Source organism: Macrobrachium nipponense, chromosome 22 (genome assembly GCF_015104395.2).
Source record: "Macrobrachium nipponense isolate FS-2020 chromosome 22, ASM1510439v2, whole genome shotgun sequence".
NCBI classification, from domain to species: Eukaryota; Metazoa; Arthropoda; class Malacostraca; order Decapoda; family Palaemonidae; genus Macrobrachium; species Macrobrachium nipponense.
In genome coordinates, this window is record NC_087213.1 from 69,580,057 (window position 1) to 69,709,751 (window position 129,695).

Here is a 129,695-nt window from a genome sequence, read left to right on the forward strand (position 1 = left end):
TCTTTGAGATTTTAACTTGAGCAACTTTCCCCTGGCAAAGGTGCAAGATGTCGCACAGGCGGCCGTCGCGTTTGTCAGAAGGATTCTGATACCAAGAGAAAGCCATTTTTTTCTTTCTTATTCAGAAGACTTCTGTGTTTGGCAGTTCCTCTCAATGCGGACTCTCTCCTTCATTCATGCTCTTCCCTCGTTTATGAAGGGAGGCAAGAGCTTTGGGAGTTTTTCTTATAAGAATCTCATCGACGTTTGGGTATGAGGGCGGATAGGAAATATCTACTTCCTTCCGTAAACCCTACAGATGAACAGGAATTCTGTCTCTTCCCGCGATTTATGCGGGAAATCACGAAGATTTAAAGAGTTCCTGGATTAACTTCCTTCCTTAAGGAGATATATATACTCTTTCTATCATTCTATTAACGAAAAGAAACGAAGACAGTAAAAATTTTTCCTTTCTCTATCTGCCTCGGCAGGGAAAGAAGGTAGTAGAGTATCTGCTGTATGAGAATACGATACGGCAAATCACACATACCGTAGTTACTTCTTTGCAGAGCAACTCAATTACCAGTATCCTTCCAGGAATTTCCTAGGAAGGACTACGCTTAAAGGGATTGTTAAGACAACACCTACTTAGCTTCTAGATATATCAAAGTCTTGTTTCGCTTAAATATGCATGAATAAGAACTTCCTGAAGTTCGATTATAATTTTATAAGATTCCTTTATTTAATGGAGTAGCTGGCAGCTCTGGAAGAGTAAGGCCAGACGGCTAACGGAGAACTGCTATGCTATCGCGCCTTAGAGACCAACGCAGTCATGTAGGTGTCGGTCATGAGTGGTTGGTTACATGTCTCTCTCCTGCGGGATGGAATAACTAACCGTGTCTCTCCCCTACAATCGCGGTTTTAGCCTCGGATTGAGGGGATAGTTAAGCAAACATAAATAAAATATTGTCTGCCTTTTGCTAAGAAGCTTTCAATAAGAAAGATATTACAACATTTCAATGCTGTTTACCGTAGGTAACATTATTAAAGGATTCTAACGCAGCGGAACTCTATATTTATATGATGCTCTCATGCTTACGAAAGCATGGCTTATTAGAGTACATACTTAGTGAGAAGATGAATGTAGTAGAAGAGAATTCACTTTAAGACTACGGTATGGTCAAGTCTTATGCACATACCAAGGTTAACTACAGAATTCCTAGTATCCTTACAAAGGTTTCCTAGATTAATGCTGTTTACCACAATGTGACAGTATTGTAAAGGATTCTAATACGGCAGAGCACGATATAATATAATTCTCTCATCCTTTCGAGAAATGCACACAACCTTTTTAGAATCGGATATTTGCTCAAAGAAGATGGGTGAGTCGGATGTGGAACTTCTCTTGTGGCAGAAAGTTGTTTCCCTGAATGGACTAACTAAAGTATATAAAAAGTTTTTTCCTACTAAGAACGGAATTAACACGTGAAGGATGTCGGGTACCATAAGGGCACAGATGTTCTGGCACATAACCTTAAAAGAACTAGAAGGAAGCGCCAGCCTGGCGCAAAGCGTCCAGAATCGCCAGGCCTGGCGCAATGCGCCAGAAGCACCATCCAAGATATTTTCTCGTTTTAGCGAGTTATTAACCTAAGAGTCCAGTAGTGGTTGGTTTGGTGTTTGCTTCTCACCTCGGTGGTCGCGGGTTCGATTCTCGGCCATTCCATTGAGGAGTGAGAGATGTGGATTTCTGGTGATAGAAGTTCACTCTCGACGTGGTTCGGAAGTCACGTAAAAACACCATACAAACAAACAAACAAACCAGTAGCCTCTCGGAGGCTCGGTAACGGCAAGATTCGTTCCTGATTTCGTTACCCATTTAATCGGAAAGGGGTCGCTTACAAGGAATGATGAAATGATTTATTTTAATCACTTAGGCCAATTCCACGACTCTCTCATATCGCAAAGAGCATCGAGAATCTCTTTTTTTCGCCCCTGTTCGCGTTAACAAAAGAGACACGGAACGTAACGATCCTTAAAGGTTCGATGCAAGATTTTGCATGTCCGTGAGAACCTTCTCGATCGAAGATAATAACTGTTAACGTATGTCTAACATTTATTGAAAAGAGTTTTGAGAACCTGCGGAAAGTCTTCTTCATAGATCTCTTCGCAAGGTGAGAAGACGAACAGGCTTCCTATAGACTGCTTCCTTTTCCTCGAAACCAAGAGAGGTAGCAATATACGACATCTTTAATTTAAAGAAGGGGAATAAACTTTAGTCTTTTTTTCCCCTAGTTATAAATTCTTAACAGATATTAAGATAAATGGGCGTCAAAGGAAGAGAGGATGAATGCCTCATTTTGGCCTTAGAGAGGTTGGATTCACAGAAGTCACGTTCTTCTCACAGCATGTTTCGTAAGGCTTTTCCAAAAGTATCTGGCTATTCTATCAGAATCTATTATAAATAGACCTGAAAAACCTCTCCACTCTGAGTCTTTCCGCGTGCAGACTGACCAGAAGTGGACATGAATGAGAGGATTTTTCAAGGTAAATGACAATAGTCATGGACTAAGACATAGAATTGCTGCAGATCGTGCTAGATGGAATGAGGAAACTGTCCTCTTCCGATACCTCTGTGAACCACATAGCGAGGTTCTTTCTTCACTTTCAGAGGGAAGAATCACCTAGGTATATATCTGCTATCAAAGAACGCAGTAAAAGGCTATACTCTGTCTCTACAAGGGGAATTAGAGATAACAGAAGATTAAGATCTTCGGGATCTTATACGATACTGCAATACGACAAAGAGTAGGATATCATGTACTTCGAATGGGATCTTTTTGTGGCCACAGATTCCGTGTTCCGACAAAATGGAACTGCTCCTCATCAAACTTCTTTGAGAAAGTTTATGAAGGAATTCTTTGTTTCTCTTAGCCCTAAACGACCAAGAAGACAAGTGAATTTTTTGTGCATTGGAATCTCGCATCAGATTCAATGGAGACTCGGCAATGGGTTCTTGCCAGCATAGTATGTCTGGCAAAAGAACTAAAACCCTCTATTCCTGACGCAACGCTTTCAGATAGAAGTTTCGTTGCCCAGGCAGGGTACATATTAGCTGTCACATACGGGAGATGCAACTCTGTGTTGACTTCCCATATCCGAAGGATGTCAAGATAACCTACGAGAGATCCTTCTCTCTTGGTTGATACGTGTCTGCGGATACATTGCTGGGATAGGGAGCCGATACTGATCCTTAACTAGTGAGTTAAATTTTATTTAACGCCGTGTTTTTTCTTTGGGTTGTTTGAAAGGAGTTTGGGGATAACTCTTTTCAACTTAAACACTAACCCTCGTGTTAGGATCAGGTGATCGGGATCGGTGTTGTGCTCCTTAATTATGCCACTAGGCATAGGCATATTGTCATGTAAGAGGCTCTGTCGAGTAAATGGATAAGACCCCATCGACAGACCCACAAGAACTCTTAGCCATAGGTCACATCCTCGCTGAGGCTCTTGAGGCGAAGCAGATTCCTAGGCATTAGCCATGGAATCTTCCGCCTGAACAAGTAGGAACCAAGGTTTTATTTTTTTTTTATTACCTACAACGTATGTTGTTTACCTGTCTATTCAGTAAATAGTTGTCTCTTACCCACCACCAAGGGTGTCAATCAGCTAAGTATATATCTGCCGGGGAAGTTGCATGTACAAAAATGATATTGTTAGAATACAATAAAGTTTTGTACATACTTACCCGGCAGATATATACGTTGAATGGCCCACCCAGCCTCCCCTCAGGAGACAGGTGGAAGAGAAAATCTGGTTCTAGAACGGGAACGGTTCCTATTCCTGCCACCCAGCGGCAGGGGGGTAGATCACCTGACCTACCTGCAGCGTGTGCCGCGAAATTCGAATTTCTGTCGGACGTCAGAGACATAAGCTAAGTATATATCTGCCGGGTAAGTATGTACAAAACTTTATTGTATTCTAACAATATCATGTTTCCAATTGACTTGGAATTGATACTCTACCTCGGTGCGATCAGACTCAAGCTTAGGTTTTACCTTGTTTCCCTGTTCTGCTCGTATCAGGCCAACTCCACCGGTCATAGCTATTGCGATAACGAGATTATGGATTCCGGAGCAGGCGGAGACATTCAGAGCTTTAAGGTAAAATTTTATTTTATAGTTGATGTTTACCTTTAGCTGGTTTTAGTTGAACTAGTCTAAGTGTAAACATACCGCCAAAATTAACTCCGGTGGAACTATTTTGACGATACTCGTGTATCAATTCCAACTTACAGATGGTACGCTCTCTGGAGTTGGGGTGCGCAGCCGTTCTCCAGCAACCGTGTGGGCATGAGGTCTGCCGATCTCATGCCAGCTGTGCGTTGCAGGTTGACGACCTCTTAGTCTGGCATCCAGACAGCTGCGAAGTGTGTTACGCTTTGGTGGGGAATGTGACTAATGAGTCGGTTGGTACCATCCTCACCTCAGTAATGTTTTGATTTTTAGGATATAGTTCCGCCACTGGAGGATCTGATTTCGTCCTCTCTTACAGACCCCTCTGGGGCTCAAGGCCTCCTCGTTGTCGAACCTTAAGGTCTGGGTGGGGGGGTTATGTGAGGAACGTTGCCGCTGGATGCCCCTACGTGCTGTCGGAGGAGATGTGTTCCCTCCTTTATCCAAACGCAAGGACGTCAGCAGCAGTAGCTAGGGAAGTGGCGGCCCCTATCATCGAGAGGCTCTGTTTGGAAACCCAGGCCCCTCTGGAAGACCAAGAGGGCTTGTGCGAGGAGGTGACGAAGGTGGTGTCGGCCATCAGTCTGCATCGTGAGCCGATGACCGTCGACTCACAGGAAGAAGGTAGGGAGGTAAGTGAGGCAGGTGGCTTTAGATCTAAAACACTTGCTTTTAGCCCAACTCCTCCTTCTTCCTCTTCCTTTCAGGGCTTCTCTAAGTCCATGATCCTTGGGGATAGTTCTGGTTCTGTGATCCCCAAGGTGAAAACCCTGAAAAAGAAGTCCCTGCTGACGGCTGCCAGACCAGCTAAGCCTTCTCCAGCGGGCTCTGCCAAGTCGTCATTGGCCCCCAAGCCTTTGGCTTCCTCGGCAAAAGCTACTCCCCCGCCTAAGGGGTTGAGAGCTAATGGTTCTAAAGCCAGACCAACGGAGTCCGGCTTCGACCCTGATGCCTTCGCTAATCTTCTCATGGAGAAGATGGGCAGTATTGTGGACTCAAGATTCCAATTGATGTCTTCTCAGCTTGCCTCAGGTTTAGAGACATTGGGGCAGTCCATCCTGTCTCTGGCTCAGAGACTACAGACTCAGGAGAGCTTGCTGGCCAGACTTATCCAGTCCGGAGGCACACAGCAGTCCTTTATTGTGCCGGATGCATCTAAGCTCCTGCCATTTGAGGACAACAACCCATGGCGGTTGGCACTGCATGCTCCCTTTTCGGATGGCATGCTGACAATTGAAGGCTGCGGAACCCGTCACGTGGAAGATTACGAGTTCTTCCCGGCAGACCTCCAATTTCCCTTCCCAGGCTACGCTCGGTTAGCCGAGGAAGCGTTTATCAGGGTAGACAGGGTCCCAAGGAGACTGTGATCTATCCTAGGGATCAGGCACAGTCGGCATGGGTCCGCACCCTTTCGGAATGGGATTGCGTCAACACCAAGTTGACGCCACACAAAGGTTGCTACACCATGTTCGTGGTGGGGGATAACATCCCGACCCCTTGCACATCTAAGATCGCGGAGTTAACTCTGCAGGCCGGAATGGAGGAGAAGCCAATGCCTCGGCTTCGAGAGAGAGAGCCTACCTCTCTGCTCTTTCCCGGAGATTTGGAGTGCTGGGTGGGTGCTCCGGAAATGTTCACAGTGGGCAAACTCGATCCGGATTGTGCTTCCACACAGTTTAGTGAACAGTTACCCAGAATTCCGGAAGCCATGGTAAAGGCAGAGTTTGAGCAAAGTGTAGACTGAGTAGGTCGATCAACTCGGTTGCTACTTCAGAGTTGACGGCCTCTGTCTACGCTGAGGAACCTCTATTCCAGGTCCTAACAAAGTCGCTGCTGCAGACTTTCCAGTGTGACCTGTAAGACTTTGTGGTTGCTAGGTGGAACTGCAGGAAGCATGTCCTTGCCAATGCTTCCATCAGACATGAGCCTAATAAGCTTGTTAAGGCATCGATCTGGGAACCCAACCTCTTTCCTGATGATGTGGTTAACAGCGTCATCAATGAGGCGGCTAGGGCTAACCAGACCCTTCGTGTCCACTGGGGCCTTCCCTTCAAAAGGAAGTTTGAGACCTCCGGACCGCAAGCCAAGGGTAGGAAGAAGGCCAGGAAGTATCAGCCCTTCCAGACCTCTCAGACAGACGGTGGTGCAAGCAGTTCCCGTCTCCCAACTTGGTCAACCTTCGACCTCTAAGGCACGACCACAACAATAATTTATACTGCTACAGAGTCAGCCAACTCAACAGTCCTCGAGTTCGGCTACTTTTGTGACGTCCACGGCCTTCAACGCTTCGTTTGAAGCGCAAGGGGCGTTTCAAGGCTATAACAGGCATGCAAGGGGTAGCAGAGCAAGAGGAGCTTACCGGAACAGAGCTGGTTCCAGAGCTCTCTCCAGAGGCAGAGGTTTCAGAGGAGGCAGAGGAAGTAAGACCTCATCCAGTCAATGAGCCTCTCCAGGTAGGAGGGAGACTGTACCTCTTCTGGGACCATTGGACCTTCAGTACGTGGGCCCACAGTATCGTATCAAAAGGTCTGGGGTGGAGATGGATAAAAGGGCCTCCTCCACCAGTCAGCTTCCACCAAATTCCAACGACAGACCTTCTAGACTATGCCAAAGACCTTCAAAAGAAATTTCAAGGACGCTTGTTCAGTGTACCAAAGAAGGACTTGGACAAACGAAGGGTGATTCTGGGCTTGTCCCGTCTCAGCTCATATATTCAATGCGACAAGTTCCGCAAGCTAACCGTCTCGCAGTGCGGACATTACTTCCCCGTGGGGTCATCACCACCTCTATCGATCTTACAGACGCTTACTATCACGTCCCAATAGTAAGAAACTTCTCTCCCTACATAGGCTTCAAACTAGGAAAACAGGCTTACTCATTCAGTCATGCCATTCGGGCTCAATATAGCGCCCAGAATATTCACCAAGCTAGGAAAGACATTTGTGCAGGAACTAAGAGCTCAGGGGGTGATGCTAGTAGCTTACCTAGACGACTGGCTCATTTGGGCAACCAACGACAAGGAATGTCGCAGGGCAACAGCCAAAGTATAAAATTTCTAGAGTATCTGGGATTCCAGATAAACAAGGAAAAGTCCCGTCTCATTCCGGTGTCTCTCTTTCAATGGTTGGGAATTCAATGGGACCTAACCGCACACAAACTATCTCTTCCGCCAAACAAGTGCAGAGAGATAGCGAAAGCTACGAGACAATTCCTCAAGAACAGGCAGGCTTCTCGTCGTACCCAAGAAAGAGTCTTAGGTTCACTTCAGTTTGCTTCGATAACAGATGTTCTGTTGAAAGCCAGACTGAAGGATATCAATCAGGTATGGCGGAAAAGAGCCAACAGCAGACTTTGAGACAAAATCTCCTTGATTCCGCTGATACTAAGGAAAAGACTTCGTCCATGGACGAGAGTCAAGAGTCTTTCCAAGTCAGTGCCGCTACAATTTCCCCCGCCGTCTCTAGTAGTTCACACGGACACCTCTCTGAGCGGAGGGGGGGCCATTCTCAGTACAAGAAGGTTCAAGGAACATGGTCTACAACATTCCGCCAGTTCCATATCAACGTACTAGAAGCAATGGCCATTTTCCTGACCCTGAAACGACTAGCTCTGGCCAGGAATATTCATATCAGACTAGTCTTGGACAGTGCAGTGATAGTTTCCTGCATAAACAGAGGAGGCTCCAAGTCGAGCCACATAAATCAGGTGGTGATAGCAATCTTTTCGTTGGCAATGAAACATCATTGGCACCAGTCAGCCACTCACCTGGCAGGAGTACGAAATGTCATTGCGGACTCACTGTCCAGAACAACTCCGCTAGAGTCAGAGTGGTCCTTGGACGCAAAGTCATTCAATGGGATTTGCCTACAAATTCCGGGCCTTCAGGTAGACCTGTTCGCCACAGAATCCAACCTCAAACTTCCGTGTAATGTGGCTCCCAATTTGGATCTTCTGGCTCACGCCACAGATGCGATGTCCATAGACTGGAACAATTGGCAGAAGATTTACCTATTTCTGCCAATAAACCTCTTGATGAAAGTTCTACACAAACTTAGATCTTTCAAAGGACAGATAGCACTGGTAGCACCCAACTGGCCGAAGAGCAATTGGTCTCCTCTTCTACTAGAGTTGAAACTCCGTCCCAGGGGACGGAGTTTCAACTCAGGTGGTACAAACTCGGACTGTGTCAGCTTCCTCAAGAATTCTGAATGCCCTAACTTTATGGACTTCATGAAGTTTGCGGCTCAAAAGGATGCTAATATTGACCCGCTAAACACTGTTCGTGGAGTCAAACAAAAGAGAATTAACACTCCGGCAGTGAGGAAGTTAGCCATCTTTCTAAAAAATCAGATGTTCAGATGATGACTACGAATCTGACAATTTCATTTGTTAGAACTCTGTTTGAAAAAGGCCTAGCTGCTAGTACCATTACTACAACTAAATCTGCCTTGAGGAAGATATTTCAGTTTGGCTTAAATATTGATTTAACAGATTCGTACTTCTCGTCTATCCCTAGAGCATGTGCTCGTCTGAGACTGGTAGACCGTCCTCACACGGTCTCCTGGTTTTTAAATGACGTACTCGGTTGGCTTCAGATACTGATAATGAATCATGCTCATATATAACCCTTCTCAGGAAAACATTATTTTTAATGAGTCTGGCCTCAGGTGCCAGAATATCTGAACTGTCTGCTCTCTCTAGAGAACCAAATCATATTGATTTCCTCCCGTCAGGAGAAGTTCTGCTCTCTCCAGATCGGAAATTCTTAGCAAAGAATGAAGACCCACAGAACAGATGGTCTCCATGGAAGATTGTCCCTCTTCCACAGGACCCATCATTATGTCCTATTATTACATTAAAATCTTTTCTGGGCAGAACTTCTAAAAGGTCTTCAGGTCCTCTTTTTATTAGAGAGAATGGTGGAAACATTTCCTTGAAGGCATCAGACAACAAATTCTTTATTTTATTAAACAAGCCAATCCGGATTCAGTTCCAGATGTCCATGATATCCGAGCAGTGGCTACCTCAGTTAACCCTTAAACGCCGACTGGACGTATTTTACGTCGACTTTTTTGTCTCTCGGGTGCCGACTGGACGTATTTTACGTCGACATACAAAAGTTTTTTTAAAAATTCGCGGAAAAATACTCTTAGGCCTACCAGCCGAAAACTCTTGAATCACACGCCTTGGGGAATGCTGGGAGTTCACGCATCAAGGTGTTGTTTTGTTTACAATTGTTACGCAGGCGCGCAAGCGCGAATTTCTTTCTTGCCGCACTAAAATCTATCTGTGACACATCTCGGAAATTATTTCGTCACTTTGACATAATTTTTGTACCATTTTAAATTAGCCGTTACATGAAGTATTATATATGAAAATGTGCGCATTTTTATGTAGAATACAACAACAAAAATACTCATGATTGTAGCTTTTATCAGTTTTGAGATATTTTCATATAAATAACAATAAGTGCCAAAATTTCAACCATCGGTCAACTTTGACTCTACTGAAATGGTCGAAAAACGCAATTGTAAGCTAAAACTCTTATATTTTAGTAACATTCAATCATTTACCTTCATTTTGCAACTAATTGGAAGTCTCTAGCACAATATTTCGATTTATGGTGAATTTATGAACAAACTTTTTCCTTACGTCCGCGCGGTAACTCATCCGAAAAAAATCATACATGCGATTGTGGTAATGTTTGCACCATTTTAAAATTAGCCGTTACATAAAGTTTTATATATAGAAATGTGCGCAATTTCACACACAATACAACTAAAAACAATATATTTTCATATAAAAAATGATAAGTGACAAATTTTCAACCTTCGGTCAACTTTAACTCTACCAAAATGGTCGAAAAACGCAATTGTAAGCTAAAACGCTTATATTCTAGTAATATTCAATCATTTACCTTCATTTTTCAACAAATTGGAAGTCTCTAGCACAATATTTCGATTTATGGTGAATTTATGAAAAAAATAACATTTTCTTTACGTCCGCGCGTTAACTCTTCCGAAAAAATCATACGTGCGATTGTGGTAATGTTTGCACCATTTTAAATTAGCCGTTACATAAAGTTTTATATATTAAAATGTGCGCAATTTCATGTAGAATACAACTAAAAATAATTGAAGGTTTTAGCTTTTCTCATTTTCGAAATATTTGCATATAAATCACGATAAATAGAAAAAAAACCACTTTCGGTCAACTATGACACTTCCGAAATGGTCGAAAAACGCAATTGTAAACTAAAACTCTTACAGTCTACTAATATTCAGTCATTTATCTTCATCTTGAAACAAATTCGAAGTCTCTAGCACAATATTTAGATTTATGGTGAATTTAAAAAAAAAAAACTTTCCTTCCCTAAAAACTTTCCTTCCCTCCGCGCGCGGATTCTCCGCCACAAATCCGAAATGCGTACGTCACATTCTTGGAATATTTGCTCAGTTTCATATTAGGCATTTCATAGAGTTTTATATATAAAAATGTGCACAATTTCATGTAGAATAAAACGAAAAATATTTGAAGGTTGTAGCTTTTCTAATTTCCGAAATAATTGCATATAAAAAATATAAAAAAAAATTCTACATTTGGTCAACTTTAACTCATCAGATATGGTAAAAAACTGCAATTGTAAGCTAATACTCTTACAGTATAGTAATATTCAGTCATTTGTCTTCATTTTGAAAGAGATTGGAAGTCTCTAGGACAATATTTAGATTTATGGTGAATTTTTGAACAAAAATATTTACGTTCGCACGTTACGAATTCATGCATTATTTTGTGATAATATTTTCTCTGTGTTGCTTTTATCGTTTTACAATGTGTTGTATACCAAAACGATTGCAATTAGTGTACATTACAACGAAAAAAATTAACTCGTTACCTTTAACCGTTTTGCGCATAGCGCGATTTGAATACAATTATATATGAAATTTTGTTTTCACGCTATCATATATCTCATTATTTATATATGATAATGATAATTTTTTCATTTCTGATGGTTGCATACTAAACTTCAGGCAATGACAAAAAAAGGAGCCGAAAATTAACTCTAAATCTTGAAAACTAAGCGCGCTGTGAGTTTTTGAAAAAAAAATTTTTTCTGCTCCCGCGCTCACTCCGAGACCGCCTCGGCACACGGAAGACGATTTTTCATATACCCCTTCGGCGTTTAAGGGTTAATTATTTTCATCACATGAACTTCAATGATCTTAAAAAATATACGGGTTGGAAATCTCCGACAGTATTTAAACGCCACTTTCTGAAGTCTCTAGAGGCCCTTAAATATTCGGCAGTGGCTGCAGGGAACATTCTCCCCCCTGATACAGCCTAGTTATGTAATTGTAAATTTGTATATTATTATTATCATTGTTTGTGCTATTAATTACCTTTTGGTACTCCCTCTCACCTACCTGCCTTGCTTGTAATCCCTGCCTTTTTGCCTTTTGTTCCGGACTGGATTGCTTTTCAACCCACTCCTGTACTTGTACATAGTTCATTAATTTGTTTGTTTTTATGTTCATTACCTGTTGTATTTTTCCTGGTGATGGTAGGTATGGATTTGGTCATATTAGATGTTAATTACCAATTGTATTTTGCTATCCTTACTTGGATTATTGTTTTGGATTATTAAAACAATAATTATAAGGAATTGTTAGGAAAACAACAGGAGTCTGTCTATAAATATGTAGGGACAATTAGATAGGAAAATCCACTGGTAGAAATATATATAGAGTGAGGGTAGAGTAATGAAAGAATCTACCAGGAGAGGTAGAAAAGGGAGTAGATGTGTGGCAGTATCAGACTCAGCAATAGCAGTTTCGAAAACGAGACTAAACACAGCCAGCAGTTTGCCAAAACAGTAAGTTGCAAACTCCAGTGGAAAATCTGAACTTTGACACCTTCAGTGGGTGGTTACCGTAGATAAACATAACCAATAAGACTAATCTAGGGGTGGCACCAGAAGTAAGGAAAGCCACTCAAGAAGTAGTAGGATGTGTCTTAGTAGAAGTTGAGGAGCAGCTTAACTGTATGAGTTAGGTTGGGACTTCACTTGAGGTCTCAGAGAAATTCAGTTAGGATCTAAGCCTTATACGGAGAGGCTACGGCAGTACTTCCTCTGTTCCCTGTGTAGTGTTGTGTAAAATTGTTAACTGTGATTAATAACAAGTAAGATAAACTAAGTGGTGTTTAACTTGCCCAGAGTCCTACGGTGTACCCAAACAAAACCACCTGAGAGACTGAAAGAAAATTAATCTACAATGTTCCTAAGAAAAGAAAAACTCACTGCAAGTGATAATTGAAGGTTAGCTCATATAACAGATAAGCTTCCAAACAATACCAACAAGCTACCGAAGAAAGACTGACTAATAATAAAGAGAAGAGAAGAGAGAAAGAGAATAAAAGAAACCCGTAAGTACGTAATCGCAGACTCATAGACAAACGCAACAAAAAATTGGTGGCAGCGGTGGGATTTTAAGTGCAAAACACCGATAAAGAAAAACACACACACACACACACACACACACTGGAAAAATTAAACAGAGTAGAAAATGATATTGTTATGTTACAATAAAGTTTCATACATACTTACCTGGCAGATATATACAATTAAAAGCCCACCCAGCCTCCCCGCAGGAGACAGGTGGAAGAGAGAAAATATGATAGAAAACGGGGATGGTTCCTAGTCCTGCCGCCCAGGGCAGGCCGGTAGATCACCTGACCTACCTGTAGCGAGTGGCGCGAAATTTGAATTTCTGTCGGGGACGACGGAGTCTTAGCTATGTATATATCTGCCAGGTAAGTATGTATGAAACTTTATTGTAACATAACAATATAATTTTCATACAATCAACTTACCTGTCAGATATATACATAGCTGATTGGCACCCTTCGGTGGAGGGTAAGAGACAGCTACTATATGGAATAGACAGGTAAACAACATATGTTGTAGGTATAAATAAAACCTTGGTTCCTACCTGATAGGTGGTAGACTTCGTGGGTGTTTGCCCAGTAGTCTGCATCACCTCAAGAAACTTTAGCGAGATATATGATCTATGGCCAAGAGTTCTTGTGGGTCTGCCGATGGGGTCTTATCCGCTTACTCGGCAGAACCTGAAAGGACTTTGTCAATGGGTGCTGATCCACTTATATGACAATACACCTTATGAAGGAGCACACAACCAATCCCGACCACCTGATCCTAACCATATGTTAGAACTAAGGATTGTTCCGAGTTATCCCCGAACTCTTCACAACAACCGTAACTCAAAAACCACTACGCACACATACATAATTTCTAAAAAAAAAAAATTATACTCATCTAATTAGATATGACAAGATTCTCTTGCTAAACCAAGTCCTCCATTGTTCGAAGAGACTCCAGACCATATCTAAAAAGAAGAAAAGTATATACTTTTAAGGATTGGTGTCGGCTCCCGTACCCAGAATCGTATCCGCCGATACGAACGGACCTAGAGAAAAACACTTCTCATATGTCACACGAACGTCTTTCAAGTAATGAGATGCAAATACTGAGTTGCATCTCCAAAATGTCGTATCTATGATGTTTTTAAGCGACATATTCTTATGAAACGAGAGAGACGTCGCTACTGCTCTCACTTCATGAGCTTTAACTTTCAACAGTCATAACTGTTCGTCAGAACAGACCTTATGCGCGTCTGTAATGACGTTCCTCACAAAGAATGCCAGCGCATTCTTGGACATCAGTCTTGTGGGGTCTTTTACCGCGCACCAAAGACCTTGTCTAGAGCCTCCCATCTGATGCTTTCTCTGAATGTAGAACTTTAGAGCTCTTACAGGGCATAGAGATCTTTCTGCTTCTCTTCCTACGAGACTCGATATGCCTTTGACTTCGAATGACTTAGGCCAGGGATTCGAGGGATTCTCATTCTTAGCTAAAAACAGGTCTTAAACGAGCAAATAGCTGAGTCTCCCTTGAAACCTACTTTATCTTGCAGAGCATGTAATTCACTAACTCTCTTTGCCGTAGCTAAAGATAATAGGAATAGGCATTTTCTGGTGATGTCTCGAAACGAAGCCAGATGAGGAGGTTCGAATCTTTCAGATGAAAGAAACTTGAGGACCACGTCTAGGTTCCAGTTCGGAGGGACGGTTCCTTCGACTTTGAAGTCTCAAAGGACCTTATGAGATCGTGAGATCTTTATTATCTGCCAGATCTAATCCTCTATTCCTGAAGACAGCCGAGAGCATACTTCTGTATCCCTTTATTGTGGATACAGCTAGATGAGATTGCTCTCTCAGGAATAGAAGGAAATCAGCAATTTCCGCTATAGAGGTAGTGGAGGAGGACAACTTCTTAGTTCTACACCACCTTCTAAAAACCATCCCACTTCGACTGATATACTTTCGTAGTGGAGGTTCTGCGTGCTCTCGCGATCGCGCTTGCAACTTCGCGAGAAAACCCTCTCGCTCTGACGAGTCTTTCGATAGTCGAAAGGCAGTCAGAGCGAGAGCGGGGAGGTTTTGATGATACCTCTTGAAGTGTGGTTGTCTGAGAAGATCCATCCTTCTTGGTAGGGATCTTGGAAAGTCTACGATCCACTCTACCACCTCCGTGAACCAATCTTCGGCTGGCCAAAAGGGGGCTATCAATGTCATCCTCGTCTCCTTTGACGCCACAAACTTTTTTAGTACTAGTCCCAGGATTTTGAATGGAGGAAAAGCATAGACGTCTACGCGAGACCAATCTAGCAGGAAGGCGTCTACCATAAGAGCTCTTGGATCTTCCACGACCGAGCAAAAGACTGCCAGCCTTTTGGAAATGAATGTGGAGAAGAGATCCACATGAGGTGTCCCCCACAGCGACCAGAGATCTTGACACACCTCCTCGTGTAGGGTCCACTCTGTATGAAGGACCTGGTTCCTCCTGCTGAGTCTGTCCGCCCTCACATTCTTACTCCCTGCACGAACCTTGTCAGAAGGGAGATGTTCCTGTGAGACGTCCAAAGCAAAGGTCTCTCGTCAGTTCGTAAAGGAACGAGGAGGTGAGTCCCTCCCTGTTTTCGAATGTAGGCAAGTGCGGTGGTGTTGTCCACGTTTACTTGCACTACTTTGTTCGACACCAGAGGTTCTAGACTCTTCAAAGCCAGATGCACGGCGAAGAGCTCTTTGCAGTTTATGTGCCAAGTCACCTGTGCTGGTTCCCAGGTGCCTGACACCTCCTTCGAGCCTAATGTTGCTCCCCAACCTTTTAGTACAACACTAGGTCTGGGTTCTGTGTCCTTAGAGAGATCCCTTTGTTCTCTTCCAGAGGGGGCAACCACCATTCCAGGTGCGATCTTATCTCCACTGGAATGGGAAAGGCGTCCGACAGTTGTCCAGTTTTCCAACTCCAAGACTTCTTGAGGAAGAATTGAAGCGGACGTAAATGAAGTCTTCCTAGCGGGAAGAACTGTTCGAGCGAGGAAAGGGTCCCTATGCGGCTCAACCATTCCCTCAACCGACGTATGTTCCTTCCTTAAGAAGAGAGAGACTATCTGCAAACCTTTTGCGATTCTCTCTTGCGAAGGAAATACTCGAAAACCCCGAGAATCCATCCGAATCCCCAGATAGACTAAGTCCTGTCTGGGGGTCAGCTGCGACTTCTCGAGGTTCACGAGCAATCCCAACGCTTTGATCAGATCTAAAGTTAACGTCAGGTCCTCCAAGCACTGTCTCTCTGATCTGGTCCCTGATGATGCCAGTCGTCCAGATACAGAGAGATATTTACTCCTTTGAGGTGAAGAAACCTCGCCACATTCTTCATCAGGCTTGTGAAGACCTGAGGAGCTGTGGACAGGCCGAAACACAAGGCTCTGAACTGAAAGATCCTTCCCCCCGTCATGAAACGGAGGTACTTCTTCGATGAAGGGTGGATCGGGACGTGAAAGTAGGCGTCCTGGAGATCTAGAGACACCATCCAATCTCCTTGTCGCAATGACGCAAGGACTGAAGCAGAAGTCTCCATCGAGAACTTCTCCTTCCGAACAAATTTGTTCAGAGAGCTGACGTCCAGTACTGGTCTCCAGCCTCCCGAGGCTTTCGCAACCAGAAAAAGGCGATTGTAAAACCCCGGGGAGTTTTGATCCAGTACTAGTTCTATCGCTCTCTTGTCCCACATTTGTTCCACCATCGATCGAAGAGTATCCCTCAGCATAGGATCCTTGTACTTGGCTGTTAGTTCCCGTGGTATTGACGTTAGGGGAGGAGTGTTCAGGAAAGGGATACGATATCCCTTCCTTATTATAGCCAACGATGACGCGTCTGCGTTTATAAGTGTCCAGGCCTCCACAAATCCCAGGAGCCTGGCACCTACTGGTGCTTGGAGGAGAGAAGCTTCACTTTCCTTTTTAAAAGGGACGAAAGGCAGACCTACCTCTCTTCTCAGGAGCCTTCCTTCTTGCGGGAGGTCTGGAGGTAGGGCCACCTACGAAAGGGCTGAACCGATGTACTCGGTCCTTTCTTGTCAGTTGTAGAAGCAGGCTTCTTCTTCCTTGCTGACTGCGTCAGAAGGTCCTGAGTCGCCTTCTCAGTTAATGAATGAGCAATGTCCTTCACCAACTGAGAAGGGAACAAAAAGTCAGACAAAGGCGAATACAGCAGCGCTGCCCTCTGAGCGTGGGAGACTGCCTTGGTTAAAAAGGCACCATATACCGTCCTCTTCTTTAGAAGACCTGCTCCAAACAAAGAGGAGATTTCAAACGAGCCATCCTGCACCGCTTTGTCTATACAAGACAATATGCACAAAAGGGCTTCCGGTTCGATTCCTTCCGAATCATGGGCTTTCTTGGACATCACCCCAAGGGACCAATCTAAGAAGTTGAAAACTTCCAATACATGAAAGAGTCCCTTGAGGAGATGGTCCAGTTCCGAAATGCCCCACGTAATCCGTGCCGAGTTGAGACCTTGTCGACGTGAAGCGTCAACTAAGGTCGAAAAGTCTGCTTCTGACATAGACGGGAGAGCAATACCCATATTCTCTCCCGTCTGATACCAAATGCCTCTTTTACCAGCTAGTCTCGCTGGAGGCATGCAGAAGACCGTTCTTACTAACCGTACCTTCTTAGACTTCATCCAAGAGTCTAAGGATTTGTAGAGCCCTCTTCATTGAAATGGTGGGCTTCATTTTGAGAAAAGACGAAGACTTCTTCGTCTTAGCACTCGAAAACAGAGAGCGCGGAGAAGGAGGAGCGGCAGGAGTCAATTCGTCTCCATACTCCTCTAGAAGCAAGGCAGTCAAAACTTTATAGTTCGACAGTCCTTCTCTTCCTTGATATTCTTCGTCCGAGTTTACTTCCAACTCGGGATCTAAATGAGTCTCCGCTCCCAACTCTGTACGTTCTTCCTCTGGAGGAGACAAACTCCTAATAGGAGAGGGGCTAAGGGAATGATATTCCTTCCTCTTCCCCGCTTTAATAGCCCTGGAAGGCGCCAAAAGCTCAGGCTTCTCTCCATAAATAGAAGACGCTTCCCGCTTGGAAGACGCTTCTCGTCCGCCAAGCGTCCTGGCTGACGCCTCCCGCTTACTTGGCTGCTGACGTTCCGGCGATGACGCCTCGCGCCTGGAAGACGCTCCGCTCTCAAAAGGCGTCCTAACTGGCGCCAAAATATTGGTTGGTGCTTCACGTCTACCAACAGCTTTCAAAGACGCTTCATGTCTAAAAGACGTCTCACGTCTCTCTGGCGTTACGTATCTTTCGTAAGCTACCGATCTCGCTCTCGAACCCGAAGCTTCTGTAATATGTTTAGAAGCTTCACGTCTGCATGACGCTTCTCGCTTAGCAGGGGAGAGAGGACGAGACTTCTTGATTGGAAGCGCAACGTCCTTCCTACGAGGCGCTAAAACTCCCACCAGAGAGGCCAGTTGTTCTTGTACTGCCATAATAATCTTCCTTGAAGCTTCTCCCACGTCAACTGCATGACGCCTTTCGTCATCAATCGGGGGAGAAGTAGGAAAGGGTACTTCTGCGTCCTCGTCGGGTGACGCTGACGCCACCTTCGCCTTCTTAATAGAAGAGGGAGCGTCATCTGAGAAACGCTCTGGGCTCGAATCAATTTCGGGTTCTTTCAAATGACGTTTCAGAGGCCTCGATAAATCCGACTCCTTCCACCCTCGTTTAGGTGAGGGAGAGGGAGAGGATGAGAAACACTCACGAAGGACGCTTTTTCTAAAGCGCCCTTGAGCAGCCTGCCACGAAACAGAGCTTGCTGAAGGGACGTCTGACCGTTGGGGATTCCCCACGACCTCCTTAAGGCTTTCGACTTTCCTTCTCCTCTGGGCATGGGAGCTTGGAAGAGGTCTAGGCCTGGGAGCGTCGCAGGGACGATCAAACGCCCCCTCCACAACACTGGGAGAACTCACTTCACTGTAATGCTCACTTTCACTAGCCTTACCTTGTAAGTCCGCCATTTTGGACTTCATGTCTCGAATAGTAGCTTTCAGATCGGCGATTTCCGAGGCCGATTCCGAAAGTACACTTTGTGAATTAGACACATAGGGAGAATCTAAATCATTAGGATTAGAATAATTATCAGTAAAAGGCTCAATAGGCCTTGAACTCACACCTTTCAGACGTCTAACCCTATCCCTCTCTAACTTCTTCAAATAAGAAGTTAAAGTCTTCCACTCTTCTGCATTTAATCCCTCGCATTCATTACAAGTATTATTAGCAGAACACTGAAACCCCCTACATTTACGACATACAGTGTGAGGATCAACCGAAGCTTTCGGTATCCTCACCCTGCAGCCTACATTCACACACATTCTCACACTCACATTTGAATCAGACATACTGAGAAAAATCCAAAAAGCAATTCCAAAAAACAGTCCACAGTAGCGAATGCCAAAAACACGATCCAGATACGTCACCAAAAAGCCGAGAAACGATGATCAAAGGATGAAATAAGAATCTAAGTCAGGAGGTAATAGCAACAATGTTGATACCACCGGCGACAGAGAAAATATGATAGAAAACGGGGATGGTTCCTAGTCCTGCCGCCCAGGGCAGGCCGGTAGATCACCTGACCTACCTGTAGCGGGTGGCGCGAAATTTGAATTTCTGTCGGGGACGACGGAGTCTTAGCTATGTATATATCTGACAGGTAAGTTGATTGTATGAAAATATAAAATACTGACCCACTGTTAGAAAAAGAGCGCTAATCCTTAAGTGCTAGAAACATAAAGAAAATAAACAAATAACAAAAATAAGAAATTCTGAGTTCAATAACTCGAAGAAGGAAGAAAAGGAAAAAGGCGACGAAGAACAACGAAACACAGCTCCGAGACTGGGTATCCGCTGACGAAGTCATAACACTTCAAAACAGCTGAGAAGGCGAACGAAGCTAGAGCGACGAAACGCAGTGAATTTCTATGAAGAATACTGAACTAGGATCGCCGCATTTGTAAGCCATATCAACTCGACAATGCGTTACAGGGAAACGCAAGAACTCATAGGAGCGGACAGAGAAGATTTCAAATTCAGCGCAGCGAAACTCCATGGAAAGGCGATTGACGGCGGAATTCTTCAATCAACCTAAGAGCGCTAAACTATCATAATTATTGAGATAGCGCCCCATTTCTCCATACATCGCTACGATTTCCCCAAACGACGAACGCCGCTGCCACCGGCATTAAGCAACGGCAGCGCAGTAGACTTCAACAGTGGCACAAGAGAACTTCAACGGCAACGCACAGACGACAACGCAGAAGTGTTCGGTGCAACCAGAACAAGAAGAAAGAAGAAAAGTTTGAAGTATCCTAATAGATTAACGTCTGACAATAAATCAAAATAAAAATTCTCACACACTGCAATAAAATAAAAATGCTTTTATAAAATAGTTCATAACAAGCAGCTTTGAGATAAAAAATTTTTTTTTTTGCCGTAAAGTTGTAAGATAAAATCATTTTCTTTCTTCCTTCATTGTTTGTGATAAATCTAGAACCATAAAGATATTGTCATTCAGTTCATAAAGTGCAGTGGTGTGAATAAGGAATAACGGCATGTGCTAATGTTAATGTTTTTCCAGATTGAAGGAAGGAAACACTAGGAAATAAGAAAATTAGATAGGCAAGATAGGGACCGCAATAGGGACAACAGACTCCAACCATGAAGATAATGTAAGTACAGCAATGCATCTATTTTTTTAAATTGTATCTAGTCCAGCTGTTGGTATGAAATGAATAGAAACTTTATGAAATTATTACCAGGTTACAAAGAAGCCGAACTCCCGACTTGAACCATTATAGCCTGCGTCCAACCCGACAGACGATCGAGACTAAATAATCAGACTAATTTTCCCCCACGACGATTGCATAGCGAAAGTCCACCCAGAGTACCGCTTTCGACAGTAGCAAATAGACCCACGACTAGTGTGATTGTTGCTAACCATAACAACATTCCTAACCCATTGCAAGCGCAAACTAGATATTCTAGAATGGCACAGGCCGCTGTAATAACACAGGCTACACGCTTTTGCGGTAATGTAGAAAAGGGTCATCCTGACAGAATTAAGTTAGAAGCGTATTCAGTAGCTCCGTTGATAGCAGAGACCGAAAGTCAGATTTCATCCAGTGGAATTACCGATGAACACAAGAAAATAGATGAAGCGTTACTCTATGTTAGTTCAGAAAAGGGAGATGCGCATCACACTCTTACTTCATTCAAGTTTCAGGAAATTAAAACATTTGCTGAATTCAAGGTGTGCTTTGAAATCTGGGAACCGATTAATCAACAAGATCGATGGTACAATCTCGGTAAGTTTTTACACCAGAAATATGATTGTACAGTATTGCAAACCTCCATACTGATGTAGAAAATGCTATCCATAACTTAACTAGCGATTTAAAAAGAACCAGACTAGTTATTGGAGATTGTGATGCTTTTAATCGTGATGTAAAAGATTTAGTAAGTATATGAGAGATTTTGAACTACATAGTCCATGGTATAGTATATGACGCTATCGGGGAGGAAGAAAAAAAAGTTTTTAAGAAACAAAGAACCTGATCCTAAGCAGGATAGTCTAGCAGCTTCAAGATGTATGGAAAAGGAACTGTGCAAAAGAGGACTGCATCTGGCAAAAGAATTTACAGGTTTTGTAAATAATTGAAACCCTGGTAGAAATAGGAATAATTTCCAGGGAAGGACAGATAGTGTTCCAGACAGATCTAGAAATTTCAAGCATAGACAACAGGGGAAACAAGATCCTAAGAATAATCCAAAGAATAGTAATGAAAATTTTTTTCAAAGCAAACAAATAGTAAATATAGGCCTCAACAGCATAGAGGAAATCCAAACAATAATAATCCAAGTTCGTTCAGCCAAACCCATAGCCAGAGTCCCGGAGATAATAATAAAACTCAAAGTAATAAGTAGGAACAAAATTGGGCAAATTGTGATTATTCCAACCACACAACTCAAAATTGTAGGCGACCAAGGTATTGATTGTTCTCATTTTATTTTACCTTTCTTATAAAGTTTTTTTGTTTACATTCTATTTCCAAGCTTGTATGGCCAATTCTGTTACTATTTCAAAGGGCGACACAGGTCGAGCCCAGAAAAGGGATTTTGACAAAGGAAAAAGCTATTTCTGGGGGAAGACCTGTGTCACCCAGTGAACCCATCCCTCTCTTTTCCATTTCCCCACCCTTTAGCTGGCCCAAGCTTGGGTGCGTATTTCAGGAATGGCGTTCTTGGCAGAGGCAGTAGTAGTAGCGAGCGGAAGGTAGCTGTTGTAACAGCACTTCTGCAGAGGGGGATTTTGAGAGAGGAGAGATATATTTGGTGAAGTATCTGTGATAGTGGCTTCCACTCGCCCCTGATGCTATACCGACACCCTTTGAGGGTGAGTGAGCCAAAGGTAGTATCCATATGGCTTTTTCTCTGGTATATTTAGCATTTATTTATACCTAGAAATGAGTGCTATAGGAACATTTCACTTGGCGACACAGGTCTTCCCCCAGAAATAGATTTTTCCTTTGTCAAAATCCCTTATTTATCTTGTTCACAAAGGCTTTTTTTTTTTTTTTTTTTTTTTTTGGTAAAAATGCAATATGGATACTTGTCTCCATGATGGTAAATGCAAGTTTTTTTTTTAGTAAATTCTTTAATGATAATTTCCTTGTCAGCAGAACCATTCTTTTATTTTGAAGTCTACTTTTTTCCACACTTAAATATACAGGAAACCTGCTTCTAAAGGATCTTGGGTAAGTGTTTGTCTAGCTTTTCCACTGTGTCACATCTGTTATCAAAGAATTTTTTGTAAGAAAATACAAAGAGAAATAAACTTGACTGCACTTACTTTGATAGTTTTATGTTTTACAGATAAAATCTGAGATCATACGGGGGCAAAAGGCATGAAGACTTTCATAGTAAGTGGAATACTTTGGTGCAGAGTGAACTTGGTAATCAAGGGCATACTTTTTAAAAAAACTTTCTGGATCAATGAAATTAAATACAATTGTATTTTTTTTGGCAATGGCAGTGTTAGTGGCTTGACAGTTCAACAATGTAAGAAGTACGTTACTCGTATTACTGAAATCAAATAGTGGAGAGTAAACACAAACATCTACATTGAAAAACTATTTATTGTCTTCATACAAACTTAACATGTTTGGTTCAAAAATACATGGCTTTACATTTAAGCAAAAAGACTATATGGCTCAAAAATTAGATTTAATCAAAAATACTATATGGCGTTACAGGCAATCATTTTTCTCTAAGGATTGAAGATTTGTGCTACAATGCACTTAACCATGCTAGCCACCCATTTCTACGTAATATAATTTTTTTTCATCTCTTAAAACGCTGGTCACAGCACATTCCCTCCTTCCGTAGTCCACATAAAATCCACAATGCCTTTTTGACACCTATACTACTCCTTTCCTTTTCCTGCAGGCATGGGCTAAAAATATACGGGAGACAGACCATTGTCATTAGGCAGAAAGAAGTGCAACTGGATATTCATCACTGCAGATGTAACAGTTGCACTTATAGGAGCAGACTAAATGACCACAACATGCTGGTGGACATTGCAAGGCAGCAGCTGATGTCACGACACCTGTAATCCTACTTAATCCGACTCCAGCACCAGTGGCAGTATTCAAGCATGACCTGACCAAACCTGCAAAGCACCATGTTCAGCATCACAGTCACAGAGGGTCCCCCAGTCCAAGCCTGCTTCAGACATTTGGCCCCAAACACGCTTTCCAGGACATGGAACAGGCAGGAATATGCCATAAAGCCACCAGCCTGTGGGCTTCTCCCCTCCACATCGTACCAAAAGCTGACGGCCCTTGGTGACCTTGGATGACTTGACTTGAAAGCACAACCCGATGGGTACCCGCTGGCATCATAGTAAAGGTGGGCATCATCACATACGCATTAAATTATTGCTGCTTCAGCTTTTGGAATGCAGACACGACCTTCCAATGTATGAAAGACGAAATCATGGGTGACCTACCCTTCAGTATAGTCTTCATTGATGCCATTCTGATACTCAGCCCCAACATCAACAAATGAGACATCAGACAGGTCCTGTAACTACCTAAAGAAAATGGACTCATAGGGTGGAAGGACAAATGGGCAAAACCAACAGTAGAATTCCTTGGTCACCAAATCAGCCCAAACAGTGTAAATCCCCTCCCTGATTGGAGTACACAATTTAGACCATCTTAATTCGGGAGAAAGTCCCAACTTCTGGCAGGTATGTGGGGCAAAGTCTGTTGATCAGTACTCAGGTTGTTCTTCCGTGCACTGATATTTGGTAGGCTTTGTCCCTTTGCTGCAAGATTTTGTGAGGGGTCCTAAGTAGGCAGATGATTGGAGGGCCGATGGGCATATCTAATCTGATGAATGCATGGCATTACGTACATTAATGGCTCTACGACATTAGAGTGGGTGGTTGGGTCTTGGAAAATGTCTGCTGGAATTGCCAAGGACTGACAGTAGAGTGCTTCTGCTGGCGATGCATTAAATGCTGCATGTGGGGAGGTTCTTTCCAATCAGATCCATGGCAATTCTTTTATCCACCTCCTGTCTTTGGTGGCTGGTTGTTATGGTGATGACTGAAGTGGAAATGCAGGCAGTTTCATTTTTCAGTTGCTTTCTGAAAGAGAAAGGGAAAAATCATTAGGGATGGGAAAAATCATTAGGGATGGCATCTTAACAGTAGTTTTACTATTATTTTTGTAGCAGTTCTAAGGTGTCTAAATAAAAAATCTCTTTCTCATAAACACTTTGTTTTCCTTAATTACCTAAATGCTGTATGGTGTGGCCTCATTATTATAAAAGCCTGAATGAAGTAAAAAATTCTGTTACAATACATTTCTGTCTATGCACTTATTGCCTTTTTTAACTGGCAATATCTAAACGCAATAGTCAAATTGCTATGCAATATCAACGGAATTTAAAGTTTCAATAAAATAAGCACGTACATTTGTTTGTGGAAATATCAATCACAAAACTTCTAGTTTCAATAAAATATGCACTTACATTTATTTGTGGAAAAAACTTGAGATATTGGCCTGTAGTTTTATGGGACTCGTTGGTCCTGGGTATGGAGAATAAATGTTCTCCCTTTCTCTTTCAGAAAGCAACTGAAGTCTCATTTGCTGAGTGTCTTGTTTCTACAGTCATCACCATAACCAGCTAAAAAAGCTGAGCCCATGCAATGATCACTATTTGTTCCGACACGTAATACAAACCCTCGGTCCTTTACATAAGGATTTACTTTCAGCGCCAGCTGGACCTGTTGTAAGATTTCTAACAAGGTAGTTCAGTAGTAACTACTTGTCCGATGGTCGGGAGTCCTGCCTGACTGGAGATAAACCTTCCACTTTGCTTTCAGCCGCTGTCGGATGAAGACGTGTTCATTCACACCTGTACCCACCATCGTCGTGAGAATTTCTAGGCTTTCGATTATGAATCTGCTCTGTTTCACAACTTTTCCTTGGTGTAGTACTTGTAGTGTGGATCTGCGTAAGTACTTGTTGATTTCTTTTTTTGTTTACTTTGTGGTTTGCATCGAGAACTCAGAGCCATGCAAACCAATGAAGGTGAGAAGCCCACCCGCCCCCAACCAACTGGAGTGTGTGCCCTGGTGTGGAGGGCCATAAGTTTGGGTCTTTTAGGTCCTCTGAGCAAATGGACCCCCATTTAGTGCGCACAGTGCCGAGAGCGCGAGTGCTCTCAGTCCGAGGCCTGTGACTTTTGTATTTCGTGGTCGGAGGAGCAGTGGGAGCGCTATGAGAGGAGGAAGAGGGCATGTAAAGTAGCCAATGGGTTGTTGGAAAGCTCTCCAGCGGCACCTCTGGTGACCAAAACGTCATTCTCATACCTCCCTCCTAGCCAGCTCCCTCGTATGGCTCTTTCCCCTGTGGGGGATATGTCGCGTTCTGCCTCTTCGCTCGACCTGTCAAGCGCAGACGAAGGGCCGTGACATCCCGACCTGGAACTTTACTTGGGGTCTTCCGTCCACTCGGGGTGGGATGTCCCCCACACCCCCCCAACCGGGCAAGCGGGAATCCCCCCCTCTAACCCAACTGTTGCTTCCACAGGTATGACTGCTGCCGCGGGTGGAGACCTCCAGCAGGTCTGGCGCTCGCTGAGCCTTCCGGGCACTCCCAGCATTCAGGGGCTGTTGTTACACCTGGCTACCCCTGTGACCCATGGCCCGGTGACGTTGACAACAACCACCTGGGTATGCTGCGCCACCGTACCTGGTGTATATGCAGCACGTAACGTCGGTGACTCCCTCAGCTGCTGTGCAGCAGGCCCCAATGATGTTTGTGCCGCGGGAGGAGGTGGTTCCTCCGCTTGGGTTTGGTGTCCTCGCCCCAACCCCTGACTTTGAGTGCCTGAAGAGCTCTCCACTTGACCGCCCACCAGTTCCTGTGCCTGATCCTGCTGTCTCCGTTCCTGCCGCAGGTCCCTCCCTCCGGACAGGTCCAGTTGGGTTGTGTTGCTACCGCAACTGGCCCAGCTCTGTCCTGGATGGAGGACCTGACAGTGGTCCTGAGGAAACTAATGAAGAAGAGGTCCAAGAAGAAGAGGAAGGTGTCATCGTCTTCTTCGTCGTCGTCTGCTGCCGCCTCTTCCCCTTTGACTTCCAAGGCCCCACAGCCGAGGAAGAAGTCTCACACAGAGACCTCTAAGGGTCTGTCCCGCTCCGGTGGGACAGGTGGGTCTACTGCTGGTCCTCCTGTTCCTTTGGGAACGGGGCCTGTCTCTCCTTTCCTAGGGAAGAAGAAGACGGGGACCGTAGGGGTGCCAGCTACCGCTGGTACCTCTTCTCCTGGTTCCAGAGGTTTCGCCTCTGCACCAGGAACCGTCTCAGCCACTTGCTCGCGAGCGTACGGTCACCTGCTGGTGACTGTGCAGTCAGGGTCCAGACCGCTGAGCCTGCTCGCCGTCAGAACCTAGGCACAGAGCGGAAGACTGGTGGGAGTCGCTCGGGTGACTCTTGCCAGGCCGGCGATTGCTCTTGTGGCGATCCCCTGGTTCCCAGGGGTGACATGACGGTCCCACCAGACCGATCACGTGCCGAGGCCAGGAAGAGATCCCCCCCGGTCACCAGGCCCAGCCTTGGCAGGATCAGGTACCGTGACGCGTTGAGAGGATGTGGCGCGCTCTTACCGCGTCAGTGGACACTACTGGTCACCCGACTGTCGCTCCCACCGGGACCGGACGGCTCGCACGACTGGTAGCAGTTTGCCTGTTGCACGGTACCGTTCTCAGTCCAGCTGTCCTCCTCACAGAGTCCGCGGAACTAGACCTGCAGCTCGGTCGCAAAAGCAGGTTGGCGATTGCCTGCAGTCCTCCCAGCCCACCGGCTCTGCTGGTAGGCAGGGTGGGAGCGTCAGGTCTTCCTCAGCTGTCCCTTCAATCTCCTTGAGCTACACCAGGAGGAGCGAGGCAACCCACGGTCCCGCCACGAGAGCCTATGAGCCTGGTTCGGTCCTGGGATCGAGCAGGTCGTACGTGCAAGTGGTTGGAGGAGACCACGAGGGGTCTGGCGAGGTTCTTCCTTCTGAAGGAAGAGGGTCTTGGGAGGTGATTGGCCTGGATGGATCTGACAGAACATCGCCGCAGGACACTATCACTCCCGAGATTCAGAGGTCCTTCGCAAAGGTCATTGCACTGATTCATCAGTACAACGACCTCAGGGAAGGATTGGCGGTTGCTCCCTCCGAACCTCCATCGAGGTTGGAGTCGTTCTGGAATCCTAAGAAGGAACCCAAGACGATGGTGGGTTTGCCCCGATCCTCCTTGGCTGACGGTGTGCTGGGCCAGGTTGACTCTTGTCTCCGGACAGGAGGGCTCACTTAGGTCCAGCAGGTCGGACAAGCTGCTTCCCCCTCCTCTGCCTCGTCAGCGTCGATTCTATGTGCCATCTGTAGACCCGTTGCCGACCAAGCAGGTTGACCCGGAGATTGCTAGGCTAACTCCAGGGGTGCCTCTCCATCACCTGCGGGCTGAGAACCTTTGGTTCTCTCAGCAAGAGGCATTGGCCCTGGAAGCAACTACCATGGCAGCCTTCCAAGAAGTCTCCTGGCTGGACCTTTGGTCCCTCACAGTGTCCAGAGTCGCAGCGTCCTCGGGACCCTTCGCTCCCGAAGAAGACTTCGCGTTTGGGAGACTGTCAGTCTGGAGGTAGAGCCATCTCTTACCTCGCCCACCAGGCGGCCAACCTGGTCCTGAGATGTCGAGACGCAGTCCTGGCTTGGGTGACCTGGACAGCCGGTCAGGAAGTGATGTTGGGTCTACAAAACGGACCGTTGCTGGGTTCCTCCTCTCTCTTCCCCAGAGAGATGGTGGACGCTGTGGTGGAACAGCGGCGCGCTGATGACAGTAACCGCCTAGTACACCAGGCAGTCTTGAAGGCTTCTGGGCAGCCTCAAGCAACTGCGACCAAGCCTCAGAGCTTGGCTAGAGCTTCCTCTGCTGCCAAGACATCAGTTTCATCGAGGTTGAGAGGAAAGACCCAGCCTTCGACTTCTGCTTCAAGGAGCGAATGTCAGCCCTCCTCCCAGACCTTCCACTCCCGTGGGGGTCCCGCCAAGCGTAAGCCGAAGAAGGGGGAACGCTAGGGATGGCATTCCCCCTTACCTGCTGCCAAAAGTTGGGGGGGGTGCCTAGCGAGCCATTGGGCAACTTGGCAGCGCTACGGTGCCCGAGACCTAGGTAGTGAATGTCCTTCGGGAGGGATATCTGCTACCCTTCGAGTCGCGGTTACCCCTCACTTCGCACCCGGTCCACCTTTAGACATACGTTCCTGGTTCTGCCAGGGACGTAGCACTTCAGGAAGAAGTCATGACCATGCTGAGCAAGTGAGCTATGGAGATCGTACAAGATCAGTCGCCAGGCTTCTACAGCCGACTCTTCCTAGTGGAGAAGTCATCGGGGACTGGCAACGGGTGATAGATCTCTCTCCCTTGAACCGATTCGTTCGCCAGACTCTGTTCACGATGGAAACTGCACGCTCGGTGCTCGATTCCATCAGGGAGAACGACTTCATGCTTTCGGTGGACCTGAAGGATGCGTATTTCCAAATACCCATCCATCAGTCCTCCAGGAAGTACCTCCGCTTTATCCTCGACGGGATGGTGTACCAGTTCAGAGTACTTTGTTTCAGTCTCTCAACCGCCCCATAGGTGTTCACTCTGGTGTCTCAAATACCCATCCATCAGTCCTCCAGGAAGTACCTCCGCTTTATCCTCGACGGGATGGTGTACCAGTTCAGGGTACTTTGTTTCAGTCTCTCAACCGCCCCATAGGTGTTCACTCTGGTGTCCGCTTGGGCCCATTCGGTTGGGATAAGTCTCTTGAGGTATCTCGACGATTGGCTGGTCCTGGTGAGCTCCTGCTCGCAGTTGCTGGACAGGGATCGACTCCTCGACTTCTGCCGTGATCTGGGGATCGTGGTGAACTTCAAGAAGTCAGATCTCGAACCCAAGCATAGGATAAAGTACCTGGGCATGCTGATCGATGTAGTAGCAGCATGAGTCTTCCCCGCAGACTTGCGGATCAGCAGGTTCAGGGAGGCAGCCAGATGGTTCCTGTCTCGACGGGAACAGTCAGCTCAGCAGTGGCAAGTCGTGATTGGTCACCTGTCGTCACTGGAGAAGTTAGTCCCTCACGGGCGTCTTCACCTGCAGTCTCTTCAGTGGAGACTAAAGGAGTGTTGGTCACAGGCACGGGATCCACAATCCTTCCTGGTTCCTCTCGCGGAGGAAGTAAAGGAGGACCTGGCCTGGTGGCTTGACGACAGGAACCTCGTAATAGGAGTGCCTCTGCACACTCCCCCTCCAGAGATGTTACTGTTCTCAGACGCATCGACCGAGGGTTGGGGCGCACACCTGGAAGAGTTGCTGGCTGCAGCCGTGTGGAACCATCATGACAAGCACCTTCACATCAACGTCCTGGAACTCAAGGTTGCATTCCCCGCACTCCAAGAGTTCCGGGAACAAGTGATGGGACACTCAGTGGTTCTGATGAGCGACAACACCACGGTAGTGGCATACATCAACAAACAGGGGCTTAGTGTCCCTCCCATTGCATCAGTTGACATAGTGTCCCTCCCATTGCATCAGTTGACAATGCAGGTGCACGAGTGGGCTGTAGCTCACTCAGAGCTGTTAGCCAGATACATTCCAGGCAAGAGGAACGTAGTGGCAGACAAGCTCGGCCACCGGAATCAGGCAATTGGGACCGAATGGTCTCTTCACCCAGACATGGCAGAAAGGCTCTTCTTTGAATTTTAGCCTAGCCTAACCCCTTTTTTCTATACAAATGAATAATCTACCCACCTGTACATGTTCTCCAACTCCAGTATACTCCAGAAATCACCTTAGATCAACAGCACAACGAGACTTACGACCCAAAAACTCCTACCCGACAGAGAGCTCTCCCTTACCAACCAAACCCCACCAGCACGTGTCTCCAACTACACTGTTTTATTATTTACATCACACCGACGCCGCCGCCATCTTGTCTATGACATCACAACACAACTTAAATACATCAACAGACACCTTCTAGAATCAACCATATGCTGTCCATATATAGGACACCCACCATATTTCAACAATGCAGAAAATACCAATAACAATTATACAATATATAACCACACTTATCTCTACAATATATAATCACACTTATCTCTTTCTCCCTCCCCTCCGACTGTTTCCTAACCTAGTCCCCTCTTAATTTCCTTCATCCTCCAACTCTTTACCCTCTACATAATTTCTAATACATTTCCCTGAAACTCCTGCTTTAGTTAATACATCAGCCACTTGCTCCTTTCCTTTTATCCATCTCACCTCCTTTATTTCCCTGGATTCTATGGTTTCCCTTATTGCTGCAATATCTATTTTTAATCTCTTGCTACTTACACCAGTGCTCGATTTGATGGCGGTCATTAGTGTTTTACTATCAGTGTTAACCAAAGCTTCTAAATTTCTCCCTCCTACTACCTCTTCCCACAAATGCTTGAAATATATCAATCCTTCTATAGCTTCCCCAATACTCAGGGCTTCGGCCTCAATGGTGGATTTTGCCACTCTCCTGGATTTCCTAGACTTCCACCATAAGGGACTTCTCCTCTTCCTATCTGTCAAGGAAATAATATTACCCAGTTGAGTATGGCCATCTTGTTTCCAAATGAAGTGTCTGCATAAGCTTCCCAATAAATCTTTCTTCTTCCATCTCACTTATTGTAACTTCGCCCATCATGCTCTTAGTTTTTCTCACAATTTTAATAAGCTTCTTTATATCCCGAGTTGTTCCTTCTTTAAATGCTTTACTTAGTTCGCTAACATCATATGATATTTCTGGCATGGTATGTAGTGGTACCCAATTCAGCTGTCCTACCACTGATCTATACTCAGTAACTCCTTTTGTTCTAGCACTCTATTACCCATATATCTTCTAGCCTCTGGTTCTCTTATAGTATTTATACACTGCCACTGATTAAGGGAAAATCTATTCTCCTTCTGCTCTATTACTACTCCTATATACTTGAACCTTTTACTCTCTTGTTCTCCTACTTGCAATTTCCCTTTCAATTTCCCAATCGTTTCCTTAAGAATCCTTCAGTTCCTCCGTAGCAAAAATCATCTACGTGTGTACACAAAATGCCATTCAATTTATTGTCCTTCTTCCGAATGAATATATTAGGTTCTAGTCTACTGCTCTCACCTTGAAGCTCCTTCACTACTTTCACCACTTTACAATACCATGCTTTTGCTGCGTCCTTGGGCCCATAAATGGTTTTCTTTAACTTCCATAATCCCCTCCAACCATCTTCCCTAGGTGGCTTTAAATACACTTCTCTTTGTATCTGGTCACCTTGTAAATATGCAGTTTTGACATCCAATGTATAATCATTCCAATTTTTCACCTTATGGTTAGACAGAATTTTAAGATTTCAGCATTGCATGGGGAGGGTCCTTTTCCCACTCTGCCATCTCTTCTTCAAACCCTCTAGCTACCAATCTTGCTTTACATATCCTTTCCCCCTTTTATCTTTTCAGTTACTATCCATCTTGTAGATATAGCTTTTTGTCCAACATCAATTACCTCCTCATATACCTGGTTATCTCTCCAACTTTGAAGTTCTTTTTCTTTAGCTTCCATTATGCTTCTATTTTCAAATCCCAGCAACACCTCATCTTCAATTTTTTCTACTTGACTATAATCCCTCAAGTTAACCCACCCTTTGTCACCTGACTGAGAGTCTTGTACATTGTACGAATTAGCCCATGCTTGGCTTTATCTTTTTCCTGCAAGACCTAATATAGTCCAATCTTTTGCTTGTCCTGTATTGTTGTTTATAGCTCTAACTTTATTTCCCTTTTTGAATTTTGGTATCTCTTCCATTAACTCGCCTTCTATTGACCCACTTTCCCCGTTATCTTCCACTGTTTCCTCTACCACCTCTCTTTCTATAGTCTCTTCTGTGTCTGCACTCCTTCTCCCACCTATCATCATCTCCTCTCCTTGCCAATCTGCATTCCCTTCATTTGGTCCATCTGATCTACCTTTCACACCATGGGATTTATCTATTCTAGCAGATATCTCTTCTGTATCTGGTGATCGTCGTTGAATCCTAGTCACATGTATCCTAGCTACTTCTCTTAAAGAATACCCATGTTTGACTATTATTGTTTTCCCCGATACTCCCACTACCTGAGCAGGTCCTCTCCATTCATTTTCATTTTCCCTCTTATAGAGTACCTCATCTCCTACCACTGCTGCTTCAAATTTATATTCTCTGATGTTTTTGTTTAACGCTATTCTTATTTTATTACATGACTCCTTTTTTATAAATGCTTCTCTGGCTTTGTGCATTGCATTCAGTTTCCCCCTTACCATACCCTCTTCCATCCCTTTTTCTCTGCTTGCAGGACTTGAACTTTCTTCTCCCATTAGGTTAGGTAGTGAAGGGTTTTTTCCAAATACTAATTAGTTGGGAGAGAAACCTCCTTTATTCATTAAGCAGTTCCTAGCACTCGCTACCCATTTCAATGCTATGGACCAATTCACTTCCTCCTCCTCCATCATCTTTCTTACACTTCCCTTGATCATGCCTACGGTCTTTTCTCACAATCCATTGCTCCACGGAGATTCTGATGCTGTGGCTAATACTTTAATATTCCATCTTTCTGCCATCCTCCTTACTTTTTCATTTTAAAATTCTCACCCATTGTCTGACAATATTTTGGGGGCGCTCCAAATATAACAAACCAGCACTCAAAAAGTGTCTTTATTATAGTTTCTGGTTTCTTATCTTTTATCCAACAGGCCTGACAATACCTCGTTGCCATATCCACTATTACCAAGAACTTTCTTCTATCTCTCCCACATCCATCGTTACAACTTCATTAAACGTTTTACTCCAAGAAAAGCCTACTACTGATTTGGCGGGGTTTCTTTTTTATCTTTTTAAAAACCTCACAATTTTCAATCAGTTCCGTTAGTAACTTTCTTATTTCCTCTTTTTTTCTTTTTCAATTAACCCATTACGTACTCAATTGTGCTTCCTCTGTTAGCTTCCATATTTTATCTCCACTTCCGTGCCCAAACTGTAAATTTAATTTCTTCATTGTGTTCTTAATTTCCCTCAGATTCTTTCCCTTCCAACCCCCCAGTAATAATTCTTCTACCTTCCTCCTCCTTACAGGTACTCTTAAATGACCCTGTTCGTCTTCTCTTAACTCGACTTTCATTCCCCCTAATACTTCTATTATGACAATTTTCTTTCAAATTTAGGGTCACCCATTTTACTCATGGTTTGCTTACCTATCAGCCAGGGTATATCACCCTGCAGAATTTCTGTCTTCAAATAAAACTTTCTGTTTCTTAGTATCACAGGTATTTCTATTATTCCTTTGGACTTGTCTCACCAAAATTAAACACTTTATTAGACTCTGTCCTAGTGTCCCTCATTCTCCTCAACTCTTCCCGACTCAAATCCATGACAATACGTGCTAGTCACAATTCCCCGCAGACTGTTGATTTACACAGTGTCCAAAATTGCATCAACCACCTCCCACGACTCTTCCACTATTTTATTAACTTCTCCTACATAAAACTCTTCTTCTTCTGTCCCAGTTTCTGTTTTTAGCTTATTTTCTTCTAGTCTTGTTTCAGCTTTCTTCTTCTTATGAAAATTCTGAGGATAAACCCTAGGCCAATGCCATTCTGAGCTGCATATTGCACATACTGTTACCTTCCCTTCTTTGTTTATAGGATTTCTTCCACCCCTACCTTGGTTTCATCTTCCCCAATATCTCTGGTTTTCCCTCCCCTTCCCAGGAATGGCATCGCCTTCTGACGACCACCACCATTCCCATTCCTCTTTAGTTCCTAATCCCTTAAAGAGTCTTTTCATTGTTTGCGACATTGTTTCGTACTCTAACTTTTCTTGCCCACAAGCCAATAATACCATCTGTTTTTTATTTTCTGTGAGATTTGCTTGCTCTATTACATGATAACCCTGGACTTCCCCTTCAAGCGCGCCTTTCCCCATCGCTCTTTCACACTTAGATGCTGCCTTCTCGTATCTAATTAAATAGTCCGCTATTTTTTCACTAGATTCTCTTCTTATTAGAATGTATCTTTTTATTCTGCCGTAATTCTCCATTACAGAGTCTTTTAGGTAGGCTTTATCTAGTTTGTCTAGGATTATCTTTGGACCCTTTGTACCCGTAAGTTTATCTCTATCTAATCATTCCACTAGTTCTCAGGCTTTCCCTTTTAAGCTCATTCTCATTTCTATCGCAGGGTATTTTGTATCTTCTCCATACAACAATAGCCAATCTTTGGCTTGGCCTTTCCATTTTTTGTACTCTTCTTGTATCCCGCTAAACCTAGGACATTCCCTTCTCCATCTAGTCTTGCTTTGTTCACTGTCGGATCTAGGCATCTTTGATCAACCACGCTCTGCTACCAGTTTGAATTTTAGCCTAGCCTAACCCCTTTCTTCTATATAAATGAATAATCTACCCACCTGCACACGTTGAACTCCCAGTATACTATAGAAATCACCTTAAATCAACAGCACAACAAGACTTACGACCCAAAAACTCCTACCCGACAGAGCTCTCCCCTACCAACCAAACACCACCAGCACGTGTCTCCAACTACACCATGTTATTGTTTACATCCCACCGACGCCGCCGCCATCTTGTCTATGACGTCACAGCCTATGACGTCACAACACAACTTAAATACTTCAACAGACACCCTCTAGAATCAACCATATGCTGTCCATATATAGGACACCCACCATATTTCAACAATACAGAAAATACCAATAACAATTACACTATATAATCATCTTTGACCTGCGGGGGCAACCAGTTGTGGATCTGTTCGCCACCCAGCACAACAAGAAACTCGAGGTTTTCTTCTCAGTCGTGCCAGACCCATGGGCAGCAGCAGAGGACGCGTTCCAGCACCCGTAGGATAACCTCCTAGTTTATGCCTTTCCCCCGTTCTGCCTGATTCGCAAGGTGATCAGCAGAGTGCTGGTCACCAACAATCTTCGGATGATTCCGGTGGCACCCAATTGGTCTCGGGCTGTTTGGTATCCAGACCTGCTGGCTCTTCTCTCCGAAGCACAGCGAGAGATTCCCCCTTGGCACAACCTCCTGTGCCAACCACACGTGGAGCTGTAACCCCAAGCAGTTCAGTCCCTGTGTCTTCATGGCTAGCGGTTATCCACCATCTTGCGAGCGAGGGGCTTTTCTCACCGAGCAGCAACAGAGATGGCAGGGTACCTCAGAACTTCCTCTGCAGCAGTATACCAGGGAAAGTGGTCCGTCTTCTGTGGTTGTGTCGTGGACGGGGTCTCTCTCCACTCAGAGCCACTCTTCAGCAGGTAGCGGATTTCCTGGTCTTTCTTCGTCGAGAGAAGCTCCTCTCCGACTCTGCTGTTAAGGGCTACAGAGCCGCCCTGGCCCTAGTCCTTAACCCCTTCTTTACCGGGTGGGTGAGCAGAATGTAAACATTGTGTTCGCTGCCGAACTGAATCTCTCGGTAGTGACTCGAGTTTGGAGGGGTGGGTGCCCATCGTAAAAATATTTGCCAAAAATACACTAATCAAGACAGGCTAATGAATTATCAGGTATTATTAGCAACTATAATAGCGCATATTCTCTGTTAGTTTTATCATCCTACAGGGAAAATAAATGATTTTATGAAAAAAAATGTGAAACTCAGTGTCCCTTGTACAAGGGACACTGGTGGTCGATGAGAAAACTACGGTCTTGAATAGAAATTCGGTCTTACAGAATGTTGGTATAATGCACCTGGAACATGCACATAAGTATTCTCAAAATAGAAACAGTAAATAAGCACGTAATAACAAAAAAAGAGAGCAAAAACTAAAGCGAAAGCCCCGCCAATAAATATGGAAATCGCAAATTTTATAGTACAGTAATACTTTGGGTTACGAACCGATTAGTATACGAATTTTTTAACTTACGAAGTGACGACCTCATTCTGGAATACGAATTTCGCTTGGAATACGAATGCGCGAATTTCCATCATGGGAGGCCGCCTGATTTGTTTACATCGGATGAGCGTGGGATCTGCGAACGCATTTTTTTCGGCCAAAACTTAACGCCTGCTTTGTTTACATCGGATGAGCGTGGGATCTGCGAACGCATTTTTTTTCGGCCAAAACTTAACGAGGGTCCACGTGACTTCCTCCTACGCATCCCTTGACCCTTTTTAAACCATAACTCTTTCAATATCTCGCTGGCGGTAAGATTGAACGCATCTGTCCTCTGAATACGCTCTCAAATTTGCTTAGTGATTTTGCGCACGTGTTGTGTTTCCGTAATAGTGCTTATCTACCATTACTATTACCCAAATACTAAAGACATGGCTCCAGATGACGAAGGCAAGCAGCAAGAAGGAAAGCATAAGAAAGAAGAAGGAGATGATTACAGTCGAATGGAGAAGGAAATTATCCAAATGCATGATAAAGGCGAGTGCGTGAAAGACATTGCAGCATTCTTCAAGCGGTCGCAATCAACGATCTGCACTATTTTGAAGAAAAAGGAAGAAATTAAAGCCAGTAAAGCATCAAAAGGTGTCACAGTATTGACGAAACAACGGCCTTATATTCTCGACGATGTAGAAAATTTGCTCATAGAAAAATATTTTTTTCAAAATTGTGAAAGACAACATAGTGTTGCGTAAGCGTAAAATTAGTGATCGTAGTGAACGGTGCTCTCTAGAGAAAGAACCAGAAGTCTTCCAGAAGTGTTCACGGAGGGAGATTTCCCCCCCAAGCCCTAACCCTCCCTCCTCCTCACCCTTCCCCTCCTCCCGTCTCCGTCAAGCCAGCAGCCACACTCGCCAAAGGTAAAGTTCAGGTTTTGTTTTACTGTGCATGCATATTAAATCTAGTGTTATATTTTAATTTCATTCTTCAATTTTATAATTTTATGTAATTCCTACACGAATTTTCAACCTTAGTGAACAAAAATAAATGGAAAAATGACATTTTTATAATAATAATAAAGTTTCACTTATACTTACCGGTGGTTACATATAGCTGTCGTTCTCCTGACCGTCCACGGCAGTAAATTTGAAATTCGCGGTAGCGCTAATGGTTTGACAGGTGATCCCTCTACTCCCTGCCCTCTACCGGGTACCGGGAACCATTCCAACAATAAATCAGAAGTTTCATGCCTACCTGTCCATATGAGGGTGGGAGGAGGCGGGCTTCGTTATGTACCACCGGGTAAGTATAAGTGAAACTTTATATTATATATAAAAAATGTTCATTTTCACTTATATAACTTACCCGGTGGTTACATATAGCTATTGACACATTTAGGTGGTGGGACAATGGCAGCTAAAATAACAACTGTTGGAATTATCCGAAGATATAGGTTTTCCTTACCTTTAAGAACCTCTGACGATCAGTGGTTACTGCTCTGTAGTCTGCTGGCCTTTATTGTACCGACAGGATATATGGATCCGTGCGTCGGACACAATAATAAGTACTTGCCGTTGAGGACGTGACCGTAACGGACAAGACTATAATGCCCCTGCTCAGGGCGCAGTACAAATCACCACAAAATACAATGAAAAACGAGGGATCACCACAACCGTTTAAGAAAAACACCAGACATTAAAAGACTGAAAGATACTCAAAAAACTCCCTGTATCTTCAGACAACCTTAAAAATACAAAAAAACATAATCAATCGAAAACGTTAGTGAGGATGGGATACATCCTTCTCTCCCTCACCCAATACCGTGTCAGTCACAATGAATGGCCCCAATGTACTGCAATTTTCATATGTGGTTTGCAAATCTGTCAGATAATGAGATGCGAAGACAGAATTGCTTCTCCAATATGTAGATTTAATAATGTCTTTCAAAGACAGATTACGTCTAAAGGCCCATAGACGTAGACACTGCTCTAATTTCATGAGCTTTGACTTTAAACACTTTGATATCTGAGTCCTGACATTGTCCGTGTGCCTCAGAAATCAAATTCCTTAAAAAAGAAGGAGACGCATTTTTAGAAAGAGGACGAGAAGGATCTTTCACTGAACACCACAGGTTATCACTCTTACCTCTTATACCTTTGGTCCTTTGCACATAATGTCTAAGTGCTCTCACTGGACAGAGAATACATTCAGGCTCATTAGGCCCCACTAACTCCGAAATGTTCTTTATAGAGAAAGAACGAGGCCAAGGACGTGAGGGATTTTCATTCTTAGCCAAAAACCCCAGCATTGATGAGCAAATGGCATTGCCCTTAGCGAATCCAACTCTCTTATCAATAGCATGCAGCTCACTGATTCTTCTAGCTGATGCTAAAGCACAAAGAAAAAGGGTCTTCCTGGTCAGATCTCTAAAAGAAGTAGAGACGATCGGTTCGAATCTATCTGACATCAGCCATTTAAGAACTACATCCAGGTTCCCAAGCTACTGTTCTTGACTCCTTTGTCTTGGTCGTATCAAAGGAACGAATCAGGTCTGAGAGGTCCTTGATTATTAGAAAATGTCTAATCCTCGATGTCTGAACACAGAAGACAACATAGCTCTATAACCCCTAATCGTCTGGGTAGAAAGCTTCTTCTCTCACGAAGAAAAAGAAGGAAGTTAGCTAACTGAGCTATAGAGTCTTAGAAGACGAAATTCCTTCTTCTTTGCACCAAGCTCTGAATTGGACCCACTTAGCTTGGTACACTCGATCAGAGGATTCTCTTCTGGGTCTAGCAATAGCCCTTGAGCTCTCTTTGAAAATCCTCTCTTTCTGAGGAGATGCTCGACAGTCTGAAGGGCGACTAGTCGAAGAGCGGACAAGTTGTGATGGAACCTCAGAAAGTGGGGCTGTCTGAGTAGATCCTTCCTTAACGGTAACTCTCGGAAAGTCCGCGGGGGGGGTCAACAGCAGTAGTAGATCCGGAAACCATTCCCTGGCCGGCCAAAAGGGGGCTATCAGAGTCATCCTGACGTTCTGATGACCTCTGAACTTTGCCAGAACTAATCTTAGCATTTTGAAAGGTGGAAAGGCATACAGATCCAGATTTGACCAGTCCAGAAGCATGGCATCCACTGTAAACGCCTCCTCGTCTGGAACTGGGGAGCAATACAGTGGTAGCGAGCTGTCTTGTTTGTGGCGAAGAGATCCAACTGAGGACATCCCCAAATCCCCCCAAAAAGCTTCTTGCATATTTGAGGATGTAACGTCCACTCTGTGGAGAGGACTTGTCCTCTCCTGCTGAGAATGTCCTGCCTTTACATTCTTCGAGCCTTGAATAAATCTTGTGCTCAAGAAACCAACCCTTGTTCTCTTTCGCCCAAATGAGTAGGTCTCTCGCCGCCTCGCACAGAGAGAACAGTGTGTCCCCCCCTGTTTTTTGATGTAAGAGAGAGCCGTGGTGTTGTCCTGCTTGAACCAGCACTACTTTCCCTCTTACCTCTGTCTTGAAGTGCATTAGAGCCAAATGAATCGCCTTCAACTCTTTTAGATTTATGTGCCAGGTTCTCTGATGAATCTGCCAAAGTCCCGACACTTCCTTTCTCCCCAGAGTAGCTCCCCACCCTTTGTCCGATGCGTCTGACAAAAGAGTAAGGTTGGGGCTCAACTGCTTAGAGACAAGGCCTTCCTCTAGCCTTCCTTCTGATTTCCACCAAAGTAGGTCCTGTTTGATTCCTTCCGAGATGGGGAACACGAAGGAGTCTGGGAACTTCTTCCTTTGCCACTTCTGTTTTCAAGTAAAATTGAAGTGGTCTCATGTTGAGCCTGCCCAGACTTAACAAATTGCTCTATTGAAGCCAAGGTTCCTAAAAGGCTCATCCACTGATTCGCCGAGCAAGTTTGTCTGACGAGAAATTCGTCTATTTTGTTCAGGCATGAGTCGATCCTTTGGCGAGACGGAAAAGCCTGAAAAGGAACTGAATTCAGTCTCACTCCTAAATAAACTATCTCCTGAGAAGGAGTGAGACATGACTTTTCCTTGTTTACTAACAAACCTAGGCTTTCCGTCATCCTTAAAGTCTTTTGTAGGTCCTCCACACACTTCTGTCTGGACCTTGCCCTGAGAAGCCAATCGTCTAGATACATGGATATTCGTATCCCGTCTAGATGAAGCCACTTTGCTACTGACGACAGAACTCTGGTGAACACTTGTGGAGCTGTCGACAGGCCGAAGCAGAGGGCCCTGAACTGATAAATGCGCCCTGGAACACGAATCTCAGGAATCTTCTCGATTCCGAATGAATCGGAATATGAAAATAAGCGTCCCGAAGGTCTATGGAAACCATCCAATCTCCAGGATGAAGAGCTGCTAATACCGATTGGGTCGTTTCCATAGAAAACTTCGTCTTCAGGACAAAGACGTTCAGGCACTGACGTCCAACACCGGTCTCCAACCCCCCGTGGCCTTCTTTACCAGGAAAAGGCGATTGTAAAATCCTGGTTCCTGCGGAGAGTCCACTAACTCTATGGCCCTCTTTGCCAGTAAGGCGAGAACTTCTTGATGGAGGGCAGCAAATTTTTCGGAGTTCTCCGAGTAGGCTGACAAATTCACAGGAAATTCTGTGAGAGGGGGGTGCTTGATGAACGGAATGGTGTATCCTTCCTTCAGGACCTGGACCGTCCAAGGATCCGCTCCGAGATGAAACCAGGTCTGCCAGAAAAGGTGTAATCTGGCTCCTACTGCTGTGTGGAGGACTACGGGCCTACTTCTTGATGGAAGAGGGAGTGGTTTTAGAAGAGGCTCTACCTCTCCCACGAAACCTGGAGGAAGATCGAACGGGAGCTCTCCCTCGAATGGTTTAGGAGCTTCCGTGGAGGGAGCACTCCGAGAAGCAGAAGAACGGAGCTATCTTCCTGGGCTTCTTCACTGACTGTGATAAAAGATCCTGGGTCGCTTTTTGTGTTAAAGATTGAGCGATCTCGCTCACAATCTCTTGCGGAAATAGGTGTTTCTTGTCCAAAGGGAGAGAAGAGCAAGGCAGACTTCTGGTTCGATGAAACCCCTTTCGACAAGAAGGAGCACCAAAGCTGTCTCTTCTTCAACACTCCAGAGGCGAAAATGGCAGCGAGCTCCGAAGCTCCATCACAGATGCCTTTATCGATACAATCCAGTACCGAGGCAAAATCCTTCAACTGCTCCTCCGAAAGTCCAAATGACTTGACTTTCCTGGCCAGCGAAGCAATGGCCCAATCCAGGAAGCTAACAACTTCGAAAACACGGAAAACACTCTTGCAAAGATGCTCCAGTTCATTTGTTGAAAAGAAAATCTTAGCAGTATTAAGGGCTGCTCTGCGGGAAGAGCTCCACGAGAACTAGAAAAGTCTCCTGAGCGGAGGCAGTCACACCCAGGGAAAAAACTTCTCCAGTGTCATACCAGACACGGCTCCTTGACGAAAGTCTCGAAGGGGGAACGACAAAAAACTTTTTTCCCCTGTTTTCCCTCTTCCTCCAAAAGCCAGCGTTAACTTTCTTGATCGCTTTCTTAGCCGAAATCGAGAGGACGAGAGCGTCTGAACGAGGACGAGGAGTCAGGCTTACTGTCCTTTTTCCACTGCGAACGTAGGAGAAACTGGAACGGAAGGCGCAAAAGAATCTCCAAAGTTGTCACGAAAGATCGTAAAGGAGTTTATACCCCGACAAATGCTTGTCTTTTTCTGTAAGTCCTTCTCTTTCTTCCTCCAAGTCCGAAGCTTCCTTCGACGAAACTGGCGAACATTCCATCGGAAGAGGAATCCTGTTCGGCGAAGTCACTGACGCGTCCGAGGAGGGTGTGAGAAAGCAGGAGAAGACGTCTGAGCCTGTACTGAGACGTATCCGGGCGGCTGAGCTGGCGGCTGCGTTGGCGGCTGAGCTGGCGGCCGCGCTGGCGGCTGAGGTGGCGCTCGAGCGAGAGCCTGACGTGGCGCCATGGACGGAGTCAGGAAAGGAGTCCGATAGGCGCCTGAAGTGGCGTCTGAAGAGGAGTCACATGGAGAGTCTGAGCCTGAAGAGGCGACTGCAAAGGAGCCTTGCGAAGAGGACTGCACAGTAGTCTGCGGAAGATGTAAGGCGGTCGGGAGCGCATTCGGGGACGAAAGAGACTTGCCAAAAGCTCCAAGATACTGCCTAACTTGGCATTCATCTGTTCAAACACCGAAGGTTGAGGATCCACCGACGTAGAAGGCGCGGGAGTCTAGAATAAGGATGATCCACAAACACGTCTGGAGCCGCAGGAGTTATCGCGCTTGAGGAGGCTCTGGAGAAGGCTCCGAAGGGGTGTGCGTGTTCGGCTTCTCCAATTCTATGAGAGAAGGGCGATAAATTGAAACCGAACCGGAGAAAAGGCTTCAGGCTCCTCCCAAAAACTACAAGAAGGTTCGGCAGCCGCCACCTTCTTGGGAACCGCAGCAGGCGAAACATCGCGCGACCTTTTTCAGCGGTCTAGAAGTCTTATTACGCCAACCTCTATAAGAGGAAACATCTGAACTAGAGTCACTTGACGAAAAACACTTCCTCGCAACACCTTTCCAATGGTGAGCGACAGCATCCTGGGATACGGCTACAGGATTGCTTGAGGGGGCGGCTGCTCGGGAGCAGGTCCCGCTCGCCTCCCTTCGGTTTTCGGCATGCCTCCTCCCAGGATCTGGGGAGTTTGACAGGGGCCTAGACCTAGGAGAACGAACGGGCCGAACAACCACCTCCTCCACTACACTTGCACTAAGTAATTTATCACACTTAACTACCACTTCTTGCACTGTCTCACCCATTTCTGCATAGTGGTGAGGAAAGAGACAAATTTCGAGTCCATATCGGCTCGTAATACTGACACGGGATCGGGATCGGGAGATACAGATTCGAGGGCAGGAGCAACCACTACGGGGTTAATAGGAACAGGATTAATAGAATTCAGAGGAATATCCTGGCTACTCACTAACTTAGAAGAAGATCTCTGTGAAGCCTTTCTGATTCTATCTTTTCTAACTTTCTCATATACTTTTCCCAGTGCCTTCACTCATGATATGTTAGAGACTTACATTCTTCACACGTATTCTCAAAAGAACATTCACGTCCCCTACAACTAACACAAGTAGAATGAGGATCAAGTGAAGCTTTAAGAAGTCTAGTCTTACACCCACTACTACACACCCTATACTGAACAGAGCCGGTGTCAGACATCGTGAAGAATTCAAAATAATTCCTAAAAAGGACAACAATATCAAAACCAAAATAACTATAGCGCTATCAAAAAGATCAGTAAACTCAAGGTACATCACCAAAAGGAGAAAACCAAGATGATCAAATCCAAATTCCAACCAGCATATAAACCGTGTTACCGGTTCCGACGGCAGGAAACTTCTGATTTATTGTTGGAATGGTTCCCGGTACCCGGTAGAGGGCGGGAGTAGAGGGATCACCTGTCAAACCATTAGCGCTACCGCGAATTTCAAATTCTGCCGTGACGTCAGGAGACGACAGCTATATGTAACCACCGGGTAAGTTATATAAGTGAAAATATGAATTGAAATGGTTATTCATGGTCGGGTGGAACGCATTATTTGCTTTTTTATAACATTCTTATGGAAATCCATTTGGGGTTACGAATTTTTTAGGTTACGAAGCAGGTTCTGGAACGGATTAAATTCGTAACCCAAGGTATTACTGTATATCTTTCAAAAATTGGGCGATGTCATTTTCTACGTTTTCTAAGATTAGTTTCATCACAGAAAACAACTTTAGGGGCATTAGGGGTATCTGAACTAATTTTTCAAGTTTCTTGTCCTCAGAAAAAATCGCTTTTTTGCTTTTTCTCTGGTTTGGTTTTTTATATATAAAGTTACTATAAGGCTTTATTTCTACCTTCATTTATCTGGTGTTCATATCTTTTATTTGTAAAATGTAATAAGTGAATAAATAAATAAATACAGTAAATGATGATACAACTGGTTTTTTACTTGGGTAGAAGTTATTACATGTTTACGCTTGTCTGGTTTTGTGATTTTTTGTTGAGACGCAGTTCATCTGTCACCTACACACTACTATAAGCAGTAATAATACTATTTTTTGGGGTTCATCATACGTCTGGCATCGTGTCATACTGTTTATTTTGCTCCAAACTCTTCAAACCGAAATTACAGAATGATTGGAAGTCCCTATCTGAAAAGAGGAGTTTTGGTGGTACTATGCGTACCACCTTTATGCACCCGGTGCGGTATAGTAGACTTCAATGGTGGTACCCACCTACCTCCAAACAAACTTTCGGTAATGAAGAGGTTAAACTGCGAGGAATTGACCTTTCCACTTCCATGGAAATTTCACTCCTAATGAAGAGCTTCGAGAGGTCTTGCCCACCCCGGGAACTCAGGCCCCCGGGGTGTGATGTGACTCTCGTACTTAGGAGCCTGACTCGCAGACCCTTTGAGCCACTCCGAGAGTCGTCAGACAGGGATCTGACCCTCAAGACGTCTTTCTGCTGGCCCTGGCATCGGCGAAGAGATTGGGAGAACTTCACGGTCTTTCCTTCGATGTTAAGCACTCAAGGGGATGGGAATTGGTGACGCTCGATTTCGTCCCGGACTTCGTAGCGAAGACTCGGAACCCTTCGGTCCCTGGCGCCAGGTTCGAGTCCTTCATGATCCCCTCCCTGAAAGACTTCACCAACAATGATGCGGATGAGATGCTGCTTTGTCTTGTAAGGGTGCTACGGCGCTACCTGAAGAGAACTCATCACCTCAGGCCTAAGTGTCGACGCCTCTTCGTTAGCACCAGGGTTACCAAGAAAGAAGTGTCCAAGAACACTATTTCTTTCTGGCTTTGTGAGGTAATCCGGAAGGCGTACACTTCAGACAGGAGTGCCGACACCAGTACCCTTCGTCCGAGAGCCCACGAAGTCAGAGGTATTGGTCCAACCCTTGCATTCCGCAAGAACTTTTCCGTGGCACAGGTACTGAAGGCAGAGGTTTGGGCCAACCAGACCACCTTCACCTCCTTGTACCTTCGGGATATTGCCCACAGGTCCTTGGACACTTTTTCCTTGGGACCCGTGGTGGCTGCTCAACAAGTTGTTTAGCTTACCCAGCTCCTTTACCAGACAAGGTAGCATCTCAAGGCATGAATGGAAGAGTAAATGAGTGTGTGACTGGCTTCTCTTCCTCCTCTTTTTCTTCCAAGGCATGAATGGAAGAGTGAATGAGTGTGTGACTGGCTTCTCTTCCTCCTCTTTTTCTTCCCTCTCCCTGTGGACAGAGAGTGGCAGTCGTCACCACGCTGGACAGGATGTTGATGCAGGTAAGCTACGTAACCGAGCTCCATTCTATCCCTTTCATTAGGGATAGAAGCGTTTATCCACCACTTCCCTAACAAGGGGGAAAGTGGACGCCAATGAGAGACAAACCCAAGACTTTATATTGGCTCTTGCTTGCTATTCATAAGAGGCACGCTTGCCTCCCTCGTATGAATTTGGCCCAGAGGTCTGACCACTGATCCTGCAGTGCACACACTGATCAGTTGGACAGAGGCTAGGCTATCACCCTTTGCTCTTACGATCAGGGAGGGAACCCAGGTCGGACGAACACGTCTGTTCACAAGACTAAGATTCCACCCACCAATAAGTGAGTTTTCCCTATGTAAAGGACCGAGGGTTTGTATTACATGTTGGAACAAATCACAATTTTGAAGTAAATTATATTTTTCCTAACTATACAAACCTGAGGTCCTTTACTAACTATACAAATCTGAGGTCCTTTACACAGTCCCACCTCATGCCACCCCTCACTCTGTTCCTGGGCCTAAAGCAAATTGGCATGTTTACCTCCAGTCTGGCAGGACTCCCGACCATCGGACAAGCAGTTACTACCGAACTACCTTGTTAGAAATCTTATGACCGGTCCAGCTGGCGCTGTAAGTAAATCCCTATGTAAATGACCTCAGGGTTGTATAGTTAGGAAAAATACAATTTACTTTAAAATTGTGATTTTTATTCGGTAAAATTAGCAAATGGGTAAAAAGGAATGTTTTGTGCCCACGTACCAATCTATGGAATTTACCATGCATCATAATGGTGTGGCGGAATCACAAGCTCAAAAACATAGTGCAAACCCTCCCCACATTAACCTAATTGATCCTCCTTCCAAACCCACCCTCAGTCACACTTTCTTCTTTACACAACAAATACAGCAGGACAATTGACCTACACCTATACAAAACAAAACAAAAACAAAGCACATGTACCTACTAACACTATACAAAAACAAACGAAAAAACAAAACACATGTACTTACCAATCAATCCAATTATTCGAGGGCTATCCTGTGCTGTCCGCTGGTTAAGGTCACTGGGACACCAACAACAACACCACCAACAACAACAACCAAGAACCACAACACCACAACCCAACACAACAACACCAAGGACTACAACCCAACAACTCAACAACAACACAACAACAACACTCAAGGAACACAACCACAACTCTACATCACAGCAACCAACCAAGGAACATAACCACAACCTAACATATAACAACAAAAGACCACTGCACAAACAACACAAAAAATCACAACAGCACAGGCACAACAACTACAAGCAAAAACACTAACATAACAACACCAAATAACAACAAAAACACACAACTCGGCTGACTATCAATGCCTTCAAAAGACTCCTCCAACACTACTACCTATCACCAGCTCTCACCAAAAACTAAAGACTAAAGACTGACTCAAAAACTCACTAAAAACACAGAACTCTGATCCCTACCAGCAGACAACCCAGCCAGAACTCACCAACAGCCAATACAGTCGTTAACCATCCATACAGCAATTACACTCTCTCTCTCTCTCTCTCTCTCTCTCTCTCTCTCTCTCTCTCTCTCTCTCTCTCTCTCTCTCTCTCTCTCTCACAGACGTTGTCAAATTTAACTCCATAACTCCTCCATACTGGATTCTTGGATGCTTTAGGAAGAATTCTAGCTATTTTTTGAGATTTAAATTTTTTTACCTGAAGGTAACTAGATCCTCTTGAGAATTTATCTCAAATCAAAAAAGGAAAACAAGTTCAGATCACCTTACCTGTCACTGGTTTACTTTTGGATCCTTTATGCCTGTATGAACTTCAGTAGCAGCACATCACCAAGTTTTCTGGGAACTAGCTCAATCTTGATACAACCAGCCCATATGCATTTTTATTGGGAAATTAGTGTTGTTTTACAATATATATTACAAACCACACCTGAAATTACAGTATATATTACAAACCACACCTGAAAGACAACTCAAGTTAATATTTTTCTGAAGATGATTCAGTAAACTATAGAAATAACCAAAACCTGCCTGCTCTGACTGAATTTTACAAAAGTGCAATGAAAATTAAATGTTTGCAACAAAAACAAGCGAGAATTAGGGAGCTGAATAATCTTGATGGGTTCCGGTGCTTGGTCATTAAAACCTAAATTTCATAATCAATCAATCAATAAAATCAGTCTAATTTCATTGACACCTTATTTTGCTGTGAAGCAGACAGCAGTCAAGTGAATTAAGAACTCGATGAAAACCACAATTTATAACTAGATGTCGCATAACAGAATTAAACAAGAGAAAGGATCCCCCATATCAAGTGTAGTTCATTTAAACTATATTTCAAACCATATGTCAAGGAATGTTGGTCTTATGGGTCCTATCTCTCTCTTAAGTAAAACCAATGCTTTAATTTTAGAACCTAAGGAGGCCCATACTCAAATACCCAGTTCCATAATGGACCTCATTTAAGTGAACACATAATTACTATGCAAAAACATTGTTTCTAATACAAACTAATTAATCCCATGGGACTAAGCCTTCCTCCCATCCCCATATTCATTCAATCCTCAGTTAGGACCGATGGAAATAGATAGGAGTTGAGTACATTATTCTTTTGAGGTGATATGGCTTCATATGGAATAAGAAGTCTTAGAATTTAGAGATTTATAAGAAAATGTTTCATATAAAAACAATAAGCCACTGTATAGTTGGCCTGTGTAAATGGTTCGTCTGAAAGTCTAAGCTTCCTACAAAATTTAGAGTGAAATTATCTCTCTCTTACAATAACCTAATTTTAGTTTTTGTTTTTCATTGTGCAGTTTTCATGTAGTTTTAGTTGCTTTTCTTAACCTATCTTTGTTGCTTTTCTTAACCTATCTTTAGTTGCTTTTCTTAACCTATCCAATTGAATATGAATCCTGACATTATTAGGTATGTCTCAGACCCTGCTAATTTTTTTTACATGCACACAGATTTAACTAGGTCGAAATGTCTAAGACACTAGTATTTGAAATGGATGTTGTCCGGCTACTGAGGCTATTGTATAAATTAAGAAATGTTAATGACTTCAACATTATGTACAACCTTTAACATATCTTAAGATTATTAACAGGTACTCGATTTCTTGATTATTACTGCACCATCCACCTTGAGTCTTCATTTGGTCTTACTATTGTGCTACTTTTCCTAGAATGTTCAGCAGCAAATGTTAACAGATGTGTCTCCAGTGAAATCCTGGGGCCTGAAACAAAGGGAGATTATGCAACTTTTCCATAAAATGATACGATAAATTAGTAGTTATCTAATGATGCACCTGGGTAAGAAGGATAATGATGCTACTACAAAAGAGTACAAAGCATGTAACTTTTCATTAGGAATATGATTCTTATAAGTATCTTTATTTACATATGCATATCTGCTTGAAACATTAATGATTAAGCTATTCCATTATGAATATCTTACAAGAAGAAGTTACACTGGTAATGGGAATTTATGTAATTCAAAGGTAAAAGCTGCATTTCAAACCTTTTGGTTTATATCCTAAAAATGTTTATACTTCAATATAGCCTCAAGATGCTATGACATTATTTAAATTAACTCAAAAATTAATAAAGTATTACTGTTAAATCGTTGATTAAATTAATTTAGCTCTCTAACAGACCTTTTCCAATAGATAAGTCTTTATTAATAGTAGTTTATTATTTATTAAACTCCAACTCCTTACAAAGTTTATAACTGGGTTAATTGAATATGATGGGGAATGTATCAAAATTTCTTTTACAGATTTGGTTTCAAAACTTGGCATATGTTGTTGATTATATTTTGGAAAATCTCGCAAAAATTTTTTAACTGTTAGTGTTAATCTGCAGTCTGTACATAAAGGGATTGAATCATGTGGGCTATTCATAAAATTTTCATTGGTCATATGAGTGATGAACCAATTCGAAGAGTATTAAAAATTATTTTGAAATTACTTGAGTGTCATTCCTTTTGATATAATGAATTCCTTATCTAAACATTGGCTTAATCTATTTTATTTGTAAACTGCACAGTGTGAACCTTTAGATCTTATACATTACTCTATTGTTTGTTGTTATCTTTTGGGGCATATACTATAGCTTTAGATAATTCAAATTTTTTAAATTCACACCTTATATACACTAAGTCCACAGAGGAAGTGCTGTAGTTCTATTTATGGAGGAAATTTGAGTCTGTATTTATATTAAATAACACAGTCTACTAGTTATAATTGGGAAAAGTGGTGAGTCATTATTTATAAATGTATCTCTTTAATAAAAATATTTTTGTTGGTGAATCACTTGTTTGAAATTTTACTGCACTATTCATTATTACTTATGGAAAAGGTCAGACAGCAACTTCAAGTCTCAGAGAAGTTTATACATTTCAAAGATAGAAATATAATACTGAATACAGGCGAGAAATATAATACTGAATACAGGCGGCCCGCGGTTAACGGCGCAATCACTCAACGGCGGTCGTCAAAAATATTCATTAAAAAAATAAGGCATTTTAAAGGTATCTTTACGGCACAAATTTCAGTTAACAGCGCCGCTAGCGCCGTTGTCTAACGAGTTCATACATATGTAGAAATGCCGTTCAGACCATAAAGGTTATGCAAATTATATTAACAAATTTTACGGAGAGTTATTACGTAGGTATTAGGGTAAAATATATGCCGCTGATGCTGTTCTATGCAGAAAATATCGAGTTACATAAGTGCAAGTTTAGCTATGGATGTGTCGATTCATAAATGTTCATGCTTTTGTTTAAAATGTGTATGAAAATGTATTACGTGAAAGGCATTTTTATTTCTGTACAGAAATATGATACAAAGGCAGCTTTTGAAACTGCCCTTCACGTTATCAAATACAATGTTTTTTCATGTTCTTTCTTGTAAAGCCGCCGCCTGCTGCTCTTCCGAAAATATCGATTTAAAAAAAAGTGCAAATTAGCGATCGATGTGTCGATTTTATAAATGTTTATGCTTTTATGTTTAAAATGTGTATGAAAATGTATTACGAATAGGGTATTTTTATTTCTGTGCAGAAATATGATAAAAAGGCAGCTTTGGAAACTCCCCTTCAAGTTATCGACTACGATGTTTTTTTTCAAGTTCGTTCTTGTATGCCGCCGTCTGCCACTCTTCCGAAACTATCGTTAAAAAAGAGTGCAAATTTAGCGATCGATGTGTCGATTTTTCAAATGTTTATGCTTTTACGTTTAAAATGTGTATGAAAATATATTACGTAAAGGTATTTTCATTTTTGTACAGAAATAAGATACAAATTAAGGCAGCCTTTGTAACTATGCTCCACGTTGTCAGGGGATGGTTTTTCATATTCGTTCTTGTCCGCCAGTTCTGAAAAATGCATTGTGTAATTTTATCAATTATGCATCTTTTCCATAAATCCTTTAAAAAGTTATACATTATTTCACTGTATCCAAGAATATTGTATGTATTCTCATATTATTGTATTTTAAAATACTACGGCAAACTTAAGCCCGTATTCCACGGAGCGGCCAATGTTGTGGTTTGAAATCAGCTGATGAATATGAGTTTGTTTCACCATAACGCAATTCTGAGCGAATGCTCTTGCTTCTAGTTAGCATAAACGAATATCTATATACTTGACTTATATGAGACAAAGTTATTTTTCCTTATACAGCGTGTTTTTAGGTGGAAATATTTATTGAATATGTCTCGTGAATGTGAACTACTATTTTTTTCGTTAACAGATTACGTTGGCGGCATGTTTATTGCGTAAAAAATTACGTGATTCCGTTCGCAATAATCCTTTATATCATCGTAATACGAACTTTACGTTATTTATCTTATATCGGCGTGAAACCAACAGTAAAATGTGCTCTTTCAAGCACAGTAGTTTTGATTAAAATGATTTTAACCCAATTTTATCTACAGTTGTGTGTGATGGCAGACGTTTACTGCAGTTTTATCCTTGTTGCCGATGTACGATAATAGTCATTAGCAGCTTGAACAGTTTTCTCAGCTTCAGTTATAACTAGGTTTAAATTTAACGGTATATTTCCCGATTGATCTTTAATCTATATTGATCTCTGATGTATAGCGAATAAAGTTATTACATTAAGATATCTCAGTTCTATTCTATACATAACGCCATTTATAACAAATACGGTAATGTTGCACTGTAGTACGATGATCGAAATACAAGCCAAACAGATGTTATCCAGTTCGGTTGTACTTATAAAAAAAAATAAATAAAAAAGTCGTTTCTCGTTCGGTTGTTCATGGCTGTACACGTTCACGCAACGAGTATAACGTTAAAACCATACTTTCATCATTCTCTTTTGCTGTTATTGAACTTATGTAACTAGAAGATTGATAAAGTTAAGCCATTGTAATTTGATCTCTCATAAAATCGAACTATCGTAAGACTAATGATCGTAACCTGAACACTACAGCTACCTGTACACTGTATAAACTTTATTATATCTTTACATACTCTAGACACCCACATGTACTGTACAGTAAAATGATATTGTCATGTTACAATAAAGTTTTATACATACTTACCTGACAGATATATACAATTAATGGCCCACCCAGCCTCCCCGCAGGAGACAGGTGGAAGAGAAGAATTCTGATTAGAAAACGGGAATGGTTCCTAGTCCTGCCACCCAGGGCAGGGCGGTAGATCACCTGACCTACCGGTAGCGTGTGCCGCGAAATTTGAAATTCTGTCGGGGACGACAGAGTCTATAGCTAAGTATATATCTGTCAGGTAAGTATGTATAAAACTTTATTGTAACATGACAATATCATTTTTATACATTCAACTTCCCTGCCAGATATATACTTAGCTGATTAGCACCCATTGGTGGTGGGTAAGAGACAGCTAACTACTGAAATAGACAGGTAAACAACATATGTTGTAGGTATTAATAAACCTTGGTTCCTACCTTATTAGGCTGAAGACTTCGCTGCTACTGCCTTGGAGTCTGCTTAGCCTCAAGAGCCTCAGCGAGATATTGATCTATGGCTAAGAGTTCTTGTGGGTCTGCCAATGGGGTCTAATCCACTTACTTGGCAGAGCCTAAAGGCCTTTGTCATTGGGTGCTATTCCACTAACATGACAATACACCTTGTTCAAGGAGCACAACACCGATCCCGATCACCTGATCCTAACATCCATGTTAGTTCTAAGATTGCAAGGAGTTATCCCCGAACTCCTTACAAACAACCAAAAACTCGAAACATAATTACACGTTCATTTATACAAAATATACAAAAAAAAATTTTGTACCCCCCTTCTAGCCATACATACCCTTGATCCCCTACCAGCAATGACACTATGCGCCCGTGCGACATCCGTGAGCTTGCTAATAGAAAACCAAGCACATATCTGACAAGAGGGTTTATGTACGATAAAATTAAAATATTTTAAGGATCAGTCTTTGCTCCAAGACCCAGAACTGTATCTGCTGATACAAATGGACCTAGAGAGAAGCACTTCTCATAAGTCACTTTCACATCCTTCAGGTAATGAGACGCAAACACTGAATTGCACCTCCAATAAGTAGTCTCAATGATATTTCTAAGAGACATATTCTTTTGGAACGCCAGGGACGTTGCTACTGCCCTCACCTCATGGGTCTTAACCTTTAGAAGACCGAAGGATTCCTCCGAGCAGTTCTTGTGTGCGTCAGTAATTACGCTTCTCACAAAGAAGGCCAAGGCGTTTTTGGACATGAGTCTTTTGGGGTTCTTCACAGCACACCAAAGACCTTGTTGACAACCTCCCATCTGTTTCTTTTTCTCTAAATAAAATTTAAGAGCTCTCACTGGACAGAGAGACCTCTCTGTCTCTCTGCCTACGAGGCTAGACAGACCTTTTTTTACCTCAAAGCTTTCTGGGCCAAGGTTTTGATGGGTTTTCGTTCTTCGCCAGAAACAATGTCTGGAACGAGCAGATAGCAGCATCTCCTTTGAATCCCACTGTGGAGTCCAGAGCGTGCAATTCGCTCGTCCTCTTGGCTGTAGCGAGGGACAACAGGAATAAACATTTCCTAGTGACGTCGCGGAAGGAAGCCAGATGTAAAGGCTCGAATTTATCCGAGGAAAGGAATTTCAGGACCACGTCCAGATTCCAACTAGGTGTTCTAGGAGTTGCTGCTTTTGAAGTTTCAAAGGATCTAATCAAATCATGTAGATCTTTGTTATCTGCAATTTCTAGCCCTCGATTCCTGAATACTGAAGACAGCATGTTTCTGTATCCCTTGATTGTTGACACAGATAGGTGCGATTCCTCTCTCAGAAAGAGGAGGAAATCGGCAATGTTAACTATAGAGGTACTGGAGGAGGACAGCTTCTGACTCTTACACCACCTCCTAAAGACTTCCCACTTCGATTGGTATACTCTTCTCGTCGAAGATCTGCGGGCTCGAGTGATAGCGCCTGCAGCCTTGCGAGAAAAGCCCCTCGCTCTGACAAGTCCTTCGATAGTCGAAAGGCAGTCAGAGCGAGACCGGGGAGGTTGTGATGAAACCTCTCGAAGTGGGGTTGTCTGAGTAGATCTGGTCTGCTTGGAAGAGATCTGGGGAAGTCCACTATCCACTCCATTACCTCCGTGAACCATTCTTGGGCTGGCCAAAATGGGGCTATTAGGGTCAACTTCGTGCTCCTTGAAGCTACGAACTTCCTGAGCACTTCCCCCAGGATCTTGAACGGGGGAAAGGCGTAGGCGTCTAAACCCGACCAATCCAGGAGAAACGCGTCTATTGCAAAGGCTCTCGGATCTTCCACTAGAGAGCAAAAGATCTCTACTCTTTTGGAGAGGAACGTCGCAAACAGGTCTATGTGAGGTCTCCCCCACAGGGACCAAAGACTCCGACACACTTCTGCGTGTAGAGTCCATTCTGTGGAAAGGACCTGATTCCTCCTGCTTAGTCTGTCCGCTCTCACATTCTTTATCCCTTGCACAAATCTTGTGAGGAGAGTTATGCCTCTTTCCTCTGTCCAGGTTAACAGGTCTTTTGTTAACTGATAGAGGGAAAAAGAGTGCGTGCCTCCTTGCTTGCGTATGTAAGCCAGAGCCGTGGTGTTGTCCGAGTTTATCTGTATCACCCCGCCTCTGACTATCTCCTCGAAGAACCTTAAGGCTAGGTGTATGGCCACTAGTTCCTTGCAATTGATGTGCCAGGACACCTGTTCCTTTGTCCAGGTGCCTGACACCTCCCTTGCTCCTAGCGTCGCTCCCCATCCCGACTCCGAAGCGTCGGAAAATAACACTTGGTCTGGGTTCTGCAGGGCAAGCGACACGCCTTCGTTCTTCTGAAGAGGAAGGATCCACCACTTCAAGTGATCTTTTATCTCTTGTGGAAGCGGGAAGGTGTCTGAGAGTTGTCCGTCTTCCAACTCCACACCCCTTTCAGGAAAAACTGAAGAGGGCGAAGGTGAAGCCTCCCCAGAGAGAAGAACTTTTCTAGCGAGGACAGAGTCCCTAAAAGGCTCAGATAATCCCTCGCTGAACTGCTCTTTCTCTCTAAGAAGTTTGAGATTCTCGACAAACCTCGAGTGATTCTCTCTCGCGAAGGAAATACTCGAAAACCCCGAGAATCCATCTGAATCCCCAGATAGACCAAGCTCTGGCTGGGGATCAGCTGCGACTTCTCGAGGTTCACGAGTAATCCCAGCGATTCTATCATGTTTCTTGTTATTGATAAGTCCTCCAAGCACTGAATCTCCGACTTGGCCCTGATCAGCCAGTCGTCTAAGTAGAGGGAGATGTTTATTCCCTCTAGGTGAAGCCATCTTGCTACATTCGCCATCAGGTTGGTGAAGACCTGTGGAGCTGTAGACAGGCCGAAACACAGAGCCCTGATTGAAAATCTTGTCTCCTATCATAAATCGAAGATATTTCTTTGACAAATGGTGAATGGGAACGTGGAAATACACATCTTGCAAGTCCAGAGAGACCATCCAATCTCCTGGACGAAGAGCTGACATTACTGAGGCGGACGTCTCCATACGGAACTTCTTTTTCTGAACAAAGCGATTCAGAGCGCTTACGTCCAGTACTGGTCTCCACCCCCCCGATGCCTTTGGTACTAGAAAAAGGCGATTGTAAAATCCCGGGGAGTGTGGATCCTGCACAAGTTCGATGGCCTCCTTTTCCCACATTTGTTCCACCATTTGAAGGAGAGTCTTTCTCATTACAGGGTATCTGTACCTCGCTGACAGTTCCCGAGGCGTGGATGTTAGGGGAGGACTGTCCTCGAAGGGGATTACGTATCCTTTCTTTAGGACTGAAACTGACCAAGGGTCGGCTCCCCTTTTTGCCCAGACTCCTGCAAAGTTCAGGAGTCTGGCGCCCACTGGTGCTTGAAGGAACAACAAGTCATTTTGTCTTTTTGAAAGGTCTGAAGGAAGACCTTCCTCTCTTGTCAGAGCTCTTCTTTCTGGCAGGGGGACGAGCCGTTGCACCTCCACAAAAGGGCTGCTGAGGAGGACGAGAGTCCTTTTTATTCGTAGACACTACAGGACGTCCTTTCTTGGACGTTTGTACAAGTAGGTCTTGAGTCGCCTTCTCAGTTAGCGAGCGAGATATATCCTTCACTAACTGAGAAGGAAACAGATGATCTGACAGAGGGGCGAACAATAACGCTGTCCTCTGGCTCGGAGAAACCCCTTTTGATAACAGGGATCCATAGACTGATCTCTTCTTCAGAAGACCAGCACCAAATAGGGAAGCAACTTCTCCCGAACCGTCTTGTACTGCCTTGTCCATGCAAGACAGGACGCTATGGAGAATCTCTGGGTTCTTAAGAAACTCCGGGTCTTTAGATTTATTAGCCAGAACTCCGAGTGACCAATCCAGAAAATTGAACACCTCTAAAGTGACAAAAAGTCCCTTTAGAAAGTGGTTCAACTCCGAAATGCTCCACGTAGATCTGACCGATCCTAAAGAGTGACGTCTGGAGGCATCCACTAAATTGGCAAAGTCCGCATCTGCCGAAGCAGGAAGAGAAAGACCCATAGTCTCTCCTGTCCCATACCAAATACCTCTCTTTCCATGGAGTTTGGAAGGAGGCATGCAGATTACAGTCTTTCCCAACTCTTTCTTATTGCCCATCCAAGAATCTAAAGATTGGAGGGCCTTCTTCATGGAAATCGCAGGTTTCATTTTCAGAAAGGCCGAAGATTTCACCGTAGCCGAGCTCGAAAAGAGAGAACGAGGAGGAGGAGGAGCCGCCGGACTAAGAGAGTCTCCAAACTCTTGTAGTAACAAGGAGGCTAAGATCTTATAATTTGAGAGTCCCTCATTTGCAGGAAGCTCGTCATCAGACAAATCGTCCAAACCTCGATCAGACGAAGGAGAAAGCTCTCGTTTGGAGGAAGAGTCTTTCCAAGACCTCCTATGATCTGAAGGAGAGGAGCTTCTGTTTGGAGAAGAGTTATAAATTCCAGAAATGAGTCTCCGACTCCTGCCTCCTTGCTCTTGACTCTTGCCTCCTGACTCCTGCCCCCTGCCTCCTGACTCCTGACTCCGGACTCCTGCCTCCTGGCCTCCTGGCTCCTGCCTCCTGCCTCCTGCCTCCTGCCTCCTGACTCCTGCCTCCTGACTCCTGACTCCTGACTCCTGACTCCTGACTCCTGACTCCTGACTCCTGACTCCTGACTCCTGACTCCTGACTCCTGTGGCTCTTGCCTCCTGGCTCCTGCCTCTTGCCTGGGTGACTCCTCACTCCTGGCTCTTGGCTCCTGCCTCCTGGGTGACTCCTCACTCCTGGCTCTTGGCTCTTGCCTCCTGGGTGACTCCTCACTCCTGGCCGGTGCCAGACGCCTGATCGGCTCACTCCGTAAGGTTGACTCCACGATCTTACAAGAAGCCTCACCTCGAGTAGGAGCATCGATCCTGGCGGCAGATACCTCCATACGTCTGGAAGACCTTTTGATAGGAAGGGACGAGTCTTTCCTTCTAGGAGGCTCCTTTGAAAGCACTCCTACAAAGGACGAAATCTGCTCCTGCATAGCAATCATAAACCTCTTAGTAACCTCCTCTTTATCCTCTTCGGGAGGAGGGGAAGGAGGAGGGGAGGAGTCCATAGCCTCCACCTCCTGACTCCTTCTAACTCTGGTTGACAGAATGGCTCTTCTTGCCTTCTTAACTCCCGAAGGAGACTCCTCAGGGAAGTTTTCCGGGCTCGAGTCAATCGTCGGAGCCTTCCAGCTCCTCTTCAGTGGTCGCGAGCGATCTGAATCCCTCCAATCACGTCTCGGAGACGAAGATCCCGACGAAGAAAAACACTCACGCAGGACGCTTTTACAATAGCGATCCCTGGCAGTCTGGGGTGTCACAGAAACCGCCGAAGGGACACCTGATCGGTGGGGATTCTCCACAACCTCCTTTCGGTTTTCGACATTCCTTCTCCTCTGGGCAGGTGAGCTTGGAAGAGGTCTAGACCTAGGAGCGTTGCGGAGCCGACCAGATGCCCCCTCCACTACACTGGGGACACTCATATCACTGTCCACTGAAAAATCACTAGCCTTACCTTGCAGGGCAGCCATTTTGTTTTCCATCAACTTGAAGGCCGCTTTTAGATCCGCAAGTTCTTTCGCTGAATCTACAGGTTCTGCAATAGGAGAAGGGGCTGAAATGGAAGGAGAAGTAGCAATACTTACCCTTGGGGAAGATCCCAAGCTAGGAATTAGTTCATTAGATCTCGAACTACTTAAACTTCTAGAAGAAGCCTTCCTCACTCTTTCTCTTTCTAACTTTTTCAAATAATTAGTTAGATTCTTCCATTCATTCTCACTCAAATTCTCACATTCCTTGCAAGTATTAGTGAAAGAACATTCATACTCCCTGCAACCCTTGCATACAGTGTGAGGGTCTACCGAAGCTTTCGGCAACCTCACCTTACAGCCTACATTCACACAACGTCTCACAACCATTCCAGTGTCAGACATTTTTAAAGAAAAATCCAAAATCAAGTCCACAAAACAGTCCACAAAAGCGTATGCCAATCCAACAATCCAGATACGTCACCAAAAGTCGGTCAAGAAGATCAATTGCCGGTGAAAAAAGAAAAACCAATCGAGAGGAACCAACAACAATGTTGACGGTCCGGACGACAGAAGAATTCTGATTAGAAAACGGGAATGGTTCCTAGTCCTGCCACCCAGGGCAGGGCGGTAGATCACCTGACCTACCGGTAGCGTGTGCCGCGAAATTTGAAATTCTGTCGGGGACGACGGAGTCTATAGCTAAGTATATATCTGGCAGGGAAGTTGAATGTATAAAATTCTATAGTACTATACTGCATAAATATAATTTTACTTATTGCGCCGTTGTGGGATTACGGCGCCTTTGACTGATCTAGAGTTTCGAAAGAAGGTGTGCGGCGGCCGTAGGCTTTAAAATCGCTCGGCGTCGAAAATCGCTTGCCGTCGGTGGCCAGGAACGGAACCCCTGCCGCTAACCAAGGGCCGCCTGTACTTGTAATTATGCTTAAGCAGCAGGTAATTGAAAATAATGTCTTGTCAACAAGGTGCATCATGCTATGGAATCTGGATACAAATGTTTAAATTTCTAAGATATGTGAAAATTTTAAACTTAGCATGTTGATATGAACTTTCTTTAATGAATGTGACCAAGGGGTAAGATTTGTTAAATGAGTAACACTTTAACAGGAAAAAAAGGAAAAAAGAAGAAAAAAAAAAAGACCTGATGATGGTCCTCTCTCTGTTTGTCTATTACCTAGTATGTATGTACAATCTAACAGCTCTAATAAACAGATAATTTCAATTTGGGTGCTAACCCTTTGATATATGACAGGAAATTTTGACAGCACCATTAACACTTCAAGAAGACTGATTTCTCCATAAAAATACATACCTGATGAAATAAGTGTTGTATCATTTGATGCAACTGCTTCAACAAATGCTTTTATCAGATGATAATCAGCTCCACCATGGCCCCATCCAAGTGGAGACTCCTGCTAAAGTGATTAAATCATTTTGTAACAGCAGTCCCTACAGTATAAGCTGAATAACAACATTCCCAAATGTTACCTCCTAAAATGGATACTTTTCTTATGGTTTTCCACTTTTTCAAGTTTTTTTTATAGTAATACATAAGGTATACTGTTCCTTTATTTAGTGGACTCTTCACTCAGAGACATTATTCTATATTTAAACAGAAATAACGGGAAAAATTCTAAAGAATAAAGTCCAAGACACTGGTAATGAATCACTCAGGCCTATGGAAGTTTGATGTAATTTTCAGTTGTCTGGAACAAATGGCAAATTGTAATTGCAGTCCAACAGCTGATTAAACATCTACATTCTACCTCAACATTCTAGTCATCACAGCAAAGATTTAGTCACATATTCAACAGCCTGATTAATCTACTTCATAAAATTAAGTAAGTAATGCAGATTAAGCTTGATCATGTCCTCAGTAAGCAGTAAGGGTGGTAAGATTATTCCCTAATTAAGAACTTCTGAAAGATGGCTAACACCATTACTTTACACTCACAGTGATATAGAACAGAGATCTATATCAACTTTTATACACCTGGAATATGTGAGGGGGCACACAAATATGCAGAAAAGTTAATGATGTTGGACTCTCTATGAAAAGTAGATGACAGAAAGAAAGGCAGAAGGTTGGCAGTCCTAGGGTCTATAATGGGAAAACTATAGCTCTCAGAAATTTATAATTATCTAATCCATTATATCCTGTAATTTCTGGAAAAGTGCCAAAACCCAACTGTTTAGGAATTAAAACCTTAATATATTGAGGTATGGCTATACTATTTATATAAGAATTAAGAAATCATATGTACAGGCAGTCCTTGAGTTACATGGGGCTTGGCTTATGATGTTCCGAGCTAACAATGTTTTTCAAATATTTTCATAAAAAATCATTTCCCAGGTTAAAATGCATATTCCGGGGTTACCATGCTGATCCGACTGAAGAACTATGGCTCCAAAATGACAGAATGGTAAAAATTTGGAGTTTTTTTATTATTAAAACAATAAAAAACCAGGTTGCTTTGTTTTCAAAACACCAATAGAATTAAAAGTAAAGTTTTTCTTATGATTTTCGATGATGTTTCAGGTTACAACGATACTTAGGGTTACAACCATTTTCAGCTTACAACTCAGTGTAGGAACAGACGGAACCCCATTCCTAAACCAGGGACTGCCTGTATTAATTTTAGCCCAAAAGTGAATTCACTCACCATTTTATTTTTTGCTCCTTAAAATAAAAAAAAAAACCTATATTAATTGTATAACATGAATATAACTATGGCACAAAGCCCTTATTACCACTTCAAACCCATAAAGTAAATTCCAATGTCATTCATGCAAAAATTATCAATATTTTGATTTTTACCATCAACTTAAAAAATTTCCATACATTTAACTTACAGACGTGCACTGCAAACATCTTATACCATCATCTGGAGGGTTAAAATATATTGTGGATGAAATATTGATGAAAATGGTTGAAAAATGATGGAAAAATAGTAGTTTGACATTAGTTTTAAGATAAAGATTTTTAAGTTGGAGCAGGCTGACTGTGACTTATGTGTTACAATATTATTTGTAACCCAGATTGTCTACATTCAGTAGGAAAATTGTGCCATTAATCAATTTGGCTGATACAGTACTTTAAAAGAATTAAGTACCAATTCTAACAAACTATACTGTACTACCCAAACAAAAATCATAATCTTTACTTCATAGGAAGTTATGCATACCCTATTACAAAAAATTAAACAGTTTGTTTATGTTTCTCCAATTCCCATCATTCATATATTGGCTGACCTCATAACACGAACAATATGTACGGTACCCAATATAATAAAAGACTTTGGAAATTCTTACTTCACAGTGATGAACTTTGCTGGTTCTTGTTAGGAAGTCATAATGATCAATTTTATGACCCTTTGATTCATCCCAAACAAGTTGCCCAAGTGTTCCATAAACCTCAGTTTTACGATTACATAATTGTTGACTGAAGGCTATCATGGTAAGGGTTGCTGTAGACCCATCACTAAATTCAAAGTTCACAACCTGTAAATAAGTATAATATTAATATGAAGTTTTTATTGTAAAACTAATATTGTAATACCTACCTGAACACCTGAACAAGCCCTGGTCACTTACCAGCCCGAACCATCATTTATTAAAATTTTACCAAATCTATGGTTAAAATAAACGATCAGTGTTGCCAATCTCCTGGCAAACACCCTCGTTACCTAGTTACCAGCCCACCGCTGATAGCCCTGCCTCACGGGCCGGTCACACCTGCCCTCTCACGTCAATCATAACTCAATAACTCTGTATGAGAGGGGAGGAGGGTGGGAATCATTCAGGTGTTCAGGTAGGTATTACAATATTAGTTTTACAATAAAAACTTCATATTGCAATACACCCCCTGAACACCTGAACAAGCCCGATTAACAACATTAATTTGGAGGTGGGGAATCAAATCTACTCGGCCCTCCACTGTACCATTGTCAGTCAATATAATTGAGTATGCGGGTCAGTCTCAAGTTCATTTGTCACTCGTCCAAACTAATCTCCCATGTGTGGCCTTCTAGGCCTCCCATATGAGGAGGGAAAAACTCCCTGCACCTCTACCCTAAGGTCAAAACTCATTGAGTGCGGGAGGAATACAAACCTGTTTCCTCTCAGCTGGCTATGTGCCTCACCTGAGTAGAGGAAAAACTGAAGACCTCCCCATGTGGCTCTCGGCCTCTCATGTATGGAGGGCATCTGAAGACCTCCCATGTGCCTCCTCGCCTCTCATGTATGGAGGGAATCTGAAGACCTCCCATGTGGCTCTCGGCTCTCATGTATTGGAGGGAAACTGAAGACCTCCCATGGGGCCTATGGGACTCTAATGTATTGAGGGAAACGGGAAAGGAGACCTCCCATGTGGCCTTAGGCCCTCTCAGTACGGAGGAGACAACCATGTCCATCGGTGCGTCTGCGACGGTGTCGACGATCGTAGTGATGTCCTCTCTTGTAGTGTTGTACCTGCCTGTCTGTACTCTGCCTGGTTGGCACTTGGAAGAATACCCTCAGATAGACCCAGACATGTTCTTTCCTATCTGTCCTAATACTTAAAATCCTCTCGTGATATATCATATCATGAATACCTTATACATATTCCTAATATTCGCTCCCTACTCTAATACTAACTCAGACAGCAAGATTGTTGGGGTTAAAAATAGAATTTAGGCCAAAGGCCGAGTATTGGGACTTATGAGGTCAGTCAGCGCTGAAGGGAAATTGACAAAGTTTGAAAAGGTGTGACAGGAAGAAAAACCTCTGTTGCACAATGAGTCCAGTGTTAGGAGAGCGTGGAAAATAGGATGAGAGAATATGAAATCAGAAAAGTAAGAGAGAGAGAGAGAGAGAGAGAGAGAGAGAGAGAGAGAGAGAGAGAGAGAGAGAGAGAGAGAGAGAGAGAGAGAGAGATACAATCGTCTAAGATAAAGAGAGAATATAAAATCAGGGAAGTAAGTGAGAGAGAGAGAGAGAGAGACGAGAGAGAGAGAGAGAGAGAAATGAGAGTGATACGAGAGAGAGAGGAGAGAGAGAGAAATGTGAGAGAGAATATAAGAGTAGGGTGAGAGAGAGAGAGAGAGAGAGAGACATTACAATCGTCTAACATCTCCACCTCCGTAAATTGCACCCTCTTCTAAGTTAAAAGGGTATCTTAACGATAATATACTCGTATAACTCCGAACAGCTATGAACAACCGAACGAGAACTTCTTGTTAATGCGATCGACTCCTATAACAACATCACTTTAATGTATCGAACAGCGTATGACAGTAATCGAATCCGATAGCAACATCCGTTATTGTATTCATCCGCGTGCGACGGTAATTACTGTATTCATGTTATAAATGCAGCTGAAGCTAATAAGGCAAAATTACGTGCATCAGCAACCTGGACAGAAGTCCCGAGCTTTTGTATGAATTCAAACGCAGCCGTGGTAAAAGAAACTAATAGCATGAAAGAGCTCATTACTTTTTTTTTTTTTTTTTTTTTTTTCAGACAAAGGATTAATAAAGTATATAAAGTGTAAGGTTCGTAATACCTATGAAAACGAGTGAAAAACGAACGGAATCCTAAATTTAACGCCATTTAACCGGATGGAAAAACTAGCTTCCAATGAGACGTATCAGTCAAATTTTGGACTTAAATTACATCGTAAGACGAACAGTATGACTTCGTTCCATAAGTTAAGTATCCCGATATTCATTAATATGCTAACTAGGGACAAAAACATTAGCCGAGACCAAGTGATATGGTTGAATCTGGAGCCAAGGAAAAAAACAAAACAAAAACAGACTAGCCGGCATCCTTGTCTGTCTAAGCCACACCTCCTTACAATAGTGCTGTTGACGACAAGCTAGTGTAATTGTAATTTAATTGAAAAGTAATAAAATAATATTTAAAGATAATTAAATTAACTTTATTAGGCCTAATATTAATTTCAGTTGTCATTGTAATTTGATAATACGACTGGTAATAATTTGTAACTGTAAATTGACAAAAGCGCAATGTAATTACTGACGGCAATAGTCGGTTAAACGTATGAAGACGTCATACATACGAATTCCTTATATCTGCCATCTGATTATATGCCCCAAGATAGATACCTCATTGACTATGTTAAATGTCAACATAGTTGAACACACGTCTCCTTCAAGACGTTTGTACAAACTTGGCAAAAGTGAGAGTGTTGTTACGTTAGTCATTTTAGGCAATCAGGAGAGAATGAGATGGATACGGCGACGCAAACCCGTATTCGTCATCCGCTGATTCCAGCGTGAATGACTGCCGAGTTAAGTGTTTATACTACGCTAATATGATGATACATATAATACAATTATAATGCTTTAGTCGGACAGAATCCGATCTTCATTCTGTTCGATTACATTCATATTAATTATTCTCCGATCGGATTCTCGTTCGTTTTCAATTACACCTGTACTGAATTATCAGAAGTCAGAATGCCTTGAGCCTACAGCGTTATCCAATATAAAAATAACTATCGATATATTGTACTGCGAATACTTTAGGCTAGGCTACTGAATATGCATACGATATATCATCGTGAACACTAGGCTAACTGTAGTTAATTTTATTCGATTTCTCTCCATACTGAATATCGTAAGACAATATGCATTGAACGGAGAATTAGTTTATATTAACAATTATCGTATCGTATAAGTAGAGGAAAGTAACCTTAAAGACGAAGGAGCATATCTGAAAGACCAACCATGGCCTAAAAGCTTCTGATGCAAGGAACTCGAAGCAGGAAAAAGCCTAAAGATGCTCTAAGGACACTGTACCTCTATAAACTACTACTTTTAATAGAAAACAGACCCGAAGAAGCCTGCACTTCTCTTTCTAAACTAAACACTATGTAGCCTATTATCCCTAATCGTCTATATCTGACCTAAGTTTTTATCATCCTGAGAACTTACACATCGAGGGAAGGGGAATCTGCTGCCAACACTGCCTGCTCCGCGCCAGGGGGGACGGCGGATCCTGCCCTGTGGGCTTGCGGATCCCCATAACCCCCAGCACCGGTTAGGGCTGGTTCTGGAACAGGCAGGGGAGCTGGAAAAGAACGATTAGTAATTTCAGTATCCCTATTGCTCGATCTATCCTCACTTAATCTTGACATAAAATCGGTAACAGAGATGTCATACTCGATGTCAGCTTACTTCTTAATACAAGACCTTTCCTACGTTTGAGATACCCTAACATCTGGTCCAAAGACCACTCCTGACATTCCAAACATCTGGTCTTTACATCATATTGAACAGGCCTACAATTTACGCATAAGGAATGACTATCGTGTCATAGGGTACTCATCCTTTTCTTGCATTGTTGGCAAAGACGATACGTTGTTGAACTTCCGCTCGTCGTTTTCTGTGATGTCGTGGCCGAGAATGCAGTAGCCGTTGTAGTAGCTTGTGTTGTTTCTTCCTTTGCAGAATCAATGTCTGATGACAAGGTATTAAGAGCAATCCAACAGTAATCCAAAGGGATGCGTAATTCGTCACCAAAATCAATCAAATCAAAGGTGCAAATGAAGGCCGGGCAAGACCAAAAAGGAGTTCGCTGTGGATACATCTGTACTCCACCGCGAACGATAAGTGATTGACGTGAGAGGGCAGGTGTGACCGGCCCGTGAGGCAGGGCTATCAGCGGTGGGCTGGTAACTAGGTAACGAGGGTGTTTGCCAGGAGATTGGCAACACTGATTGTTTATTTTAACCATAGATTTGGTAAAATTTTAATAAATGATGGTTCGGGCTGGTAAGTGACCAGGGCTTGTTCAGGTGTTCAGGGGGTGTATTGCAATATGTAATTTATCTAAGATAGTCAACCCTTTACTCTTCAATCAAAATGTGTGAACTACAGATTGTCAACTTGTTAAAGCATGAAATCACTTTAAAACCACTATTTCTGGATAAAAACTCATTACCTTTACATGATCAAGGCTTAAATGAGAAATAAACAAAGATAATCAATTAAAAACACTAATAACAGGTGTCTCCCCTTAGCTGGATGAATAACCTAACACTCCTGCACAGAACTATTTCTCTGTTTGAAGCCAAGACATGATTGTTAACTAAAATGGAAGGAGGAAAAAAGATAAGATGATTCCCTAGGTGACACAAAGAATCCCTAGGGTCTGCTCCACAATGCTTCTCCATTTGAAATCACTTTCTCTTCAAAGCTGTTGATACCATGAAGTTCTCTTTTTTTTTTATCAAATACACCCTTCCACCATGACTGACAATCTTGTTGATTGGCTCAGGTCAATGCTATAAGGCAGAATACCACTGGTATTTAACCTGTCTTCAATCTGGAAACAAAGATTCTACTATTACAGCTGACCCTTCTCTACTATACCCCTCTTCACTTCTGCAATCACTGATGGAACCCATCTGATTAAAAGCAGGAAATTACTGTCCATGACAACACTATACAGTCAGTTACAGCAACATTGTTGACTCAACCAAGATTGCAATTCCCCTGGTACTGTACAAATCTAAAAATTCTTCTTGGAATAAGGGTATAACAGCTATACTAGGAAATGCAATAGCATTTGTCTTGCCAGGACATATGCTATAATTCAGTGACTGGAGCCTGTTGCAAGTCTGCTGGAAGTAAGATGGCAATACTTTGGTGCCATCTAATAAGTTTACCTTCCTTTCTGCAGGTCTGCTTGGTCTTGTGTTGTGATAATTAGTATGGATTCTTTTGACAAGATAACAAAACACCACCCTATCTACAGAGCCTATTATTGGTACCTACACAGTTACAGAGAAGTCCTTGATCTGGGTTTGGGTAAATGCTGGTTGTAACCTATTTACCTTGCTAACACCTTCCTACTTTACTAATAAATGTCACATCCTTTGCACTTGCTTTTGTTGTCTCATCTCCAAACACACTAGCATTGGTCTGGCTCCAAGTAAAAGACTTTGCAGCACCAGTTGTCATTGCAGAGAATAGAATATAGAATTTAGCCCAAAGGCCAAGTACTTACACCTATGAGGTCATTCAGTGCTGAAATGGAAATTGACAGTAAAAGGAGGAAAGAGGCTCTCAATTTCTCTTGCTCCTAGTGCTCTATTTTATTGAAGGGATCTTTCTTCTGCTGACTTATACTGGTTGTCTGTAATGTTAATTCTTTGCTTTTGCATGTACTTAACCCTTAAACGCCGAAGCGGTAAAATAAAAATTGTCTCCCGTGTGCCGGAGGTGTTTCGGAGTGAGCGCGGAAGCGGAAAAAATATTTTTTTTTAAATCACAGCGCGCTTAGTTTTCAAGATTAGGAGTTCATTTTTGGCTCCTTTTTTTGTCATTGGCTGAAGTTTAGTATGCAACCATCAGAAATTAAAAAAATTATCATTATCATATATAAATAATGCGATATATGATAGCGCAAAAACGAAATTTCATATATAATTGTATTCAAATCGCGCTGTGCGCAAAAAGGTTAAAGGTAACAAGTTACCTTTTTGTTGTTGTAATGTACACTAAATTGCGATCATTTTGGTATAAAACACATTGTAAAACGATAGAAGCAACACAGAGAAAATATTATCACAAAATAATGCATGAATTCGTAACGCGCGGACGTAAACAAATATTTTTTTCAAAAATTCACCATAAATCTAAATATTGTCCTAGAGACTTCCAATTTCTTTCAAAATGAAGACAAATGATTGAATATTACTATACTGTAAGAGTATTAGCTTACAATTGCAGTTTTTGACCATATCCGACGAGTTAAAGTTGACCGAATGTCAAATTTTTGTATATATATTTTTTTTATATGCAATTATTTCGGAAATTAGAAAAGCTACAACCTTCAAATATTTTTCGTTTTATTCTACATGAAATTGCGCACATTTTCATATATAAAACTCTATGAAATGCCTAATATGAAGCGGAGCAAATATTCCGAGAATGGGACGTACGCATTTCGGAGATTTGTGGCGGAGAATCCGCTAGCGGAGGGAAGAAAAGTTTTTTTTTTTAAATTCACCATAAATCTAAATATTGTGCTAGAGACTTCGAATTTGTTTCAAGATGAAGATAAGTGGCTGAATATTACTAGACTGTAAGAGTTTTAGCTTACAATTGCGTTTTTCGACCATTTCGGTAGAGTCAAAGTTGACCGAACGTGGTTTTTTTCTATTTATCATGATTTATATAAAAATATTTCAAAAATGAGAAAAGCTACAGCATTCAATTATTTTTTGTTGTATTCTACATGAAATTGCGCACATTTTCATATATAAAACTTTATGTAACAGCTAATTTTAAATGGTGCAAACATTACCACAATCGCACGTATGATTTTTACGGAAGAGTTACCGCTCGGACGTAAAGAAAATGTTATTTTTTTCATAAATTCACCATAAATCGAAATATTGTGCTAGAGACTTCCAATTAGTTGCAAAATTAAGGTAAATGATTGAATATTACTAAAATATAAGAGTTTTAGCTTACAATTGCATTTTTCGACCATTTCGGTAGAGTCAAAGTTGACCGAAGGTTGAAATTTTGGCACTTATCGTTATTTATATGAAAATATCTCAAAACTGATAAAAGCTACAACATGAGTATTTTTTTTGTCGTATTCCACATAAAAATGCGCACATTTTCATATATAATACTCCATGTAACGGCTAATTTAAAATGGTACAAAAATTATGTCAAAGTGACGAAATAATTTCAGAGATGTGTCACAGATACTTTTTAGTGCGGCATGAAAGAAATTCGCGCTTGCGCGCCTGCGTAATGATTGTAAACAAAACATCACCTTGATCCGTGAACTCCCAGCATCCCCCAAGGCGCGTGATTCAAGAGTTTTCGGCTGGTAGGACTAAAAGTATTTTTCCGCAAATTTTTTAAAAAACTTTTGTATGTCGACGTAAAATACGTCCAGTCGGCACCCGAGAGACAAAAAATGTCGACGTAAAATACGTCCAATCGGCGTTTAAGGGTTAATGGTAACTTGAAATGGACCATGAATAAATTATTACAAGTATCATTTTGAGAGGGTAATACCAATATAAGTAGATATATGCTATATGAGCTTATACCACTGATATAACTTGACAAAAATGACCAAATCTTTGCTAGCAAACATCAAATCACATAACCCAACTGAAATTGTGACAACCCATTATAGTATACTAAAGATTTCTTGGTGAACATGTAGACAGATTTATTGCTAACCTGACAAAGAAGAAAAGTGACTTCTTGGAAGACAAGGCTGGGGCTTCCCATAAGAGGTGTTTCATTCAAATTTGAATTGTCATATCTCTTTCAACATTACAGCATTAAGATAAAATTTTGTTTTTGCCAAATTCTTTGGCAATGCCATGTTTATTTCCAGTAGGGCATTCATGCCAACAAAAGTAAGAGAAAAATCAAAGAAAGGCAAATACTATCAATGAATTGGAAGAGATGCAGTGATCACAACATAAAAATTCAGCACACAAGAGCATATACGGTCAAAATACTCATAAGCCCTTTAAGGGGGCCGGCCGGCTAATGCCGTTTTTTAACGACAGGACTTTGACATTCATACCACTTAATAAGGTGACTTGGGACATCTCCAAACCACATATGATTTTTGCCTCTGACCTTCGGTTTTGTGACGCCAAGGCAATTTATCCCAAAAATAACCATTTTTCAAATTCTATCTCCTCCCTTGATATTTAATATTAAGACCTGGGATTACTACCATATATAGACCTGATGTAGACCTCCAATCAAATAGTTTTTTTTTTCTAAAAGTAATTTTTTTGCTAGATATGAATTTTTCAATATGGTAAAAAAATAAACCCTATAAGTTAGGAGAAAAAAAAATTATAAAAAAAAAAGATGAAACAAAAATCGGAAAAAAGGGCTCCATTTGATTGTTCTATAATGTCTTTCTGAGTTATATACCAAATTCCAATGTTATAGCTTTAAAACTAAGTGAGGAGATAGATTTTGAAGGTCAATAAGTATAGTTTTGAGATACGGGCGTTCAAAGTTTTCCTTCGTATTTCTATAAAGACAATGTTAATAAATAATGATTACTATGAATGTACATTTCTTTTTTGTGTATTAACCCTCTTACGCCGAATGGACGTATTAAACGTCGAGTCAAAATGTCTCCCGTATGCCGAATGGACGTATCATACGTTGACTCAAAAAAGTTTTTTTTTAAATTTGCGGAAAAATACTTATAGGCCTACCAGCTGAAAACTTTTGAATCACGCGCCTTGGGGGATGCTGGGAGTTCACGGATCAAGGCGTTGTTTTGTTTACAATCGTTACGCAGGCGCGCAAGCGCGAATTTCTTTCTTATCGCACTAAAAAGCATCAGTGACACATCTCGGAAATTATTTCGTCACTTTTACATAATTTTTGCACCATTTTAAATTATCCTTTACATGAAGTATTATATATGAAAATGTGCGCAATTTCATGTAAAATACAACAAAAAATACTCATGATTGTAGCTTTTATCAGTTTTGAGATATTTTCATATAAATAACGATAAGTGCATAAATTTCAACCTTCGGTCAACTTTGACTCTACTGAAATGGTCAAGAAACGCAATTGTAAGCTAAAACTCTTATGTTATAGTAATATTCAATCATTTGCCTTCATTTTGCAACAAATTGGACGTCTCTAGCACAATATTTTGATTTATGGTGAATTTATGAAAAAACTTTTTCCTTACGTTCACGCGGTAACTCTTCCGATAAATTTTGTCGTGCGATTGTCCTAATGTTTGCACCATTTTAAATTTGCCGTTACATAGAGTTTTATATATGGAAATGTGCGCAATTTCATGCACAATACAACTAAAAACAACCCATGGTTGTAGCTTTTATCAGTTTTGAAATATTTTCATATAAATAACGTTAAGTGCAAAAATTTCAACTTTCGGTCAACTTTGACTCTACCGAAATGGTCGAAAAATGCAATTGTAAGCTAAAACTCTTATATTCTAGTAATATTCAATCATTTACCTTCATTTTGCAATGACTTGGAAGTCTCTAGTACAATACTTCGATTTATGGTGAATTTATGAAAAAAAAAAAAAAAATTCCTTACGTCAGCGCGGTAAACTCTTCCGAAAAAATTTGAATTTTTTTTGTGCGATTGTAGAAATGTTTGCACCATTTAAAATTAGCTGTTACATAAAGTTTTATATATGAAAATGTATGCAATTTCATGTAGAATACAACTAAAAATGATTGAAGGTTGTAGCTTTTCTCTTTTTTCTAAATATTTGCATATAAATCACGATAAATAGAAAAAAAACCACGTTCGGTCAAATTTGACCGAACGTGGTTTTTTTTCTACCGAAATAGTTGAAAAACGCAATTGTAAGCTAAAACTCTTACGGCCTAGTAATATTCAGTCATTTATCTTCATTTTGAAATAAATTTAAAGTCTCTAGAACAATATTGTGATTTATGGTGAATTTTTGAAAAATATATTTACTTCCCTCCGCGCGCCGATTCATGGCCGCAAGTCTCCGAAATGCGTACATCGCATTATCCTAATATTTGCTCCATTTCATATTAGCCGTTTTATAGAGTTTCATATATCAAAATATGCGCAAATTCATGAAGAATACAATAAAAAATAATTGAAGGTTGTAGCTTTTCCCATCTTCGAAATATGTGCATATAAAAATATATATAAACATTTCGACATTCGGTCAACTTTAACTCGTCCGAAATGGTCGAAATCTGCAATTCTAATCTAAAACTCTTACAGTATCGTAATATTCAATCATTTGTCTTCATTTTGAAACAAATTGGAAGTCTCTAGAACAATATTTAGATTTACGGTGAATTTTTGAAAAAAACTTTTTTTTACGTCCACGCGTTACGAATTCATACATCATTTTGTGATAATATTTTTCCGGTGTTGCTTTTATTGTTTTACAATGTATTATATATCAAAATGATTGCAATTTAGTGTACAATACAACCAAAAAAAAAGTAACTCTTTAGCTTAGACCGTTTTTTGCACAGCGTGATTTGAATACAATTATGTATAAATTTTTTTTTTTGCTACCATATATCGCATTATTTACATAATATAATGATATTATTTTTCCTTTCTGATAGCTGCATACTAAACTTCAGGCAATGACAAAAAAAGGAGCCAAAAATGAACTATCAATCTTCAAAACTAAGCGCGCTGTGATTTTTTGAAAAAATTATTTTTTCCGCTTCCTCGCTCATTCCAAACCGGGCCAGGCATACGGGAGAGGTTTTGACTTTTAGGGCTTCGGCGTAAGAGGGTTAATAAACCAAAACTATTTTATTTATCATAATTTAATCATAAATGATGATCCCTTTGCTCATATATCGTAGCCTGGGGCACTGCTTGAGGCAAGATGGGGCCCTCCTTCCTACGTAACTCTCTCTCTCTCTCTCTCTCCCCTTCACTAACTTGGCTTATTACAGCAAAATTTTCTTCTTCTGTATGTTAGCAAGATGTTTTCCTTGTATTTTCCTCTTTGGCATGATGAAATTTTTGCCGAAACAAAGATAAACAAACGTAAATGCAAGAGAATGTCAGAGGTGAAACTCGAAGGTGTACTCTCATTTTACAAAGACAATTTAATAAATCATGATTATTATGAATTTCATAATCCATTTTGGGTATTAAAAAACCAAAACTATGTTATTTATCATAAATGAAGATCTCTCTGCTCAAAGATAGTAGCCTTGGGCACAGCGTGACGTGTGCTGTCAGGCAAGAAGGGGGCGTTATTAGGCAACCCTCCCCTCTCTCTTCACTAACTACGCGTATATTATGATATTCTGTAATAATACTTTAGCGATTTTTCTTCGTCTGTATGTTAGCGAGATGTTTTCCTTGTCTTTTCCTCATTGGCACAATGAACTTCTTGCCGAAACATACATAAACATACGTAATAGCAAGCAAGTGTTAGAAGTGAAATCGAACGTGTAGCCTACTTGAAGTTTGTGCTAGCACTGATGGTTGGAGTGGTTGGTTAGCTGACTGAAGTCTCTCTCTCTTGACTCGGAGAATGTCGACAGATGCCATTTCTCCCAATTTCTTTGACAATAATTATCAAAATTTACGATAATAGAAGAAATATTGCATCTTGTACGGATCAATGTTTTAGGCTTATTGAGTTACGTTAACTAATTACCCTGTAACTATGAAAGTAATAGGAATTTTGACGAAATATTTCGTATATGTATTCTCAATTGCCGTATGAAGCTCCATGAATTTTTTCATGACTTTGCATTTTTCGCCCTATATAAGGGTTCCGGCTGGCCCCCTTAATGTATATACAGAAAAAAACAAAATCCACAACAGCTAAAAAATTTTTACATATACATACTGAGGAAGGTGTTTCACAACACCATATAAATGTGACATTGTATATACTACCAGTAACCACACACACACACACACACAATGTAAGTATACGGAACACATCAAAAGAAAAGAATTAGTATTTTTAAAAGAAAATCAAATCAATACAATGTTGAACGACAAACAAGCAAAAACTGCTATGCCTACATCAATTATCAAAAACAGAGAAAGTGGAAAGGAAAATGAAGACTGGAGGTAAGTAGCAGTGAGTGATAATTTTCAATCTTAAGCTCTTATAACAGCCTCCATAAATCTTGCATTTGTGTACTTTACAAAGCCCTCAGTGTGATAACTGTTGGTTTGTAAATGCCACAGTAATAACTACTTGACCCTGCAGAAGAAACAATGTTGCACATATGCACAGTAAGTAGCATTGCTCGCTAGCAAATGACATGATTTCCAACACTGAAGAAAAGGTTACACCTACTGTAATCATTTGCTTTTTATGTTAAAAGTAGAAAACCAACAATGTTCAGTGTCTAACAGGCAAAATATCAAAAGAAAATAAGATGTGTATTTATCGTATGGAAACACTGGTGGCATGCATGAATAGTGGGTACTACACTAAATGCCCTGTTTATTTTGTACCATGGTTGAAGACTAGTTGAGGGGATAATGATGAACTGCATCTAAACAGAAGAAAGACTGGAGGTTGTTACTTGGTCTGGGTGCTCGCTGACTGCCATCACCAAAAATTTGTATTCAAAGCAAACCAAATTATACAAATGATTACCTGATTGTCACAAACATCATTGTCAGTGTCATAAACACATTTCCCATATGGACCTGCAAGTAAAATAAAGTGGAATATAAGTAAGTATAAGTAAGACATATGAATACCATTTTTAGATAATTGGTGTTATCACACAACCACCACAATTACATATTAGTACTTGCAAAGAGCTGAATCTGAAGTACAATTTCATCATTACAAAGAATATATATTGCTTAAAAATAGAAAAAATGCTTGTACCTTTAAAATACACAGTACCACATGTATATAGTGATATGAAATGGTGTAATTCAAGTCTTGAAAATCAATTTGAGAAACTAACAAAGATGTCTAATTCTATATAACTGGATACCAGAGATGTATTCAGAACTTTAATCACTACTACTCTAGCTTCAAATTTATGACTGGATACCAGATACGTATTCAGAACTTTAATTACTACTACTCTAGCTTCGAATTTGTCACATCTCATTTACAGAAGCAGAATAAAGTTGAGAGAACACACTTCCTGTCTAACTTGCAAAGTTAAAATCTGATGTGAAAACATTGATGAAGTTAAATACATATTGCTCACATCACATTCCCACTAATATGTTATGAAATTACTAAGAACATAATAATGAAAAGACTTCTGTATTTTGCATATGTGCAAAAAGTGAAACTCTGAAGTTTATCATTACCTGTTCTAACAGCTTCAGTCAATCTTGCTAAATAACCTTCTGGTGCATCTTCAATATCACAAACAATACTCATGGGCCACTGAGGTTTCAATGGCTTGGGATCAAGATATATCTTCTTTGCAGAATAAGGACAAGTTGTTTCAATTTTACAACTTAAACAGTGGGCAGATGCACCTTCTGGCTTTTTTTTCCTTCCTGTATGAAATAGTGTTATTTGAGAAAGATAAATAAACATAGGATTTTTGGTGAGTGCATTTATAAGGCCACTCTGTCAATAGCTGATGGATACAACAACACTTAATAAAAAAATATTACTGGAGCAACCTACAAACAATTACCTCTTGTTTTACTAATACACATATCTACTAATTGTTGGAGCTTTACAGTCCTACATAATCAATCATTACAGAATGTCATAAATGTAGTTTAATGATATGTCACTAGTACAGTACTCTAAAAAAATCTTTAGCTCATTAGCTTTATCTTCAAACTACAGTTCTAGAGTAAAACTGAATATCAAAAGCTAATAATACTGCAAACACAGTCATAACTTGCTTTAAAGCACCTGAAGTGATGACATTTTCAACTTTACAACAGTTTTTCTAAATGATATTGTAATAGAAAAAAATTGCTTGGCATTGATTCACTCAAGGTTACATCAGTCAGCAATGTTATTTGTGTTGTTACTGGTTGTTTATAGGGGCTTAGGATTGTGTTTTGATGAATGGTTTTGATTATTCTTTACATTAGCATGAAGGAAAGTGTATAATATTTTGAGAAGACTGCAAAAAGGTTGAATTATAAAAAGTTTTTTGTATTTGTAAGTAACAACAATATCAATGACATACAACTGTACTGTATAATTAGCCTCTATATCACTACTGTAAGACTGTAAGAAACTATTTTCTTGATTGCAAGAAATTCCTAGAATAAAAGTATCCTTATTTAATAGAGATAAAAACAGCAGTTTAGCAAATGTATTTCTGGAGCAAATGGTAAAAAAAGGTAGGTGGAGAGTTATGCCTTCATATCTGTTAACCTCACTGGATTGTAAAGAAAGAAAAGAGACTATTATCTAATGTAAATATCAATTATTACATATGGTCAGTGCTACTCTATACACAAGAAACATGGGAGATTCTGAAAATGTGCAACTGTATAAAATCTTAAAATTCATGGACAGAGTCCACTGTGAAGATTATATGTATTATGAATGTGTAAGTATGATAGAGAGATGTTCTTTCCACCAACTAACAAAACTGACCATGATCTCAAATGCAGATATGACATGAAGCAATGGGATATAAAACAATCATTTGGTCTGAAAAATTAAATTTTTATTATAAAATCAAGTTTTATATACTATACTTACTCTGTACATAATTACAGCTATTAGTTTTCTACTTACGGCAGTTTAAATTCAAATTTCACAGGTAGCTCTTCGATTGCTCAGTGTAGATACACAGTGCCGCCCCTAAAGGCAATTCTAGTAATGACTTAGCTAACCACTTCATTCTGTTTTATGACTAATGTCCATCAGAAGGGAGGGAGGGAGGGCTCCTATAATGTAATTACTGGGTAGGTATATACTATATTATTTTATTATAAAAATGTAATTTTTATATAAGTGACTTACCCAGCAATTACACAGCTGATTCCGAATTGAAAGGAGGTGGCATCATGGACATATTCTACTCCAGAACATTAAGTCATGTAATGAATTTGAAATAGAAAAGTTGCTAGCATTGAAAACAATGCTTGTCGTTTCCTATCAGTTAAGAGAGCTACTGCAGGTGGATACTGCCTCTGGGTGTTGCTCACCTTAACTCATAGCAACATGGCAGTATAACCAAGGGTTACCTCCTACTTACAGGGAACTATGCAGTGAGGGAAGTGTTCCTATGGCTAGCAAAGTATGATAGGTGCCTGCCCTTGCCCTGGGCATAGCACTAAAATAAAAACAACCAGACAACACTCACACCTACACTGAAATAAAGCCACAACCCATCCACTGAGAGTGGTGGGTCCTCCAGGTACATAGTAAACACTGGTTCTCCAAACTCAACACCTTACTGAAAAGGTGAAGAGATAGTAAGAGTACATCCTGTGCTTCCTTCTGCAATGCCATGCCAGTTACTAAAAATGGTCTCAAAGTACTGCAAAATTTCAACACCGTTTAAGCTTTCATAAAAAAGTAAGAAGCAAAGATTGCTTACACTTCCAGAAGGTCAATGGTAGAATGGATGTAAAGAGTATAGTGTCTGAAAATTAAGTAGGTAGAGGCTGTTCTAACATCATTTAGATTTGCTTCAAAGTAGGCAAAATGCACTATGAAAACTGAGTGTCTTAAAAATGAAGTCCATTTAAGTTGGAAGACAACACTTTCAGATAGAGGAAGAGATAGGTTCTTGGCATAATGCATTAAGTTATGGATGGTTCTCTGATTCAAGTTCAGCTCAGAGAATTCCTAAAAAAACTCCAATTGGACAGAGTGCTCTTTATACTACTCCTGAGCTGGGGAATGCTACTGGGCGCTTGTAGCAAGAGGTGGAGCGAGACGAGTTTGGTACCAGGCAAGTTAGGGGCTCAGGAGCTGGCGGACACTCAGAGCATGAGCTGGAGCCAGGAGAGCTAGAGTTGGGGAGATGGTGGACACTCGCAGCATGAGCTGGCAGAGAAGCTGAGTGCCAGATGAGCTAGGAGCTCAGGAGCTGGCACATACTCGGAACACGAGTTGGCAGCAGAGCAGCTGGGTGCCAGGCGAGGTAGGAGTTTTGGAGCTGGGCGCCTGGCGAGCTAGTAGTTTGGGAGCTGGCGTATACTTGGAGCATGATCGTGAGATCTCAGGTGCTCTTGGAAGACAAGAAAGACTGTAGTGATCTAAACGGGAAAAGAATTTGAATCAATTTCTTCCTTGCTTGGATTGGTAAAGGACTTGAAGAGGTATGGAGATTAGGAAAAAATCTAGGTCCCTGTGCCTAAACCCAAATAAAGCATAGCTCTATACTACTAAATGGAGGAGTACTAGAGAACCTACACCTCCTCAGAAAAAGAGGTAATCTGCCATTCATAAGCTTTTTGACTGACAAGCCTAAGGATTGCCTGAAGCCTGTCCAGGCATGAATGGACCACCTTTGGTGGTATCTCCTGAGGGAGGTTGACCATGAGAAATGGTTGGGGAAGATCATGGAGGGTCCACAAACAACTTAACAGATTTAGGAGCCATTCTACGTTGGGCAGAAAGAGTCCATGAGGGCCCTCGTAACATAACAATGAGCCTGCAACTTGTTTACAGTTTCCCTGAACCATAAGATGTGTAAGGCAGGGAGGACCAAGAAGGATCGGCCTGTATGTGGTGAATGTTGCGCATACAAGAGGGTTTGGTACTGGAGAGTCCAAGGGACAAGGCTAAGGGTCCTTGCAGTGAAAGACAGGCCCAAAGTTGTCCCACCCCATAGAGTCCACAGGTCCTGAGAGACCAAATGATCAAAGGTCCACTCAGAAGGAAGGACACTCTTCCGACGGTTTGATATGATTGCCAGGCCTTTACAGCCCTGAAAAATATGCGTAGCCAGAAAACTTGATTGATTTGCCCACTGAAGAAGTTCTTTTGTTGTTGGAGAATCATGGCATGAACTGCAGACAAATTGCAGACTCGCTTTTGACTCTGAGGCCCATGTGGACTGACAGTACCTCGTACAGCATGAAGCATATGCAGAGCTGTACTTGGCACAGAACTTTTATCTGGCAAACTTAAAAAGAGCTGCAAAATCCATAATCCACCAAAATCTAGGCATTGCAAAAAACAGAGGCCTAGTCCAAAACCAGCCTGTGACCAACTCTGTAGGTCAAACACAATCCTCTAAAATTAGCCCGTCTGTGGGCTTTAAGCGCTCAGTGGTGGAAGCCATACACAAATGGCTCCTAGTGCTCTGGAAGAGTGGGTAGTTGTCTAAGAATCAGTATCTGGTGCTAATCGGTTGCCACCAGGATACTGGAAGTTGAATCCAGACATGAAGTCTGACAGGAGTGACGGAAGGAACCACAGCAAAAATGTAGGAAGGCTGACAGATGAAGCTAGCCTTCCTACCTCCAGACAAGAAGTGGAGAATAGCAGCTATAATTGTGTGCTGATACAAAAATGTTACAGCACTTATCTGTGCCAAATACCTCAGAACTGGATGAAAAAGCAAGACTCATATGATACCTAATCTTGACTAACGACAGTGGATGACGAAGTCCCCAGTGGGTCATCCACTGAGTTTCTGTGCAATAGAAACTTGCGGCCTGTCTAAAAACTCTCTTGGCAGATGGCAAAAAAAGCTTGAAAATTCTGCGAGTTGAGGCTGAAAATTAAAACACAGGACTCTACGACGATGGTTGTGTTTTGAGGAAGAGATGAAGATCTGGAGGCGAATATTGGAGCTGACCACTAATGTGCAGACCTCCTGCAGGGGAGGAGCACCAGAACTCTCTGTTCTAGAGATTCAGAGACAAGAGCAAAAATAACTAAAAATCTTCCCACTGTCCTCGTATGCAAATTACAAGATTAGAAACAAATCAAGGCGATGTCTCCCTTTAACACTGAGGCATAGTTCACCGAAGCCAAAGCCGGAAGAAGACAAGAGGCACTTGACTTGCTCTTTTCCTTAACTAAAGCCAAACTCCTAATTCCTGGGGAGACTTGACAGAAGAAGTTAAGCCAGAGGAGGAGGCTTCTTAGAAGGCTCTAATGGGAAGCAGATACTGAAGAATAGTCATCTGGTGAACGGAATCGTGTGCCAGCCAATTAAAAAACCGGAGGCAGGCATTCAATCAAAATCTGGCTTTCAAGAAAGAACAGCAATGTTTTATTAGAAAACTGTACATATCTGTTAAGACACCTTTCCAGTGGCTGACTAACACATCTCTTTCAAGACTTTTCAGTGGCTGACTAACACTACATCTCTATCAAGCCTTTCCAGTGGCTGTCTTAACACTGCACTTCCATCAAGACACCTTGGAACAGACTACAGGTTCGACTGAGGGGACAATTATTTGGAGCAAATCCGTTCGGACTCCCTTGGACCATCAGTATATCTTCTCCCCAATGCGGGGGAGCAGGACAGACAGTGGCTTTAGGTCTAGGAAATCCAAAGGGCCAAATAGCCACCTCCTCCACCACATGTCCAGTAAGACACCTTTCCAGTGGCCATCTGTCAGTACCTGAGATCAGCCACAGGCTCCACTGAGCAGGTGACTACCCGCATGTTAACTCCCAACCTCCCTTGGGCCTCCATCTTCTCCACTACACAACAACACTTCAATGTTACAAGGTTAAATTCATGATAACCGATATGTAAGGGTGGCAAAGGCATGGGAAGGAAGCAAGGGAGCCAGGTGTGAGAGCAAGTGGATAATATAGGAGGGCTAATAGCATGAAAGAATTGGCACCAGGTGAACATGAGCCAGAGCTGGGCGTTTCACGCTCTGAGCTGGGCTCAGGAGGTGGGAGGTGGGAGGTGGGAGGTGGCAGGAGGCGGGTGGAGGTAGGTGGTGGGCACTCCTGTGCGCATGGTGGCGGGAGGAAGCAGGAGGTGGGTGGAGATCAGTGGTGGGTGCTTTGCTTTACTGATATTTTGGCAATCTCAGTTACTAATTACTTCAAGAAAAATAATCAATCAGTAACCAATTACTAAGCTTTTATATCTTTATAGCAATTTCTGGCATCTGGACATAAAAACATGCATAAAATGTATAAATAACATTAGCATTTTATATACTCAGAGATGTATGCATTTTAAGATAACATAAATGTACTTGCATCTTCTAAAATAAAAGATAAATTTATATCAAAAAGTAGTTTTAGCGATAATTAAAGTATAAAAGCAAATATTTACAAATAACAGATTACGCACTCAAAAAGAAATCAATTAGTAGAATTTTCAGGAAAAAGTCAAGGTAATCAAATCCAGTAACCAATGACGCCCACCACTAGTGGAGGCAGGTGGCCTGCGCTCCAGTTGGCACCGCCATGTGAGCTGGAGGCTCGGAGTTATAGCTGTGGAACGTTCACGATTGCTTGACACCAGGAAAATACTTCCATGTGCCAGGCCCATGCAAACCTTTTCTGTAACGTTCCAAAGTACTGCCAAAGCAAGAACTGGTAGTCGATACCCAACTGACAAGAACGTTTGTCTAAGGCTCATTGCAGCCAAACATTATGCACCATTCTCTCCTTACTACGTTCCAACCCCTATACTTTTCAGTTCTCTGCAAAGGAAAGTGTGATGAGTAGCCCAGGCCCAGTAAACCAAAGAAATTAAAAATGTTTTGGACTAATTGCAAACGTTTAGCCTAAAAGAATGGCATAACATTCAGGAATTACTTTAAGGTAGTAATTATTCACCGGCCAGTAAAATCCTAAAAGCAAATGTTTGGCCTAATGGAATGATGCAACGTTTAAGAACAACTTTTACTAGTGGGTGGGCATAGCCTATACCCTGTAAACAAAACATGAATGCAAAAGTTTTTGGCCAAATGAAATGGTGTAACATTCAAGAACTACTTTTAAGGCAATTATTTACCAGCGACTTGCATGTGTAAGGTTTACATATAATAAAGTATGTACTATTTTGACATTCTATAGTGTAATGTACTAAGATGATAAATATGCCAGTGACCCAAGGGGTCATGTAAGAGTTTGTTGAAGTTTGACGAAGCGTTGACGTTGCCTTGACGTTACTTTGAATAAGTGTCCTGGTGTGTGGACACCTGGAGTCATCATTTAACATTGCTAAATGTAACGTGATGTAGCTTGTTAAATATAACTTGTATTTTATACTATGAGTTTCAATGTCTTCACCTTCATACCAGAAAGTAGCTATTGAATGAGACTTAGAAAATATCATCACAGTCAATGAGACTTGACTAAGATGGAGTGGTGTTTACCAAACGACACCTGCGATGCAGATCAAAAGAACCAACAGGGTGCCTCGTTAGTAAAACAGATGCGAGGCCACCCCCCTTAGACATGTAGTCCAAGCCTGGTAAGGAAATCATAAATGCAAAAGTTTCAGCCTAATGGGGTAACATTCGAGAATAAATTTTAAGACAAACTATTACTGGCAACTTGCAAGTAGCTGGCTTGATGAAGCTGAATGGAGGTAATAAAAAGAGACTAGACTCATCTTGAAAGATTTAGGTAAGAATAAGCTATAAGCACTCGACATTTCATTGAGTATGGCAGAAAACAGAATGTGGTGGTTACTTAAAGTCATTCCTCATAGTATTGCCATTAGGGGGCAGCACTGCATATACGGTACCTACACTGAGCAATTGAAGTGCTAACCATGAAATTTGAATTTAGGCTGCTGTATGTGGAAAAATAATAGCTATGTAATTACTGGGTAAGTCAATTATATATATTGGCGGGGTTCCATTCCGGTGGCTTGATAAGCAAAAATCGCTGACAACTGAAAGTGGCGCTTATTGGTGCCACTTTTAGATATGTAATTGGTGTCACTACTCTATTCTTGGTGCCAATAACTGGAAATTGGTGCATTTCAGCCACTAGACAAGTGCAATAAAACCAGATCGCCAATAATCAAGACTGCCGATAACCATGGACTGCCTACTAATCCAAATAGTTACAACAGAGAAAGGCTGAAAATGACGAGTATTCTGAAGATTATACTGACCTACGTAAAGCCTACATCTTTTCCTTAGATTTAACACTTTTCCCAATAAAAAGTGCAAAGAAAATCCCAAGGTAACTATCTCAAAGTTTACTTCAAAATGCCAATAACTAAAAAATTATCACACTGAATTTGAAGAACAGACATTTTCAGTTAAAGGGATAAAAAATCAAAATCCATAGCAATTAACACGTAACATGTCAGTGACAGCCATTCCTTTAAAAATCAAAGCATAAAACAATGAAATATTTAAGAATTATAAAAGTAAAAAGGGCCTTGTAACTCAACTAAAATGATGCAAAGATCCAAAGGATGAGAGTTTAGTACATTTTTTGTTTCCCATCCAGAAGGCTACCAAATCCACGTCATGGCAGCATTTTGCCAATAGTGAGAATGTACTGCTCTTCTCATTTCGCCAGTTACCTGTTGAAAAGCAAGACAGTGAGACTCTCCTTTACGGTATGGAATGGTACCAATACCTTCAGCTATCTTACTACATTTAAAAAAAAAAAAAACACAATGACTGAGCACTAAAACAAACAACTAAATTGGGAAACTAAATAAAGCTTGATAACTCAAATGTTACCAATACGTAGTGTAAATAATTTTCCAATGCAACCTACAATACAAACTTGCAACACTGAGGATGGGATCATCATTAATGCCTTTAGGTAAGAATTTATCTTCAGGGATTAGATGTGAAACAACTTCTCTCCATTTCTTGCTACCTTGTGCACTTTTAGTTCGAATTCTCATCATCTATTCACTTTTCTCTGATTTTCTTGATTTTTAAATTGTGTCACATCCATTCTCCTCACATCTAAACCTTGACGTATGAGGATTATTTACTAGCTGCTTGATTTCTCATCTTTACAATTCATTTGTAGAGAACTTCCAACCACACCAGTCATGAATCTTCGCTATCAGTGATCACATTAAATAGCCATTTTCTTCACTGGTGTTCTGCCAAACATGAACTTTTGTTCTGTTAACTTAAGGAATATACTTTCATGTCGCAGCAGTCTAACAAACTCTCGTCACCTCATCTAGGAAGTTATATTCTTTTTTTTTTTTAACTCTACTAACACTATGGCAACACCAATGACAGCCTATAAATGTTGTGGTGGCTTGGTTAAAAACACTCGTCTTGCATTCTTGTGTTAAGACAACGTCAGCGAGCTTAACAGAAATGCTTGAATACACAGTGTTACTATGTTACCCATCATATTTACGAACAAACAGTAGTAGAGTATACCAAATACGGTAATCTTACATGATGACAAACATCCTTCACCAGAAAGAAGAAACTCACCTCTGACAAAGGAATGAGCAAAGTGGTAGAATCCTACAGGCTCAGTATGATTAATGTTAACAACTTCTCCAATTAATCCTGAATCTATGAGTTCCTTCAGTTTTCTAGCTGGAGGGTGATATCTGAAAAACAATTATTCACTATTTTTCATACTGTAATATTGTTTTCTAAAAATATATCAAAATAATGTTAATTATCATCTTCCCACCTATAATTAAAGAAAAGATTAAAGAAGGATATGTATATCAGATCAAATAGATTTTCAACAGAAAAATCCAAATCCCATAAGAACATGGATGCAAACTTCTACCACAGGACAATTACCAAGTGTTTTGTGCAGGTGAGTTGGAAAGCCACATTAATTTTGTAATGCATGAAATGAACTGACCGTAAAACATGGCACACAGCTAACATTACTCCAGCCTCTTGACATGCTTCATAAATTGTCCGACAGTCTTCTTCAGTTACAGCCATGGGTTTTTCAAGCAATATATGGTACCTGAAAAAATAAAAATGAGAATTATATAGCTTTTGAATATGGCGAAGATTAAATGAGGCAAAATATTCTTTATACATCTATAGAACTTTTGTGCAACATCTCTTTTACTGATAAAGAAATGCGGTTACATCTTAATTTTCTAAAAAAAAAAAAAAAAATTGGCAGTGCCTCATGATTAAGATGTTAGTGGGCCAAGCATGTCACAAGATTTATCAATGCTCCACAAAATAAGTCATGCTGGACCCTCAATTCCTTGTAACCTGATGCCAATGTCCTCTCACAAGTACAAACTTCTAACTTGGGAATACTAAGGCAACTTCCTTTTTATAGAATACCACTACAACTGATTCTTTTGTTACAGTGACCCTCAAGATTTTCAGGCTTTGGTATTGCAGATTTGACTGCTTGTGGAATTTTCATCAATAATTAAACAGAAAACTTCTTTCAGCATTGCGGCTTGTAACGTATACCTGCAGATGCGTCGTGTAAGCTAGAAATGTACAGAAAACTGAAAAAAGTTTTGTCGGTGACATACGCTTTAAAAGTTAAGATTATAGATGATGCACTTGGGGCAGGAATGTAACTATGAATTTTGTTGAGGAGAAAATTGTTCTGGATGTGAAGGTGATGAAAGCTCAAGCCCAAGACAATTAACTCATGTTGGAAAACTTTGGCACAGAATGTGCCAATGACTTAAGAGATTTACCACAAAGCCTATCAAAGAAATAATAAAAAATACAACCTGTGAATAGGGAAAATATACTACAGTACTGTATACTGTGTTATCATACTATTGTAAAGAACTGAACATTCTTTATGCATTCTCTGTCTTATGCTGTACAACATTATGGATAATTTAGGGTTCAGCAAAAAGGGAGTATTGTTCTGTACGTACTGTATAAAATTTTGTGACAATAAAATGTTTATGTTAAATATTGGTTTTGCAAGGGCTGGCCCCAGAAATACCCATGAGTTTCCATGAGCCTGTGTTAAATTCCAAGATTCATGACTTCTGTGTGCCTTCACTTCTACAAATCCACTGAAGTCCAGCTTCCTTTCTTATGTTTCTCAGTCAAGCAGTCCTGGATCTTCTGTTACACAACATTTTTTAAATCCCTAAAGACAACTGAAAGCACCTTAAAGGGCATTGCAAGCGAAGAAAGGTATGCTTAGGGTCAAAAAGTTTCTTTGAAGCTGCCACTGAAACCTTGCTCTTAAACAAGCATGAGTTCAACAAAGACTCACTCTGTAAGGTGAAACAGCTCTCTGTTACAACCTGGTCTGAGAAAGGGCTATGAATGGCAACACACTTCCTTTGCACCAGGCTGACTCAACAGTTCCTGGACTGGTGCAAGAGGAAGGCCAACATCCTTCGTAACAACACCAACAGTGTCCTGAACTTAAAGTTGTCCTCTTATGAGGATACTGCAGAGGAGGCAAGGTCAGCCAACTGTTCAACCAGAGGTTGAATGATGTTGTGCCTAGGAGGGGGTCACAAAAACAGAATCTATGGCTCCTGCCTCACTGGAAGAAAGGGAATTCCTTCATAGCACAGGCACTCCAAGGGGAGGCAGTTTGTCAGACTGCAGAGAAGGCAGCAAGTCTAAAGTGTCCTTTAGCATACTTTCCTCTGATGTACTAAAGGCAATAAGGGCAAGAGCTTCAAGGAACGACTAGGGGCTACAAATTTCTATGGTCTAGAGATTAGGAAACCTTTCTGAGACCACTTTATTCAAGACCAATGCTAATGATCTCTTAAAAAATACGTATCCAATACAAATCTGCTATGGCTTAGGAGTAGGACCCTTAAGTTCCATTCACCAAAATGCAGGTAGAAGAATATCTGATTAATTGTGTAACTATTCAAAAGACTGTTAGGTTGCGCACCAAAGCCACTGAATATGGGTTATGATCCATGGTCCAAAGAAGTGCATGTTGACCAGGCACAATTGCCTTTATTATAAGACTTAAACAGTGTGGCGGGATCACAAGCTTAGAAAAAACAAGTAAACTCCCCACAGTTACGTTAATCGTACCAGCTAACAAAATTTCCCACACTCACACTTTCCCCTTTACGTTACCTTTAACCTGCAGGACAATTGGTTCAATGAAATACCAAACACACAAAACACAAGCAGGTACTCACCTCTGGCTTCTGATACTCAGGGCTAGGCTGTGGTGTCCGCCGGATATAGGTAGGCTATAGGCTAGCCGACACACAACCACCGCCGACAACCAAACACAACCCAACCACCTGAGACCCACAACCCCACAACAACTCAATAACCCGACAAATCACTGCAGACAAACACCAACAGCCCGAAAGAACACAACAACCGCACGACTTACAGGAGCACAACAACCCGCCAAAACCAACACTGCCCAAACCACCACTCACAGACACCGAAAATGCACCACCAACCTCCTTAACCTCACCACAACCAGACTGACACAAGCACAACCCCAAAATCTATCAAATAACACCAAAACAACTAACCACCAAAAGATAACTGCTGTCAAAACCAACTCTGACTTCACCAGATGCCTCACTGCTTATGACTCTCGTAACAGACTTCCACTGACTTACCACAGAGCGCCACAACAGACATGCTTCCGACTGCCATTTAACCACTCCCATTCATTCTTCCACCAACCTCTCTCTCTCTCTCTCTCTCTCTCTCTCTCTCTCTCTCTCTCTCTCTCTCTCTCTCTCTCTCTCTCACACAACCTTTGGAGATGTTGTCAAATATAAACGATCATTACTCCTCCATAACAGCATAAAAGTGAAGTGTCTGCCTGCACCATTATGATTATGCTGACTGGTGGATAATACAATGGTGTAAGTGAGATCAGGGCTATACTCAGGCTAACCGTCATGTGCATGACTATCACACAGCTGACCAGTGACCAATCCAGGAAAATCATGTCCAGTACAAAGCAAGGGTGGGCATCCAGACATGTCTGTGGTTGTGCCAAGCTGGTTCTGGAGAACTTGGATTATCCAAGATTATGGGAGGAACAGGGTCTTTCCAGGGTTCCTCTGGAGAGGTGCACAGAAACAGGGAAAAGTCCAGGTTAAACCTCCAATTTCAGTATGTCCAGACAGGTGATATGTCAGAAGTGTGGTTGTAGTGCAAGTTCTCTTCCCATAGTACAGGCCCCCAAAAATGGGAGAAATGGCCTTTGCCTTCTTCTAGAAAAAGTCGTCCCATGGGAAATTCGAATTTGGCGGCAGTGCTGCCATCGTAACCATAGATGAATGGGACCCACCCACTTCTGGGAGCACCTGGTACCGCTGTGCCGACAACCAACAATTCGTTGAGCCGTAATGTCTATCTGTGGGGAGGAGGGAGGGCTCTGATTATGTAATTGCTTGGTAAGTATATGTGAAACATTCTTTTATTATAAAAATATTATAAAAATATAATTTTCACATAAGTGACTTACCAAGCAATTACATAGCTGATTCCAAATTAACAGTTAGATGGGAATAAGACAATTATTCTCCAAAATATGAAGTGTGTTAATGACTTTGAAATATAAAATTGTTCACATTAGTAAAAAATGCTTGCTGTACCTTACCTAGTGAGACAGCAGCTGCCGGTGAGTACTGCCTCTGGTTGGCGCTCTCTTCACCTGTAGGAGACGTGGCAGTAGTGGCCAGGAGTCGTCCTAACCTAGTGGGGGCTTTGCAAACCATGGAGGTTTACTGATGATTGACAAAGAAAATATACAAAATTGCCCTTGCCCTGCTTGGAGACCAGAATAAAAACAGCACCCTCACCTACACTAAAAACCACAAAAAAAAAAAACTCAAATACAAACTGGAGGGTACTCTGGGTACTTTGTACCCCCAGGCTTCCCAAAAATCTTGACATACCTCAAAACAAAGGTGAGGAGATGGTAGAGGGATAGAAGGCCCCCTATGCTTCCTTTCCCAACACCGTAACAGCCACAAATAATGGCCCTAACTTACTGCAGTTTTTGAAAGCCCCTTCTACATACCTCAAATAGTGCAACGCAAATGCTGACTTGGATCTCCAGTGGTTGGCTTGAAGGACATATGACAAGGACATGTTATGTTGAAAAACTAATGACATGGCTACTGCTCGTACTTCGTGAGCCTTAACTTTAAGGAGAGAGAAATTCTTGTCTTGTACTTGAGAATGTGCTTCTATAAAAAGACTTCTCTAGCAGAAGGAAAGTGTTTTTAGAGAGCAGTCGAGAATGATCCCCTACCGAACACCAAAGGCAATTAGTCAGCCCTCTTATCTTCTCAGTCCTTTGAAGATAGTATCTAATCATTCTTACCAGGCAAAGAAGTCTCTCCTCCTCTTCTGGTCCTAGAATTTCCATTAGGTTTCTAATGACAAAAGAGCGAGGCCAGGGTTCGGATGAGTCCTCATTCTTTGTGAGGAAATCCACAACTAAAGAGAAAACGGCATCACCTTGAGCGAATCCCACGTTCATGTCCATTGCTTGGATTTCATTTATCCTATTAGCTGTAGCTACGACTACTAAGAACAACATCCTTTTCATAAGGTTCTCAAGAGAAGTTGAGCAGATCAGTTCAAACTGAGAACTAGAAGGCCACTTCAACAATATGTCCAGGTCCTATGAGACATCCCCAAAACTTTTCCAAATTTGATGTTTCGAAGGATTTGATTAGATCACTAATATCCTGGTTTGAAGGTACAGTCCTCTATACTTGAATACTGAGGATAACATGGATCTTTAGCCCTTAATGGTTGGGGGTGTTAGCTTCCTCATATCCCTAAGGAACAGCAAAAAAATCAGCACCTATTTGAGCTACAGAGGTCTCAGAAAAGTATTTCTGGCTGCACAAACTTCTGAAAATCCTCCATTTTGATTGGTAGAGCTTCCACGAAACTCTTCTGCATCTTGCAACAGCTTCTGCCACTTTACGAAAAAATCTTTTTGCTCTAACAAGAAACCTGTCAGGGCCAGAGTGGACAACCCTTGATGGAACTTGTTGAAGTGGGGTTGTCTGAGAAGCGACCATCTTTGAGGAAGAAACCTGGTGAAGTCTACAAGAAGCCAAAGAAGGTCCAGGAACCATTCCTTTCTGAGCCAGAAGGGAGCCACTAGTTATCGACATGTTCTGATGTGATACGAACTTGTTGAGGACTTCATTGATTAGACCGGAGGGAGGAAAGGCAGACGTGTCCAGTCCCATCCAATCTAGTAGCATCGCATCTGTTTACCAAGCTTGCAGGTCCAGAATAGGGGAGCAAAAAATTGGAAGCCGATTGTTCCTGGAGGTGGTGAAGTGGTCTACAGCTAGTTTGCCCCCATAACCTCCATAGATCCTGGTAAACCGCCATGTAGAATTTGGTTGGAATAACTCAGCTTGTCTGCTAGGATGTTCATCTTCCCCTCTACAAAGTGAGGGAATGGCTCTACTTTGTGTTCTTCCACTCAAAGAATATCTTTGGCCACCTAGTTGAGAGAGAGGGAGTGTCCCCCACCCTGTTCGCAGACATACAAGAGAGCTGTAGTGTTGTCCTCGTAGATCGCCACATTTCTCCCAGAGACTATCGGAGCAAAAGCTTAAAAGTCCTAAGAAAATAGTCTTCAATTCTTTTATACTGATGTGGAATGCCTTCTGATCATCTAACAACAGTCCTGAAACTCTCTGATACCCAAGAAGAACTCCCCCAACCCGAGTCCTAAGTGTTGGAGTAGAACTCTGGGTCAGGGCTCAAAGGAACAAGGGAGATTCCTTCTTGTAGTTTTGCTCCGATAACCACCACTGACGGTCTTCCTTTATTTCCGTTTTATGTAATTATTGGAAATACGAGAGTCCGACTGCGTCTTCTGACACCAATTTGTATGAGGAAGTATTGTAGTGATCTCGTATGAAGCCTGCCTAGCATCACAAAAGATTCCACTGATGCCAGGATTCCTAGTAGTATTCATCCACTTCAGGGCTGAACAAGCTGGAAGGTTCAGAAACTCTTAAACTGTCTGTAAGCACGAATCCACTCTCTTAGGGGAGAGAAAAACCAAAAAAACTTGAGAGTTGAGAATCATTCCCAAATAAGGAATCATCTGTGTCGGTGTCATCCAAGATTTCTTGTAATTTACTAAAATGCTTAACTGTTGAGTCGGGCACAGGGTTTTCCTTAAGTCCTCTGTGCACTGGCGACTCTACTTGGATCTTAGAAGCCAGTTGTCCAAGTAGAGAGAGACTTTTATTAACATAAGATAAAGCCATTTTCCCAGGGGAGCTACAACCAGTCAATACCCGAGGGCAGTGGACAGGCTGAAACAGAGGGCTCTAAATTAAAACACTTTTCCCCTGAAGACGAATCGTAGAAATTTCCTGGACGCTGGGTGAATCTCTACATGAAAGTATGTCTTCCATGTCGAGAGTGACCATCCAGTAGCCTTTCTGTTGAGTGGATATCACTGAACGACTTGTTTCCATATGAAACTTCGTCTTCGAGCGATATGGTTCGGGGTGCTGATATCTAGCATGGGCCTTCAGCCCCCTGATGATTTGGGGACTACAAACAGCCTGTTGTAGAACCCTTCTCTGTTCTTGTCCATCACTTCCTCTATCACTTGGTTCCGAATCAGAGATTTACTTCCTTGACTAATGCTAAAATTCTCTCTGATCCCTCCGAGTATGCTGTCAAGGTGATGAGGAGCTTGGACAACGGTGGTCTTTAGTTGAAAGGAATTGAGTAACCTTTCTGAAGCACTTGTATCACCCATATGTCTGCCCCTCTCCTACTCCACCCTTCCCAGAAGAGTTGAAGTCTCGCTCCTACAGAGGCACAAAGGACTGTTGGCTCACTTATTTGCAGGTTTGAAGGTGGAATTCTTGGAAGGTTTCGCTTGAGGACATGAATTAAATCTTGGTCTAATTTGCATTTTTCCTTTACCTCCCTGAAACGGCTGTTGTTGCAGTGGAGAGATGGATTTGGCTCCTGCACATGAAGACTCCCTCGGGCAACTTGTGGACTGAAATGAGAAATCATAGTGCATTTCTTATGTAGATCCGATAACACCTGTGTAACAGTCTCTTGTGGGAACAGGTGTGACTTGTTCAAAGAGAAAAAAGTAGTGTTGACTTTTAAGTCACTGTTACTCCCTTAGAGGCAAAGGAGCACCATAATTCCCTCTTTTTTTTTAGAATTCCCATGGCAAAGGAGGAAGTCAATTTCCCTGAACTACCTCTCACTGCCTTGTCTGCGCAGGACAAGACACCTGACCAGTCCAATGAAAATTCTCCCACTATTGTCTGGCAGTCTTCAATCTTACTAGCAAGTGATCCAATTATCCAATCCAAGAAGCTGAAGATTTCTACAATCTTGAAAAGGTTCCTAATCAAATAGTCAAAATCTGGAGAAGAAATCATGACCTTTGCTGAAACAAAAGCAGTACGTCTTGTGGCTTTCACCAATCTAGAGAAATCCCCTTGAGAGGAGGCATAAACTCCCAAGGAAGGAGCTTCCCTGGTGGCATAAAAACAACACTTATTAAGAAGTTTTGAAGGAAGATAAATGAAAATCTCTTTGCTCGACTCCCTCTTGGCGGCCAACCACTCGTCAACTTCGTTCAGGACCTTCTTGGATGAAGAAGACAACTAACTCCGGTAGACCACTTTCACTAGTCCTCTTCACCATCAAGAAAGTTGACACAGGTGAAGATGGAGGTGTGGGCTTGAAAAAATCAGAATAGTTGGCCAAGAAGTATTTGAGAAAGCTTGAATACGCTGAAGTGGGTCCTGAATCCTGATCTAACTCCTCCTCTTCGGACAAAACTGGTGATAAGGCAGTATTGCCTCTTTTGTGGCAGTAGCTTTCTTCAGATAATCCATCAAGTCTTGTAGCTGTTAACAAAAAGGTGCTACTGAAGAATCTTCTTGGAAAGACATTTAAGGAGCAGGCATAGATGATGCCGAACACACTACTATTGGTGTCAGGCGACTCATCTTAGGCACTGAGTAAGTGACAGGAGGGGTTGTGCGTGCAGGTGAAGGAGAATGAATCAACACACCTGGTGCCAAACACCAGGGAATGTACTGGCGAGTGGAAGTGAGAGGTCGCTTACAATGATCCAAGCACCTAGTCTCTAATACAGGTCTGTCGATAACTGCAGGATAGTTGCACACTCTGAACAGGCTCCTTGTACTTCTTCACAGGCAGAGGAGAACAGTCTGTGAATGAAGCGTGTCTCTATAGAGGACGGGAGGTGTGCAGGGAGGCGAGACAGTGACCTTCATCTAGGAGTACTGGTGGGGTGGACAGCCACCTCCTCAGACACAACATGACAATTTGTCCAAAATTGCATTTTTCCTAACTATACAAACCTGAGGTCCTTTTACAATAGGAAGGTACTAGCGGCAGCTGGATAGGTCATAAGCTTTCGAACAAGGGGTTCGGTAGTTAACTGCTTGTCCGACAGGCGCGCGCGCGCGACTGGGAGGTAAACAAATCACTTTTGCTTTTGGCCCAAGCAAAAACTGCAGAGTGAGGGGTGGCATGAGGTGGGACTATGTGTAAAAGGACCTCAGGTTTGTATAGTTAGGAAAAATGCAATTTTGGACAAATTGTCATTTGTTCCGACACGGCATACAAACCTTCGGTCCTTTTACAATAGGAAGACTCACTTCCTTGGTGGGAGGAATCTGAGTTTTTGTGAACAGACTGGTGTTCGCCCAACCCTGGAAGTCTCCCTGGTCGTAAGAGCGAGGGAGGGATCCAAGCCTCTGTCCGATTGATCGGGGTGTGCACCGCAGGATCAATGGTCAGACCTCTGGACCTAGTACTAAGAGAGAGGCAAGCGTATCTCTTCGTACCAGCAATGTAAGAACTTGTTCCTGTACAGGAGCAAATATAAATCATGGGTTTGACTCTTGTAGGCATCCACTTCCCCCCCTTGTAGGAGGAAGTGGTGGATATTCTGCTCCTATCCCCTAGTTGAAAGGGTGGGATAGGCTGGGGCTCTGTCATATAGCTCACCTGCATCTCGTCCTCATCCAGCGTAGTGACGACCGTGGCCCTCTGCCCACAGGTAGAGGAGGAGGAAAAGATGGGAAGAGGGAGCCAGTCACTCACTCACTCACACATCCATCCACACAGTCACACCAGGACTCGATGCTGTTTCAGCCTGCGAGGGTCTGGGTTAGCTACACAACTGTTGAGCAGCCACCACGGGTCCCAAGGAAAAGGTATCCAAGGACCTGTGGGCAATATCCCGAAGGTAGAAGGATGTAAAGGTAGTCTGGTTAGACCAGACCCCTGCCTTCAGGACCTGCGCCACGGAGAAGTTCTTACGAAACGCCAACGAGGGGCCAATACTTCTGACTTCGTGAGCTCTCGGACGGGACGTACGGATGTCGTCACTACCATCAGCCTCATACACCCTCCTGATGACCTCACGCAGCCAGAATGAAAGAGTGTTCTTGGATACTTCTTTCTTGGTTACCCGGTGCTAACGAAGAGGCGTCGACACTCAGGCCTGAGGTGTCGAGTTTTCTTCAGATAGCGCCGTAGCGCCCTCACAGGACAAAGCAGCATCTCCATCCGCATCATTATCGGTGAAGTCCATTAGGGAGGGAATCGTGAAGGACTCGAACCTGTCGTCAGGGACCGACGGTTTCTGAGTCTTCGCAACGAAGTTCGGGACGAAATCGAGCGTCACAGATCCCCATCCCCTGGAGTGTCGTACATCATAGGAAAGACCATGAAGTTCTCCTACTCTCGCCGATGCCAGGGCCAGCAAGAAGAGGGTCTTGAGGGTCAGATCCCTGTCTGACGACTCTCGGAGTGGCTCGAACGGTGTTCGAGTCAAACTCCTAAGGACGAGAGTCACACCCACGCAGGGGGCCTGAGTTCCCTGGGTGGGCAAGACCTTTTGAAAGCGCCTCATAACAAGGAGATCTCGAACGAGTTCGAGATGTCCAATCCCCTCAGTTTCAGGACAAGAGCCAGGGCGGCTCTGTATCCTTTGACTGTGGGGACTGAGAGGAGCTTCTCTCGGCGAAGAAACACGAGGAAATCCGCTACCTGCTGAAGAGTGGCTCTGAGAGGAGATAGACCCCGTCTACGACACCAACCACAGAAGACGGCCCACTTCCCCTGGTACACAGCTGCAGAGGACTGACGGACGTTTCCAGCCATCTCTGTTGCTGCGCTACGAGAAAAGCCTCTCGTTTGCAAGAGATGGTGGATAACAGCCAGCCCGTGAAGTCGTAGGGACTGGACTGCTCGGTGGTACCGCTCGACGTGTGGCTGGGCGAGAAGGTTGTGCCAAGGGGGAATCTCTCTCGGTTCTCCTGCGAGAAGAGAGCAGGTCCGGATACCAAATGGCCTGTGGCCATTTGGGAGCCACCAGGATCATCCTGAGATTCGGGGTGACCAGTGCTCGACTGATCACCTTGCGAATCAGGCTGAACGGGGGAAAGGCATAGACGAAGAGGTTGTCCCACGGGTGTTGAAGAGCGTCCTCTGCAGCTGCCCATGGGTCCGGCACGGCTGAGAAGAAAACCTGAAGCTTTCTGTTGTGCCGGGTGGCGAACAGATCCACGACTGGTCGCCCCCACAGGTCGAAGAGCCTTTCCGCCACGTCCTGGTGTAGAGACCACTCCGGTCCCTAATCACCCTGATCCCAACGGCTGAGCGTGTCTGCTACTACATTCCTCTTCCCTGGAATGTAGCGTGCCGACAGCTCTATTGAGTGTGCCTCGGCCCACTCGTGCACCTGCCGAGTCAACTGGTACAACGGGAGAGACACTAGGCCCCCTGTTTGTTGTTACGTAGGCCACTACCGTGGTGTTGTCGCACATCAAACACCACTGAGTGTCCCATCAAGCGGTCTGGAAAACTCCTTGGAGAGCGAGAAATGCTGCCTTGAGTTCCAGTACATTGATGTGAAGGTGCTTGTCGTTCTCGTCCCACACTCCTGAAGTCAGCAACTCCTCCAGGTGTGCGCCCCATCCCTCGGTCGATGCGTCTGAGAACAGCTGCATGTCCGGGGGGGGAGTGCGCAGAGGCACTCCTCTTAAGAGGTTCCTGTCGTCCAGCCACCAGGCTAGGTCCTGCCTCACCTCCGGTGTCAGTGACACTGGAAAGCTTGGGGGATCCCGTCGCCTGTGACCAAACTCTCCTTTAGTCTCCACTGAAGAGACCGCAGGTGAAGACGCCCGTGAGGGACTAACTTCTCGAGTGACGACAGGTGTCCGATCACGACTTGCCATCGCTGAGCTACCTGTCCTGCCGAGACAGGAACTGGTTGGCTGCCTCCCTGAATCTGCTGATCCGCGAGTCTGCGGGGAAGACTCGCCCTGCTACCGTGTCGATCAGCATACCCAGGTATTTCATCCTCTGCTTGGGCTCGAGATCGGACTTTTCGAAGTTCACAACGATCCCCAGATCGCGACAGAACTCGAGCAGTCGATCCCTGTCCTGTAGCAACTGCGAGCGGGAGCTCGCCAGGACTAACCAATCGTCGAGATACCTCATCAGACGTATCCCGTGCGAATGGGCCCAAGCAGACACCAGAGTGAACACTCGCGTGAACACCTGTGGGGTCGGTTGAGAGACCGAAGCAAAGTGCCCTGAACTGGTACACCGTCCCGTCGAGGATGAAGCGGAGGTACTTTCTGGAGGACTGATGAATGGGTATTTGGAAATACGCATCCTTCAAGTCCACTGAAAGCATGAAATCGTTCTCCCTGATGGAGTCGAGCACGGAACGTGCCGTCTCCATCGTGAACCGGGTCTGGCGAACAAACCGGTTCAGAGGAGAGAGATCTATCACCGGGCGCCAGCCTCCCGTAGACTTTTCCACCAGGAAGAGTCGACTGTAAAAGCCCGGTGACTGATCCGTGACGATTTCTACAGCTCTCTTGCTCAGCATGGTCTTGATCTCCTGTCTCAATGCTACGTCCTTCGATGACCCTGGAACGTACGACTGCTGTTGGACCGGGTTGGAGGTGAGGGGTGGCCGAGATTCGAAGGGTAATAGATATCCCTCCCGAAGACATCTACAATCCAGGTCTCGGCGCCGTAGCGCTGCCAAGTTGCCCAATGGCTGGCCAGGCACCCCCCCACTTCCGGCAGCAGGTGAGGGGGAACGCCGTCCCTAGCGTTTCCCCCCTTTCTTCGACTTCTTCCCAGAGCCTCCTCGGGAGAAGGAGGGCTGGGAGGAGGGCTGGTTACGGCTCCCCTTTGTAGAAGTCGAAGAAGACAGAGTCTTTCCCCGGGCTTCGACGCGACTACCCGTCTTAGCCAGCCGAGGGAAGCGCTAGCCGAGCTCTTTGGCTTGGCCGCAGTCCGAGGCTGCCCAGAAGCCTTCGAGACTGCCTGGTGAACCAGACTGGTCGCTGTCGTCAGTGCGCCGTCTGTCCACCGCAGCGTCCACCATCTCTCCTGGGAAGAGAGACGTGGAACTCCGTAAAGATCCGTTGCGTAGTCCCAATGCCGCTTCACGCCCAGCCGCCCTGGAAACTCGAGTAAGGACAGCGTCCCTACGTCGGAGAACCAGGTTGGCCCACAGGTTTCACCGTCTGGTGGGCAAGGAAGGAGATGGCTCTTCCCCCAGACTGGCAAAGTCTCCTAAAGGCCGAGTCATCTTCGGGAGAAATTCCCCCGGAGTTGGCTGCGACCTTAGATACTGTGAGGGACCACAGATCTAACCAGGAGACGGCCTGGAAAGCTGCCATGGCAGTCGATTCCAGGCCGAGTGCCTCTTGCTGCGAGAGAACCATAGGTTCTCGGACAAGAGCTGCTGCAGAGACACACCCGGAGTCAGCCTGGCTAACTCCGGGTTCACCTGTTTGGGCGGCATCGGGTCCTCAGATGGCACGTAAAAACGCCGCTGTCGCAGCAGAGGAGGTGGAAGCCGCTTGCTCGACCTGCCCAGACTTGAGAGAACCGTCTTGCCTGGAGACAAGAGATTCTACCTGGTCCAGCACTGAGTCGGCAAGCTCGGAACGCGGCAAACCCACCGTCGGTCTGGGTTCCCTCTTCGGGCCCCAGAACGACTCGAGCCGGGACGTGGGCTCGGATGGTGGGAGCGGCGATCCTTCCGCGAGGTCGTTGTGCTGACGAATCAGCGCAATTACCTCGGCAAAGTTCCTCTGGATCTCAGGAGTGACTGCATCCTGCGGAGTAGGACCGCAATCCAGTCCCTCGAACAGGAGCATCTCCCGAGACCCTCCCCCCTCGGAGGGGCGGGAAAACAGCGACAAACCCTTCGGTATCCTCAGCCAACTTGTGAATACGGACCTGGCGGTCCGAGAACCGTTGGCCTGGGTAAGTTTAGAGACCGCGTGGTGGGATCCTGAGGGGCGCACCCCTCACGATCACTCCTCAATACCTCGCCCCTCCCGGGTGTAACCCGAGGAGGTTGAAGGTATGGGAGAGGCAGACCTAACGCTCCCTCCTCGCTCGCTGGCAGAACCAGTGGGCTTGGAAGACTGCAGGCGATCGTCACGCCGCGGTGGCGATCGAGCTGCAGGCCTAGTCGAGCCGTCTCGCTGTGGAGAACGGCCTGGACTGGAAAGAACAGCGGCCCCGGTCTCGTGTGTCAGAAGAGCTGGTGCTGGTCGCGTACCCGATCGCTCTCTGTGAGAGTGACGGTCAGGCGACCGGCGAGCTCCACTGTCACGGTGAGACCGGTGCGTATCCTCACGGCGCGTCACGTCGCTGGTACCAGCCGTGGCTGGTGCCGGCGAAACGGGGGGACCTCTTCCCAGCCTCAGCCCGTGGCCGGTCCGTGGACCGTCACGTCCGCCCAGGTAGCCAGCTGCTCGCCGCGAGAGCGAGAGCTGTCTGGTGAAAGAGTCGCCGTGAGCGGCTGTCACCAGTCTTCCGTCCGTGCCGTGAACCTGACGCTGAGCTGGCTCAGAGGTCTGGTTCCTAGCTGCACGGTCGCTGGTAGGCGACCGTACACTCGGTACCTCTCGCGAAACGAGAGGCCGAGACGGACCCTGCTGCCGTGGTCGAACCACTAACAGTAGGTTGAGGATGTGCCGGTGTTAGCCGGCACTCCTCTGGTCCCCGTAGTCTTCTTCCTTGCGGAAGAAGAGACGGGTCCTGCCCCCGAAGGAGCAGGGTGACCAGCGGAAGAACCCCCGTCTCACCGGAGCGAGACGGGCCCTTAGAAGCTCCCGAGGAGACTTCTTGGGGGGGGGGGAGGGGGGGGGGGGGGAGGCGACCTTCTTCTTACTTATGGCGGGGGAGCCTTAGAAGAAGAAGGGGAAGAGGCGGCAGACGACGACGACGACGAAGAAGACGATGAAGATGACGACGACACCTTCCTCCTCTTCTTCTTCTTCTTCGTTCAACCTCCTCAGGACCGATGTCAGATCTGTCATCCAGGGCGGAGCCGGGGCTGCTGTTGCCGAAGCAAGCAGGCCCGGACGCACCTGTCCGAACAGATCGGCATCGGGAGCAGCGGCGCCACGAACAGGAACAACGTCAGCAGGTGCAGGCATCACAGGAACAGCAGTGGAGACGGCAGGAGCAGGTACAGGAACGGCAGCAGTGGTCGGCAACATCACGTCCGTGAACAGCGGCTGGGCAGGTACGGCAGGTACGGCAGGCTGTACAGGCGGTCCAGGTGGACGGACCAGCGGCACAGACATCCTAGGTACTGGTGGGAGGTCCAGGGCGAGCTCTTCGGGCACACGAAGTCCGGTCGCGGCAGCACGGCAAAACCCAGGCGGCGGCATCACACTCCCCCATGGTTACAGCGACTGGCCCCTGCACCGATGTAGTTGGTGTGACAGAGACGCGTGCGGGGTGTACACCAGGTGAGGAGGTGAAGCATAGCCAGGCGTTGAAAGGGTCGTGGTGGTGGTTATTACCGTAGCATGCTGACCGCCACAGAGCCAGCGAGATGGTAGAGCAGCCCCTGGACACTCGGCACGCCACCTGCAGACCCAACGATGCCCACACCTGTCCGAGGTCGTCTTCGCGGCAACCGCACCTGAGGAAGCAAAGGTCGGGTGATTAGCAGGATCCTCACCCGCTCGCGCGAAGACGAACGTATAGAGGACCCAGAGTACAACTCGACATCGGGGTATCTAGCGCCCTCCTCCACCACTCGACAGGTCGGGTGAGGAGAAGGACCTAGAAACCCCCCCCTAAGGGGAAGGCGCCAAACGTGGGAGCTGAGCGGGCGGCAGGAAAGAAGACGAAGTGTCCGTAACCAAAGGAGGTCCGCGGGAGAGCTTTCTTTCCGACGACTCCTTTGCAGGCCTTCGCTTCTTCCTACCTTCGTACAAGCCCCACTGCGCCTCCGACCAATTTACGGAACCACACTTCACAGGGCTCGGCTCGGGTGCATTCGCGTCCCCGACACCGAGCGCACAAAATATGTGGATCAATTTCAGGGAACGAGCGGAACTTACCGCATTTACGCCCTTCGTGACCCGGGCACAATCTCCGGGGGGGTAGCGAGGCGTGGAGATTCCATGATTGATCAATAATTCACAATGGATTGAAAAAAAGAGGAAATGATTGTACTTACAATTATGATTCATACACAAACACAACCAAATACTCAATGAAAGCAAACGACGGAGAAGCAAGGGCAAGAGAGCGTCGAACACACACGTCCACTCGCTGTGAGGCCGAAAGCAAAAGTGATTTGTTTACCTCCCAGTCGCGCGCAGCGCGCTGTCGGACAAGCAGTTAACTACGAACCCCTTGTTCGAAAGCTTACGACCTATCCAGCTGCCGCTAGTACCTTCCTATTGTAAAAGGACCGAAGGTTTGTATGCCGTGTCGGAACAAACTAGGTTTTATGGAGTGTGTTTTTAGTGTGTTAGTGGGTCAGGTGGTCAGCTCATTGTCCATGGCTATGCCAGGATAGCAAGGGTGGTGGTCTAGTCATGTTAAGGTCAAAGACTGTGTGACAGCCCCACAGAGACTTTCTACAGCCCTCTGGGTGGATCGCTGGGTCTTTCAAGGAATGCAGGCGAATGAGGCAGGAAAACTATGAAGCCAGCTTCCTTATCAGGTAGGAACCAGATTATTGGTACAGCTAATTTGTAGCGATTAATAATTATACGAATTCCCAACAGTGTTGCGGTTCTCTAACCCACCACCAATGGTGTCAATCAGCTATATATATGTAACTACCAGGGAAGTTAGATATTTAAAAATGGTATTTTCATTTTAAAATAAGTTTTTAAATATACTTACCTGGTAGTTAAATATATAAAAGGTCCCTCCCTCCTCCCCTCTGAGAACAGGGGCATGGAATTTCTGAGGACAAATGGGAATGGTTCCAAGTACCTGGGTAGAGGGAGCACAGCACAGGTATGATCACCTGACCATCTATCGGCGATTGCCGCGAATTTTGAATTTCTGCTGTGCGCGCGACGAATCGGCGGGATAAAGCTATATATATGTAATTACCAGGGAAGTTAGATATTTAAAAATACAATTTCTTAGCTATTCTAGACTCAGAGGCTGGTTATGATGTTGTGATTGGAAGCATGGGAAACTTGTAACGGAGTATGTGGCAATGAAGTAAAAGGACTGATAATAGGAAAGATTGCAGACAAAAGTGGAGAAGAGACAGATTTCTACAGGCAAAAGAGTCAACTCTATAACTGATCTACTTCCGGCTCTAAGAGCCATCTTCCTCTTCCTATCCCTTTCCATTTTCTCAGAATGAGATTTAAAAATCTTCCACATCTGCTTGTCCCACTCCTGGCAATCAATGCAAGTTACTTCTCTGTTACATTCCTGTCCTCTATACTTTATGTACTTAAGAGTGCGAATCATAACTAAACTTAGCCATTATAGATTTGCAGTCTTCACTGCAAAAATGACAAATTTTTTAATCAATTTGTATTTTTCATAGCTAACAAACCTGAGGTCTTAACAAAAGGATATTTTTTAAGCGCCAGCTGGTAACCGGTTAAACACAATCAAAGGTTGTACACAATGAATCTGTGAGATCTGGTAACTCCTGCCCGTACAAGGTGATAGCACACCTGACGAGCTCTAGAGTCTGACCATAATCATGTTGATTGGGAACCAGCGGAAAACGAATTGCTGGTTGTCTGCTCAGCAGTACCAGGTGTTCCCGAAAGTGGGTGGGTCCCATTCACCTGCACTAACGATGGCAATACCACCACCAAATTTGAATTTTCAACTGCTGTGGTAGGACACTTCCAGCTATGTAATTGCTTAGTAAGTCACTTATGTGAAACAAGATGACAGCAAACAAAGATTATAATCATGTGCAAAAACATATATATAAAGAGGTGTTTCTTATCATAATGGCTACTCATCCTAAATATTTAAATGGTGATTTGGAAAGAAACGGCAAAGTAAAAGGTTTCACAAGTTCATACTTAAACCATTTTAAGTTCAACATTTTCCTTTTTCTTTTCTTTTTTACAAAATGTACAATACATATACCAAAATTTTATTTATCTAACAGATCTAACAGAGATCTTACCCTATCTTAGCCAGCTTAACAGTAGGTTTAACATGATCCTGATCTTGAGTAGCCACAATAGCACAATCTGCAAGTCTGGTTTGCAAAACCAGCGTTTCCCATCCATCAAAGCACCTGAAAATCACAAAGAGAGTAAATACTGAAAATGCGTTAAAAAATGAACTATACTAAATTTTCAAAAACATGAATGCTTTATACTTGCAAAAATGCAATGCACATACAATACTTCATTTAATAAACATCAACCAAGGCTGAATTAAAATGCTGCTACTTATCAGGAAGAACATTCTACTCAAAAATCAACATGACATCTTGTAAATATTGTACTTCAGTTACAAATGAAAATACCATTATGAAGTGGAAACAGACATCACTCTCTCAGCCAGGGAAACTGCTCCCCAGCTCTTTTGGGTTGTAAAATTAACAAATGAGAAAATTCAGTAAAAATATACTTAAGAATAGCATAAATCTAAATGAAAAATCTTAAATGTAACAACACGAAACAAGTTCAAGTCAGATGTTTACCTAGCCCTCTCCACCCATACCTTCCCATTCAGGGAAACTGCTCCTTAGCTTCATCCACCTTCCAAAACAACCTCTTGTCTGAGTTCCTCTACACAGCTTTACTACCTCTCCTCTCACATGGCACCCAGCCAGCTGACCCCACTCCCCCCCTTTGGGAACTTCTTGAGGTCTCCCCCACCCCTAAAACACTTTCTCAGTCCGTTTGAGTATAAGTAATGTTACCAACATTTTCATGAGTATAAGTAATGTTACCAACATTTTCATTGAGTATAAGTAATGTTACCAACATTTTCATGAGGCCATACAACATTGCCAACCATTGGACAGCTGTTTTTTCCAAAATCTTAAAGATTTATATATATCATATATCTTTGGGGTTTCGTCCCTGGTCAGGGTGTGTCGCACAATGTCGAGTTTTGGATAATGGAGATAAAGATAATTGAAGGATTACTGCCAATTAGTATATCAATAATTAACAACTCTTTAAATGTGCAAAGCAATTTTGTCTAACTGCAATGCCAAGGGTTCTTGTGTCATAACCCTCTCAAAAAGTCCACAGAGTTTCAAACAGGAAATCTAATTTACTATACATGAAAGCCTGTCACTTTTACTTAAAGTAGGCATTAAAACCCTGTAGAAGGCAAAAAACTTAAGTAAAATAAAACCTCCCTACTATTTTATGTATAATTTTCTATCTGTAAAAAAATGACATTTTTATAATAATATAAAGTTTCACTTATACTTACCCGGTGGTTACATATAGCTGTCGTCTCCTGACGTCACGGCAGAATTTGAAATTCGCGGTAGCGCTAAGGGTTTGACAGGTGATCCCTCTACTCCCGCCCTCTACCGGGTACCGGGAACCATTCCAACAATAAATCAGAAGTTTCATGCCTACCTGTCCATATGAGGGGAGGAGGGCGGGCTTCGTTATGTAACCACCGGGTAAGTATAAGTGAAACTTTAAATATTATATAAAAATGTCATTTTCACTTATACTACACCCGTGGTTACATATAGCTGATTGACACATTTAGGTGGTGGGACAATGGCAGCTAAAATAACAACTGTTGGAATTATCCGAAGATATAGGTTCCTTACCTTTAAAGACCGCTGACTCAGTGGTTACTGCCTCTGTAGTCTGCTGGCCTTTATTGTACCGACAGGATATATGGATCCGTGCGTCGGACACAATAATAGTACGTGCCGTTGGGAGGGGGACGTGACCGTAACGGACAACCGACTATAATGCCCCTGCTCATGGGCGCAGTACAAATCACACAAAATACAATGAAAAAAGAGGGATCACCAACCGTTTAAGAAATACACCAGACATTAAAAGACTGAAAGATACAAAAAATCAAAAAACTCCCCTGTATCTTCAGACAACCTTAAAAATACAAAAAAACATAAATCAAGGAGAAAAGTTAGTGAGGATGGGATACATCCTTCTCTCCCTCACCCAATACCGTGTCAGTCACAATGAATGGCCCCAATGTTACTGCAATTTTCATATGTTTGGTTTGCAAATCTGTCAGATAATGAGATGCGAAGACAGAATTGCTTCTCCAAATATGTATTTATTAATAATGTCTTTCAAAAGACAGATTACGTCTAAAGGCCATAGACGTAGACACTGCTCTAATTTCATGAAGCTTTGACTTTAAAATTCACTTTGATATCTGAGTCTGTGACATTGTCCGTGTGCCTCAGAAATCAAATTCCTTAAAAAGAAGGAGAGCGCATTTTTTAGAAAGAGGACGAGAAGGATCTTTCACTGAACACCACAGGTTATCACTCTTACCTCTTATACCTTTGGTCCTTTGCACATAATGTCTAAGTGCTCTCACTGGACAGAGAAGACATTCAGGCTCATTAGGCCCCACTAACTCCGAAATGTTCTTTATAGAGAAAGAACGAGGCCAAGGACGTGAGGGATTTTCATTCTTAGCCAAAAACCCCAGCATTGATGAGCTAATGGCATTGCCCTTAGCGAATCCAACTCTCTTATCAATAGCATGCAGCTCACTGATTCTTCTAGCTGATGCTCAAAGCACAAAGAAAAAGGGTCTTCCTGGTCAGATCTTAAAAGAACTTAGGGAGGGGAGATGGTTTGGAATTTTATCTGACATCCACCATTAAGAACTCACAGGTTCAACTACTGGTTCTTGACTCCTTTGTCTTGGTCGTATCAAAGGAACGAATCAGGTCTGAGAGGTCTTGATTATTAGAAATGTCTAATCCTCGATGTCTGAACACAGAAGACAACATAGCTCTATAACCCTAATCGTCTGGTAGAAAGCTTCTTCTTCTCACGAAGAAAAAGAAGGAAGTTAGCTAACTGAGCTATAGAGGTCTTAGAAGACGAAATTCCTTCTTCTTTGCACCAAGCTCTGAATTGGACCCACTTAGCTTGGTACACTCGATCAGAGGATTCTCTTCTGGGTCTAGCAATAGCCCTTGAAGCTCTCTTTGAAAATCCTCTCTTTCTGAGGAGATGCTCGACAGTCTGAAGGCGACTAGTCGAAGAGCGGACAAGTTGTGATGGAAACCTCAGAAAGTGGGGCTGTCTGAGTAGATCCTTCCTTAACGGTAACTCTCCTCGGAAAGTCCGTCAACAGCAGTAGTAGATCCGGAAACCATTCCCTGGCCGGCCAAAAGGGGGCTTATCAGAGTCATCCTGACGTTCTGATGACCTCTGAACTTTGCCAGAACTAATCTTAGCATTTTTGAAAGGTGGAAAGGCATACAGGATCCAGATTTGACCAGTCCGAAGCAGCATGGCCTCCACTGTAAACGACTCCTCGTCTGGAACTGGGGAGCAATACAGTGGTAGACGAGCTGTCTTGTTTGTGGCGAAGAGATCCAACTGAGGACATCCCCAAATCCCCCAAAGCTTCTTGCATATTTGAGGATGTAACGTCCACTCTGTGGAGAGGACTTGTCCTCTCCTGCTGAGATGTCTGCCTTTACATTCTTCGAGCCTTGAATAAATCTTGTGCTCAAGACAACCTTGTTCTCTTTCGCCCAATGAGTAGGTCTCTCGCCGCCTCGCACAGATGAGAACGAGTGTGTCCCCCCCTGTTTTTTTATGTAAGAGAGAGCCGTGGTGTTGTCTGCTTGAAAACCAGCACTACTTTCCCTCTTACCTCTGTCTTGAAGTGCATTAGAGCCAAATGAATCGCCTTCAACTCTTTTAGATTTATGTGCCAGCTTTCTGATGAATCTGCCAAAGTCCCGACACTTCCTTTCTCCCCAGAGTAGCTCCCCACCCTTTGTCCGATGCGTCTGACAAAAGAGTAAGGTTGGGGCTCAACTGGCTTAGAGACAAGCCTTCCTCTAGCCTTCCTTCTGATTTCCACCAAAGTAGGTCCTGTTTGATTCCTTCCGAGATGGGGAACACGAAGGAGTCTGGGAACTTCTTCCTTTGCCACTTCTGCTTCAAGTAAAATTGAAGTGGTCTCATGTTGAGCCTGCCCAGACTTACAAATTGCTCTATTGAAGCCAAGGTTCCTAAAAGGCTCATCCACTGATTCGCCGAGCAAGTTTGTCTGACGAGAAATTCCGTCTATTTTGTTCAGGCATGAGTCGATCCTTTGGCGAGACGGAAAAGCCTGAAAAAAGAACTGAATTCAGTCTCACTCCTAAATAAACTATCTCCTGAGGAAGGAGTGAGACATGACTTTTCCTTGTTTACTAACAAACCTAGGCTTTCCGTCATCCTTAAAGTCTTTTGTAGGTCCTCCACACACTTCTGTCTGGACCTTGCCCTGAGAAGCCAATCGTCTAGATACATGGATATTCGTATCCCGTCTAGATGAAGCCACTTTGCTACTGACGACAGAACTCTGGTGAACATTGTGGAGCTGTCGACAGGCCGAAGCAGAGGGCCCTGAACTGATAAATGCGGCCCTGGACGAATCTCAGGAATCTTCTCGATTCCGAATGAATCGGAAATATGAAAAATAAGCGTCCCGAAGGTCTATGGAAACCATCCAATCTCCAGGATGAAGAGCTGCTAATACCGATTGGGTCGTTTCCATAGAAAACTTCGTCTTCAGGACAAAGACGTTCAGGGCACTGACGTCCAACACCGGTCTCCACCCCCCGTGGCCTTCTTTACCAGGAAAAGGCGATTGTAAAATCCTGGTTCCTGCGGAGAGTCACTAACTCTATGGCCCTCTTTGCCAGTAAGGCGAGAACTTCTTGATGGAGGGCAGCAAATTTTTCGAGTTCTCCGAGTAGGCTGACAAATTCACAGGAAATTCTGTGAGAGGGGGGTGCTTGATGAACGGAATGGTGTATCCTTCCTTCAGGACCTGACCGTCCAAGGATCCGCTCCGAGATGAAACCAGGTCTGCCAGAAAAGGTGTAATCTGGCTCCTACTGCTGTGTGGAGGACTACGGGCCTACTTCTTGATGGAAGAGGGAGTGGTTTTAGAAGAGGCTCTACCTCTCCCACGAAACCTGGAGGAGATCGAACGGGAGCTCTCCCTCGAAATGGGTTTAGGGAGCTTCCGTGGAGGGAGCACTTCGAGAAGCAGAAAAGAACCGGAGCTATCTTCCTGGGCTTCTTCACTGACTGTGATAAAAGATCCTGGGTCGCTTTTTGTGTTAAAGATTGAGCGATCTCGCTCACAATCTCTTGCGGAAATAGGTGTTTCTTGTCCAAAGGAGAGAAGAGCAAGGCAAGACTTCTGGTTCGATGAAACCCCTTTCGACAAGGAAGGAGCACCAAAGCTGTCCTCTTCTTCAACACAGAGGCGAAAATGGCAGCGAGGTCCGAAGCTCCATCACAGATGCCTTTATCGATACAATCCAGTACCGAGGCAAAAATCCTTCAACTGCTCCTCCGAAAGTCCAATGACTTGACCTTTTTCCTGGCCAGCTGAAGCAATGCCCAATCCAGGAAGCTAACAACTTCGAAAACACGGAAAACACTCTTGCAAAGATGCTCCAGTTTCATTTGTTGAAAAGAAAATCTTAGCAGTATTAAGGGCTGCTCTGCGGGAAGAGTCCACGAGACTAGAAAAGTCTCCCTGAGCGGAGGCAGTCACACCCAGGGAAAAACTTCTCCAGTGTCATACCAGACACGGCTCCTTGACGAAATGTCTCGAAGGGGGAAGACAAAAAACATTTTTCCCTGTTGCCCTCGTTCTCCAAAACAAAAGCCAAGCGTTAACTTTCTTGATCGCTTTCTTAGCCGAAATCGAGGAGGACGAGACGCGTGAACGAGGACGAGGAGTCAGGCTTACTGTCCTTTTTCACCTGCGAACTAAGGAGAAACTGGAAACGGAAGGCGCAAAAGAATCTCCAAAGTTGTCAACGAAGGATGGCGTAAAAGGAGTTTATAGCCCCGACAAATGCTTGTCTTTTTTCTGTAAGTCCTTCTCTTTCTTCCTCCAAGTCCGAAGCTTCCTTCGACGAAACTGGCGAACATTCCATCGGAAGAGGAATCCTGTTCGGCGAAGTCACACCCTGACGCGTCCGAGGAGGGTGTGAGAAAGCAGGAGAAGACGTCTGAGGCCTGAACTGAGACGTATCCGGGCGGCTGAGCTGGCGGCTGCGTTGGCGGCTGAAGGTGGCGCTCGAGCGAGAGCCTGACGTGGCGCCATAGACGGAGTCAGGAAGGAGTCCGACCAGGCGCCTGAAGTGGCGTCTGAAGAGAGTCACACGGAGAGTCTGAGCCTGAAGAGGCGACTGCAAGGAGCCTGCGAAGAGACTGCACAGTAGTCTGCGGAAGATGTAAGGCGGTCGGGAGCGCAATTCGGGGACGAAAGAGACTTGCCAAAAAGCTCCAAGATACTGCCTAACTTGGCATTCATCTGTTCAAACACCGAAGGTTGAGGATCCACCGACGTAGAAGGCGCGGGGGTGGTAGAAGGATGATCCACAAACACGTCTGGAGCCGCAGGAGTTATCGCTTGAGGAGGCTCTGGAGAAGGCTCCGAAGGATGTGCGTGTTCGGCTTCTCCAATTCTATGAGAGAAGGGCGATAAATCGAAACCGCCGGAGAAAAGGCTTCAGGCTCCTCCCAAAAACTACAAGAAGGTTCGGCAGCCGCCACCTTCTTGGGAACCGCAGCATGGCGAAACCATCGGCGCGACCTTTTCAGCGGTCTAGAAGTCTTATTACGCCAACCTCTATAAGAGGAAACATCTGAACTAGAGTCACTTGACGAAAAACACTTCCTCGCAACACCTTTCCAACAATGGTGAGCGACAGCATCCTGGGATACGCTACAGGATTGCTTTGAGGGGGCGGCTGCTCGGGAGCAGGTCCCGCTCGCCTCCCTTCGGTTTTCGGCATGCCTCCTCCCAGGATCTGGGGAGTTTGACAGGGGCCTAGACCTAGGAGAAAGAACGAACGGGCCGAACAACCACCTCCTCCACTACACTTGCACTAAGTAATTTATCACACTTAACTACCACTTCTTGCACTGTCTCACCCATTTTCTGCATAGTGGTGAGGAAAGAGACAAATTTCGAGTCCATATCGGCTCGTAATACTGACACGGGATCGGGATCGGGAGATACAGATTCGAGGGCAGGAGCAACCACTACGGGGTTAATAGGAACAGGATTAATAGAATTCAGAGGAATATCCTGGCTACTCACTAACTTAGAAGAAGATCTCTGTGAAGCCTTTCTGATTCTATCTTTTTCTAACTTTCTCATATACTTTCCCAGTGCCTTCCACTCATGAGATGTTAGAGACTTACATTCTTCACACGTATTCTCAAAAGAACATTCACGTCCCCTACAACTAACACAAGTAGAATGAGGATCAAGTGAAGCTTTAAGAAGTCTAGTCTTACACCCACTACTACACACCCTATACTGAACAGAGCCGGTGTCAGACATCGTGAAGAATTCAAAATAATTCCTAAAAAGGGACAAAACAATATCAAAACCAAAATAAACTATAGCGCTATCAAAAAGATCAGTAAACTCAAGGTACATCACCAAAAGGAGAAAAACCAAGATGATCAAATCCAAATTTCAACCAGCAGAGGAACCTGTGTTACCGTTCCGGACGGCAGGAAAACTTCTGATTTATTGTTGGAATGGTTCCCGGTACCCGGTAGAGGGCGGGAGTAGAGGGATCACCTGTCAAACCATTAGCGCTACCGCGAATTTCAAATTCTGCCGTGACGTCAGGAGACGACAGCTATATGTAACCACCGGGTAAGTTATATAAGTGAAAGCATTAATTTCCTAGTACATACACTGTACTGTTTATTACTTCTTCAAAAGAAATTAACACTTGATTCCATATCTCTTTCTTCTGACATAAAAAATGCAATATGTACCTGCTATTATTGAATTATGAGTATTCTTATTTAAAATACTGCATATACATACACTTGTATGTACCTGCTATAATTGAATTATGAATATTCTTATTTAAAATACTGTATATACATACAAGGGTGAATAGATTGCAAACAAAAGTAACTTACTTGTAAGCATCACATTCAATGTCACTGTACATTATTGTTATTTCTTTGAAATTATTACATGTACTCACTTCTCTGTTTCTATTGAATGGTTACGCTGAAAATATTCCCGTGCATGTCTTCTTGGCTCAGCAACAGCTACTATATCAAAGAGATCAGGAAACTGGATGGCATAATTTCCATAATTCTTTCCTCTGTTACCTAGACATAAAAGAATACTTTAAAGAAATTTTGAAGGGAGATAAAGATTTTTGGTAAATGAACAAATTTTGATGGTAGATAAAAGATTTTTGGTAAATGCAATACGCAACAAATCCTATATAAAGGTTACCATACATTCTTAAAGAAATTTTACAGTTTTATGTTGCCATGGCTCTAGTATTCCATGAAATTCTCCTATTATCAACTTACAAAGAACCTTATGAATCATATTTAAATCTTTTCCCTGCTCACTTCAACCAGCATTATAATCACCTATATCAAAATTATATCAGTACTACTGATAATTGTAAATAATTCACTAAATAAATAAATATTGTGTTAAAACAATGCCCACAATAATTAAGCGCCCCCCCACACAAAAAATAGGACATGAGGATCTGTCCAAAGGAACTTCAGCTAGCTTACTCAAACGATGCTTCTATTACCCATGAAGAGAAGTGATCTTTAGTAGAAAGCTGTTCAGCAGTTAATGAAAATAATCCATCTTCTGCCTCAATGGCCTTTTCAAAGCTGAAGCCGTGTGTATAATACTACCCGAGTAGCAAAACAGTTTCCAGTGAGATGACTGTGTTTGTTTTCTTGTGGATGACAATAAATGAGAATAAACCACTTCACTTTTGGGATTAGCGGTGAATACCTTCAAAGGCCATGATTACTGAAGGAAAAAATTACTTGAAACATGTAAATCCCTCCACCACAGATGAACACTAGTACAGTACAATGACCTTGTCCAATTTACACTCTTTATCAATAGTAATCACAGAAGCCTTCAAATTGGTTGCCATCTAGCCACTTCTGTAAATGATTGCTTCTCTCTCTATCATTAAGTTCCTAGACCATTTACATAAATTTTCCAGTCTCTGGATCTAACTGCCAGAGCACTCCAGCCCCAATTCTGAGCATTTTGCAATCGTACTTCAGCAGAATATCTTCCTATATCATTGAAAGTGTCAATGTCTGGTTGCACAAGTCTTTTTCATAAAACTTTGCTTTGCTTACTAATGTGATATTCAAACCATATTTTCTAATTTATGTAGACAATGGGCATTCTTTTTTCTTTATGGCTTTATTCCAAAATCCTCTGCATACAGCCAACCAAACAACTAGAATTGTAAAAACTCAGCCTCTTCCCATATTTCATATTCTGCTCCGGCAATCTTATTACATCATCTTTCCCTTCAAGATATTAGGAAAAACTCACAATAGATTAGTTCTATAGCTGCATATTATCCTTGATTGTTGTGGAGCCTCATAATTTTTTTTGAGGTTCTCTAACCTCTTTAGAAATCTCTTTACACATCCTGCTAATAGCAAGAACAATGCTATTAGCCCTATTACTTAAGAAGAATAAACAAATGCAAGGTCAATGTAACAAAGGTACCAAGAATTCTAATCTTCAGTATGTTTAACATGAGAGAGAGAGAGAGAGAGAGAGAGAGAGAGAGAGAGAGAGAGAGAGAGAGAGAGAGAGAGAGAGAGAGAGAGAGAGAGAGAGAGAGAGAGAGAGAGAGAGAGACTACTATAACTTACCTGCACCAACTACAACTGCAGTCACTTTTCTATGGCTTGCCTTTGTACTAGTAGATTCCAAACAGTTCATATTTGCAATGAAGTGAACCCTTTCTTCTGAGCCTGGAAATTATAACAAATGATTGAAAAATTTCCCATTTTTCCAAAGAATAAAATATCTACCAACCCTAAACTACCATTCAATTACTAACTTATCATATTATGCCAGCAGGCTGCTATAATATAATGTAGTGGTAGTAGGCTAACAAGGGTGTCATAATCAACTACATACAAAACACTAGTCTGTCTTTACACATTTATAATTAATGTATTAAAACCATTACTACCAACACAAAAAATAATACTTACAACTGATGACTAATGCTTATATTCCCTATACATAGTATACAATGGATAAAAAAGGACTGCTAGATGGTGACACTATCAAACACGTTTCAGTTCGGCACTGTACATACTTTGTTTTATGAAGTTCCAAATATCAAACCTCATTTCTCACATATGCTTCACTTAAACAAAAGCAATAAATTAAACAATTCAAAAGTATTAATGCTCAGCTGACAGAAAACAAACAAAAACTAAAGAGGATTCATCACTGAACTGATGATATCATGTAGCAGAATTTTCTAAGGTGAAAAATAGGCAATGCTCATCATAGCCTAACTCAGTGAGTAGTAAAATGTCAACTTATCGATTATACTTAACCTTACAAAAAGCAGGGGAAATTTTTACTTAGATATCACAACTAGTTCCATAGGCCTACTTGCCAATTATAGTAACAGCTCCATGGGAATGAATGTTAAAACACAAACAAAAGATAATAACTAGTACCTAGTGTCTCAGTAGAGTAAGCTAGATGTAAATTTATGATTGATTTAACTTTCATTTTCGTACTAAGCAAGTTATATTGACTTGTGAGGATAGCATATCACCCCATATTGAGTTGCATAGTAATACATAGTACTAGGTATCTAACACCACACATAAGTTCCAACAAGAGGCAAGTAATTTGTCACTGTCTTTTGTGATAATTAAGTGAGAGATTTTACAAACTTATCCCACACAGTCATAGGTACTAGGGTAAAATACTGAATGGCCGGTCTCTACCGTAGTGCAACCACCTTCCCGAAAAAATATTTTGACACGTCCTGTAACCCAGGATAGATATTAGTCAAGAGCCAGCGTCCGTCAAGCAACACCTTGAGACTTCTACTTTCCTCTTGAAGTACTAAGTTTTTTCTCCCAAGTCACAAACTAAGGCCATACTTTCCAATTTTTGGGGAGGTGGTCACACTATGGTAGAGATGGCCATTTGGTATTTTACCCTAATTGACTATTGACACCCACTGCAATACTTCTGGGGAAAGCAAAATAAATCATAAGCCTACTAGCCCTTAAACGCCGACTGGACGTATTTTACGTCGACATTTTTTGTCTCTCGGGTGCCGACTGGACGTATTTTACGTCGACATACAAAAGTTTTTTTAAAAATTCGCGGAAAAATACTTTTAGGCCTACCAGCCGAAAACTCTTGAATCACGCGCCTTGGGGGATGCTGGGATTTCACGGATCAAGGTGTTGTTTTGTTTACAATCGTTACGCAGGCGCGCAAGCGCGAATTTCTTTCTTGCCGCACTAAAAAGTATCTGTGACACATCTCGGAAATTATTTCGTCACTTTGACATAATTTTTTTACCATTTTAAATTAGCCGTTACATGGAGTATTATATATGAAAATGTGCGCATTTTTATGTAAAATAGAACAAAAAAAATACTCATGATTGTAGCTTTTATCAGTTTTGAGATATTTTCATATAACGATAAGTGCCAAAATTTCAACCTTCGGTCAAATTTGACTCTACCGAAATGGTCGAAAAACGCAATTGTAAGCTAAAACTCTTATATTTTAGTAATATTCAATCATTTACCTTAATTTTGAAACTAATTGGAAGTCTCTAGCACAATATTTCGATTTATGGTGAATTTATGAAAAAACTTTTTCCTTACGTCCGCGCGGTAACTCTTCCGAAAAAATCATACATGCGATTGTGGTAATGTTTGCACCATTTTAAATTAGCCGTTACATAAAGTTTTATATATGAAAATGTGCACAATTTCATGCACAATACAACTAAAAACAACCCATGGTTGTAGCTTTAATCAATTTTGAAATATTTTCATATAAAAAATGATAAGTGACAAATTTTCAACCTTCGGTCAACTTTGACTCTACCGAAATGGTCGAAAAACGCAATTGTAAGCTAAAACGCTTATATTCTAGTAATATTCAAGCATTTACCTTCATTTTGCAACAAATTGGAAGTCTCTAGCACAATATTTCGATTTATGGTGAATTTATAAAAAAAATTACATTTTCTTTACGTCCGCGCGGTAACTCTTTCGAAAAAATCATACGTGCGATTGTGGTAATGTTTGCACCATTTTAAATTAGCCGTTACATAAAGTTTTATATATGAAAATGTGCGCACTTTCATGTATAATACAAACAAAAAATAGTTTGAAGGTTGTAGCTTTTCCTCATTTTGAAATATTTGGCATATAACATTCACGATGAAATAGAAAAAAAAACCACGTTCGGTCAAATTTGACTCTACCGAAATGGTCGAAAACGCAATTGTAAGATAAAACTCTTACAGTCTAGTTATATTCAGTCATTTATCTTCATCGTGAAACAAATTCAAAAGTCTGAGCACAATATTTAAATTTATAGTGAATTTTTAAAAAAAACTTTCCTTCCCTCCGCGCGCAGATTCTCCGCCACAAATCTCCGAAATGCGTAAGTCCCATTCTCAGAATATTTGCTCCATTTAATATTAGGCATTTCATAGAGTTTTATATATGAAAATGTGCGCAATTTCATGTAGAATAAAACAAAAAAACAAAAAATATTTGAGAGTTGTAGCTTTTCTTATTTCCGAAATAATTGCATATAAAAAAATTATATATAAAAACCATTCGACATTCAGGTCAACTTTAAACTCTTTCAGATATGGTCGAAAACTGCATTTGTAAGCTAATATTCTTACATTATAGTAATATTCAATCATTTGTCTTCATTTTGAAAGAAATTGGAAGTCTCTAGGACAATATTTATATTTATGGTGAATTTTTGACAAAAATATTTGTTTACGTCCGCGTGTTACGAATTCATGCATTATTTTGTGATAATTTTATCATTTTCCTCTCTGGGTGTTGCTTTTATTGTTTTACAATGTGTTATATACCAAAATGATCGACAATTTTAGTGTAAATTACCAACGAAAAAAAGTAACTATCTTTTAACCGTTTTGCGCACAGCGCGATTTAAATACAATTATATATGAAATTTCGTTTTTGCGCTATCATATATCGCATTATTTATATATGATAATGATAATTTTTTTCATTTCTGATGGTTGCATACTAAACTTCAGGTAATGACAAAAAAAAAACAGCCAAAAATGAACTCTTAATCTTAAAAACTAAGCGCGCTGTGATTTTTTGAAAAAAATATTTTTTCCGCTTCCGCGCTCACTCTGAAACGTCTCCGGCACACGGGAGACATTTTTTTTTTTTACCGCTTCGGCATTTAAGGGCTAGGCTATCTTCACATAGTCCAGCTCACCAGAATCATAGGTATCATCTTTGTTACTGAAATAGACTAAACTAACTTAGGCCTGGGACTTCCAGGGTAAAATACCGGTGTGCAGCCATTGATCCAAAGAAAGACCACTTTTTCACTCCATATTTAATTGGTGAAACAACAATACAATTGAATATTTAAGCATACCATTCAAAAGATTGAAGTTTTGTCAACAAAATGAGATAATATGAAACCGCCATACAAAATATCATAAGCATGCGAAGTCTTCGTAAAGTATGTGTTCAAGGCAGTTTTTAAATCCAATATGGCGTGTGATGGCAGTTTGAAAAATTCGATTCCACAATCGGGTCCACGTCCTTCCCAGCGTTCAATTGAATAATAATTGTGTAGTATATATGTAATGTTTATTGATATTACTCAAGATTCTAGTTGTAATCAGCACAATAAAACAACATTTTGTTGCCTATACTAGTAAAAGTATGAGACATCTTACTCCCGGGGTCATGTTTTGAACTGAAATGCATTTTTACCTTGTAATCACTGGTTTTATCTTTACCGCCATCACATGAAACTCCACAGTGCTTATTTGATTGTAATTATACACATTTTGTTCTTAATTTACTCCAAATTTCACTTGAAATACGTGTACTTTTTGCCAAACACTTTTCATTTATTTTAAGTCTATGCAGTGGTCGCTCCCGTATTCGCGGGGGATGCGTACCAGACCCCCCTGTGAATAGTTAGAAACCGCAAATATAGTTGGAACCCCTACAAAAATGCTTAAAACCTCCTACAGGCAGTCCCCGGGTTACGACGGGGGTTCCGTTCTTGAGACGCGTCGTAAGCCGAAAATCGTCGTAAGCCGGAACAACGCTTGGAAATATGTCTTAAACTAATAAAAAGTTATAAAAACTGAATTGTAATCCTTGGTTACACTACATGTGTTTCCTGTAGTTTTATGTACAACCTGGAGTTATTTTCATAAAAGAATGTTGGTTCTTGAAGGTAAAAAACGATTGTAATACCTCCTGGTGACACTACATTCTTGAAGTTTTATGTACAACCTGGAGTGATTTTGCAAAATCTTGAGGGCTACAAGAACAGCTGATTACTATTTACGTATCATATAGACTAATTAAAGTAAATGTATCTTTAAATAGGCTTATATACTTAGTATACAACAAAACATTTCCTGCCATGAGTCAGAGGCCGTTTAATGAAACGAACACTTCTCTGTCCTATCTGTTCAGAAAATAAACGTTACGTCAATCCCCGAGACTATTGTTGCCAAAGCGTCTCTCTCTCTCTGATCAAATTACATTGGAAACTTGACATACGATTGCCCTAATATACGAATGTTTTGAGATATAACAGAAAATTTGCGAAAATACAAGCTTTTTTGATATACAACGAAATATTTGAGATCTAGATTTTTGCAATGAGTGTTAGTTGTATATCGCGACCGATAAATGGCGTTCAGTCTGTTTGTTTGTTGGTGCTGCATGTTAACACGTCGTTGTTTAGTTCGTTGTATTTGCGCCTATTTTTCGTGTTATTTTGTCTATTTTATTATTAACCATGGGTCTCAAAGCTAAAGACAAAGCAGGTGATAAGAAAAAACCCAAGAAAATGATTTCGATGGAAGCAAAACATGAAATTATAGCAAAGCATGAACGTGGCGTTCGTATCGTCGATTTGGCAAACGAGTATGGTCGAAATCCTTCTACAATATCCACGATCATCAAGCAGAAGGAAGCTATAAAAAACCCCCGAGACCATTGTTGCCAAAGCGTCTCTCTCTCTCTCTCTCTCTCTCTCTCTCTCTCTCTCTCTCTCTCTCTCTCTTCTATCAAATTACGTACTGGATAATTTCTCTCTTTGGATACTTCGATTTTGCCAAATATTGAGGGCTACAAGAACAGTTGATTACTATTTACGTATCATATAGACTAATTAAAGTAAACGTATCTTTAAATAGGCTTTAATTATTATTAGTATTCAACAAAACATTTACTGGCATGAGTCAGAGGCCGTTTAACGAAACGAACACTTCTCTGTCCTTTAAACTCGGAGCGTCGGAAGACGTCCTCTCCTCTCTCTCTCTCTCTCTCTGATCAAATTACTGGATAATGTCTCTCTTTGGATACTTGGAATTTGCGTTGTAATCTAACCAGAAACTTTGTTTGTTATTATTACTGGAAACAAGCAATGATTTTTTCATTATTTGCGCTTTTGGACTGTTATATGTAAACTAGTATGTATTTCATTCGCTCGAAAACTAGTTCCGCATATGAGGCGTCACTAAAAAACATAGAAAAATACAACATAAAAAGTGTCGAAAATCATCATAATCTCAAACCGTTTAACGAAACGAACATTCTCTGTCCTTAACTCGGAGCGTCGGAAGACGCCTCTCTCTCTCTCTCTCTCTCTCTCTCTCTCTCTCTCTCTCTCTCTCTCTCTCTCTCTCTCTCTGATCAAATTACTGGATAATGTCTCTCTTTGGATACTTGGAATTTGCGTTGTAATCTAACCAGAAACTTCGTTTTGTTATTATTACTGGAAACAAGCAATGATTTTTTTTTTCATTATTTGCGCTTTTGGACTGTTATATGTAAACTATATGTATTCATTCGCCTCGGAAACTAGTTCCGCATATGAGGCGTCACTAAAAAACATAGAAAAATACAACATAAAAAGTGTCGAAAATCATCATAATCTCAAACCGTTTTAACGAAACGAACACTTCTCTGTCCCTAACTCGGAGCGTCGGAAGACGCCTCTCTCTCTCTCTCGTCTCTCTGCTCTCTCTCTCTCATCTCTCTCTCTCTCTCTCTCTCTGATCAAATTACTGGATAATGTCTCTCTTTGGATACTTGGAATTTGCGTTGTAATCTAACCAGAAACTTCGTTTTGTTATTATTTTACTGGAAACAAGCAATGATTTTTTCATTATTTGCGCTTTTGGACTGTTATATGTAAAACTAGTATGTATTCATTCGCTCGGAAACTAGTTCCGCATATGAGGCGTCACTAAAAACATAGAAAAATACAACATAAAAAGTGTCGAAAATCATCATAATCTCAAATTTTTGTTGTAATCTAACCAGAAACTTATTTTATTAATATACTGTGCTAAACTATAAAGGATTTTTATCATAGTATGCGTTTTTTAAAAGCGTCGTTAACTCGGAGCGTCGGAAGCGTCAGCGTCGTAACCTCGGAACAAGCGTCGTAACCCAGGACGGATTTTTCCATTGAATATTTAAGAAAAAGCGTCGTAACCTCGGAACGTCGTAAGCCGGAACCGTCGTAACCCGGGGACCGCCTGTATTTTGTTAGTAAAAACTCAAGAAAAACCCACTAAAAATGTTTATACCTGGTTCTTTTTAATAGTTTTATCACAAAAAGTGCATTTTATGATGAAATTGATAAAAAAAAAACCAGGAATTTGTGGATATTTCTCATACAAAAATACAGTGAATTGGTGAATTTTCCGCAAATAATGCGGGGAAACGTTCCAGAGAGAAATCCGCAAATATGGGAGTCCGTGAATCCGGAGAACGTGAATATGGGGGTTTCACTGTATTACTATTTTGACTTTTTAAAAATTTTGAGTAATTGTATGGCTGAAATAATTTGTTTTTAATTTTTAATAATTGTACAGCTGAAACAAATGTAACCTTTAATGTTTGCGTGCTAGGAATGGCAAGTCATAGTTGCCAATTTAGTGGACCTTGACACAGACATATGCCGATGCCTTTACAAACCATTTCCATAAATTCTAGATGTCATAGTAATGAAATAATGATAAAATTGCTCTAGTATTTAAGTAGAGTTATAACTCGAACTTATGCGAGGTTAGGTTCCAGACCCCTCGCATAAGGGGAAGTTTTGTGTAAGTTTGGCATGGTCTCTAAAAATGCTAATACATAAATGCTTTCTTCTAGAGTTTTAACACTAAATATGACCCTAATCACGCTCCCTAAGTATTAAGCTAACATTTACATAAAATTAAAGTTACTGTAATATGATTTAAAAGTTAGTTTAATACATCACCCTTTAAAAAAAAAAAACAGTTTGGCTTAAAAATAGGTAATTACAGTAACTACTACGTACATACGTAGAACACGCTGTGTTACCAAGAGAAGTGAAGTGACTATGTGTGATAAGCCGTGATTTTTAAGGTCAGATCGACATCAATAAGGTGAGACTATTTGTCATTGTAGATCATTTTAGACACAATTTTTTTAAGGGGGAGGGGGGTCGGTGGGGAGGGGGGGGGTCGCAGGGGGGCCTTCGCTAAGTAACGATAACCTCCCCCTAGGTTAGGTTAGGTGGTTTTGTTAGGTTAGACTGCTTCTCTTATTTTACTCATTTTCTGTATTACCCACTTTTGCAAATCGTGTTTAGAAAATAGCACGATTTAGAAAAACGGAGCTCGAGATAGCTACCTTGTCCCGAGTCACTCTGTAAGTGCTATTACACCCTCTTATGTTTGCATGGAAAACCATTTTTTCTGTTAGTTTTTGTTGCTTTTTTCTATTCTGGTGTTATTATCTCCCGCTTATTGCTCGTTTTCATATTCCCCCACCCAAAACCCCATGTTCCCACCTGGTTGCCCTCATTACTGTTGTGATATTTAGGGTGCTGGTCAATGGAAAAAGAGGGTTTTGCACAAGATAACATCAGAACACAGCAAAACAAGAAGAAAACTAGCAGAAAAATGGTTTTTCATGCAAAAATCGCTGGGTGGACTCTAACAAAAAATTACCCAGGTGGTAGCCAGGAGGCCGTGCAATACTTTACCCAATTAGGTAATGTTACTTTGGGTTACGCTAGCCTAGCTACCTATTCATAGTTCTGTTCTATATTTAGCCTAAGCTGAACTTTAAATTGTAAATTTGCCCTAGCCTAGTTTACGCTATTACTAACCGACCTACATAAATGAAAGTGACCTATATTACTTACTAATACTATAGGAACTCTGTTTTTTCCATCTGTCCACCCGCCTGTGGTGTTTGCGTATGGTAACACTGCGTCCCGGGCTTTAGACAGTTACACTATGTGTAAGTTTTAGGTAAATAAAAGGATATCTGGGTGTACATTTGCAACTGAAAATTGTTTTAATAATTTACTGTATGCGAATTACCTACACTGTTAATATTCGAAATAGAACCTATACTATACCTACCTACTACCTACTACCTAGTAGTGTAACCAGCAGCTAGGTAGCCCTAGTATATATCTAAAGCCCATACACAAACATCACAGGCGGGTGGACAGACGGAAAAAAACCGAGTACTATTAGGTAGTAGACTAAAGCAAATTATCAGGTACTAGCCCTAGGTACCTATAGGTAGGTAGCCTAGTAGGCTATCTACCCTAGCTAGTACTACTATAGTAGGTAGTGCAAACGAGCCACGGTTATCATAGCTTATCTAGTACTTACCTGCTAGTCTGCGGTAAATTTAGTGTTTGGAAATACTGAAATGGCTAAAAGTAGTGTGCAACCTGGGCAAATCATCAAGAGACGAGATAACGACTGATTAGTTCCCGATGGTATTTCCTTCTATGGGTGCACCTGAATAACCAGAAGTTAACTTGACAGGTCTTCTACTTGTAGTAGTAGTAGTAGCGAGAGAATGCAGGGTACGTGACGGCTCACTATCCTTGCTCTTTCATTCTCTTAAACCTATTCTTCCTTCTCCATTCTCTTAAAATAACGTATCTATCTCGGAAATATTAAAATCACCTAAATGAATCGATTATTCAATTTTTTTCCATGCGTAATTTTTAAATTGTCATTACTCGGTTAAAGGCCGATCGAGTAGTAGTTTCCCATTATCACTTTAATTTTCATCATTCACGAGCAATTCTCTGCATTCATCTATACCATTCACGTATCTTTTTTAAAATTCTTTATTAGTTTCACATCGTTTTCTACACAATCGATTATTTGTAATATTACTAAACAATTTTTGGGGGCCAAAAAATGTCCATGCCATTGATGGTCCACACTGCTCGAGTAAATCGGTAGATATTGTTGCTGTGCCACCAGATGTGTTTTTACGTTTCCATCCTTACGGCATAAAGAAGAGAGAAAAAACCGTGTTACCCTAGGCGGGAAATTTAAAACTTAAAAATTAAATGCAGACAGTTCTCTCAGAAAACAACTCATACAGGTTTGATTAAACATATCTGTTACTTTTTCATAGCACCTCCATACTAGATGAACTCAAACGGACTTGCAATGAAAACTCATGCACTGACAAAGCCCGTGAGTTCGAGAATTTTCAAAGTTAAGTCATGTTCGTAAATCTGTCTTCACTATTTCATCATTATTACTTTCTAAATATCCAAAAATTCATCAGTTTATTTGCAACATAACACCTAAACTTGTCTAATCGACTATTTTAATATCTTTTGAACTGGTATGACTGTAAATTATCCTTGTCTGAACATCCTGCTTTCTAGACAGCAACCCATAAGAATGTATTAAAAATTACATTATTAATTTTGCTATCGTGTTCCAGATGGAACTGGAATTAAAAAAAAAAAAAATTAGACCAAAGGGTAAACACTACGACCTATGAGGTCATTCAGTGCTGAAAGAGAAACTGATAGTAAAGGTTTTAATGGTGTAACATACGGAAGACCTAGCAGTAGCACTATGAAACAATTGTTAACTGAGGGTAGAGAGAAAGATGGAAGAAACATAACATGATTGGAAGTACAGAAAAAGGAATAAAAGGAGTTGCAGCTAGGGGCCAAAGGAACTGATGACACTAGGCCCCCCCTCGCCCCACCATGGATGTTCGAGATGGACAATACAAGGGCCAATAACATAACCTGGCGAGTAAGTGTTACTTAAAAACAGCAAAGTGTATAACTACTTTCTTACCTCATTGTTTCTGTGCACACTTTGACTTTTAAGTCACAGTACTATCTAAAGCTGAGCTTTTTGCACAAATTATTCTACAACAATCACTTTCTGTAGTTTTGTTCCAGTCAACTTTGTTCAATCCAGTGAACTTTCTTTGGTGAATATCTATGGTGCTTGCAATATCCAACAATTACTTGATAAAATCCAGAAGAGTAGCATTTTCTGAAGCCAACCCCTCCTAGGATAAAAAGCACGTGTAAGTATACTGCGGTTGGGAAGCATGAAAGTGTGGTTGTGCTAGGTGACTTAGTAATTTTTGATAAGCAATAAAGTAATAGATCCTTGGGCAAATAAATATAAATTGAATGTCTTGTAGACATTTGTTTGGTAATGTGTTGGTATAGAAGAAATGGATAAGTAAGTTGAAAGTTCTAATGGGTTAAGAGGGAATAATTACAGTACGTATTGAGATAGTTGAGGGTGACTTTGCTGAAAGTATAATTGGAAGAAAAAAAGTAGATTGTGTACAGGATTAAAAGAGGATGGCTAATGATGGCCAAAAGAGGAACCACAGATTAAGAATTTTTTTTGTGGAAGCAAATGTAGAAAGGTTAACAAACAATTAGATCTATGATTAAAGGATACAGATGGAGAAACACCACCTGTAGGCTGGAGAAAAACCACCTGTAGGCAAAGATTTGGGTGATAAATTCAGTAGTTTTGAGTTGTTGTTGAATGCAGGAGAGTTGAGTTGAATGGATTACACTATATACTAAAGAATGCTTGTGAAGCAGTGTTAGTAATGCTAAGTAAATTAAGACGTTGATGACTGGAAAGACATGAGGAGTTGATGGGATTATGACTAAGATACTGAAGTTAGGTGGAAAAAGTGCAAGCTAGTGACTGACCAGGGGGAGTAAGACATGTATAGGAAAACAAAAAGGTTCCAAAAGAATGGGTGAGAAGATTAACTGCTCCTTTGTAGAATGAACAGGTGACAACGGAGAATGTAAGGATTTAAAACTACTACAGTACTCCTCATCTCCAGCTTTCCCCATTTCTATGTTTGTTTGTGTGGTGTTTTTACATTGCATGGAACCAGTGGTTCTTCAGCAATGGGGCCAATGGCTTTACGTGACTTCCGAACCACCTCGAGTGTGAACTTCTGTCACCAGAAATACACGTCTCAATGGAATGCCCAAGAATCGCACTTGCGGCCATCAAGGTGGCAGGCCAAGACCATACCGATCACACCACTGAGGCGCTCCATTTCTATATGGGGTTGCTGTTTCCCATTAGCCTTCTCCAGCTTCTCCAACATGTCAATCTATATTTTATCCTTCCATCTGAACTTTGGCCGCAGCTTTCTTCTTCCCTTTCAACTCCATGCTCATAACCCTTTAACACACATGATCATCGTCTCTTTGCATAACATGGTCGAGCAACTGTACTTGTCCTCTTTCTTTAATACTTCCCCTACCTTGACTGTTCCTCTAATAAATTAATTTTTCATCCTATCTCTTCTTGTGACTACACACATCCATACTTTTTGCCACTTCCTACTTTGGCTGGTCAGGCTGCCATCTTTCAGTCCCAATTCTTTAACCTCACCCATCCTTGGTGGGGTAACCCTTTTCCATTTATCGAGGGTGTCAGGCAGAGTCGCCTCAAGTTGCCCTGGCTTTCTGATTTTAACTGTTCTTGGCTACTGTACATGGTTTCAGATGACCAGATCCGGCGAGCATAACATTTATGGGGCCCATTAGACATCATTGCATATTTTTGCCAACTAGACTGTGGCTTTCAATAGGTATTTATGTTCTGGTAAGATTTTATCGACTAAAATCAATTAGACGGCCCTGAAATGCACAGTATAATACAAACTTACTGAAGTAATACAAATCTCCATGTATCACAGAACATTTCCCCTTTAAGGCAGTCCCTGGTTAACGGTGAGGGTTCCATTCAAAGCCGAGCATTGCTAACCGAAAATTGGTGATAGCACTAATAATCAGATTAATGGTACCATTAACCGGCGATTGGCACCGAAAATCCAGCTGTCACTAGGCAACCACCATAAAACCAGATCAGTGTTATTTTTTTTATTGTGCTCAAATAATACAATTTAAACCTAATAGCATCTTATTCTTTTATTGTTCTTTTGCATGAAACATTTAGTGCTTAAGGAAGCAATTTACCTCCTCAACTAAATTGTTGGCATATCTTAGGGGTGTATGTTACCTTAGATTTCAGATGGTAAACTAACAATTGTTTTCCCTTCATATCTACTTCTCACAGAGTATCTCACTAAATATAAACAGCCTCTCAGCTTAGGAAAAATAAAGGCAATCACTTTTCATATGCATATATAACAATGCCAGTGAAAAGACTGCTAAGAATAAAAAAAAAGCACATCATCGAAAAAGTTTTGGCTCAAAAACACTTTTCTTCATAAGAAATGACTTTAGCTATTAATACAAAACTCTTTCGCAAACTGGAATGACCCATAACATAAATAGTAAAATATGAAACAAATAACAAGATAATTACAGTTAGTTTTGGGAGCTGAAGAAACAATTATGGTACCTTGGCAACAAGTATGTTATACATATTCCCAAAACCAAATAAATTAAATTTAATCATTCATGAAAATTATCTTTTCATGATCAACATAATTATTGCTGAAAAAAAATACTCTTGATCATACTAAATTACTATACCACTACGTATATATTTTGCTGTAATACAAGAAGGCCCCTGTCTATTTACTGTACAGGTAGGCAATAAAAAATATGACAGATCTTGCATTTTCAAGAAACATAATTACCTGTGATTTTATTCCATACATTATACTGCCAAATAACTTTCCAGAATATGCCACAAAGCTGATTGGGCATTTTAAGATGAAATTAGTGACCTGTGTCTATCTTATATATCATTCAAGATAAGCTAAAATTGGTGCGGTTTCTGTTTCTACAAATTATGTTAACTGTCTCCTTTTTACTTCATACCACACATACATCAAACATGAAAGTGGGAGCATAACTAAGATAACTGCATTCTAAAAGTGTATTCAACTGTTTTTCAGTGTATTGCCCATTCTGTTACATTCCAAATTTTATTGATCACATTTATACAGTATTGGTACATATCTGTATTTATTCAAGTACTACATGATATAAAAGTTCTTTTTCATTCAATGCATCACCCATAACACTTGATTAGCAAAGTACTGAATTTTAAATCTTTAAATTTCTTCATTTAATATTATGCATAATTCTGTCAGCACGGAAAACAACAAGCCAAGTTTACACTGCATTCATTATCTCGAAATTTTAGGACGATAACGGCCCCAATGTCTTTTTTTTTTTTTTTTTTTAAACACTGACCATACAACTTTATTAAATTTATCAATTTAAATTGATCAATTTTGTAGAACAATACACCTAGAATTCTATGTAAGAATTTTAGGTGCACTGTGGTCTTTTTTTCAATTTAACTTCCTAAATTCTATACCATTATCTTCTTCAATACTCAATTTTCATTAAAGAACAAATGTTTTAGGAGGGCTTACAGGAGGCTAGCAACTGGGATTTGTGGTTTTATTAATCTTTTTTTTTTATTATTATTTTTAAGTTCTAAGTTAGGCCATTGGTTTTTGTAGTGGGAGAACTATAAATAATAGAGCAAATATTTTACAATGGAGACATGGCTATTTGCAAATGAATGGGAAAGTTTGAAGGTTTGACAGCATAATACTACCTAGATTCATGGGTGGAGTAAATTGACAAGACCACAATAGAAATAAGATACTGCTATGAGAGTTCCCCATAAGCTGGAATACAAGACCTCAGTGACCAAGATCACCTGGGTACTTGATGGGATGGGGAAAGCACCAGTTATTCTGAGGTAGCACAAAGACCAGTAGGAAAGCTCAGAAAATCACGAAAAAAAGGGTATAGGAGAATGCCTGAACTACATGGGAATTCAGGCAGAAAGGGAACAAGACAAGAGGAGAATGGAGAGATTAATTTTATAACTGACCACAGAGGGAAAATTAATATAAAACCTTGATGTGTGTGATGATAGATGTGTTAGACCAGGATTACTTGGCAATTGTGAAATAATAATAGAAATAGCCTGAAGCAAATGTGATTCACTTTCCTTAGCACTTTAGTATAATCTGTTTTGAGTGCACTAAAAAGAAAAAAGGTACTCTTGTCCAATTGGAGGTTAGTAATGAGGTACTCTTGTTCAATTGGAGGTTACTAATGAAGCCCCTGGCAATTCCTACTTTACTCAAGAAATGGGATAATGTTCTGAAAGCCTTAAGGTTCATTATCACTTTTACAAGCTTTCAAATGACACCAGTTGTTAGGCAGGTCAGCTTTTGGTACTCACACTAAATCTTTGAAACTTATGAAAGAATGTAGCAAGGTTAAAGAGCATAATAGAATCGAGTACTACAGAGTTGAATGGCTTGTAAGAAGGCACTTTTCTTCTGATGAAATACCTTAGGATACAGAACTAATTCCTACTATGGAGAGACTTTTTAGGTGTGTGTGGTAGTGTCCTGGAAAGCCATTGAGGAAAATAGGAAGGTTTTGATAATATGTAGGGGGTTCATTTCAACATAGGCCTGATAAAGTGATCTTAGACTTCAAGACATGTGGCCCAACTGTACTGAAACTGTAAGTCTTCTCTACATAGAAAGGTCTGATAATGTTGTTGCTGGATATCTGATATCTGGCATAGTTGCTGCAAGTGTTTCTCTTGCTACAGTGCTTGTATGCAATTTACACCAGTTCATGCTTTTGCATAGCTGCCTGAATTCCTGGTTGGGGCTTACAATTAATGAGTTACTGCAGAAAACAGCATGGGGAAAAGGACACCTGAGGATAAAACTCCTAATATATTAGTAATTGCTTGGCTGGTAAGTAGACTGGTGCCCCATAACCTGGACTTTCTATGAGTATAGTTTATAATTAATGAGCCTGGAAAGCTGCAAAGCAAGCTTATTTAAAAGAAATGGAGCAAGAATAGAAAAAAATTTAGCACACTTCTGATGAAACCACAGGTAACAGTCTAAGGGTACAAATATTATGCTTATTGGGCCTTCTCTCTTGCAGTGACTCCAGATTTCGCATCTCCGTAGTCATTAAAAATCAGTAAATGAATGGCAATGTGCAATTATCAAATCTTTGCTAAAGGAGACAAAAAACCACCTAACTGGTGGAAAGTGGAAACACTCATTGGGTATATTCCCCAGTCCCAAGATGATAGATAGATAGCAAAGAAGATTTTGTGCTGTTGTTAAGATAAAATTCATCAAATATTCATCAATTGAAATAAATTCCATGAAAAAGTTTTTATTAACTTACATGCCATTTTGCTAACACAGACAGGTACGTACACCAGCCCCAAAATCATAATCTTGTTTAAGGGGAGAATATTATAAAAACCAAAATTTTCATGCCTCACTGGTTTAGTAAATTACATTCAAAATTGTTCACAAGTAGTAATCTACACTGTCATAAAAGTAAAAAATGTGTTATACAAAACTTTAAGACCACAGTACAGTAGTCTTGACTATGAAACTTTAACTATGAAAGGGAAAAAATTTCTAAAATAAAAAAAATTCTTCAGGGATAAAACTTCAGTCTATCAGAAAATAACAATTAAATAAAGCAAAGCAAAAGATGAGCTAAAGATAATAGAGGGGTTAAATGGTTGGTTCTATACGGTACACTTCTGTGACAGTTATGGTCAACATTTGTTATTTGAGCAAACTTGAATTGACACTAGATATTATGCTTAAATTTAGGATCAAAATACATAACAATAAGGTAAGTATATTTATGTATTTCCTTATCACAGTCACATATATAATAATAATAGAAATAGAATACTATCATGATCTAGAAATTCACTGCAATTTACCTTGAATTTCTAGGATAGAAAATGTCTAGTCCTAGGTTTCAATACAATTTACTTCATAATTTCAAAGATTTTAATTACTTTTAACAAAACGCTAAAATCAACATTCAGTTTCAGAAGATGCAAATTTACAAAGTTAGTGAAGTAACAAATGGAAACTATGCCATGACAGAATCTATGAAATACTTTTTAAAGTAACCTAGGCATTAACAGATACTTTAATAAAATACCTTCTACAAAAGTTCTAGAACAAACTTTTCTGTCTAATTTAACTACAGAAACCAAAATCAGAAACTGTTCAAGTACAGTCATTTGTATTTTTCTTAAGTAAACAAACAAGACCATTTTAATTAGAAGTATTCTTCAGCATGAGCTGGAATTGGTCATTGAAAGTTGGTAACATGGTAGTTAACTGAGTAGGAGAAAACCTCTACTCACTTGCTGTCACCTGGTACTCTTTCCTTCAGTATCAGACTAAGCATTGTGGTAGAAGTGGGAGTACGATAAAATGTTCTGGTTTATATACTTATAAAAATACATGCTAAAAAATTTTAAATTTCTGCTTACACGAATACAAACCTATCACCTTTTATATAGGAGACTTAAGATTTTCACTCCTTGGGTGGCAGATAGTTTCTCAACCGAGTTATAAGTTGAATCTCCACCTGGATATGATATGTTCAGTCATGATAGTGAGGGACTCTTAATCAACCAAGTGCTAGAAAGATGATAAAAGCCAAGAAATTTAACAATATATTTCATCAAGGCTAAGGATAGCAAGAAGACAGTTCTGAACATGAGATCTATGACTTCAGCCTTGCCCAAGGCCATTCATTTCTTAAATATACCAATATGCAGATTAGCAAGAAGACAATCTTGTGCAAGATCTCAGCCTGAGGCCTACCCCAAGGGCTTGTACGGCACCTGAGTTAAGCAGCAAAGGACAAGTCACCTCCCAATCCACAGGCTGCAGCTTCCGATGAGAGTGAAATTGCTCAAGGCTCCTCACAAGAATAGATAACTCCACTGAAGCAGAGAAATATAAGCTCTTCAATCTAAAGACCTGGCTTAAGTCACAGTGATAGCCTTTCAGTGTGGTGAATGAGAGAATCTTGGCTTGAAGGTAAACTGACCACTAGTGCATCTGCCTTGCAAACTGACAGAAGTGAAGAGAGACCATCCCCCTGCTTGTTGATGCGTGCCACTACAGCCATGATGTTGCTCATCAACACTATGGAGTGACCAACCACAGGCTCTTGGAAAGTTTGCAGGGCTTGCATTACTGCTTGCATTTCAAAAACAACATGCAGATGAGGTTCTTCCTCTGTCTATACAACTGAAGCCCCACCCTTCCTGCAATGTATCTGAGAACAGAAACATCTTTGAAGAGAGTTCTTGGGAACTCCTATAAGGAGGATCAAGTCATCCAACCACAAAAAAAGGCTGTCCCACTCAGAGCACAAATTGGGAGGGAAGATTGCTTGAGGCTGACTAACGCTGCTCCAATTGCAACTAAAGCAAGCACAGGTGGAGTAATCTATGTTGGACAAACTCTCTCCAGACATGAAATGTGACCAAGGATTACTTGCTAAAGCTGAGCTGGTTGTTTCTGCATTTCCCGAGTCCACTGATATCATAATGCGAA

General features: G+C 42.1%; 1 protein-coding gene across 6 annotated transcripts; it reads right to left on the bottom strand.

Annotated features, from left to right (window-relative positions):
* Positions 1-22,802: 22,802 nt before the first annotated feature.
* LOC135198793 (uncharacterized) lies at positions 22,803-120,868 on the bottom strand. 6 transcript variants are annotated; one of them, XR_010310890.1, is made up of 15 exons: positions 120,680-120,867; positions 111,627-111,728; positions 109,946-110,075; positions 101,891-102,004; positions 84,323-84,433; positions 83,935-84,056; positions 82,911-83,045; positions 74,947-75,141; positions 74,267-74,319; positions 61,433-61,621; positions 59,433-59,535; positions 48,619-48,775; positions 47,478-47,498; positions 47,308-47,435; positions 22,803-24,352 (listed from the first exon to the last, which is right to left on the bottom strand). XR_010310890.1 is itself a non-coding variant. In XM_064226745.1 (12 exons), the coding sequence occupies exons 2-12, from the start codon at positions 111,694-111,696 to the stop codon at positions 48,666-48,668; spliced, it is 1,332 nt and encodes a 443-aa protein (XP_064082815.1). In that variant the 5' UTR covers positions 111,697-111,728; positions 120,680-120,867; the 3' UTR covers positions 47,653-48,665. The 6 variants fall into 6 exon arrangements, 3 of the variants coding, with proteins under 3 accessions (XP_064082815.1, XP_064082818.1, XP_064082817.1); XR_010310891.1 differs by lacking the exon at positions 47,478-47,498 and having other exon boundaries at positions 47,308-47,467; positions 48,705-48,775; positions 120,680-120,868; XR_010310889.1 differs by lacking the exon at positions 47,478-47,498 and having other exon boundaries at positions 47,308-47,467; positions 120,680-120,866.
* Positions 120,869-129,695: the final 8,827 nt, after the last annotated feature.

Coding starts and splice junctions, on each gene's coding strand:
- LOC135198793 (XM_064226745.1), bottom strand. CDS start 111,696: ATGAACTGTTTGGAATCTACTAGTACAAAGGCAAGCCATAGAAAAGTG. Junction 59,536..61,432: donor GCAAAGTTCATCACTGTGAA/GTAAGAATTTCC, acceptor TAATCACTTTAG/CAGGAGTCTCCACTTGGATG. Junction 48,776..59,432: donor TACAACACTTATTTCATCAG/GTATGTATTTTT, acceptor CCTTTGTTTCAG/GCCCCAGGATTTCACTGGAG.